Here is a 113,256-nt window from a genome sequence, read left to right as displayed (position 1 = left end):
CTAATAGGCAATAGCAGGGGTACTCAATTTGCAAAATCATAGGGAGCCAGGAGCCCATGCAGCAGCCCTGCACAAGTCAGGTGTAGGCAGGGGTGGTTTGTTTTTGTTTTTGTTTTTGTTTCATTTGAGGACATTCAGGGCTTCTCCTCAACCACTTTCAGGGGTCCAGGGGGATCTTCTCTTGGCTATTTAAAAAAAAAAAAAAAACACCAACTCTGTTGTGATGCTATTTATACACTTTGGCTCCATATGACAGTTAACATACAAAAATCCCAGAGTGAGCCAATTTATTTTCATTGTGAATTAGAAAATAGTAGGGGGGCTTCCTAGCACCCGACCACAGGCCAGGTTTGGCCCACAGGCCATAAGTTGAGTATCACTGGGCCACAGGAATGGCACTAGATCTAGTGTGTTGTATTTAGGGGCTTCAGTTGGCAGAAATGGAGTATAATATTCCTATCTATGTTTTAATCAGTGAAAAATAACTTGAAACTATGAGACTTCTTATGTTTTCATAACCTTGGAATGAGCCATTTATATCTACATAAGTAGTGGGAGCTCCCCCACTATGTTGTACAGTAGTCCAGAATAGACAAATATAACTCTAGCTCTATAGGATCATTTATGTTTTTGCGTTTTAGATGGAGATGTTGTGCTTTAGTGGTGCATATTCCTTGCCAGGGTCCAGACCTTTGAATCTGCACTCTACTGAGTTCAGGTAGACTATTTTTTTATTTCATATCTTTCTTTCTGAAGGTGGAAACTGATTGAAAAACCTAAACAATTCTATCTGAAATCAGGCAAGTTGTGCCCTTTATCTGTTTGATGATCCAGCTTCGCCTGGATGACTGCTCCAACACAATCCTGTCAATCAAAGCTGGTATGACTGATATATATCTCCCTGTATAAACTGTAATAATAATGGAACATTAATCTTTATAATCGCCACCAAGTGACACATTGAAAGGAGTTAAATTAGCTACTGTGACCATAATGTCTTGTGAAAAGACAAGGCTGTCTTGATATTTCTCGAGAGAAATGAACAGACCAGTCAAAGTTAAGACTCCAAGGAAGACAAAGGCTGTGTCAAAAATCACCCCCCATTTACTAGCCTACATAGTGCACTACATTTACCATCTGCCTTTCTTTTCTTTTTTTTGACAGAGAGAGTCTGAATTATGAGTGTGCAGATGTATCCACTATATAGTGACCTTTCCCATCTTTAAATGCACTACATTTTACAGATGGGAAATTACTGTTGTGCCACAGCTGATGACACAGTCTTCAGTCATGAGGCAAAATAAGTGTCAGAAATTTCAGAACTGAAGAGGCCTTTTATATGCGAGCTGAAACATCTTCAAGACACTCAAGTAAATCCAATCACTTATACTATAGCACTTTAAATTACCATGACTGGGATGACTGAGAATCTTCACCAACATGTCAGAAATCTCAATTTATTAGGGGACAACTGAGTAAACTATTGATGGTATTATATCGCAAGTATTGAACGAATGGAAAGTGGAATGATTTGAGTTTGGATAAGCATCTAGTGGCTTACGTCTGTCTGGAATATGAATGCACATTGCCAGGGCCGGCTCTACCCAATTTGGTGCTCTAGGTGCCCTAACCCTAACCCGCACCTCCGCACCCAATAACGACACATCATGTGCGCACACATAATTTAGGAACATGTCACTGTTTATTTATTTGTAATGTTAATATATTTATATATATATTTTCTAGACAGAAAACACTGTGTGAGGGCACCAGTGGGCATAGAAAATTATTACTTTATTATTATTTTCCCTCGAGGCCAAGGGGGACTGGCGGCGTGGCAGCGCCCCTTCAGCAGATGGCGCCCGCTGGCCCTGCACAATGTGGTAGAGTCAAATTCACTCTGTCAATGTTAGTCAAGTACAGTATTTGCTGATATCACTGTTTTAATCCTTTCACAATTTTAAGTGTCCCGTGTGGTCGTGGGTAGATACACTATTTGGCGGAACAGATTGAGTGCTGAGTAATGTATTATCTGTTATTGCAGCTATAGGTTGATGATAGGCGAAAATGTAGAGTATGAAATTCTCTGTCAAGCCAAAATTCCCCAAAATATGTGCTGATAACAGCTTTTGATTGATTGATTTGATTTGATTCTTTAAAACATTATTACAACTTCTAGGTAACATTAGCCAGTTTTGTGGAAACATCCTCTGCTAGCTGGGAAATGGATTTGGGGTCTGGGCCCGTGGAGTATTTGCGTCTGGTTTAAATTCAGTTTTTCTGAATGATGCACCCACATCTTCAATTCAATTTTCAAAGACTTTGAGATCAACATCTCATGTTTTGGGCTGTTTTAGATGGAAAGTGTGAACTTTATACATCTAACATTCATATTGGCTGAAATAACAGAGATACCACTGTAGGAGTTAGCAAGAGCCAAAGGGTGGCAGTATTGCAACACCAAGGATGCGAGCTGCCGTAACACAGTAGAAGAAGAGGAAGAAGCCACCGCAGCGGTTCCGTGTTCGAAACCTGCAGAAGACGAGAGTTAACTGTCTGTGTCTGACAGCATCAGGATAATAAAAGAAAGAAGAAAACTGCGTATCTCTGCAGAAAGCCAAAATGACAGATAGGAGACCGTGCAGAGTGTGCAACTTTACGCGACAGAAATCATACGGGCTGGTCGTTCCTTCTTTAGATGAGCTGAAGATAAAGGGTGAGTTGTCAAAAAACGGCTATAACTTTTAATTGTGTGGCTTACGTTAGACGAAAGGCTCTAAACTTAATAGAAATGTTTGATTCAAGTGTAAGAGAAATGTTGTATTGTATTTCCTGTCATCTTAGTTTGCATTAGTCTATGGCATGGATGCTGTACGTTTTGTCAAAGTGAAACACAATGTTCCAGTGATCTTCAGCACTAGTTTTTAAACCTCTCTCATCTCTGCCATTGGAATTTGATAAACATTTAAAACTTGCTCTTTACTTATAATCCATGTAGCCAGTAATGTCCTACAGAGATACAAAATCTCTTCTTCCAGAGAGTCTTATCCATCATGATCACGGACGAGCTTAGTGTAGCAATATTTTCATCGTGTTCAAACTCGCAGGGGCCCAAACATGAAAAGTCAGGCAAGACCTCCCTCCTGTCCTGCTCATTCCTCGCATGCTACTCAGCAGGCGTTGCCCAGATCAATGCACACCTCATGGTCTCTGGAAACATTTAAATTACGGCATCTAAAAAAGGAAAGTACCATGTTTGTGCCATCGTTTTGTTTTCTTTTTAAACCAAATTCATCTCTGATATTTAGATGTGATAAAGTCCTGTAACTGGAGACAAAATCAAGAATGATATTTGGAAAACTTTCACTTGCTAATTCACCATGTTAACCAAAGCTATCCATTGTAAACAAGTGTGTTATTAACATGTATTACACAGTACTGAATCAAACAGTCTCTGAGAGCTTATACAATACACACATGCATTGAAAAAAACAAACAATTGAACATTTTAAAAAAAAATTGCATCATGGTGCTGCTTTACATGTGAATTTAAAAAAAAGAAGAAGAAAAATACCAGTAAAGATTCATTGGGGTCTGCAACTAAAACCACCAGGGCCAAACCCACATATGGATTTATCATTACAATAGAATATGGATACTTTTAAAAGGCAGGCCTAGGGGATTAAGCAGCACAACTTCTCAACAGCAGTGACAAATAGGAGCAGTGGTGGTGACAGAGGACAGACGGATGTGTTTACTGAAGAACAGAAGACACTGGTATTTGCTTGAATTCTCAAATGATCAGTTAGTGTGCGAGTTGTTACTGGCTGAAATATTTAGCGGATATATAACTCAAGGACTGATTGTTACGATTGTTTTGTTATGAAGTATATGGCTAAAGAGTATCAAAGTTCTCTTCTCGGGATATTCACATACAGTCTGTAAAGTCTGCCATTTCTCTGTTCTTCCCACAGGATCTGAGTTTCTTGGATTCAGCTCTGATGAGGAGCTCACAGTGGTCCTAGAGGATGATGGGACGATAGTAGCGGATCAAGCCTACTTTTTATGTTTACCTTTAAACACAAAGTTCATGCTGTTGCATGAAAAAGAGACGTGGTCCCCAGCTCGCAGGAGTAAGCAAGTTTTTTTTCTATCTGGGATTTGTCTAAAGTCTGGACTGGGGCTGGGAAATATGGAAAATGTCAAATATCAGAACATTTTTGACCAAGTACCTCAATATTGATATTGAGACAATATTTAACGGTTGACTATTGGTGCTTTTACTAAATATTTACACCATGAGATTTATGAGCAATAATAGTGTAGATATAATGAGCTACAACAGTATGGTCAGAAAATTACATCACTTTACTGTAATGCAGTCTTTAAAACCAAGAAAAGACGAGACTTATGCTATTACGATATCCAAAATCTAAAACGATATCCAGTCTCATATCACAACATTTTTAATATCAAATATGTTGCGCAGCCCTAGTCTGGATGGATTATAATAATTTCAACATGAAATGCATATTGTTGTATTTTGGTACTATTTTATTATTCATTGTAGTGGATGGTGGTACAGCCTGGATGGCCAGGGACTCTATGGTGCTTGGGAACGATGTTTTGGACGCCTCCAGTGCTGCAGCACCCTGGTGGCATCTGTCTCAGCAGCTGAAGCAGGACCTTACCAGCATCATCCTCATGTCTGAGGAAGACTTACAGGTACAAGCATTATTCCCCTATTTCACCAACAGTGTTTGCTCTCATGCCTAAATATCCCAGCATGCACCAGGAAAAAATGATAAGGAAATAGTACTTTTCAAATCAGTCGTCACCATGAGCTTTTGTATTCGCAGTCACGTTAAAAGATAAGGTTTGGTGATATTTTGCATTGTTGTTATTGTCAGCAATTCCCATAGAAAAACACTAACAATAAACTGATCCTACTAAAAATGGTGAAAATGATTTAAATATAGCGCACACTTAAACTGATAATGATTTTCTTAGGTGGGACTTTTTCTAGGTGGCTAAAGTATGTTTTGCTGCTACCCCTGTCCACCACAGTAAATTGCTAATCCTCGGTGTTCAGGCTTGCTTCTCCAAACTCAGGGTGTGCTGACCTACATCTACTGTATTCAAAGCACTGACAATAGACAAGAACCACATACAGCGCCGCTTTAAGATCCAAACTATCACTTTAAATCGTAGATGGTTCTTGCAGCAACACAGGAAAGCGACAAATATAGAACAATGAGGAGTATGGTCAGCAGGAAATGAGGATCAACCTTTGACCCAAAGTAAACATCAACATGTTGATATCCAAATTGGCACTCAAGTTTATCACAACTGCCCGACAACACACGGCCTGCAGCAAGACAAACTTCCAAAGGCTCAGTTGGCAACCCAATCAACCCAAAACACATACACAAAGAGGAAACCTAACTACATTAATACAAACCAATCAAAGCATGAGCTGTAGCTGCTTGCTTACAACAGTCTCCAGAAACAAAATCCACAGAAATCCCTGCATGATACAATGCTAAAGACCAGAGCCACTTTCATCTACACTGATAACAAGCGCCTGAACTAATTTCAGCATTCTCAAACCTCAAGGGTCATAAATCAAACTGGTCACCAGTGTAGCAAGCAGCAGCTCCGCATGTGTCACTAGACTTAAAGTTACCAAACAGGTTTGCATCCAGGACGAGCGTCTGTCACAAAAGGGCTCAGGGAATGTGACAAAGCGGAAGTCCACGCAAGATATTTACATAGAGATGGGAGAGTGATACTGAAGCTCCGGTTTCAAAACTTCAAAACTGTCCAAAAGCTTTGGAAAGCACTTTACTCTGTTTGACAGTTTTGAAAGTCTTGCAGCTAAACTCTGTTACTATGCAAAGGAGAATAACAGAAATACAGTGATGTACTTTAGAAAAACATAATCATAAATATGAGAACATTTTTACCTGACATTAAGTGATAGATATACGATTGATAAGCTAATTTTAAGAATGCAATTTCCCAATCCTATCCCATTGCAATTCATATAAAACATAACATAAATATCTCACATTAAGTTTAAACATGTGAATCCACAATGACACTGAGTCCAAATTACACTAAGATGGCACATTAAGGTTTTATTTGTTGGCTTTTTGGAGAATGCATTAATGAATTATTGTACTGAAACATATTGCACAATGTCAACTATATTTATTGCAGCACTTGTGATAAAAAAATGTTACAGATTTAATAATAACATGCAGGCTCGTTGAACCTTAATAAATAAAACTATTAAAAACAGTGAGGCATTGTGGTGCTTCAGCCCATCTTGTAGGGCTGTTAGACATCTTGCAAACCACCAGATGTCACTATGTTTGCTGCGATTAAGGCTTTGAAACTTTGAACCTTTTTGCTTTGGCACAAGTAGAATGAAAGCCCCAAAGCTTCATTCACCCATCATGTCCATCTCCATACATTAATAGTGGAATATATATTTCATCCACTTTTAAAGTTACTTCCGCCTTTGCAAGTCACATCAGGCCAACTCTGAGCTGTTCATCTAAAGGCCAGCTTTTTGATACCTCCTCTCACTGCAATCGAGTACTCTTGTCTACATTCATGGCAAGCCACAGCTCATTTCAAACAAGCCCAATGATGCAGGGTGGATGCCAGCAGTAGGATGGGAGAGACAGTGAGCACAAAGGCCGGCATTTATAGCTCAAGGGCCCAGAGGAGCCCAATCAGCTGACGATTTCCCTTTTTCAGACAATATACTGCCGAGGTTGACCAGGGAAGCCTCCAAGACAGTGGGAGGGGTGTCCTGCATCAGACCGCGAATGTTTTCAAAAATCAATGAAAAAAAAACAATCAACACTTTAGTGAGCCACATTGTTGTGACATTTTACCTTAGTAATGCGGGGACTGTTGCATATTGTGTATTATTACTCAGTGTTGCATACACTGTGAATACTTACTAATGCGTGTTTATCTGCTGCTAAAAAGTCTCAAACAATTTAACTTTTTACTCTTGTTTCGAGTAATTTTTGCTAAAAACTACAGTGCCTAGCTGCTTTAGGAAATTAGATCAATTAATAATTAATAAAAAAATTAAACTATGAATTTGTTACCATTTGTAAGATTCATGTCATCAGTAGGAGCCTATGGGGTCACAGACAGGGTACAATATAATGTAAGTCAGACAGTCTTTTTTTTTTTAACAGAATTTGTTAACAACATGAAAAATATACGGTAACACTGTAAATGCCAGCAAAAGTTTAAGTAAAACCCACCCCTATCTTTGCCTGCTTTCTGTTTTCACCTTGCTATATTTCCATTTTTTTGGGTGCTGTGTCCACAGTAGCTTCCTCTTGGATGTGTGATGCATATGGTGTGGCAGTTTGTCACTCATCTTACTGCCTTGTGACTTTTTTGCTGTTCGTGTGGAGCACCACATTTGACATACTGCAGTGTTCTCAAAGTACATAGTTGCTCTGTGTCACCTGCTGTTCCAGACTTTAGTGGATGCCCCGTGCCCTGAGCTAGCGTCTGCTCTGGGCTTCCAAGAGAAGAAGGCCGAGGACCTGCAGGAAACAATGCAGAGAGTTTTGGACCGACGAGAGGAGGAGAGGCAGTCCAAGGAGTTGCTCCAGCTCTACCTGAAAGCTGCGGAGAAAGAGGACGGACAGCAGGAAGAGCCAGGTCAGCCCAGTCAGGAAGGTAAGGGTGTGTCACTGTGTGGTGGTTTTTAATTTGATGTATTGTATTTCAGTCTGGTTAAAGACAAACTTCACAATAAGAGCCAGCAGTGGCTTAAACAAAAAAAGTCTCAAGCAGCCATATCTACCTATTGATTGCTATAAAAAATCTCTGTAATACATAATTTATTGGTCCGTGACTCTAAATGTGGTTCTGTTTTTGTGATAATCATTTATCTTCCTCTTTCCTATAATAAAATATTTGAATGAACAGCTGTGATCAATAAACACGAGTAAAACATTCAGCAAACTAATCAATATTAACCTATGATTGTGTCGCCCTGCAGGAGGGTAATGACCCATGTCCTGCTTGGTCTTTTGATGACGGTCAGAGACATTGCTAACAAAATCTTGAACAACATGTAATAATAAATTCTGAGGAATCAAAATATCAAAAATAATTATTGTATAAACAATAAATATTAAAACAAATATTTAATGCATTCACATCTTTTAGTTTTTGTCAAGGAAATAATAAAAATCATGAATTGAAGTCTGGGCAGTGATAATAAGTGGGACCTGCCCCATTTGGTCATGAAATACGATGTCTTGGACTTGATGGGTTTGGGTGAGCTAACGTTACATGCAGTTGCTGGACAGAGCCATGATCTGATCACAGACCAACCACAAGGAACACTAATGTGCACATTTAGTTAAAAAACATCAGTCAACATCATGTAAATTGTGTTTTTTAATTTTGTGGAAGCGTTTTTCAGTCAAAGTCGAATAACAAAGATATGATGGATAACACTGGGACTTGCCATGCCTGTCCCATTGACTTTAATACAAGCAGCACCTAAGTCTGGTTCCAAATGCAGAATTTGAATGCTGTCACTGATGTAATGACTCGCCCCTCTTTTATAGTTTCCTTGGTTTTTCTATGTGCAAAATGGCAAAGCATGTTGTCACAACAACAAAATGAATCAAGCAGGATTTGTTCTACTTAAAACAACAGCATTTAAACTAAAATGTATAGTATTAAAACAACAGTAGCATTATTTCTTAGCCTGTTATTTTTCTTTGTGCCAACACTAATAAATAAGTATACAGTCTATTCCTCCAGTGCTTTTGTATTTCACCGGCTCAGGGAGGAATAGCCATACTTGTGCCTTTAGGCCACTAGATGGAACCATTGTTGCTACTGAATAATCTCACCTCTTGTAGTGATTTATTGTCACTGTACACTTATAAAACAAATAATCCTGAAAGAGAATCCATTTTAATGCGTCAGGGGCTGGAGACGTGGAGGTGGATGGGATGGAGGTGGACTCTGCGTGTGGATTCACGTCCAGGACACTGATGGTCCTGAAGGGCAAAACAAACCCAGAGACCAGACTCTCCACTGAGGATCTGCAGGTAATCACTCACACCACTAATCCAGTCTGATTCAAAACGTGTGCAGCTTATGCTGTAACTTACCCTGTCAAGTCTAGTAAGCAGCTGAAAAAATGACGAAGCAATTATGTGAAGCTGCAAGTCCTGACACAACACACCCATACTTTATCAGTGACTCTTTCACATTATCACAAAGGGAGTTTGCTTTAGACAAAATGCATGCGGGAGATTTTGTCCATCCTCACTAACATACACAAGGAGAGCAAAACATTAGGATCACCTTTCAATATAATTCAGTCCAATACTTCAACACCGCCAACGACAGCCACAACTGTGTCAACAAAACCTGAACATTATGAGCTTTCCAAAGAATCGGATGTATTCATAGAAATAGTATAACAACCATTCCCTTTCAAAGCAGCATAGCAGGGCAGTCAGACAGATGGCCATTTTGCCATTTTACCGTTGCCTTTGCAAATCATATGAACTTCCATATTAACAAACCAACTTGTATATAACTAAACCTCTATATAACTAAAAGACTAAAAAAGATGTTTGTTTTTTTTAAAAAATGGTTTCTCTCAAGTTTGAATAAGTGCATTTTATGATGAGTTAATAAGGCAGTTAAGCTAACAACAGACTTAGTTTGGTAAAGAGTGAAACTTGGATTGGTGCACAGTTGTATTTTTCTGTTTTACAAGGAAAATGGGTGAAAAAAGGCCAAATCAGAGTTCTTAAATTAGTAAGTGTGACACACTTTAACACCTAACTGACGTGTGTTTTCAGCTAAAAACAACTGACAGTTTCTTTTGCACTAGTCAAATGACCACAGCAGACGATTCAGTGTCCTTTCTATTCATTCTATGTTAACTGATTAGTGACAGGGCTGTGTGATTGGACTTAAGTTGGTGTTACCGTTGTTATACAGTGTTCAGGCATACACCAATTACAGATGCCTCCTTTATTTTTTAAATTGTAGTCAGACGACAGATGCTACAATAATAAACTGAAAGTGTCTGCTCTGTACAGCAGCAGAGTCGAAGCACAGAGCAGCAGCAATCAGATTTCACTCATTATTTGACAAATATAAGGAGAGCTGACCGACAAGACAATGTCGGAGGATTTTCTGTCAAAACAAAAAGCAGAGCCAATTTGCCACTATTTTAGAGTTGAACCTGATGCTAATAGAGAACCTAATAACATTTATGAGAGAATAGTAGTTGGTTACATCACCAAGATGGAGGTGTGCAGCCTGCCACCTGCAGCTCAAAATGCTAATCTCACTGTCATACACGTAACATTTTCTGTGACTACTCTATAATAAAGTCAACTTGTGGTTTTTCCAGTTAAATGCTTTTAATGTGAAGCCGCAGCTGTTTGCATCAGCAGTAACCTAATGTAGCACTCTACAGATATTGAGTGTTATAAACCAATATCTTTTCTTGTAAAATGTTTGCTGAAAATTTTTTTTTTTTTTTACAATTTTATCAGCTGGTGGGAAAAGTCCCTTACTATGGTTTCCTTAATTGGATTGCATTAGTTTGTACATGTGTATCTAAAAATGATAAGTATGAAGTTTCACATGTTCACCTCTTTGGTGTTTTTAATGAAGCCTCTTCCATGTGTCTTTAGATGGTAGTGAGCAAAGGGGTGGAAGCTATGGAGCAGGTGCTGGGCTGGGACAGAACAAGGATGTCCCAGCTGCTGCAGGCCTGCGAGGCTGAGCTCAACGGACGTCTCCAGCAGGTTCAGGCCGTGCAGTCCATCAGGAACACCACGCAGCTGGACAGCAGCCAGCAGTCCAGTGAGCAGAGTGCAGAGGAAGGTGTAGAAACACCAGCCCAAGGCAGTGACTAGGCTGTGGCTTCACCTGAGCAGAGACTGATAAGAATTCATACTACCTGCCTCAGGGTCAGAAGAATGGGATTTAACTTGTGTTACTGATATAATATCCAAAATGCTGGAATCCATGAATGTTAATGATGTTGACGTTTCATAAAACTGGCAAATCACTTGAATGCTTTTGCCTCAAGAGGAGGCAAAGTCATTTGCACAGGTCATGTTTATCAAAGACACGCGTGCGTCAACAACTGGAATCAACTCCCTATTTGCTCCTTATTTTGATGAGCGCCATGCTGTGAAAGTAATCACAGATAAACATATTCATGTGAAACTTAAAGCAAAACATTTTGGGAAATATGCTCATATGCTTACTTGTCGTGAGTTAGATCAAAAAAGGGATACCACTCATGTGTGTTAGCCAGCTTTGCTTAAATACTGGAAACAGGGACTCTGGCTCTGTCCAAAGATACAAAATCTGTCTTCCAGTAACTGTTATATTCCTGTAGTCTCTGCTGGTTGCCTGGAAATCTCACTGCAATAACGAGACTCCAGGAAGCAACTGCATGCAGCCAAGAAATAGTCCTGCGTATAACCCCCCGTAAACAACTTGTCGCTTTTGCACTTCAGTGGTACGAATAAACAAATTAGCTATAACATATTATGGGGGGACCTTTTATGCTTTTTCTTATTTTCTGTTGTATATATAATGTTACATTGTTGGATAATTATATCAAATATGGTTTAAAATAATGAGGTAAACGTATGTAAAAGTAATCCCTGTGAGCAAAAACCTCAGGCTTCAGACCATTCTGATTACTCTTTATTGTTTTTGTGTATGTATTTTGTTCGCATTTTCATTATGTAGCCCACATTGCTACATATAGCTACATGTTAGCTTCAGGGAAACAAGTGATCGTGGTTATCAATGCTGTTATTTTTTTTTTCTTCCAATTTTGCAGGAACATGTCCAGTTTAAGATTTAGGTTTAGACGCTTTATTTGTAATTGTTTCTCATAGCAGTAAGCACATTTTACTCTGCTTCAGGCAGCAGTGATGATGAAGAGACTCTGAGATACGGAGGACTTGTAAATGCTGACCAATCAGAGCAAGGCTTGATTAGCTGTTTCCCCTTATTCGTAGTCTCAGTGCTAAACTATGCTTATGCTAGCTTTGTATTTAGCTGTTAGGCACGTGAGTGGTGTCTTCTCATCTAACTCTTAGAAAGAAAGCAAATTAGCATGATTCTCAAATTGAGGAATTACTGTTTTAAGGTTTTATCTAAACTCACTATTGAATCAACTTTCCAGATTTATTGTTTACATTCTGCTGCCACTTAAACACTGCCAATTCAGACCGAAGATGTGCACTGCAATTTTTTTTTAGAACCTTTGACTAAAAGTAGTAATTTCACTACCTAAAGACACTTTGGATCTCCAGCATATGGCGAGTGACAAAATATATTATTTTGTGTCTGTTGGAACAAATTGTACATGTGCTATCGCTGAAATCATCTACACTTTGAGTATAGGGAATCTCTAGGGAAGTTTAGAGTAGCAATGTGATCGTATTTGAATCAGCTGGCAGCTAGCCCAACCCTGTGCCTCCCAACATCCTCCTGTCTTTCCTACTGACTCCTGCAAAAACGGACAATTGTTATGTTCTCACTAAAATTTAGAGCTGGGTATAGTCTAAAAAATACAATACCGGTACCCTTTAAATGATACTGATACTAGTAGAGTGCTTCATGTGATACATTATTTTTACTACTTAGTGCAATACCCATCGTGTGAAAGGAGGCATTCAGTTGCGTAAAATGCTGCCAGATATCATTGGCATGTAATACAGCAATACTGTCGAACATTTTGTGGCACCTAGGCACACTGAACTGCCAACTCTGTCAAATACACCTCACTCGACTTCACCACAACACAGACTGTATGGATTGGAGGTGCTGCAGTAGTGCGGCAGTCACACTAATCTTGAATAATACACAGTGATTGGCTGCGGGCAAAACTTTACCAATAGTTATTTTTTTCTACATCTGTATTCAGCGCAGGTATTGTTTGACTGGAGAGGTTACGATACTACTTGGTACTGGTTTATTTATACCTTAAAGGTATCTCGTACCAAAACTTAGCACTGCTAAACTTCCATTCCAACTTTTTGTCAGGTTTTAAGGGCACTAGTGGACTCCTAGAATCAAACACTGTCTAGCTTTTGTACATAAACACTTAACACCTAAATGTGGCATTTTCCTTTCCATGTTGTACAACAGTCTTTATGTATGTACATGTATGTTGTAAAATGTAATCATTAACTGATGTATGACATTTAAAGAATCTCTACATGCATAGAGCTGCAACTCATGATTATTCTAAGTGTCAATTAAATCTGTTTTTTCTGGATCACTTGATTGTTTGTTTGATCTATAAAACATAACAAAATGGTTAAATATGTCAACAAGTGTTTCCCAAAACTCAAGATAAAGTCCTCATATGTCCACAACCCAAACATATTCGGTTTACTGTCCTAGAGGAGTAAAGAGACCAGAAAATATTCACAATTATGAAGCTGGAATTGAAGAACTTTGCTGATTGCTCAAGCTGATTATCAAATTACTTGGCGACTAATTTAATAGTTTTCAGTTAATCAGTTAATCATTGCAGCTCTTTACATGGAACAATAAATGGTCGAAATACCATATGTGAGTATAGAAACTCTTCTCAAGTCACAAAGTAACTGTACAACACTACTTTTACAGGGACATTGAATGCAGACAGAAACTGCAGAATGATACTGAGAGTAACATTTTTCCTGGGAAATATGCAAATGCTGATATCAACCAAATAAATTTGTATAAAAGCTACATTTGAAAGGGGAACGCAGACTAATTCATACTTCTAACAAAGAGTATGACAAGATATATCACTTCATGCAGTGAAGCTTCACTGAACACATTATGTGAGTGAGAATGTCAAAGCTTCATCTTTGAGTTGCATAGAACCAATATTTATGGATGAGAGCTTGTCAAAGGCCAGCTTTTATATACTATTATGGAGGTTATGTATCAGTCTAGTGGCTGTGTGATGTAAGATAGTGTGTACAGTGTGTGCAGATCTGCGTGACTCAAAGGTCATGTATAAGATAGCATTTGTCATGCCTGTCATCTTTTCATCGGTCTCTTGAACAATGGGCACAAATGATGGCGGATGAATTTGCAGAGATCATCTTCTTGTGTTTGGTGAGATTGAGATGTCACCAGCGGCTTGTACTTTAGTATTAGATACAGGGAAAAGTACAGCATTCATCAAGATCTGCTATTTACTCAGTATTGTGTCTATGTCACCCAGTTTCACAGAGTAAGCTGTCCCTCTGCTGTCATGCATCAGTTCCCCAACACATACAAACTTTGTATTTAAATTAAATATGCAAAACGAATATCACTGAGTAAGTTGTATATGACTGTACCGTTTGTGACTTAAGGTGCCTTTTAAAAAATACGGTGAATGGTGGTTGGGGGGATTTTCTAAAATAAACCAGCCCTCAAACTTTTGATAGTGCTGTTGTCCCACTCGTTGTTTTTTTTTTTTATTAATAAGTAAAAATAGACTGACAAATCTCAGAAGAAGATTCTGTATTCTAGAGACACTACGTCTTCTGAAGATCTAATCAAAAGCACAATTTAAGATTTGGGTTATAACTGAGGAGCTTTTCTTTTTAAGAATTAAATGTACATACCCTTAAACAGTATTTCCCAAAGCTCTCCTCAAGTACCACTAGTCCTGCATGTTTTAGATCTCTCCCTGCTCCCACACAGCTTATTCAAATGATCAACACAGTATGAACACCTGAAGCTGCTTGATGAGATGATAATTTGAATCAGCTGTGTGGGAGCAGGGAGAGATCTAAAACATGCAGGACAAGTGGTACTCAAGGAGAGGTTTTAGAAACGCTGCCACCAAAACCCTGCTTCTCAAACTATGAAATGTGTGCCACTTCTGGTACGCAAGCTCCCTCCAGTGTTACGTAGAGGAATCCCCAAATTATTCTGAAAATATTAAATAAATATTTATAAATGCATAAATACATTGTCGTGGGAAACCATTAAGTCCATTTTATTATTCATCAAAATTATTTTCCACATAATATCTATAAAGCTATAATCTATGAAGAAAATCATGTCCCTCTTCTTCCTAAAAAAGTTTGTGTTACCGAAAACTTTTGCGGTGAGAAATAGGCAATGCAGTCACAGAGTCTTGATTCATGTTTGATCAACCCTTCCTTGTTGAACAGTTTGACTGCAGTTCCCGAGCAGTGATTTGCCTGGTTGATAGCTGCTTTAGAGACTCATTTGCTCTGATTGGTTGTTTTCGTTCACGTTTGAAAAAGCCATTAGAGGCACTACAAGGCAATAGAGAAAGCAGAGGAATAGGATTTTTATCTGTCTTCAGAAAAGCTACCAACTACAACTTCATGTGCTCCATCTGGTGGTACAGTCAATAAATAACATTCTGTTAGGAATAAACCTGCCTCCTGTGTAAACTGTTGATAGCCGAGAGAGATCATAGGTGGAGAGCCTAATATTTTCTGAGGTGGTATTTAGTGTAAAAGGTTTGTGAATTACTGCCCAAAAATACTGATTAATGAATGTTCTTTCATAGTCAGAAACATTAATAACAGAAACCGTGCAATTTATTTTTACATATTTTATACTAAGCTGATACATGAGATGCAGGGTTGTCAAATAAATAGGGATGGGTCTGTTAGCTCTAAGGCTACTGGCTGCATGCTGCTGCTATGTATTTTCCAACAGTTGGTTAATGGGTTTCATGGTGTGCGTAATTCCTGTGGAATTGGCTCCAACTAGGCGGAACAGTTGGAAGCGAGTGGGGTATGGGAGAAGTCGATAACACATGTGTCACACTGTCTTGGTGGACTGGATTATGAGTTAACAGAGCTCTGGTAACAAGTGCAGGTTTGCTCTGTAAGCACCCAGTTGCCCTGAGGACTGTCTGGGCATTTCATGCTAGAAACAAATCTCATCCCATGTGGTCAGATGATTTTTCAGAGAACACATGTCCACCTAAGGCCTTATGATTCTGTTGGGTTGCAAATGCCAAGGTGATGTATGGGTCAGTGCGTACCTTGCCTTGCTACAGGTAAGCTGTAGTGGTCTTCAAAGTGCAAACATGATGAAGTTTAAAAAAGATGCAAGTACACAGTGAAGTAGCGTTCCACAAAAACAAATATCAAACACATAAATCAACACAAGTGCATTTCATTCTCATATCCATGCATTTAAGGTGTGCTCTTCTGCCTCACATATAGAACACAGATGGGAGGAAATATTAGTGAGTGAATGCAGAAGTGTCAGATAAGAGGCAATTTCATGGGACTTAAGAACCCTATATAATGACTGTTTTCAGAAAAGCATATGGGATTGCTGAGAACAAGCTGCATAATGTATGAAGGTTAAATGACTAACATTCACCGCTTCTCTGCATGAAATTAATTTGTTATTTCTGCCAAAGCATTATTATATGTTGCTGTCTTTAGCTGAAAAAGAGCAGAACGGTTTGCATGCAGCTACAGTGCCTTGAGGAATGCTCTTTTCCTTTAATTAAAATGCTTATATGACTTCAGGTTGTATGTTATGGTTGTATGATAAGTTATTGAGTCAAAGTTTCTTTGGATTTTAGAGTTTTCTTTATTTACACAAGTAAGTATATGCTAGCACTCGGGGATGCAATGCAGCAATGAAATGCAATGTTAGAATCGGATTCTGACATTGATGAAAAGCATAGATACTGTATATATTTTGACCAACAAACAAACTTTAGATGACAATGAGTTCAAGTGCTTTGTTGCAAGCAGAAGATACACCCAGGACGATTCCATCAACGAGTGCTTGGACAACGCTTCAGAAACAACTCAAACAACGATGTATCCACGCTGCTGTGTCGCTCATTATGTCAATACAGTTTTAGGGTAAGTATATCAGGGTAACCAATCAGAGGCCAAGTAAGGGAGAGTATGACTGGTAATGCCTTTGCCCTCTCAGGGGAAAAAGTGCTTGTGGCCACGGCCCACTTGATGTTGGGACAGCCCATCTGATTAGGAGTTACACGGCCCCAAAATTGTCAATAGGCTATCTACAGTGTAAGGCTGGTGCAGTGGTGCCAACCATCATCACCTCCCCTTGACCCCTTCAAGTCGATCTGTTCATGCAATGTCAGAGGTCAGGCAGAAATACAGCTGTTAAATGAAATCAAGCAGAAAGAGCACAGTTCGAAATGGATAAAGGACCGAAAAAGTGTGCAGGTGGAGCAGAAAAACTTGTTCAGACAAAAACTTTTTCTCCAAATCCGACCCTGCATATAATGTTCATGTCAGGCGTGTGCATGCAAGCCATCAGGATTCAACCTTGGTACTGGTGTACTTGATCTTCCATCCCTTGTTCTTCCCACTAGTGTCGGATCTGAACACAACATGCACTTGATAACTTCCCGTGTCAATGCGACTGGGTGGCACTGATCCACAGAAAGGTCCATATTCTTGTCCAGCGGTTGAAATCTTGAAAATGGGAACATCAAACAAGAAGATTCATTAAATGCCTGACTGATTTATATCCAGCCACACTTAATTATGCAGGAAACAGCATGGCTGTATAGTATATCACCCAAGGAGGACAAGTCAGTAACAAACAGCCTCCACAGGCATGAGGAGGAATACATTGCTTATTCATTTTCCTGTGTGTGTCGTGTTCTGAAGTCACATGACTAACCTTCAACATATCATATGGACACGGGACATCTGAGTGTCCCTCTACATCAAAGGGTTCCAGGAAGTCCACGATTATTCTGTAGCCCTCCGGCAGACGGATGATGTGGTCACACTCGCTCATTGGGGGGTAAGGGCTCGGGTAGCCTTGACTGGTCAGAACCCCCGACAGTGAGGTCAACACCTGGCTTTGGCACGGCACTATAAGAAAGACTCATTTACATCCCCTCTACACATTTTGATGAACAAGTCTTATAATATACCTACAACAATAACGTAATGGGTATGAAAAAGTTTTTTGTTTGGAAGAGAATATTTCTTTCATGTCAATTGAGACATTTTCTTCGTTTAGGTTCGCACTGTTGCCCTGCGAAGTGTGCAGTTGTTGTTACAGACAAAAACAAATGAGTATCGCTAAGAGGCTGAGTTCCTGTAATTCATATAATTAGTAGAATCTGTAGGCAGATAATCATTCTTTGCCTATTCAATGGATGATTTGTTTTGTCACCCTTTTTCCTCTAGCGAAGAATAATAATTTAAGGCACATCAACTGGTAATTGTGATTAATTACTCAGTGTCGCTACACTATTTGTGTCGCACACAGGTATCAATTTTTAATGCCATTTTGAAGTTGCTTTTCCCTTGAGAATCGCAGTAATTAACCCTGCCTTACACCAGCTGGCAGAGATCAACTACTTTATGCATCAGTGTGCCTTTTGAGTCTGAAATGAGTTAGTACTGGCCAACTATGATAGAGTGAAATCCAATCTTGCTTGCTATCAACTGTGTGCCCCGTGTAAAATGTCAGAAAATTGTTTTTTGAAGATTTGTTCTGGAGTTCTTTCAATTATTGGGAACATTTTGAAAGACAGATGGCCTTTTCTTCTGAAAATTAGGTTTAATTACAACTGTACATGTTTACAGCACAGCAATTTGGTCTCATTTTCATCTTCTTTTTAAATTAGCAGCATTTTCTATCGAACACCTAAGTACTACACTGATAAATTGTGCCAAGTGAAAGACTTGGTCATTCTTTGGTTATATAATCAACAAATGCTGGTGAATTGAATATGTCGAAGCCAAATACATCACACAGATGTCAGTGTGCACTAATGGAAATCACTTTGCTTTATTACCATTTATATCTGCTGTTTCTGGTGGTGAAGAGCTGAGCAACAGTGTGTTTCGCTCAAGAAACACCATATGCCATATTTACAGAGATTTACAGAGATCACGTAAACATGAGTCTTGAGCGCCAGTCTGCATAGCGCTTACCTGTGCAGGATCTTTTGTTGTCATGGAGAAAAAATCCTTGTCTGCATGTGCAATAATATCCACCGATGTAATTGTGGCAAAGATGATCACACGCTCTCTCTCCATCTATCTTTGTCTGACACTCGTTGATGTCTGTAAGAGACAGAGTGAAACAGTATTATCCATCCATGAGAATACTTAAAGTTGGTAAAGTGAGAGTGTCTTGATATGAATGTAAATCCTAAATGTGCCTAAACTCAATTAGCAGATGTATGATTACTCTTTTAATTTGTATTTTTCCAGTGTGCGTGTGAGAGAGAGTCACCATGACTTTTTAAAGGTAAAGGAGCAGTGTATAGGATTTAGTGGCATCTAGCAGTGAAAACTCCCTCCCTCATTGTTCAGGAGTTTTGTACCAGGAGACAAATTTTCACAGGGGTCTCTTCTTCTCCAAAACAAATGGACCAGGTAATTAAAACTGATTTAAAAAATACTGAATACAGCAGTTTCACTTTAAAAATTTGATGTTTTTCTGCCTCTCTCATTGTAGTGGTCAACATGAAAACGTGAATGGTCCTATCCAAAGTCAATGTTTGGTTTGTCCGTTCTGTACTGTAATAGAAACATGCCAGTGCAACATGACTCACTTCATAGAAGTGAGTCATGTTGAATTTGGTGTGTCTTAACTCTTGCTCACATAAAACTGTTGACTACTGTATTTATGTTGTAGTCTTTCCTCTTTCCTTCTACATCTAAATTTAACATTCCCATGTATACCTGTTACCTGTTATCTGTATTAATTGCATGAAAGCAGAAATTGCTGATGGGCTACTTAAAAAAAAGGATGAATAAAATTTAAAGACATTAACACTTGAATCACAAAAGTAACTGAATGATTTTTTAAAAAAGAGGGTTTCTAATGAAAAAGATCTGGGAAACGACAAATGTAAGGATGCTTGGACAATGCAACTATTTAAACTATCCAATGGATAATGTTGGCATAGTAAGTTTCTGCAAACCCATATATTTGTACTTAATTATGTAATGGATATGTTTAAGCTTAACATGTGGTGTGGTTAAGAACACTTGGTTATAGTTAGGAAAAGATCATGTTTGAGCTTAAAAAATGACACAATCATGCTGGAGAACTGTCAATGTCCTGATAAAAATAAAACGCCTTTTGTGATACAATCCCAGCAGGAAATGCAAATCTGATGATTCTGTAAAAATAACAACATCTTATTGTGGCACTATCCCTGTGAAAACAATGATGGATGGCTAAAAACCGCTTGGAAACACAGCATTGCCTCGCTTTAAAACAAACAGGTCTTGATGTACGTTGGTCTAGAACAGTGGGCTGCAGTGATCTGAGGCTTCACAGTCATCTTGCCGAGGTGTCACATCATCCACTATCCCCCGTCTTCCTCCTGATTGCAAAGTCAGCTGGTCTACTACGTCACTTTAGAAATTATATGACAAGTATTAAACGTGCAATGTAACATATTAATGGCTTGCAGAAACATACAATGCCAATGTTTTCTTCTGGCGACTGGTCTGCTTCTGTAATACTTCATTAACACTGTGTGCCATTGTACTATTTTTTTCCTGTTTCTCTACAAATCTAAATGCAGCATTCCTGTGCATACCTGTGATGTATAATCCTGCTCTTAATTCTCTAAAAACTGTTGGTGCAATTATAGCCACAAAAAAGGTGCCTGCCTGCTGGCAACAAATGTCACTATTCTGCATCACCTTCTGAGGTGTAAAATGCTTGGAAGCCGGTGAATCGGCCCTCGTTAGAGTAGTCACTCCTAAAGACCACTGACATGAGGTTCCCAGCTGACAGTATGATGGTGTTCCTTGGGGTACATTCATGGTTCTTCTCTTCCTCACCGCAGAACCGTAAGGTTTCATTCCCCTCAGCCAAAACCTAGTTTGAAAAGGTCAGAGGCCTTTTAGTGAGCAAGCTACAGACTCCAGTGCAGATAATGGGAGTTGGAGTTTCTCCAGCATGTTACCTGGATGTAGTCATATTCACACTGGTTCGAGGGTTCCATGCTGAAGTGGCTGAAGTAGAGTTTGACCCTGTGGCCATGTGGGACAGTGATGTTCCACACTATGAGCTGGTTGTCAGGGTATGGCTGGGGGAAGTTGGGGGAGGTGAAGCTGCCATATAACCCTGTCATTTCCACACTCAGCGAGACATGGAGGAGGGAAAATAGGACAAATACACAACGCCCACTGGGCAAAATTAGGTGTGACAGCAGCAGTTTCAAGGATTATTTTTGCACAAATAAATGCTAACTGACACTCACCTGCCCATGTTGGCTTCACAGTCCACAGATAGTTTGCGTGTTTTGGAGCAGTTCACCCTCAGTGATCTCAGGGTAAATGAACCCAGCTGTCGAGGCCGGCCGACATTTAGGTAAACAAAGCGAGGCAGGCGCATGATCAGTTTGTCATCATCCCCCACCTCTCTCAGTCACAGAAATCTGTCAAACTGATGAATGCCAGGATAATTTATATTCATTCAATCTGTTAAAAAGTTTTTTCTTATTGTTCTATTACTACATATATGTAGGAAATGTAGTTTAGATGGATATAACAAAAACAACTATTTGCTTAGAATTCATTGCTTTTAGGAAGGAAGAATGACAACACTGACTTGGTTTACCAAATCATAAAACTAAACCTAAAATAACATAAAAATTTAATACCATCTCTGTAGTTTTTGTCACCTATGATTGATAAAATGTATTGTTTTTGTTTTAAATTTAAAGTCATGGAAAACCTGATAAAATCATGGAATCTCATGACTCATCGCATCTTCCATTGAAATTTTTTGTAAAAGTCATGGAGTTTTGTTGTGTGCAATGAAATTGTTACAGTAATATTTAGTAAAAAGATCTTCCATGTCATGCAACATCACAGCGAATTTATTGTCTGAAGCTGTCCATGTAATGTAGCTTTAACATGTGTTGAAACATTTTGCTACCATCACGCAAAATCCTTCATCTTCTCCCCCCAATTCATCTCTCTCCATGCATGCAAACTGAAATTATGTCTGAATATAGTTTAAATCTGAGTATGTTTGGGAAATGCCCAGCAAGGAAAAATATGTATTATAGTTCCTTGAAAAGTCATGAAAAAGTTTTGAAATTTCGTCCATGAAAATGTGTGGGAGCCCTGGGCCTGTGAAACATCAGAGCAGTGGCAGCCCCAGATATTTTTCATATGGGTGGCCAGATGGGGCCGCTGAAAATCTTGGGGTGGCACACCAAAACCAAAAGCCATAACTGAATTTCAGGAATTTTATTATAGGCTAGTTCAAAACTATCAATGTCAAGAGAAGTAGGGAACCATGTTGCTGTAATTTAGACTGATTAGAGTTAAGAAAACACTCAGAATGTTTACATGATGTTAGAGAAAGTCGAATTATTGTGTTAGTCTAACTAAAACTGGACTTTGAAAATACATGTAAACATGTCAGTCTGACTGTAATAGTACTAAAGCGAATCTCTCAAAATCAGATTAACACAGCCAGATAATGCAAGTCAAGCTATGCAGTCATGTAAACACCTTAGTCAGATTTAAACTGTCCGAGGCACTCTGCGTGTGCTCCTAGTCGCTGCACTGGCCTCCCTTGGTGGTTAGGGATGGGGACTGTTCATTACTTATGAGGGGTGAAGGGGTGCTGCATAATGGGTAAAGCATTCAAACAAATGTAAGTACTAAGGAGGGACTTATGTTTTTAATTTTGGCTTTGGCAAGGGACATACAACTTGAAAAGGTATTATTTTATATTTATTTTAAATTTAAAATTCACAACATTGACCCCAAGTTGCTCCCTAGCAGTTGCCATCAGTGTGTGTGTGAATGGGTGAATGAGAGGCAAATTGTAAAGCGCTTTGTCTGTTAAGGTAGAAAAGTGCCATGTGAGTGCAGTCAATTTACCATAATTACTGCAACAGGGCCAGAAACAGTTGTTGGTACATCAAAAACAGTTTCCCAGTGAATGAAACCTGATTGCATAGGATTTTTTTTATGTCTGCTAAATGCTGAATGTGAGGTCAGACTTCATTGTAAAGGCTTTTATAATGAGGGAGTATTCATGCTGTCTGTTTTGATGAAATATGGATATTGAGGTTATTCAGAAGAGATGGCACATTTTAACCAGCAACATGATAAGTAAGCCTGTGATGACCAGCACCACTTTTCACAATGCTAAAGCACTAATGGCTAGTATTTAAAGTGAATTATAATAATTATCCATGTAAACATCAATATTAATTTCCCTTTGCAAATGACCTCTCTGATGGGGCTCTTTTTAAATGGTGCCATAACCTTTTCCTTTTCGCCCAATTGTGAGCTAGTGAGATGCTGAGCCACTGTGGAGGCTGATGGCAGATGTTTTCCTCTTGGATGTCACCCAGGTGCCACTCAAGCTTTGTTTCCCCAGCAGAAATGACACCCTCTGGTGCTAAACAAAGCATTCCTGGAAAAATCCAACGTCATCATGAAATAAACAGCTGTTAAAATTGATTGTAGCATAACGCTCTATGTGTCATGCAGACCCAGGGTTTCATTGCTGATGTCTCTTGGAGTGAAAATTAACATGAATCTTCTAGGCTTATTTTCAGAGAGCTCAGTGGGATCTTAAAGATGAACATAGAGAAAGATCCTGGAGAAAGTGCTTTGAGAAGTGATTGACCAACACCTCTGGATGTCATCTCAATCCTCCAATCTGCCCACACTTAATAATAATAATAAATAATTAACTTGTCCTTTTTTTCACTGCCTTTGTATTTTTACACATAACCAATCAATGGCGTCATCATGCCGTTCCGGTGTGTGATTTTAGACAGCATGCCAGCATCACAGAAACAAAAGAGGCACAATCAGCATGATGTTTAACACAACAGCTGCTGCCTCTAGTGTAACATATAACATACATGTCAACAACACCTTCTTAAAAATAATGATGGCATAACATGGCAATAACAGTCATTAACCATCTCTGTTACATACCTTCGCTGCCGGCTTAAAGGCAAGACAGGCAGTGTAACAGAGGCTACAGAGGAAGCATAACTTCATTCCCAGCTTATGACGCTCGCTATGCACACTAAACTCTGGCTTCTGGGGGAGTTGACTTTTTGAACAGGGGGTGGGGCACTTGCCTCAGAGAGAAGACTGATTTCAAAGCTTGCTGCAAAAAAACATTCAAAGCTGTAAGCATGTAAGCCTGCTTCTTATATATCAGCATATCTCATGATAATCAATTAATGAAAGCATCACAGCTCCACACGGGTGTCAAAAACAAACACCACAGTATGATACAATATAGCCTATTAAGGCAGGGCACCATAGGCTACTCTGCAGATTGATGTGCATGTTCTTTTGCTAATCTTCCCAATTAATACACAGACAGGTCAAATAGGAAAACAGCATATATTAACAAACAATTGTATGAGCATTAAATCTTTAAGCGCCCTTGTTTTCTTTCTGACATAACCTGTCTAAAAAAACAAAGAAGTGAATAATGGCGTTTCAGGATTCAGACTTAGTGGGAATAGGAATTGTATTTTTGCGCTGCCATGTGGCAAGAAAATCATGCATGTTGGTACCTTTATTAAAGTAAATTAGTGATGAGTCACCCTCATGCATGAATCATACATCAATAATTGCTTTGAAATGCATGGCAAAAATAGCATACTGTCAATATTTTAGAGACTCCCCCTCCTCTGAATGTCATACACAGCTCCTTCAAAGACAAGTTGGTGACAGTTTTCTGATTAACCAACATAAGGTTTGTTACAAAAACACTGAAAGGTTCTTTAATAGCACACATTACATGGACTTTCACTCCCTGAAGCAGTTTTTTAAGAATCCCCTTTGCTGAGGCAACTCTTTCTAAATGTCATAGCAGTGATTGTCACTGAAATGCCATATTTTTAGTAATGAGCAGTTCCAAGGCAGCTGATCCTTCATAATGTACTGCTTGTTTGCTTTATTGATTGGACATAAAATATATTTTTTGTGAGTCCAGGACTGCCCTGTAGCCTGTTCTAAAATAGGAAAAGTAACCTATTTCTGCAAAATGCCCTTGGCTAGCTCAGCTTCATAGCTCCTTCACACCTTAAGGTCATACTTTCACACCCTTAGGTCATACATTAAGGTGTGAAAAACCTTTCCTTTTATTGATGCAAACTGTGGACAGGAGGCAGTATTCAATGATGAAGGACTCAAAAAGCATCAACATATTGAAACTTTAATCTGAATTCTAGGCAGTAGTGAAAAAATTTGAGATGCTTGAAGCATTATTATAATTTAAACTCAAGTAAAAAAAGACAATTAATTAAAGACGCACTAATCTGAAAATGAAATACAAGGAATCAAACACAAGAATACAAAAATAATAATTCTGATTTTACCTCTCAGTTTGATCAAGTCTCTCTTTAGACAGTGAAAGATTAACTGAAGGGATGATGTCATCAGAAGACAAAACCCGACCCTGCTCTACAGATGGTGAATTATGGACACTGGTGACACCATAACAGCAGCTGTGGAGCCGTGTTTATGCAAATAAAAGTCAATGGGGTCAATGTGATGCCCCAAACTAAATGTCTATGAGTCCACAGAACTGTTCACTAATGAACGTAAAAAGAACTGACTCCATCACCTGATGGCATCATCAAGTTCTCTGATTTTTGCTGCAGAGGAAAGTTCTCTATTGGTAGATATCTGCTATTATGTGGCAGTTTTACTTGTTACCCTAAAGATATTTTAATATTTTTTATTAAATGTAGTTTTGCAGATCAGATAGGGTTTAAGGGATAGAGCAGAACATTGATGAGTTTGCATTTATACTGCCAGTAGCCAGAATCTGCATGTGAAAAGCTTCATGTAAATGCATCCTGTGGTACCTAAAGAGCTTGTATGTAAATTAAACCATGCAACTCCAAATTCTGACCTCAAAGAACGAAGATCAATTTTAAAAGCTTTGGGATACATATGGGGCAAGTATGTACATGTGCGTCATGAACAAAGCACATTTGCCAGACTAACCTCAGTGGTGTTTTTGTGCATGTACCATGGATAATTTGCTCACACATATGGAGCTGAGCATGCACTCAAAACGTGCAGAGACACAAGGCACAGGCCAGTTTGATTTCAGCATGATCAAATCTTGAATGTCCATGTGCGCAATACAGACGCTGTCCTCACAGTGCTGTTTCACCTGCTTGTTGTACTATGCCTTAATGAAGTGCTTCCTCATAGGAAGTCAGTCAGTCATTAAATGAAGAATAGGCTGCCTGAGATCTATTGAAAGGACGAAGGGATAGTGGCTGTTTGTATCTGGAGAATCAACAAAAGGCAGGATATGCAGGACGAGAGAGAGCTTCAAATTAATGTTGAATCAGATGTCTGAAGAAGGCAAAGAGTGGAAAGTTTCTTTCATTTTTTTCTCAATTTGTACAATTTACATGTCTCTGAGCATCCTGTGCAAGAAAAAAAAACTACACCCAGACATGCTAGCACGATTAGTGAGTGTATTTGCCCTCACCACGACGACATCCTTCTGCCATCCTCATTTTCATTCTTTTCTTCTTTTCCACTGCAATCACAGTAGTCTCAACCACCCACATGCTGTAAACTGTAATTAAGGACTTGAATAAGTGGGGATGTGTCATTTTAGCTGAACACCGTGGAGCAATGTAGAGTTAATCCACTGTAATTTGCTCGTCCGCTGTAGTTATGCAGACATGACTGTGTTTAGGCTTCCACACCACACTACCTGCTGCAAACAAGAGACGGCTGAAAAGCAGCACGCCAAGATGTCTCAGTGTCAGATACCCATTCACTCATTTGTCAGTGTCTGAACTTTAAATGCAGAAATGTAAAATGTTGCTTGCAGGAACGTCCACATTTAGTTCACAGAACAAGAGAAAATAGGTTTCATATATTGTTGCTTCTGGCCATTTCGGGGAGTCACTGCATTGCTGCCTTGAGGCCAGATGTTCACAAGCCAAAGAAACAGAATTGACTGAATGCTGTCGGAAAGATATTAACATTTTTCTTTGTTCTGTGGGGAGCAGCAAGTTTCATTTAATGTTTCCATTAACATTGCTATTGTTTTTGCTTAATGTGCGTGGGCACAGAGAGTACATTAAACAGGTGTATTTTGTTGGAATAAAACAAATATACACAGTGAAATGTCTCCCAGCAATTTCTTGCTAAAGACTCACTCTAATTTGTTGCATGTTTTTGAGTCAAAATAGGACTGCAAAGAATAAAGGCTACTGGGGCTGTTCTGTCATTTTAGGCATAATCAGAGTTCAAGGAAATGAGCTCAAGTCCAATAAAACGATAATCAGTTTGACAAACATGAGGATTTTACATAATTAAAAAATGACAGCCCTCACTAAGAATTAAATATTTATCCAGTGTGAGGTTGTTCGGCCCATAAAATTTTATGTATAAGTTCACTCAGACTTTCCTGGTACATTTGTTGTGCTAGGAACAAAAGACAAAATTAATTGTTTTGTTTACTGATGGTGGTGCATGCCATTTAAATGCTGCTGCACATCGCTAGAGGTGTAACGTAACTAAGTACATTTACTCAAGTACTTCGCTTATTTGACAGCTTTAGTTACTTATTAGATTGCAGAATAAGAATATTGACACAAATTATAAACCAACAGATAAATTATAATGTATCATCGATTAAACTTCCCAGTAGTAGTCCAAAATAAGATTGCTGAAATCTAGTAATGTGATACATATCACTCTGAAATAGACCACTGCATAAGGAGCACTTTTGCTTTTGATATTTTAAGTATATTTTGATGCCAATTCCTATGTACTTATATTATTTATATTATTGTACTTGTACCCTTATTTAAGTAAGATTTTAAATGCAGGACCTTTACTTGCATTGTACTCTGTGGTATTGCTACTGTTTACTTGAAGAAACTTGTGCAAAGGAGTTGGAGAACTGTGGTAGCCGATGTGAAAATGCAGATGGCCCTTTCTAGGACCAGTGTGGTTTGTATGTTCTGCGCTACCTCAGAAACAAGATGGCAGACTCACTCCTTATAGATATATAAACGGCCCCGTTTAAGATGACAAAAACACAACAATTCACAGTTAAGAGTTAATAAGTTGTTCCAAATAATTATACAGCAATGAAAAAAATGTAATGAATATTATATACCATTTCTAGATGGCCCTAAATTCTACGCACTAGACCTTTAAGTACAATTTCCAATGCAGGACTTTTCACTTGCATTTTATTCTTTGGTATTAATATTTCAGTAAAAGATCTGAATACTCTCCACAGAACAATGTGATACAAGTTTAAAGGAAAAACCACAATTGTACTTTTTGGTAACCATGATTTATTTTGTGTTATTGTATAGAACATAAGCCTCTGTTTCAGACATAAGCTACCACTTGAATTCATAAATAAATGTTGTGTGTGACAATACTGTATTGTTTCACTGAAGGAGGATTTCAGTGACAGCATATTGTTGTGACAGAGCCTTGCTGCACTTACTACAAAGTGTCCCAAACACTAGACCCACATGTTCAGTGTATAATTTATTGCTCCTCCTGAATCCCTGCATCCCCAGATGCTAATGACTGCTGATGAATTGATGTTGAGCCTTTTTGTGCTGGATTTCATTCCTGACGTCAGGCCCATTACTCTTTCGATTTGGCCCGGCTTGGCTCTTTTTCACAGATAACAAATGCGATCATTTCCTTGCTAATTCAAACAGGCCCCAGCTTTAGCAATTCAGTGGACCGCCATAAGGCAGTAAAGCATTCAGTGACGTTGGTGCGAACAGGCAATGATGAGAAATGGCACACAGGTGCTGCTCTCGCTCCTGAATCCTTTCCTTCATTAGTGTAGCTCAACGCCACCGTGCTTTTTTTCTTCATTATGGTTCAAACAGCTGCCTTTTACAAAACTACTGAATTACAATTTAAGCCTGGTAGAGAATGCATAACTTGCTCACCCAACATGACTCACGATTCACAAAATGCCTAAAAGGAAACATGACTCATCTACGTTAAGTTCTTGGTAACCCTGAAAGTGAATATTTCTTTTAATAATGTAATACATTGTCTCATGTCACTGATATGAAACTATATAATAGTGCTGACAGACCATGACTCAATAACTCCAGTAAGGATATTAATGGTGGGTTATTTCTTGTATAATTGATTAAACATTTTCGGGTCTGTTAGGCTTGAGAAAAATGATGGTTGGCCTGAACATTAAACATGGATTTCCGATATGAGTAATGGCACGACTCTCTTGTTGGCAGCAGCAAGAACTTCACATGCCATTAATGAATGGAAACCATCACTGTCACCAATAATGCTGTGGTAACATTTAGAATTTTTTTTGTCTTTGTGCGTGTGTGTGTGTGTGTGTGTGTGTGTGTGTGTGTTTCTGCATTGAGATCAGATTGTTTCACATAGGTTGGGGGTGTCCATGTTGTTAGAGCAACCGCAATCAGGTGTATTGCTATCCCACAAGGGCCCAATTGTCCTTAAAATAGTCTTAAGCAGCACTACATACTGGGGAAAATAACATTACTTGAGACCCTCATCTGCTGCTGTGGCAACAAATCTATTACAGGTGCAAAGGCTGAGCCAAACAAGGACAGTTCATGAAGCTAATCACAGGAGTGTCATCCTTGTGATTAGACACCTTTATTGTACACATCATAAAGGACACTGGAGTGCTTATAGAAGAAAGTCAGTATCATTTGTGGCGCTCTCCTCCCTCCCTGCAGTCCTATTCTTTTAATGACACTATCAATATAAGTGGATTCTGGTCATGAGTCTGACACTTAGTTTAAAAGCCGAACTGCGACGGTAACTCCCATCGCCTTATCACAACGGATGCTCTGACAGAAGTTTAGTGACAATATTAAAGCTGCTTTCAGCAATAGAAAGTTATAAATACAGGCTAAATGGTAGTGTGTTTGAGTTTCTATCTTTAAGTGATTTAATTAGCTCAGCTCATCATAAGACCAATACTGTACTAGTGCTGGGTATAACTACTATATATATTTTTTTTAAGTTATAATAAATTGGCAATTGTCCTTGAGGCTTACACCCTGCTGAAGGATTTCAGATTTGGTTATCACAACCTTGAGAATGAAGACACCAGTAATTTGCTTGGACAACACATTCTCACAATGTTAAAACAAATAAAGTGATGGGATGAGTCGCCATTGTAGCAGGTGATTCATTAGGTCAACAAAGTACAAAACAATTATCTTTACATTTTTTGCATTGCCATCAAAGCCTCTGCTACACTGTTTATTCAATACTGTCATGGTATCACCACACAGAAGGAAATGTGCATCCATTCTATTGTGGGTTGGAATTAATTTTGTATAAACATAAAGTCATGGCCAGAGGATAAATCCTACAGACTTTGGTGGTGCCCAGACTTTTCCTCCAATGCAACCATTAAGTTGGCATTTTTGGTTTTTAGTGGAATGTCTCAACAACTATCAGATGAATTGCCATGAATTTCGGTACACACATTTTATGTCCCTCTCAGGATACATAGCATGATCCCTTGCTTTTGCATCTAGGCCTAATATCATCAGGTCAAATACTGAATTCGTACAGGTCTTTGGTTTATGACCACATACTTGCAAAACAAACGACATTCCAATCAATTCCAATCCAATCTTATGGTTGTGGCTAGACAGTAATCCTAGATCTGCAAACTTTCACAAGCCATTTAAACTATTGCCTCACTTTTTCTTTTTCAATACTGTGATTAAGGTCTGGTTCGATTTAGGGACAAAAAGCACTTGGTTTTGGTAAGGGAAAGATAATTGTTTTGGGATAAAATGAACATGTCATGAGGTGTGGAGCGGGTGGGCCCAGATGCAGGAGAACGCAGGCAACACCAACCAGCTAAATCACTCTTTGTTCCATGTCGGAGCAAGGAAACCGCAAACTGAAGATAACAAACAAATCAAGGATCAAACAAAGACTGAACTGAAAACCAGGACTTAAATAGAAACTAGTCTGACGAGGGGATGAAGTTCAGGTGCAGAAAAATGGCGGAGAAGTTCAGGCTAGGGGAATGAGGTGATGAGGCAGATGAACAAGCAGGGAGCTGATTGGCAGGAAAAAAAACTCAAGCACAGGGAAGGACTAACGAGGCTAATGCAGGGCATGTGTGCAGATGGGAAATTGAGGGAAATGCACCACAGGAATAGAGGAGGGGGGAAACTCAGCAAACTGAAACCCAAAAACCAAGACAACATAATCTTCCCAATAACAAACTGACCGAGTAAAAACAAAGTGAGACTAACTCATCTAGGCAACTTAAATAAATTGTCTACAAATACTCAGTTCAGTCTTCCTAAAATGTCATCACTTGAACCATGGAACATGCAATTTTGCATTAGTTTTCACAAATGTGTGTGTATCATCTTAACATGACCGTATCTTGTGTTTAGTGCTAATATTCTTTTCTCACAGAAGACATTTTGACTCATCATGATAGGAAAAGCATAAGTGTTACTGAGGTATTATTCACACATGTGCTTTTCCCACTGTGACAAGTCAAATTGTCTGCTGTGAAAAAGGCCAATTAGCAAATGCTAGCTCGCTGGCATGCCAAACTAAGATGGTGAACATTGAAAACATTATCCCTGGTAAACATCGGCATGTTAGCCTTGTTAATAAGCATACTGATGTTAGAATTCAGCTCAAAGCACCACTTGCTGTGTCTAAATACAGCCTAAGAGAGCCACAGCAATGTACTGCTAGTCTCGTTCCAATGCAACTTTTTTATTTTTATTTTTATTTATTCTTTCAAGGGGTAGTCCTAATTACACTGTAAAGGCACCAAAAATCTCAGGAGGTAGGCTAGTTGTCATCATCAGGACACTAATGAGCCCGAGTTTAAGACATCTCCTATTAAACTGATAAAATTGCTGCTTTTTGCAACAATAAACATAACCTGCGGTTTGCATCCTACAGCACTTTAAATTCATCCTTAACTAAATCTTTGAAAACCTGTGTTTTGCTTTTTCACCACAGACCTGCCCAGCTTCCAAAAGTAGCGGCATCCAAAATGAACAAGGTCACTATAGTGACCAGCATGCTGCATCTTTTCCTCATGCTGGCGACAGCTCATTTTCTGAGCCACGGCTTTAGCACTGAAAGAGCAGAGGGCCCTATAATGATCAGCTTTTAGCGCTGGCACTAGGCGGCTGAATAAGCCATCAGGCATCATTAGACCCTGCTGGGGAAAACAATCTCTCCATTCCCATCGGTGCTCCCAAACAGGAGAACTCTCTGAGAGGAACACATCAGAGGACACTTCAGCTTGTGTGTTGTGTGTGCGAGAACACTTTGCTCGGGCGCAGTGGGGCATCATTCAGCGGTCAAAGACTCCCAATTCCTCATGTAGTAGCTCTTTGAAAACTCTAAAAAGCAGAATTCATTGAATCTGAAACATCTGCTTGTAAATTGATCTGTTAACACCTACAAATTTTGACTTATCGATTCACAAAACCCGATCAGCAGCAGGAAGACATGGAATCATAATCCTTCCAATGATGGTGATGCAAACCTGCTGCATACACAGAGAGACACATCCTTTATTTCTACTGGGGCATGTCCTTTTCGCTAGAACATTTTGAATGTGAAAAAAATGATGATTTATATATTTATTTTACTTCAAAATGTCTCAGCTAGTCAACCACACTGTGCTGTGGATACAACCTATCTAAAATGTCAGAACTAAACAAATTGAGCCCAGCTGACAAAGATGAATAACGCTGCTGCGGGCACTGTGTCCAGAGTCACTGGGTTAATAAAGTACAAGTACATGTCTACAGACTGCCCCAAACTTCCATCTCCCATTTTTAAACAAAACATTTACACTCACTGTAAACTGCATAAAAAATTCAGGAAGGGTATAGTTAGTGGTTTTCTTTTCTTTTTTCTTGGCTAAGATGTAAAATTAATGCTATGTTGTTTTATATTTCTAATTTACTTTACGCACTGATTCAGTAAACTTTGTATATTGAACATATTCTAGGCAAGTCAAGTTTATTTATATAGCACATTTCAGCAACAAGGGAATTCATGGCAATTCAAGGCAGTTTACATAAATCATTAAACGAGACCAAGTGCTAAAGAAATACATCACAAAAGGACATTTAAATGTAATTAAAAGCAGGCATTGAAGCAAACAGAAAATGAAAACAAAATAAAATGCAAAAAAAAATGCAAGATTAAATGTTACAGTGAATTAATTTATTATTTGAATTAATAAAAGGCAGGGACAAACAGAAAAGTCTTCAGCCTTAATTGTATAACAACTAAGAGTTACAGCAGCAATTTTCTGGGAGTTTGTCCCAGATTTCTGGTGCATAAAAATTAGGAGGAAGGGGGGCACATATCTGTGGTAACTGCTGTATGAGCACACTGTGCAGAGTGGTGGCACTTAGCTAGTCAATGGGTACACATATTGGCTCACATGCACTAATATGCACGTATGGCCAGGCCATCTACCAAAACAAAGAACAGAGAAGCTCGGATTACCTCACAAGCAAAGAGGTACCGTCATCTCATTCTTTGGTCAGAGTGCCATTAATCCACTATATCTTAACATAGTAAATAGTCTTCCTAGGACTTCCCTGAATTTGTAATAGCTTAATGTGGCTGCTGAAATTCAGGTCTGAGTGCATGACTTAACCAAGATAGTGTCTGGCTTGGTGCATGGTTTTTAACATTGCTGATTAAATCTGATGTTGACTTTTATTCATTCTTATGTGGTTCCAAAAAAAAAACTACCATAGATTTTCTCTTGTTTAATTGGACAAATTTCTGGCATATAATAACATTGATTTGTTAAATGGACTTACTAATGGACACCAAACCGAGGCAGGAACTCACAGGTTTCAGGACGGGGAGTGGGTTCACTGACCAGATCTTTAAACTGAGGAACGATATCTAGCAGTTTCTTGAATGGAACAATCAATTATTCATCAATTTTATTGACTTTCAGAAAGCTTTTGACAGCTTAAACTGTAACACCCTACAGAAGATTGAGCAATCCTATGGAGTTCCTCCAAAGGGACTGCACTGATAAAGATGTTTTGCCACCAATATGAGCGTAGTGTCATCGTAAACCTCAGTAAATGGCTCCCGGTGGAATTTGGTGTATGTCAGGGATGTGACATCTGCATTCTCTTCCTGATTGCCACTGACAGGACAATGTATAAAACCAACAGAGACAAGCCCAGAAGCATCCAATGGACTTTATTCACCCAGGTAGAAGATCTTGATTACACTGATTACCTGGCTATTCTCCTCACAAATCATACTCACCTGCAAGAGAAGACAGAAATGACAAACAGATTTGCCAAACAGATGTCTTTGAACAATAGTATCTCCATAACCCAAGTGATGTGCATAAACTCAACATCACGTGCACCAGTCACGATGGATGGTAACTCTCTTGCTTATGTAGAGTTTTATTGTTTGAGAAGTCTCTTCAGTAAGGACAATGCATGCAGCAAAGACATCAGCACAAGGCCTGGGTTGCTTGTAGTGCATTTGCAAGCCATCAACCTTTCTGGAAGTCAAAGCAGTACAGTTAAAAAATGAAGATCTGACCATATAACATATAATAACATATAATCGATCTGAACATCTAATGGTATTATTAAATCAGTTCTGCTGTACAGCTCAGAATACTGGTGAGTAGTTGACAGTGGCATGATAAAGATAAATGCTTTTCACAATGGATGTCCCTACTTTTGGCCAGATAAGATTGCTAATGAGGACCTGTAGTACAAACACAAATTGTTGATATGTGGTGCTAAAAATTAAACATCGTGGCTTCAGCGTGTTTGACATTTACTCAGATCGGACCATGGGCTTTATTGCAAAACAGTTATCCTAACTGCTTGTTCTATCATAAGTTTCAAAGATAGGAAAACAAGAGGCAATTCCTAAAAGTCATGGCTGTGCTCTACCCTATCTCAGACCGCCTGTCTTAACTTAAGAAATTCTAGCTGTAACTGCAAATTTGATTCTTTCATCAGCACTCATCTTGTCATGCCTGTATCTTTATTAGAATACTGATAGGCTTCTTGAGATGGACAAGCCATAATATCAGCAGCTCTCACTTGCTACTCGCTATCATGAACAAAAAGAAGACCAGCGCCTAACTTCAGCACTTCAGAGTCCCCCCTTTAAAGGAAGTTTTCTTTTCAATTATTTATTTATTAATTAAAATGTATTCATTTATTCTGTATCATATTTTGGTGTTTACCGCCATTGCCATACTGATTTGACAACAGTGCTGCTAGCACTTTTGGCAGTTATCTTGAGTTTAGGACAGAGTCTGTGCCACCAAACTTGGGAATCCTTAGCTTTGTATGGTTCTGTAAAACCTAAATTCCTATCCTAAAATAAGGGATTGTTTCTTGCACTTAGGCAACATGTTTCTGTAGAACCAAAAATCCCAAACTGAGATAAGACAGGATTTGAGACACAGGAAGTTTCTGTAATGAGGTCCCAAGACAGCATTCTTAAAGCACCCCTAAGATGGACTCCCCCTGGAAAGAGGAAACAAGGAAAGCCAAAAACAACCTGAAGGAGAACTGTGACCTCAGATCTCAATATGGTCAATCTAACTTAGAGCGAGGCACAACATACTGCACACAATAGGACCAGATGGAAGCACATAGTCACAGCGTTATGTTGTCCACAGAATGAAGAGGATTACATAAGAAAGTACTCACTTGTATCGGACCATAGTCCCCTGGAGATATGGTTATGTAAATTTGTGTGTCGTCTGCATAATTATGGTACCATATTTGATTGTTTTCCACAAACATCAATATACATCAACTGCAGTGACCTGAGAGTGTGAACTATTTTCACTTCAAAAGATCAGTCCAGTCCCTTTTATGTAAACGTTGGTTTTAGCATAATGTAACTCTTTGTTGACAGTTGTTGTATAGGACACAACCCTTTCTTTCAGTAAGCGGTTGTCACACAACCTGCCTGTTCACACCTTTCCTCAGAAGCATTAGCCAAGCACCAGGTGTTAATTTGGCTTGTCTTGACCGAATGAGGGCAGTTTTAGGGAACCGTTTGATGCTAACCGTTTCTAAATCCTCACAAGGGGGGATGAAAATGAGTTGTGACACATGTGTGAAACACTGAGAGAAACATAGTGGCCATGAAGCATTCATTGAGGCTGACATAGCTCACAAAGCTGATGATCAAGTGTAGCATTTGTGTAGGTAGCATTCTTGTAAAAAAATAAATAGGTGATAATTCTGCGGGGGTTAATCTCTACAACTGACCCCTTTCATAATACACAGGAATTTGACGACATGTTAATATGAAAAAAATAAATTATTGGAATATTTTCCAATATCTTTACTAGGTGCTCACCATTGCTTTTGAAATACTTTGATAATTGTGTATATTTACATTTATGTCGTTCATCATGAATTAGGCTTATTATTTTTACACTGAGGGAGATAATAATCATGAGCAACACTTTATGATGTACCATCACCCAAACGGTACACCACGTATAGTCACATCCTATAGAGTTTAAAACTATTCTCTGCATTTATGTACCCACGGTGGGTTTACTTTGAAATAGTTTTTTTTCTGCTATGAGGGCACCAACAAAACCATAGTCTTTGTTATTTTTAAACACCGGCACATATGAAGTCACATTTAAATTTGAATTACACAGTTAGGCCTGAGCACTCCTTTCCCTCCTCCTTCAGATCAAAAGGAAAGCCAATAAAATGCTCTGCTTGCAGGCATCGGCTTTGATGTTGTTCCTCTGCGTGCTCATTTGAGCCCAAGGGCATAAAGTCAGAAGTGGACAGCACCTCTTCTGACATCAAATTGTTCTGTGTTTAGAATCTGAACTCCAGACATACCGATTGGTATCAGATGCTGCTTTCTCAGGAGTAGTCATCTTTTTGTGCTTGACATTGCTCTCCATTTTCTAAAATGATTGATTCTTTTGTTCTTACACAGTCTAGTTATTCTCCCACAAGCTGCAAACCTGAATATGTGTCATTTTGATTTGCTGCTTTTTACTGCGCATAAGAATGAAAGATGCAGCGTGATGAACTGTAATCAGTAAGCCCACAGTCTTTGTCTATTCATCGTCAAAGGGAGCGATGGAGCAGAGTTCCCTGCTGTTGCGAGGAACCATGTAATTACATTGCTTTGAAATTTGCGAAACTGTAACTCACCATCAAGAGGTGTTTTCAGGAGATGATGCAGCCTTGTTCAATAAAGAAAGGGGATGGATTGTTCAGGGGCTTTTTTTCTCTAAATGTCTCAAACACGCACACAACGTCAATAAAATGTCATCACCATGGCCTTTAGTGTTCCACCTGTAGTTGAGTCAGTACTGTGATCTTATATTAGCTTGTGTCTTGTGAAACAAGCACATTTATTAGCCATTATCCTCTATTCATCCAGTTCAGGAAGATGATGAGACAGAAGAGAAAAGTGTACAGGGCAAAAGTGTCAGGAACCTACCCTGAGCTTTGCCCGTCCTCTTTCTATGGATTCTGGTACATCATTGAAGGTTAATTAAAAATCCACACACTGCACTTTAGTATTCCATTTGCTGGTACACATCCGCTTAGCAAAGGGGATAAATTATTGCTCAGAGGAAACCTCAAACAGTACATTCACCAGGGAAACAATTTTAAAAATGTTGTTTTTGTAGAATGCAGAGGTGTGCAATCAAGTCCAAAATTTGATGATTTTAGTGTCGATTTGACAAAATCAAAAAAGATTAGCAATTTAAAAAGGAAATTATACCAATTACTGCTGACTTCAGCTTGGTTTGAGCCTTTTTACTAAAAACATTCCCCCAAGCACAAAGATGAAAAAGTAAGTTCCTTTCCCTTACTTTGCTGAGTCAACTAATATACTACCAATTATCAGCAGGTCAACACTTCATTCCCCAGATTATCCACTCCATTTGAAATAATTTGACAGCATCCAATAACATTGCAGGAGAACTATAAAAAACTGACATTATGTTACTGAGAACCAGTAGGAAAAAATGATAGCAATGATAATTTCATTAACATACAAAAAATGCAAAGGCTTTTTGCTCTGAGATCCCATCTTGATTTAAATCTGCATTGCCAGTTTTCCCCAATAATTCCACACACAGTTTAAACTGATCAACACTACAGGGCTATTTTACTGAAACCTACAACAACTGAGGCAAAAGAAATTTTACTTTTAATTTAAATTCTAAGAGCTGGTAAATGAGTTAGTGCACAAGAAAAAAGTGCCAGAGATTATGTGTGTGTGTAAATCACCTATATTATTTTAATTACGAATATATATTATTCAATACTGTACTGAAAGTGCTCTTATAATTGTTAGCCAATGCTGTTTTGTTTGTTTATTTTTGCTCGCTAATCAGCCATTTATTCACTACTCTAAAAAAATATATACTCATTTGAACTGGCTAAAACAGCAAGATGTTTGCATCTAATTTACCGCATGAAATCCATCAGTTCACTAATAGGGACTGTGGGCCCAGCTTGAAAGTCAATATTTGATTGTGGCCAGCACCCACTCCACTCCCTACCTCAGTAAGTGGTTAAAAGAGACACATATCACAATGGCCGTACATGCCAGAAGGGCTATGAGAGCGTGTGGTAATTGCAGTGTGACTGATTGAGGGCCGAGCCGCCAGTTGCCAGTGCGGGGTCTTGGTTGCAGCAAGAATCGAAAGCTGGGTTGTTAGGGTCACACGGGTAACACTTCGTTATCTCAGCATGCAACTACAGCCTTGTCTGCGCTTTCATTGAAGTCAGATTCATATCAACACCACGTAGCTTTTTTCATGCTCATTTTTTCCACTGTTTTATTGTACAACAGGTTTCTACCTTTCAGTGCACTTTAACTGCTGCTGCTACTGAAAACACTGAGTGAATACGGGGGAAGCTTCCGATTTATTCACTGACGTAATTAACAACCTGTGATAAGTCACTGAAGCCTTTTGCTAGACTTGTGACTAGGAATTTATAAGGACCAAAGTCTGGCTAAGAATTAAACATGTGCAAACACATGTACATTACACCTTCACAATGCAGACTCTCACCACCAAGCATGTAGCCTTTATCTATAAAGCATTAAGGCAAAACGTAATTATTATGGTTTAATTTTGTAATTGTACACTTTAATTTAGAAATCAGTAATGGGCTTTTTATTTAAGGATCTAATTGTGGCACTTTTGTTCTAAATTTTGATTCTAAATTGAAATATTAAATGTTTTCTTGTGCAGTATGTCTTTCCCTGGAAGATTTTCTTTGCCTATAAACTAGAGATAGTTGTAAAGCAAAAAGTACAAAGCATAATGAGTAAGATACCCACATTATGAACTGCGCTCTGTTGCCTCTGAAGAGCAGCGCTGAGAAAAGAGAGAACTCTGATTGAAGAAGGTGAAAATTGTCTTGTCAGTGTGCCATTTACAACTGCAACTTATTTTTTTGTGGATAGAAAAAAAGCATACCCTTTCCACAATTTTTGTGAAGTAAATAATTTCTCCATCAATAAAAATACAGCCATCATTTTTGCATGAAAACCTACTTTGCATTTATATTGTTGAAGCAGTCAGAAAATGTGACAGTTTCTTTGTTTCCTCTTTTTTTGGACCAATTTACAAAAGCAATTAATTCCCTTCTCAAATGTTATATCCATGCTTTATTGTTGACCCTGAAAGAAACGGCTACATACATAAATACATACATTGTATACATAAATAGATACATAAATAATTAATATTCAAACAGACACACTGTGTCAGTGAAGTCCATAGATGCTGCATGTCTGACAGGTGTAGATGATTTTATGTACAGCTCAGATCTACTACAGTTCATGTGGAGCTGGCAGGGAAGGAGTATAGTAGGCAGGCAGAGCCGGGCTTTTTTTTTTTGGGGCACTGTTAGCACGAGGTGAAAGTTTTCCAGAAGAAGTTTTTACAGGGGGCTTTACGATCACGCTGAGGCAGTGATAGCCTGTTGTAGACAGCCCTCTCCTCCAGACGAGACTCAAGCGGCTCCTCGAGGTCCACAGGTGCCGCTTCTCCCGGCAGCATGTTGGTGTCCAGAGCTCCATCCAACAAGCCAGACACCAGCTTCAGGATCAGCTCCTTGCGCTCTTTACTCAGCTCCTGAAAAAAAAAAATCAGATGCATTTGTTATTATAAAACATATATTATAAAACTAGATAAAGGAAAGTGTGAAAATTCAACATCTTACATCTATATTACAGCTATTTTACTAGGAAGCTATTACTTATTTTTTTTACTTTTCACATTTAACCAAGTATAAATTAACAGGATGAATTAAAGACTGTGCTATCTTTACATTGAAAATGATCTAAAAATGCAAATTAGAAATACCACAACCTTTTAGTTTTTGTTTATTTCACAATCAACACTGATTTTAAAGTAATTCTTTAAAAAGCAAAAGCAAATTATTTAAACATGTTTCCTACAAGCAATGGGCATATCTATTGATTGTGAAATTAAAAAATAAAATAAAATTTCACATGAAACACACATGAGAAATAAAAATCTCCTCACCCTGTTCACATGGATGGAGCTCCTATCCTCCACAGGAAGCACGGCGGCTGCTCTAACGCTGAACAGGACCCCCATGAGAGCTGCTAACACCACCAAGAGCTGCATGCTGTGACAGAAGTGCAGGTGACGGACCAGAGCGACAGTCACAGGAGCAGGAGGCTCACAGAGATAGTGTGTGAGTGTTTGAGAGAGAAAGGGAGTCTGAGCGGCTCCGAGATCCAGAGGACAGTGGTGCAGAAAGTGCAGTGCAGTTGGTGGCAGCTGGTCACAAGATCTGGAAACCACTGATGTTTCTTCTGCTCTACCTCCAAAGTCCCTCACTCTTTTATACGCCTCTACCCCTGTCTGCCACTGACGTACAGGGTGGTGGGTGTATGACGGAGGGTGTGTGTGTGAGTGTGTTTCGGGGGGGGGGTGTGTGTGTGTGTATGTGAGCGTGGAAGAGGAGGGCAGATGAAGGGTTCAGGACAGAACAAATGGAACCGCTGAACACTTAACCTTTTTGACAAATTGGGAACATCTGCAGAGGGCGATGACGTCACTGCGCTGAAACTGGGTTTTGACATCAACATGTGATTAATGTATTGGCAGTTATGAGAGACAATCTCAAACAAGACCTCTTTACGCAGGTGCATGAACATTTCCACAACTCATCAACTGTGTGATGTACTCTGACTGTCCTTAACACTCAAAGATGAAATGGTCACATCTCCCTGCAGCAGTGATCAAAATAAGCTTAAGAAATCCAAACTGACCATAAGATGACTTATTATCTACACATCCTGGTGTTTGATGCTGTATTTCTGTCAACATCTGATTGCTGTCACAGTGCTTCTCATGTGCCTCTCTGACACCTGCAGATTGCAATTGAGCGGTCTGACACTCTCCATGACTCGAGGAAGTGCCTTTGAGAAATGCACATCACCAATCCAGTGGAGTAAACAGTTGTAACAAGAAAAGAAAGCAATTATTCTTCAGCAATTCAGTGCTAGATGTACAGTGGATTTGTTGACTTTGGTCTATATTACTTTGGACAGTTTTGGGGATTCAATTTTATTGAATTTAATTTAAATTAAATACAAAATAACAGCCTTTTGTTCAACTAATATGCTTTTTGCAAGTCTGGGAGAAAAAAAAAATCAAATTAAAAACCATCAAATAAAAACTGTAGCCTACCTGAACTACAAGAAGGTCATCTTAAAGAGGCAGTTCACCTTAAAAGCAAGACTACATGTTCCCTCTTACTGGTATTGTTATTTCTCAATCTAGATTGTTTTGTTGTGAGTTGCAGAGTGTTCGAGATATTGACCTTAGTGATGTCTGCATTCTCTCCAATATGGAGGTAGATGGCACTCAGCTTGTGGTGCTTAAAGTGGCAATATTTTTTTTTTTTTTTAAAGCAGTTTCATTTATGAGCTATTTTCTTTTTACTGAATTACACCCGCCAACAGGTTCACTGCACAGAAAGAAGTGTGCACATACTCATGGATGAGAAGCTCATTCCTGAGACAAAAATGGCTCAACTGACAATTATGACACCACCCAGATGATCAGCACTGATTCCACACTGTGCGGCCCATAGAGCAGGCACACTAGAGACTTCCAGGGGGTAACATGATTCAATCGTGCAGCTCCTCTAGATTTTCCAAATGTTATTGGATTAGATGGATTAAATCCTGACAGGGAAACCAGTTATATCAGAGGGGTTGGGGGGAAGTCTTCATGGGTTGCAGGTCATCATGTGATAGTGTAATTACACTGTTTGGCCTCTTCGAAAATTGGCTGCAAAACCCGGCACACTTCCTGGGGCCCTGTGTGATATGGCTGGTGGGTGTAACTTGGTAAAGAGAAAAAAGTTCCTTCATGAAACTTCTCACAAGGTCTGTGGATTATTATATATAATATTAAGTTTTTCAAGTATATTTTTTGGTGCTTTGAGTCCCACAAGCTGAGTGCTGTCTAGTTCCATCATATTCAAAAGTAGTCAGCCGATAACTCTGACACGCAGCAACACGCACCAAAATAATCTAGGCTGATAAATAGCACTACAGGCAAGAGGGAAAATATCTATTTTTGTGTTTGGGGTGAACTGTCGCTTTAATGTCTGAACTTGCATTCTGTTGGTGGCAACAATGACTGTGCGAGTACAATATAATGTTTTATAGGCTGTAGCTGCAGCTCAATTAAATTCACTCTATAGACTAAGCTGTTTGGATTAAATTTGTGGAAAATGGTTTCCGGCTTCCAATGCACATTTAAAATTAGTAAATTAACTTTTTTCTCAGCCAAGTCTTTCCAGCACAATATTCTTTGGAGGTTTGCCCTAGGAAGTATACAATATATGTATAGTGTTTGCTTGTCTTTATGTAGCAACTAATTATTGGGATGCATTGTCTGATATGGAGGTTATACAAAAACACAGTATGTCTCAGCTAATAAAAAACACTCATTTATTTCTTATCTATAAAATCTCGGTCAGTGTGTGCAGTTCAAAAAAGTCCTTAAATGTAGTTCACACTTTAGGAAAAAAAAGATTAGTGTGAAGGACTCCTATGTTACTGCAAAATCAAATAACACTGCTGCATGAGGTAAACTTTTCAACAAAACTGATTATGGAGAGTTGATTACAGTATAAAACATATTTACTTGTGTGTAAGGAATCGTTTAGAGTGTTTGAGTTGCTGTTTACTGTTTACTGTTGTGACCTGTATGGATGGTGCTACCGGCAGGGAACATACAGTACTTATATTCCAGCTTGCCTTATTTGATATGTTTAAATGGATTTGTCGTGCTTTCAAAACAGTGTTTGAGGTATTTTCTTCATACACTGCTGATCTTAAGAAGGCCCGGAGCCAATCCAAAGATTAGCTGACTGTTGAAACGGATATTGGTGATTCAGTGTGTTTGAAGAATCTACAACAACTGGGTTCCCTATAAGTATCTGCAGTCCAGCCTGAAGCTTGAAGACTTCAAACAGTGGAAAAACGTCAGCATGACGACAGGTCTGGGTGCTCCCAGATCTTATTAATGTTCATGGAAGTTTCCATTTTCACTACATCTGCTTCAAGTATGACTTCCAGCAACACCTCAACAGCTCTCTGAAAGGGATCACAAAGGAACAATGACTCAAAGATCATCTGAGGATTATGTGTTGAGAGTTATCTGTTGCACAGGTAAATCTGGATGTGTCTGGCACTGGAAACTCCTAAATTTGACTTACATAAGGATTTAATAGAAAAGTGATACATTGTCTTCAAAGCTCTTACTGCAGTACAGATATTATCATTAAAACACAGAAACACCTCTTTAAATATTTATGGGAATTCCTTCAATGGCACAATGGATATATGTTTCATTTGCTATTTTACAGTATATAAACACTCATGAGCAAAAACAATCTGGCATACAGCCACGGCAGTATGGTAATAAAGTACTGCACTGTCGCAGGCTGGTCACATTTTAACAGAAAACCAGTGAAGGCTGAGGTCTTACACAACAGTCACTAGTGGTGATGCAACTGAGGGCAACAGTGTCACTTCATATTGCAAAACACTGACCGATCTGCACAATTTAATGAAAACAAGGGGCTTTTCATTCAAATTCAAGGAAAACCTAGAATACAAAGTTACATTTTCAAAATATGCACTGGGTGAAATTGAACATTGTCACTTATATGCATACCTTCATACATCTACAATGTGAGACGACAGCAGCCTACACATAACAAATTAAATGATGCCATCTTGTGCCACACTGCTGAAACTGCATCTGGACCTCACTGCAGCTCTGTTCATACCAGCACCTGCAACATGTTTAGGGTCAAATAGTTTGCACTGAAGAGCAGCTTAAACACATCACTCATTAACCTGCATGTGCTGGGAAAGAGATGCTGCAATTGGTAAAGATTAGCTAAAAAATAGTCTTAGTAGATAGAGACCTTGAACAGATTATGAATTCCTAACTTTTTCCACTGTATTTAGGAGGTGGTGGTGCACTCACTATGTAAGGAATGACGCTCCAAAGTTAGGTTAAATTGTGGCAAGGGCACTACAGTTTTCAAAGGGGTCCTTTGAACTCTCACCTTAAGATATCTGGATGAAAATAAGTTTTCTGTACCACAACTCTCCCATAAACTTCAGAAGCCTTGTTCCCAGTAAATGTTTTGTTCCATAAAATTAATGTATTCCCTCAAATTAAAGCTTTATATTTGTGGTGTTTTGGTCTTTTAAGGAAAAGGACAACCAGTCTATGTGAAGAACAATGAATTGCCTAACACATGTATATACTACAGCTGAGTCGAACACTTGAAAGAAACAAGCACAGTAGAGCATATTAAAGATAATGGGACTCATGCAGCAACATTCTCTTAAATTTCTCTTATATTTTCTCTTCCCAGAATATTAAGAGAAAACATAAGAGCAGTTGCCACCAGATGCACCAAATGCTCTTTAACTCCCAAATGTGCTCTCACCCAGGTGTGCGCAATGATGAATCCCGCTTGATCGTAAGTCACCTATTTGCATAGGTAACACCCCCTTAACACTATATGAAGGCAGGTTTTGTGCTGTGTGCAACGACTCTGGCCATGGCCAAGACTGGAGACATGATGCCAGAAAATGTTGCAAGAAGAACTTCTGCTGAGTGAAATTGATGTAGGCCTACTGTTTAATACACTTAAACAAATTAAATGTGATTTCAAGAAAATACAGGGAAGTGTTAAAAGAAAAAGTACACATGCAAATTTAATAAATTAAAATAGTTAAAATGATTTTTTAAAAAGGCAGCACGTCCTCATACATAGGGTACATATGACAAGCTGGAACCATGAAATGTTTTTTGCATGAAAAATGACTTACATGATGAAAGAAATAGTTGCAAATTAATTTTCTAATTAATTGGTTAATTGTTTCAGCTGCACTTGCATATTTTCATATTGGTTTGTGCGTAAAAATCTTAATTTGTAAAGTAGTTATCAAATAATAGTAGTGTGGTTAAAATTACAGTATTTCCCTCTAATGTGTAGTGGAGGAGAAGAAAGTGGCATGAGGTTAAAATACTCAAGTGACGTAAAAGTAACCTCAGATTTGTAGCAAAGTACAGTACTTGAGTAAATAAACTTAATCAAATACTATCACCGCTCAGCAGAGGGACGCACAGTAGCTGAAATTATAGTAACTGGGATCAATGCACCAAATGTAGTATCACCTTACCACTGAAATGTAATAATCCAGTCATTATAAATCCTCTAAAATGTCAACTGAACTTTTTCCTAATGTTGGACAACAATCTGTGGACTGTGAGGGCAAGTTTTTCTCTTATCTTGGCAAGAGTGTTCTCAACCACTAGTAAAATTTTCTTTTGTCTAAGATAAAAGCAAGACTAAGAAAACATTGGCAAATCCCAAAAATCAATGGATGCTAACAAAATTAAAAAAAAAAAAAATCCTGGATACGACCAAAATTAAGAGAACATTTGTTCGTATATTGTTTCTTGCATGCGGCCCATTATATCAGTGGCTAAAAGGCACTGTGCATGAACTGTTTTATGTTACCAATTTATTACAGGTTTTATAAAAATCACAAATTCATTGCTCAGATATGATGTATTTCTCAACAGATTCATTGAGGATTTACAACTAACAGTTAGTAAATAGTGTTTGATCATGTAACGACTCAGCATACAGGCCTACTACAGCACTATCCTAAATACCCAACACTGCAAGTTAGAATGAACACATCCTGACGCATTCTGGTTCAGTGGCATATTGTATTTAATTTTTGCTTAATTTGCATTTCAACACCGTAATATTAAAGATTTCTTCACAAATTGATGATCAAAGCTGAGCAAATTTAATTCATCTGAAGTTGGTGATATTTTAAAGGGACAATTTTCGGAACTATTAACACTTGAGTATTTTTCTAGGCCACTATGTGCCTGGTACACTTCGATAGATACAGAACAAGTCTTCTTTTTTTAAACAACAAACAAATGATTTCAGGCACTATAGGGTTCATGTGTAGAGGACACATTAATATTCTGAATTTACAGTCATGATACATGGCGTTTGTTTTTCCTATGAGTACAAACTGATATTAAACATTACAAATAAAAGTACAGCAATACATTACACGTACATACTCTATGCGGTATGCAATGTATTACATGACATGTAGATGCAGTGAATCCGATAGACAGTACACAGTATCAGAGTGAGGTCCGATTTGACGACAGTGTCCTCCCCACTCAGCCCAGACCACTAAGTTCCTGCACAAAATTCTGATAAGACGATTACAGTAAAAATGAAAAATCAAATACATCAGTAAAATAAATAAACACCAAGAGTGTGTAAGACTGGAAGGAACTTGGAACAAACTAACACTTTTACTGTAAAACTCAGCAAGTTCCCACCCACTGATCATTAGGTACCCCCACCCATAAAATCTTTAGGAGGCTCCTCTCTTCAGTGGTGCTAAACTGTGTTGAGGAGGTGAAGAAACTGTAGAACAAGGTTTTTTATCTGCGATCTGAGGGCCAGGCAGAGGATGAACATGCTGGTCTGTTGTTGCTGGTCATGCTTCGCTGAGTACCTGTCAATGGTCGAGAATACAATGAGTGAAACGTAGCAAAAACACGGGAACCGTTTTGAATTGTGATCAAACTAAATATGAAAAAGGATTTTATCAACATTTACCTTTTTTGCAAACTCAGGCAGGACGAATGATGCTCTGTGAATTTCAGGGTTGTAATATTTAAGGTTCATACTTTCCATGTCTTCCTTTGACAGTGTTCTCATTGGCTCCATGAAATTTGTTTCCTAAAGAAAAAGTGAAAAGGCACTTTAGTCATTTGAGGGACATTTTTAATCACTGAGAAAAAGCACAGAAGTTTCTGCGCTACAACAATAAGCCAGTGGCATTTATAGGCGATACTGACAACAATCAGGTGTGCGGTGGATGGCAAATTGAGAATGACAAGCACACTTACAGGGTTTTTACTGCAGAGCATGAATCCAATTTGGCCACTGGGATAAGTTGGGATGGTGCTGTAGGCATAGTCCACCACAGGGAATAGGGTCTTGCAGAAGGTTCGCATCTCCTTTATCAGCTCCAAATGGAGCCACTGACACTCGCCTGTGAAAGTGAGACAAGCGCAGAAGGAAGGGCATGTTAATCTCTTGTCTGCTCTTTTTTTTTGGTCACTGTTCCATCTTGAAGTTGGGGGGAGATAAGACTGTGTCAATGGGAAAATAACAGCTTCAGGGGAGTTATAATAACCAGTCTTTCTGGTAAGCTTGAAAAGGGGATGCAAACTGTAACTCAGTTACACAGTTACTTCTAATCAAGTGACATCCTTACTCCAGCCTTTCTCCAGCTTTAACACAAAACTGTAGTGCAATATAAAGTTACCCTGGGAACAAAGAATTCCACCGTTCCTCAATGCTGCCTTCATCAGCTGATAGTAAGACTCCTTGAACAAACTCTCGGCAGGTCCTAAAACAAAAAGCAGACGTCAGAATTGCGTTCTATAGCAGTTGGCGAAGAAGGATGTTACAACATTTGAAAAGTGGCAATTACCAACGGGGTCTGAGGAATCGGTTATAATGATGTCAAAGGCATCCTGGTTTTTCTTCATGAATTCAAAACCATCTCCGATATGGAGGATGAGTTTAGGACTGTAAAACCCTTTGGCCATCCCTGGGAGGTACTTCTTTGATGCATTAATGACATCCTACAGAGCAGACATCACACACGGATATGAGCAGGGATCACTCACGTAATGGAATAAGCAGTAATCAGCACAGCTCTGTAGAGATGAGCAGGTATTCTTGTCAGTGTTGTTGCTCTCACCTCATCTATCTCACACAGGACCACCGACTCCACCAGGGGATTCTTCACCACTTCCCTCAGCACACCGCCATCTCCGCCGCCAATAATCAGCACCTTTAAAACAAAAAAAAGGAAACAGGCCATTCAATATGACAGGAAACATGAATCATCCTGAGTGAAGCTAGTTACACAGCAGATTCATTCATTTCCCAATAATAAGTGTGAGCAATACCTTTTTGGGGTTGGGGTGGCTGAGCAGTGGGAGGTTGGCGATCATCTCTTGATAGGCAAACTCATCTCTCTCTGTGCACTGGATCACTCCATCCAGCACCAGCACATTCCCATAGGTCTTACTGAAAAGTGACAATACAGCATGAGGCACATTTGAAACCTGAAGCTACACAAACAGAATAAATGCATAATTTGAGCAGGCTAAAACAGATGTTTGACGTTAACACACGACCCCTGACACTGCCAAAAACACAAATAATTGACGGTTATTACTGCGACCGTCGTTAAATTGTCGTTTCTCTCCTCAGTTATCCTTACCAACGTTAACACATTTGTTAACTAACAGTTAACTCGCTACCCTAGCCTAGCTTGTTCGTTTGAGAGCTAAAATGTATTTCGGGACAAAAGTAGCAAATCACAGGTAAGCTAGTGTTAACGTGACCAGCTGGAAAAACTTCTCAAAACCCCACGAGCTTCAGGTTGCTCATTCATTGCTAGTAAGTTACACGCTAACAGCTAGCATCGTTAGCCAAGTTTTGCAGCTAAGAGAACTCACCTCTTGAAAACCATAACATCTTGAAATTTGGATTTCTTGTTGTAGAGGACCTCTTCCACCTGGAGGCTCATCGCTTGCCCCGGCCATAGTGTGCATGATTCCGTAAACCATCCATCCTTGATGAGCTCCATGACAGCTTCCCACCGCTACAAATAACACTAACGTGTTTGCAAGTGTGGCAATGTGAGTGAGTGGCACTTAGCCGATGTCTGACAGCTAAACTTGATGCCTCATAATATAGCGAATGGGATGCTGCTGACGTCAATGACTTGCTGCGATGCGAGCCAATGGAGTGGCAGGGTAAACCGGTTCGTGTATAGTTTGTTTGACTTTACACCGTTAGCACCGCCCATGGCACCGCCCTGTAGCAGCAGCCGAGCACACGTGAAGCTACACCAACGTAGCGTTCTACTGCGCGTGCCACGGATCAGGGAGGGGGGAGTCATATGTTTATTTTATTTAATTTTAAAGTAAGTCACCATACACCGTACAATTATCAACATGACCTTATTTCATACACTCTACGACAGGTTACATAATCAAGGTTCCCACATGTTTTCATAGACAATATTACAAAACTTTTCCATGACTTTTCAAGGAATCTAAATGTCTTTTTTTCTTTTTCCTTTCCCCACTTGCCTGATATAAACTCTTCCCAACTAGCAATTTTTGGTTCTTAAAATGTTCTGAGAATGGTACAGTGCAACCAAAGCAATGTTTGAGTAACACTTTCAGTGGAAGGTTTTCTTTTAGTTTCCAAAACGTTTTTAAAAGTTAGGGTAATGTTCTCCATAAACATTAAAAAAAAATGTTTTATTGTTAACACATCACATTATGTTACATTTTTATTAAAATAAAAAAAGGTCTGTAATCTCAATCCTCAATAACATGTTCTGACTGTTGCTTTTAAAATGTTTTTCCTTTGTTCTCATGTAACATTGTGGGAATGTTTTATAAAAGGACATTCTGTGATCTGGTACCTCTCAACATCACAAACATCCAGCAGGTAAAATTTGACATCTTAGTCAGCATTTAACCATATAGAAACATTATTTGAAATAATAAACCTTTAAAATGTTCATTAACCATTTGTTCAAAATGTTTTTGTTTTTTTTTAAATATTATTACAACTTGAAGGTAAGGTTAGCCAGTGTTATGGAAACGTTCCCTGCTAGCTGGGTTTTCAAACATATTTTCAGCTGGCTGCCATACATGAAGCATGAGTCATAATGCTGATGGTGCTGTAATGGTCAACAAAATGTAACACAGCAACTTTACATCAAACAGAAAATAAGTTTGTGTATATATGAATAGAATAGTTAATAAAAAAAATACCCACTACACTGAAACATATTTAAGTCCCTTTCTCCTTTCTCTCTCTTTTTGAATATATATATATTCTTTTTTTCTGCATTGGGTACTTCTACCTTCACATTTTCCTTGTTGTATTTACTTTTACTTAAGTAACATCTTTAATGCAGTATTTCTACTCATAACAGGGTATTTTTACAATGTGGTATTAGCACAAGGTTTTAGCACCTTAATTTACAGTTTTGTTCTAAAATAAAAGTTAAAAGTTTGTTTAAGTATGTCTGTGTGTAAAGGGCTGGCCTGTGTGTAGACTTACTTTGAATAACAGAGAGCGTATATTCCATACCCTGAGGCCTCTGTCCTGAGGGTAAGGTAAACCAACTTGTGTTTTACTGAAGATAACATCTCAGTTGCGGTTGACTGTAACAGCAAAGACTATTCCCTCTTCATATAGTCACCGGTGTAAAATAAAGTGTTTCAAATCTCGTGCAAATCATGATCATTATTGGTGCAGGAGCCTTAGAAGCACTGTCAGCGTGCACATGACCTTGCGCTAGTTGTTGCTATTGCCGGGTTAAAATAGAGTCCCCACAGTTACCAGAGCAAGCCAACAACCAGAATGCCAGAGTCAAACTGACACAGTCAGATTGGTTTACTCAACAGCTGGTAATTCACTTGGATTATTTCCATTAAGGCTCAGGAAAAAAACAGAATATTTGCAACTCAATGACCACTTTGAAAACTCCAGTTGCTGATGAAAATCACATGAAACCAAAGGCTCAAGAAAACTAAACATGAGCTTTGTTGTGAGTCGTCTTTGTTTGTTTGTTTTGGGCAACTGTCAAGTCACTATTTTAATGATGGCGGTTATATCCAGAGGATAAAGTTAACTAAAAGGTTGTCAGTTTGGTGTTTGATTAAGAGCTTAACTGACCTGAAAAAGTATAATCAGCAAGTACAAGTAAAATAAATTATTGGGCAGAGTGGGCCCTTTCAGACAGATATATTATTATATCCATTATAATACCGGAATATTATTACTGATGCTTTAACACTTAAGCATTTCAGTGTTATAGCTGGTGGATGTGTAATTGTGTTCAACTTCTTTATGCTGAGGAATAGTTGAATATGGAAAAGTTTTACATTTTATGAATCGATCGTGTTTTTTTTGTAAAACCTTAATCTGCAAAGTCAATAAAACCTGCTGTTAGATGAATTAAGAGGTGTAAACAGTGTAATATATCCCCCTGAAAAGTAGTGAAGTGCAAGTATTTAGCTGCATTACATTTACATACTCAACTAAAAAAAGGAACCTAGTACTTGATAGTACTTGACTTAATGTGTTCAATAACTTAGTACATGTCCATGGTTTTGGTATATGATATTTGGCAGTCACATATGGCTAATACTTTACTTGTCCACATACTTTTGGCACTATGATGAAAGTTCTGGTAATGGGGTCACCCTCCCAATTACATTTGCATTAAAGACCGGATCACGCTGTCATGGTTTTCATATGTTAATACTTCCCTTTGGAGGAACATTTTCACTTTACAGCAAATATCCACCAGAGTTTACACGTCTGCGAGAGTCACCACCAATTACATGTTTTTTAAAAGACAAGATAAATATGTATTCTTTTGAAACAGTCAGACACTTTTTTGTTGACATTGAGAGTTTGGATATGCTAAGTTTGAGTTTCCCTGCTGACAATCCACTTGCACTACTTTAAAATAGGGCTGTCCCTATTAACATTTAAGGGGCTTCAAAGCTTCAGGAGTGATTACTCAAGGATATTTGAAGAATCGGCAGGATGCAACATTGCATTATATACATGTGAGAGGTTAATAGAGAGGGAGTAGAGAAAGGGAAAGATGGACTATTGCGAGCACTGTTTCTGTTTCATCACTAGATAGACAGCGAGTGCTTCACTACAGTTGCAAGCTGCTAAAAACCGCCTGCCACTCGTGTAACCTGTTCCATTTCCTCATCAATCTGCCAATTTTTTTCTGACACCACTGCCAGCTTCTTTGAGTTTCCCCCATTTTAGTGGTGAAAAAACACAACTGATTCAGATGTTGATTACCACGGCAATGATCGAAGCTTCAAAGCATTCGAGTCAGCCCTATTTTATAGTTAACATCAGTGGTGATATTGGTGAAGAATGGTCTGATTATGATACTGCTTGATCAAAATTAAAGTTTTTTTTTTATTTTAAATAAAGGCAAAAACTTTTTTCCTCTAAAATCATCTTTAATAAAGAGGACTTGGTTCCACATATTTACAAGGTGAACTGTTACACAGATGGAAGAAAATGCACTTTGACATTCATTAAATATTGAAATACTGAATTTCTCTTTCAAGACAGAAAAAAACGGGAACATTGTTTCTGCATGATGAAAAGCAAAGTTTTAAAGTAAGACAGAAAATAGCATCAAAGAGAGTTTTATCTTTTTGGCCAGTTATGCCGGAATCCTCTGCAGAGAAGAAAAAGACAGAATGGTTAATGTATTGGGATTTTTGAATTTGCACATGCAAAGAAATTACTGTTTATTGTACAAGTTTACCTATCGGATTTTCCAGCCAGGTACGACATACTTCGGTTTCCATCCCCAAAATTGGATTTTTGTCCCTTGGGAGTTTTCTGTCAGATAAAAGATTTAAATTTGTCGAGTACTCGTAAAATACATATGGTTGAATAAACAAGTTAATTATCAAACAAATACCTTCTTCTTAAAATCATGGGCTTGCCGGTTTGGATCAAACTGTGTGTTGTCTTTTGTTTTGGTACCTGAAAAATGAACACAGGTGTGATGAATTTTTATTTTCTTTCATATATAAGAAAGTGTAACTTAGTTTAAGTAAGTATTGGGGTGTCCGATGCGATGGAATAAAACCACAGATGCATACCGGCAAAGACTTTGAGATCTGACTGACTGTAGTCGAAGGGCTTGAAGCTGTCTTGGGGAGGCATTTCTGTCTTCTCCGGTTTCTCTGCAGATTTCATTAGTTTCTTACTCGGTTTTGGAGTTGACTCTCCGGGTTCACTGGCGACCCGCTCTCGTTTCTGTCCTCCGCCGCCTTTTGCAGATTCCTAATGAAATTGGTCAGTCAAGTCAAACTTTAATATCCCACCAGGGGAAATCTGGTTGCAGCCAGGTGTTTAAACACATTTGTCATTAAAAAAATAAATCACATGATGCAACAATCTAGACAAATAACAAGTACGATCAGTACAAATTCAAGATCACTTTAAGTGACGACAGAGCAAGAAACAGCTAAATGCTGAATATGTGAAGTGCTTAGGTGCTGAGATCACAAGCAAATTCAGGCTACTAACTGCTGTGCAAGCAAAAGAGACTACAATACATGAACATTTAATAAATGTATTCTTAAAAGTGTAAATATGTAACTTGTTAAACTATTGAGATAATGAACAACGTTGTTTGACTGTTCTAGTTCTGTTTTTGTTACAAGTAATCAAACAGCACTCTATTATTATTTGTAATATTTTGATATTCTGAGACTTATTTATTTATGGTGCACCATAGCACTGGGTAAGAGAAAATACATCAAGGAAATCTTTAAGAGTTTAAATGGGATTATAAAGAGACTGAAAATAACAGAGAGAATTTGCCAAACACATTATGTTTTCCTCTGCTGCATACTTGGCAGAAATATTTCTTTGCAACTCACACAACAGTCTTATACCGTAAAGGCCTCTGATTGAAGTTATTATATTGCATTGACCTACTCATGTCAACATTATACTGACTCATTATTAGAGACCAAACAGCCTGAAGTTGAAAAACAAGCTTTTGCCTCCATCTAAAGGTTGAAATTTTCACCTTGCTTCACGCTCTGCAGCATTTAGTTGTTAAATCGGAATCCATCAGAGATCACTGTGTGGTGTCACCAGACAAACACAGACACCATTCAGTTTTTTAACCTGCAGAAATCAGTGAAACACTCTTTTGCCACTGACGGTGTGCAGTCGGTCTCCAAGATGACACCGACGTTCAATCTCTGCAATATCTTAGTTAGTTAAAACAAGGTGGCTGCTTGGGGTAAAAAAGAACACTGCAACATCATTACATTATTGCAATGGACAATAATGTAGCTTTAAGAAATTTAAATTAAAATGTTGACTTCTACAGTTGTAGTTATGTGGCCAAGGTGTAGCTTCATGTCAATATCCCAAAATCTACAGTTAATTTTTGAGTGTTTAAACAAGGAACCCGCTTCCCTTGGTTTGCACAAACTAGCATAGTTTTCCTGAGGGCAGGGTAATTCAAAACTGCTTCACATTACAACACTACAAACTGGTGTTGTCAAAACTATCAATTTACTGATACTAATCAGCTCTGAATATTTGAAACAGTTTCAGTGCTTATTTTCTGCAGTATTGATACACTGGTATTAGCTCCGCTTTCTGGCTTTCTCTTATTATTAAAGTTTACTACAGTTATTCTGCTGTTATCTGCTACTTACCAAGAAAAAAGTCATCATCGTGTTATAGCCTTGTTACATTTGTCTTTCAATAGAAATCTTAGACTGTGCGCTCTCTATGTCAATAAATCCAAGTGGTATTGAAAATGGTATTGAATATCATCATTTTTCAAGATATTATATCATAAATAGAATGGAATCGAACTCAATGAACACAATGAACAGTTAAGTTTCACTTTCACTGCGCCTGGTCTTCTGCTGCTCTGTCTGTGACAACAGTACGCTCCATACGAGAGGTGCGATGCGTACCCCAATATATATATATATATATATATATACACATACAGTATAGTGTGTGTGTGTATATATATATATATATATATATATATATATATATATATATATACACATACAGTATATGTGTGTGTGTATATATATATATATATATATATATATATATACACATACAGTATATGTGTGTGTGTATATATATATATATATATATATATATATATATATATATATATACACATACAGTATATGTGTGTGTGTATATATATATATATATATATATATATATATATATATACACATACAGTATATGTGTGTGTGTGTGTGTGTATATATATTAGTGCTGGGCCGTTAACGGCGTTAACGTGCTGCGTTAACGCGGGATTCTTATCGCGCGATAAGGAAATTATCGCGCGATAAACTATTCACTAAGTTGGGTCTATACAGTGAGCAAGGCACCAATTTCACTTTGTTGTTTAAGCGCGGATGTACACCTGGTTGAATTACGCGGAGGGGACGTGAACAAGGCGGAAGCTGGTCTGCCTGAGTGACTGGAGTGATTGGCTCAAGCCGTGTCACAAAGCTGCTGACTGTTAATGGTCTTCTTCATGACCTCTAATGTAGGCCCACAGTTCAGTTAGGGTCATGTTATCAGAGGCTGCGCCCTCTGCTGTTCATTCCAGTTAGCAGGAAAAAGCTTTTTCCACATGGAGACAGAACCTGTGTTCCTAAATGTCTGTGTTTGACAAAATAAAAAAAAGTTAAACACCAAAGTAAATCTTATGGGACATTATTTTTCTTTACCAAATATTTATAGTAGAACAGCTTTCTCAAGCAGTTTGTGATGCATTTTCATCATTTAGATAGATAGATATTATTTTGAATGTCTTTGGCAAAATTCAAATCTATAATTTTAATCTAGATTAATCTAGATTAACTACAGGATTGCAGTGAGATTAATCTAGATTAAAAAAATTAATCTATGCCCAGCACTAATATATATATATATATATATATATATATATATATATATATATGCAATTTGCTAAAAAATCTACTTGTGGCAGCAGATGATTTAAGGAAGGTATGGGAAACACTGATCGAGGCTGTAAACTGCGATTCAGTGCTCAAAACATCCCTGTTTGTCATTCTTATTGATACATTTGATTAGGGAATGTCAATGATTTATATTGACATCAGTTGTTTCTACCAACATGTTTAATTTGACCAGTGGAGTCATGTAAATTATAGCGAAAAATCACAACAAGTATTCTCAAGACACTTCATACATGGCAGGTCTAGCTCATATTCTTTAATTTACAGAGAGCCAACAAATCCCCCACGAGAAAGCACTTGGCGACAACAGCGAGAAAAAAAACTTCCTTTAAACAGGCAGAAACCTCGAACAGAAACAGGCTCTATGTGGGCGGCCATCTGCCTTGACCGGTTAGGTTGACAGTTAATTAGTTTTTGATGCAACTGTTGGTGAACAGGGTGCAGGCAAAAGAGCAAACCAGCGACGTTGGCGTCCGATCAGAGCACACGCCCTTCATAATATCAATCATAGTATCAGTGCAGGCGAAGCTTTGGAAAGCTGGAAAGATTTCTTTCAAACTGAAATTAGACGAGAAAACTTCACTGCCAAAGTGGCAGCTGAAACTGACAGTTATCCAGCAGAGCCAATATTTGCCTGCAGTTGGCAGGTTGACGAGTGTTACTTTCAAGTGCCGCTGCCAACACTTCTGACTATAACGCATGCCATCAGACGGTGCCAGCGCGCTTATCTGAAGCTGCTGTTTCAGCTTAAAACGAACTTTTCACTTAAGCCATCATCACACAATGGACTGCTGTGGTGTTCACCATTACTGTGTGCACTGGCAACTGGTCGCTCGAAGATCACACAGTGACAGGCAGAGGAGTGGTGGTGCCACCAGCAGGGTCAGAGGCGAGAGTCAAACGGTGGTGACAGTTCGATCTGTTCTCCAGCACCGTGGACAGAAGACAAAGTACAGAGACTCTGGTTTAACTGAGCATTTAAGACAGAGCGGAAACACCATATGGTGGCAAGAGCGTGCGGAAGGAACAAAACGGGTGGGTGCCAAGCAATACCCCAGACAGACGGAGCTAACAGAAAGCGGGCTCTCGGGCAGAAAGTAGCTATTGTTTTTCCCCAGGAGGCAAGAAAAGCATTTGACGAGCGGAGGACGCATCTCTAATGCTGCAATCCCACGCTGTGTGTTCTTCTTCCCCAGGCACATCATGTGACAGATATAAATATTAAAAGGCCACTGACATTCCGGTGCTGCAGACTGGCAGCAGTGGTTCACTCGCTTGTGAGTCACCATATTTATGCGCAGAAATAACAGCCATGTCTTCAGAAAATGGAGGGCATTGCAGAGGGTTAAACTGCCTATTACAGCGATATCTTTAATAAGCTGTGCCAGGCTGGGTGAATATAACACTCGTGTTTTTTTAGGATGTGTACCTTCCCAACAGGGACAAATTGACAGAGTGCAAAGCCTATGTGAAGTAGCTTAGAGGAAATGGAGAGAGTGAATGACTCACCGCCGCTTGCTGGCGAACAGTGGCAACATTCTGGAGAGACTCCTGGTAGCTCTGCTTGGCCTTGTTTCTTTCCTCTGTGGAAATCAACATTAAAATACAATGTGAAATGTTGTTTCAAAGCAGTGAAAATTAAGAGAAAGTTTGAGCCCATTACCTGCCACTTTCTTCATGTGTTCCTTTGCTTCTTCCTTGGCTTTCCTCTTGGCCTCCAACTCCTTCTGTTGCTGTTCCATACTCTGCAGTTTCCATCTTTTACTAATCTGTAGACGTGAAATAAAACGGTGATAAACATTTAAAAATTCGGTTGAAGATGAATAAGGCTGGATGTGGAGGAAATTCTTGAGCTAGTTTTCACCTCAAATATTTTTGAAGATGGGTCAAACTTGGCATTCTTGCTGATGTGCACATCACTGGATGGCAAGTACTGAAATTATAAAAAAGACAATTTAACAGTGTTTGTCTGGTTAATTAAAATAAAAAAATACTGAGGGTTGATCACCGGTCATCGCTTACCATTCTGAAAGGGTTTTCAAAAGACTCGATGATGCGTCTGGCTTTATTTTGAGCCACAGAGAGAGACTCCTGGTCAATCTGTGTTTCCAGCTCCTTCAAAAAGGACACCGTTCTCACATTAGGTATCACAGCTGCATAGAAATTAAAAGCTGAATATAGTAAACTTAAAGTTGATATCTACCTCAAACTGAGTGATTTTGGCTGGGGCCCAAAGGCCACTTATTTTCTGTGCATCAGCATCCGTTTTGCACTCATCCTCCGAAAAGAGAATCCCCTGTTTGACTGGCAGTTCTGAAAATAAATATAATAGAGGTTGAATGAGTTAAATGTTAAAGTGATAGTTTGGGTTTTTTGACGTGGGGTTATATGGGGTACTTATCTATAGTCAGTGTGTAACATACAGTAAATGACGGTCTGCACACTCCCCGTTCTGAGAAGCAGGCTGGAGTCAAACACGGAAGTTAAGCAATGTACTGCTGTGGATGGAGTCAGCAACAAAACGTAGTTTGGCCACCTAAAAATAGTCCTGAGTCTGGCTTTAAAGACAGAGATATAACGGCTCCATTTTTCCATCAGAAATCAGTGTCTGACATTAAGGTTAAGCTGTGAAAATACTCTCAGTATAGTCTACATTTAAACTGATAGGGTTAGGGGTTGGGGTTAGGGTTAGCACTGTGTTTTTGGGTTTTTTTTTGGTGGGACCTTTTATAAGTGGCTGTAATATATTTTGTTGCTGACCCCATCCACAGCAGTACATTGCTGAGCTTCCATGTCAGACCCCAGTTTGCTTCTCCAGAGTTGGGGCGTGCCTATCCCTTTAAAGTAAAACTTTACTCCCAAAATGATCATTGTTATGTCAGTCACACAACCTGTGCTAGGTTGAATTCAGGAGGAAGTGTTTTTCAGGCGTGCCTCAATGGAAGCGAAGAATCCAAAAAGGCGTTAATTCTTAGTGAACTGAAGTCATAGTGGTCTACATTTCACAACAGCAAATTTTCTTACTGTCCTCCTAACTGTTCAGAAACCCTCACAATATGTGTGCAGTATCATCCAAGTCTAAAGTGCAAGGTAAAAGTTGCAGGCACAAAACAAAGCCAGCAACTGACCATAAAAGTGAATCAGCTCCATTAAAACTCACAATAAAACCTCCTAAAATAATTACGATAAAGAATAAACCTGCAAAAGACACAAAGACATGTGACCCAGACAATAAAACACATATAAAACAAACAACAATAGATAAACCAATGAACCAGTAAAAGTAAGAACCCACCAGAGTTAAAACCAATAAAAGAAATAAATTCAAATAAATAAATAACATAATATTTATCATGTAGTAGACTGTAACTTCCAAACATATGCATCCACTTAAACAGTGCAGGTGCAGTACTCTTTCATGCATGAGGCGATTTATGCTGAAGTGTTTTAAATATTACAGTTTTAGTAAATATGCATGTGTTTGGGAAGTACTGAGCATTCAACCGAGTAAAAAACACTTAGGTTATATTGCACAAATTGTTTGCATATATGTGAACAGATGCTTTGATATAGTTTTGCTGTTGTTGAACCCATACCTTTATGACTTCGATTCATCAAGAATGCTCACCTTTTTTTGTAGATTTAATTCATCAAGTAGGCATGCAAAAAAAGCAAAGCTTTCTTCACAGATTTAACATACCACAGGGGGAGTTACTGACATACAATGATCCAATGGGAGTTGAAATATTCCTCTAAATGCCACAGCATGTACAAGTATCCAGCTTACCATTAGGAGAATAGTGGTGGAGATCACTCTCAGAGACCCTGGATGTATCATGCGGGCCAAACAATGTGACCTCTGGCTGAAAAATAACACAAGATGACACGTATTTCATCTCAGTCGCGGTTTCTTTGACAAACACTAATAGCAAAATAAAAAATTCCATCTGGTTTAATTCATTTTTAACCAACCTTTCTTATGGGTGTGAGTCCTTTCGTCTTTTGAGCTGCTACCTCAGCCTGTGTAAAGTGTAGAAAACCACCGTGTTTGATTTATTCATTGACCTTTTTTGACAAATGACTCAACAACACAAACACTGACACTACACCAGCAAAAAAAAAAAATCCCACTGCCGCCACTCATCGTTTCTCACCTTAAGGAGAGGCATTTCTCTGGCTTGCTGCACTAACAAATGCAGCTCATTGACCTGCTGCCTCACCAGCGGGGGTACAGGGTTACAGCACGCAATGATGCCCTGAGGCTCTCTGAGGAGATACAGACAAAATACTGTGCTGGGGGTTATGAATAAAAACACTAAACTCTCCTGCACTAAAGGGAGAAAACAACAAACACTGAGAATGAATCAGTTTTGAAGGGACACTACACCCCAAAATAAATACACAGTTTTCCTCTTGCCTGTGGTGCTATTTATCAGTCGACTGCTTTGGTGAGAGTTGACGAGTGTTGGAGATATTGGCCATAGAGATGTCTGCCTTCTCTCCAATATAATGGAACTAAATGGCACTCTCCTTGTAGTAATCAAAGCCCCCCCAAAAAAATACATCTGAAAAACTTAACAGCCTGTCTCTTCCAAGAAGTAATGAGTTGGTTATTCAACATAATAACAGCACTCTGCGTTGTGGGCAGGTAGATGTCGGAACTATTTTCTTTCTACTGAGCTACATCAGACAACCGAATCAGTGCGGAGGGAAGCATGCATCTACACATGGACTCGAGGCTCCTGCTCGTGACAGCGTAAGATATAAACATCAATGGCGTCCTCCTTGGCTGAGCTGTAACGTTAGCCAGCTCAGTGGTGCTATGTGAGTTAGTAGTCAGTAGATGCACGCTTCCTTCTGCGCAGTGATACTGTTGGTGGGTGTAATTTTAAAACAGCCACCAATGATGAGTTCAGGGCAGCGGTGGCTCAGGAGGTATAGCAGGTCATCCAGGTCGACGGTCGATCCTCTGCTCGTCCAGTCCGCGTGTCTAAGTATCCTTGGGCAAGACACTGAATCCCAAATTATTCACGATGGCTGTGAATGTGTATGTATGTTTAGAAAGCAGCAGGTGGCATCTTGTACGGTAACATCAGCCACCAGTGTGTGTGAATGGGTGATTTTAAAAAAAAAAAAGTGTTTTATGTGGTTAAAAGCACTAAACTAGTGCAAGTCCATTTACCATTTTTCAAACTTTAAGCACTTCGACCACAGGACAGAGTGCCATCTAGAGACATTATGTTGGAGATAAGGCAGACATCTCTACAGTCAATATCTCTAATACTCGGCAACTAACACCAATGCAATCTAGATTGATAAATAGCACTACAGGTAAGAGGAAAAATATGTGTTTTTGATTTTAGGGTGCTTTAAATGGGAAATGTTATTAACTCACTTTGGCAGCTCCTCAGATATCTTGATCATCATGTGAGGGGGCAGGACGTATCTATACATACAAACAACAACACGTTGAGACAGATGTCAAAAGATCATGAATGATTCTAAATGTGGGCTGCAGAATCTGGCCGGGCACAAACTATAAATAGGAAAACAGCTCTAGCAGATTTCCAGAACAGCGAGTCCATCCATTTCCAAACAGCCTACCCGGCGCTTTCATCTTCCTGCCTGGCCAGCTTGTCCCTCCAGGCAAACAGCAGTCTGAAGGCAGTGAGCTGCTGGGTGTTCAAAGACCTTTTCTGCTTCCTCAGCTGCTCCAAATATGACTCCTCTGTGAATATAGGCTTCACATATTTCTGTACGGAAGGAATTTGTGACAAATGTCAGAAAATGCAGATAATTACGGTGTGGAAATTTTTAAAATATGACGGCAATAAAAGTGCTAAACTACTGGATACAGAATAGGGGAACAGGAGTACAGGAGCTGATTTTTGAGTGTTAATTTCACTCTAATGGTGTATGAAGTGAGGAGCTCACCTTCAGAGAAATGTCTTTGCTCTTGTTCCACACACTCTGCAGCAGGCCAGGCTGCCCGTGGTTGGAGTCCAACAGCTTCGCCCTCACACAGTCGTAGATGTAAAGGAGGTAGTGGGTGTCTGCCTGCGCGTACTGGACCATCTCATCTGGCAAAGGGCTGCAGGGCAAAGATATGAGACATGGTTTGTCTCAAGTCAAAAATAATCAGTGTTCCTACAGCTAAAGGCAAGCAAGAGTTAAGACTTTTAAAGTTGTTTTAATGGCAAACATAATTGCATTTAAGACCAGTTTTAAAATATACAAAACTGGAAAAAGACAACATGAACCACCATCAGTTGCTTGGGTTTAGGCAGAACTTTGCCCAGTTATTTATTCTAACATAGAACTTTTTGGTGACATCAATGCAAGACGCATTTGGCTTTTTTGATAAAGTTACCAGTTATTTTAACATTTTACAGTGCAACATCAGAAAAATAAGATTTAAATCATCCTATTTCCCATATCTTAGCATTTTTAAGATTTTTGTGAGGTTGACTTAAGACATTGTAATACCAATTAAGGTGTTATTTCTATATTATATAATTCAATGTGACTTTTACGGATGTACGGGAGCCCTGATAATCTTGTTGTACGAATAATATTCTAAACTATATGACATACATGATGGATTTTTTTTCTGTTAAGAGATTGATAGGAAATAAACAATAATTATTAAAGGAAGAAGTATCAACTAGTCCTGTCATCTGCATACCGAATTCTCCAGTCAGCCAGCTGATAGCGTTTGTCTGAGTCCACACTGCAGAAATGTTTGAGTAGGTGATCTAGAGAATGTCTGGCCAGGTTCAGAGCCCGGCTGGCCTGGTGCGTGTCAAAAAGATTGACGACATACAAGCCGAAGTCCCTCTGGAGCCAATCCATGTCAGAGTCAGCACCGTGAAATACCTGAGAACAGCAGAGAAAGGACCTTCAGCTGAAACCTGTCTGGAGAGGTACCAACTTATTTTGAGAAAAAAAATTGAACCAAAAGTATCAGGGACACACCATGCAACATTTCTTCGTTTGGATTCTTTTCACAGATCTCTCAGCGGTTCAAGCCCACACAACACACGTTTTCACAGGTATCCTATGGTGCGTGAGTCACAGCGGCTCCCACACACCGCAGGACATCTGCCAACTTTATCAAACATGTTTGAAAACTTTGTGGCTCTGAGACACCTCAAAGGAATTCAGGCTCCGACACTTTCAAGATTGAATCTTTATAAACTTTACACTACCACGCTGGTGGAGAGTCTCCTATCCAAGCTGCTATCTCATTTAAATATGAGATGACGAGACAGTTCAGATGCAGCCAGTTCATAAGGTACGCTGAGCCGTCTTCAATTTCATCTGCTTAAAAAAATATTCCCTTGAGACTAGTGTAAGGCCATTTTAATTACTGAGATTTGGGAATGTGATGACAAATTAGACAGAGCTTTATGATGCAGACAAATATGACAAGCAGAACAAGTGATCAGACCACCAGGCAGGTTCTCTTTAAATATCCTCACTTTAATTATCTAAAACACTTATTTGAAAGCAAAACTCAACGGGGAATTCACCAAAAATATCCGTCATAACTGTCCACAGCAACAAACTTTAATGATAAAGTTGCTGAATAAACTGTTAAAACAGACTTAAAACAAAGAGCACATGGGAACGTCAGCAAAAACTATGAGATAAAACTGAGGTTAAAAACAACGTTAAAAAATAATAAAATTTACTTTTAAAAAAGCCACACAGAGCTTGCTGTTGCCCATTTTGAGGACAATTCTAATCAAACATGTCATTTCATCTTCCTTTTAGACAGTTAAAGTCAAAGAAAAGGATGCAGAAGCAAATAAGTTGTGGAGCGGTTCCATTACCTTGACAATAGCCGGGTCAGTGAATGCCTCGTTGAGGATGTACAACTCGCTGCGGAGCTCTATGGTGTCGATGATGAAGTCCTCCTCTCTGGTGGAAATCTGCATCAGACAAGTGATGCCAAGGAAACTCCTGTAGGAGTGGTGCTGCAACGGAGAATAGAGTCTCAATAAAAACACTACCTGTATGTTGCTCGGTTGTTTAATAGGATCACATTGTATTGAAGGTATTGTACTGGTAACTGTGCCCAACCCCTGTACATCCAAGGGTGTCTACAGGTATCAGACACTTAAACTTCATGCTTTTTAAGACCTTTACAAGACACTTTCTGACCAAATTTAGGACAAATTTGTTGACAAATCATTTTTTTCTCATCCAAACAATTCAAATAGGAATTAAAGTTAGTAAACACGTGGCCCCGTGCAGAGACAAGTGAGTTAGGTTAATCTACAATTTGTAAGGAGCCTATAAAATAAAAAGACAGTATTCAGTTCAGTGGTGGGTTTTAAGATTTGCAACAGCAGAAATATTCACATAGAAGAGCTTGACTTAATTTTGACAAAACGAAATAAAATAAATGAAACTAGATAAATTATTCGTGGCACAGCATCTTCAGTTGTTCCCAATGAGGAGAGAGCATATGCAGCCTCGTGCAGCTGCCTAGAAGAGATGCTGTGCCTAGTGTCTTTTTCAGAGCACTCAGGCTTTTTTGTGTGCCCGCTCCGAGTGCTTGTAGTTTAAAATCTCTGGACTTTTCAGAAAAATGATGGTGTTGTTGCTGCCTCTGGTTAAGCTACTGTCTAACCCCAGCTGTATATGTCAGAGAGCAACTATCACAACAAATGACAGAAAAGCAGATGTGGGAGCAGATGAGCCAGACACTGAATGCTGCAGGATGTTATTGCGCCTCACTGTGTGTACTGTAAGCTTGTTTGATGTGTAGGTTGTGCAGGTTCCCACAGATGGAGACTGTGCCTGGATCGTGGGTCGTGGTTGCACTGCTGCTGTGGTCCTGCCTGATGCCTGCCACTACTGCTATTAATATTAGTCACAATTCTACTATTGCTATACACATGTGATTATTATCACGACATACTGTGTATTATAATATATACATATAACATATATACAATCACAGAATACCATTATTATTGATACTAATATTATTGTTTTAGTTGGTGTTGTTATTGGTGTTGCTACTGCTGTGCATTTCTTTTTCTATCTCTGTATCATTTTGTCATATGGATAACTGTAATATTATTATGTTGATCTGTTCTGTACACACGACATCTACTGCACGTCTGTCCGTCCTGGGACCCCCCCTTTTTAAAGGACAGACACACTGCAAGAACTTTTTCTGATCCCGTACCTCAAGGTCCACTGCAAATTCAGACAACTTGCACAGCTTCTCATTCAGAGCCACCAGATCATCCAGGGCATCAATGAAGGAGCACTTGGTCTCTGCGACTGGTTTGTACATCTAAAAATAATCCACATACGGCAGATTTAGTAGAGGCCTAATCAACAATGAGAGGATCATATTATGGGATCACTTGAACTTACCTGCGGTTCTGGCTTGGAAAGAAGGCTTTCTGGTATTGTCAGATGATCTAGCTCATATTGGTATGGATGTGCAAACCTACATGGATCAGAATCACAAGATAAGATGGAGAAAGAGAAGCAGGAAAAAACAAACAAACGTGCTAATATGAGAGATAACTCTTACATGTCTTCAACGAGTTCCTGAGTTCTCTGCTGGTGAATGAAGTCAGCCAGAGCAGCTGGCACATCCAGGTCCTCAGGTCTCTGTTTACGGATTTGTTTGTTTGTGAAATCTACGATTGGAGAGAAAGCAGGTTACAAATGTTTGTGTGTCCGAACAGATGGGAAGAACAGGAGAGGGAAAAAGTGTCTTACACGAAGGAAGAGGCTTTTTTGCATTGGGCTTGATGAAGATCTTTGGAATGAATGGTGTGTTGCTGTTGTCAACTTTCTCCTTGAATTTCAGCTGAGGCCTCGCGACATTTTTGGCGTGGAGCAGTCGGAACTTCTCAGCGCGACTGCCAGAGCCTGAACCCTGATCAATAAACGCATTGTTTATTAGAAGGTTTGAAGTACCGGTGTGAATATTCATCAAGTGTTAAAAAACCCCCCAAAAAACGCTCTTGTGCTTTAAGTGCTTAAATGCCATGACTGGCACATAATGTCTAAGCTTGAACACAGCCCAAAAAACTGGCATCTGCAGTATAAGAGCTGAGAGGTTAATTAGCCAACCGTGCGATTCCAGCTGGAAACTACAATCTTGGGAGGCTGAAACCCTGCAGGCATGACAGGCTGCTGGCTCCTGTTCACCCCGTCAGCTTCATCAAGAAGAATCCCCTGGAAATCAGATGCATGAGTTTGGTTAGTTTGCAAAAACTTATTCATGAAAAGAAATGTATACAACACCAAAGCTGGAGGTCATACCACTCTTTCGAGGATGACGTCATTTGAGTCCACAACCAAGTCAAACCTCTCCTCCAGCTCGGTGATCTTGTTCCGGTCTCTTGTGTGGGATCTGCAGCCGTGGTGATGCATTATCTGACTCATGCTGCCACAGGGAGACAGTGAAAAGAATTTATTTTACCTTTTGAGAAACTGCAAGTGGCAGGTTATGCAGCACAACCAACTCTTCTGTTTGCATGTCTGAGGCTCAGTCAGACGTGCTTTCAGCGTAGCAAACTTGCATTGATTCAGGATGTGATGTCAGTGGTCTGACAAAGGTAATCAGGAAATATTAAGTGGTGCATTCACTGGCTGTAAATGGGCTAGAAGAGTGATGCTGCAGTGTGTAGACTATTGCACAGACTAGGGTGAAAAGCCACAACTAGCTTAAATTTTCACAAACATGTTCAAAGGCAAGACACATTAAAACCATCTGTGTAAATTCAAATGCCTAAGTTCAACAAAGGTGAACTTTGACCTGCCAATATGCTGGAGGTCAACTGTCTCTGATCAAAGCGTGTCTGTATAATGGAGTTTGTGAGTTGCATGACAGGCTTTAGAGGTCCAGTAAGTAGGATTTAGGGGCACCTATTGGCAGAAATTGTATATAATATTCATAACTTCGTTTTCACTAGTTTACAATCACCTGAAAATAAGAATCAGGTTCAATCATTCATTTCTTTAGAGTGAGCCGTTTATACCTATGCATGGAGCAGGTCCTCTGCCACGGTGTCCACCATGTTGTTCTACAGTAGTCCACTATAGTTCTCCTACACGCTTGGCACACAGAACAAGTTTCAGTTCTGCAAACCTTAGCGCTAGATGCCACTAAATCCTACAAACTAAACCTTTGAGGAGGAGCTGATATTTGTAGAAATCGGAGCACATGTGCGACTAAGCCGAACATAAAAAAGAAGCAGCAACAAGGCATAAACTTACCAGTGCAAAAGCTTATCACCTTGACTTTCACAGAACTCCTGGAAGCCGGGGAAGCTCCTATAGAAATCATATTCATCTCCACTTTGAGGCAAGCCGGCGGATGCTTTGGTGGCAGATAACACGGCGCCCAAACCATACTGCAGAGGAGAGACAGTCTGAATGGTTAGTCAAAACTAATATAATGTGATATAGTGAAATAAAAAATTTGGTACAGGGAAATATGTAATGTTAATATTGTTTTTTAGTTTAATGTCTAATATCAGGGTTTACACCACAAGGTCATCCCTTTACAGTGAAACAGGACAGTTACATATTGTAACTTACATGAATGCAGTGTGTGTTTACCTTGTGTATTGACAGAAAATGTGTCCATTATAATTAAAAACAATTATTTTGCTATGTTATTTTCTAGTGACAGCTTCTCAACTTTTAGTTTTTGCTTGCTTTTCTCCATTTTGATCACTCTAAGTTAAAACGCTTCAATGTTTGGGACTGTTCATGATTTATGAGAGGGTAGCTCATGTTGCAAAATGAGAAAAGCACTTTAAATAATTTTGTGAGAACTGGATAAGGACTTTTGGCGTGGGGAAGGAACATTTTACTTGTGGCCACATTTTGATTTACTTTTAATACCATCTGAACCTTAAAACACATAACTGGGTTTTAAAGACATGTTCTTTTAAAAGTTTCAAAAACCACACCATTCATCACAGCCAGAAACTGTGAAATATCGTTATGTGTGGTGAGAGGAGGGTTATGAATCCCCCCCTTATATATCTTGCTTTTCTCATTTTGCAACATGAGCTACCCTCATGACTATAATCTAAGTCACACCCCAGCTAACCCCCAACTGTGATACCTAAAGTAGTCCCTTAGCTCAGTTAAACAGCTTTTACATTAAAGCCATGTACTCAAGTGTGCGATTTTACACCATCACTTTGAAACGTGTCAATATTTTTTTTTTAACAAAACCATTAATCGATAGTTAAGTTGAATATACAGATTTATTTACAGTTATGCATGAAAAGCTACCTGAAAACATACTCCTCGAGAGACATATTTCTCAGCTCCAAAAAGGCTCGACTCTCGTAATATCGACCATTACTTTGACAACGACTTATAATACAAAGAAAAATATGTCACCAGATAGCTGTTCATGACTTCTACCTGTACCTAACTTATAATGTGACACAGCCTGTAGCCAACAAGCACATCCACGTTGCTTCACTGCCTGTTAGCCTGAACTCATAAACTCTGCGTTCAGCCGGGTTTGCTCGCTTACTTTCACAAAAGCATCCGCGTCCTTAAAACCGGGACACAGGTCGCTTTTTTCCTCGTCGTTGGCGTCTGAACTGGTGTCTTGTGGGCCAATATTTGTAGAAACATTGCTCTTCGAAGAATCCATCATTTAGCTTGGTGCTGTGTACATGTGAGCCGCAGGAAGCAGCTCCCTTTCCTCAATGTTTTCTTCTGAGCTGCTCGAAAGGAGGCGGAGGGATACAAAGCGCCACCTAACGGCGCGGAGTGGACGGACTTTTTTTAAAATTTTTATTTATTTATTTATTTTTTACAATGTATTGAGATTGATACATGAACACAAGAAAAATGTTTGTATTTATGGCCGATTTTATTCCTGATTTTTTTTTTTCAGTTTTTATTTCAATTATCAAAGCTTCTTTTTACAACAGCATTATTATTCACATGACATAATCACAAGGGATCGTTCTTTATTTATTTTATATTTATCCATAGTGAGAATAAAATAAAATAAAATGATGAAATGTCTTTATTTTAAGCTCTTATTCGTTTTGGGGGTTTTTTTTCTGATGAAAGCATTTGCTGCACATGATGTCCAAGAACCAAGTCCAAGGACTTTCTGATATATGAAAATCCAACTATAATTTCTATTTTTTACGGTCTCTGGCTACAAGAAATGGTGTAATTTTGACTCTCAAAAAAAACAAGCCTTTTAGCATGTTTTCCTAAAGAATTTGAAGTAAAATAAAGACAAAATACCAGCCATTTAAATTTGTATGCCCCTACCCTAAGCCAAAAAAAGGCGCTTAAAAATAATTTGTCATGCCTCCCCCTTTTTTGCACCAGCCCCTCCCCCGTCCACCCTCATAAAAAAATGAACAAAATGTACAGGTTATCCTTGAAATTGATGATGTTTCCCTCCAGATTATATTATGTACTACTCAACATGACCCTGCGAATTGCCCTCTCGGGAACAAAAAAATGTTTTGATTTGAATGTCTTTGTTTCCATGCAGATTGAGATCCAACTCGAGACTGGTCACGAATCTTGCCTTTTTTTCCCCACTGCACAGCCAGGATTTGGTCCTCAATGTTTAATGCAGTGACACTGCAGACACTTCCACTGTACTGGCTCACCCATCCAACATGACTGTGGCACTGCACCAGGATGCTGGCACCATAAGGGGGCAGTATTGACATTTGCAATCTGCAGCAACTAATCTACAGCATCTGCACTGTGTTGGTGGGCTTTAGGGAGATGTCATAAAAACCAATCATGTCTTTGCCAATATCTCTGTTGAGGGCTATGTAAACCATATCTGAATGTCTGCATTTCGCAGTTTCCCGCAAAGGCCTGGCAGTAATGCTGTGGGTGCACTAATCATACGTGAATACCCTTCCATCAGTGTCTGGTGTGAAAAGAAGTAAGAGCAGCCTCATGTTGTGATTCAGCGGTCAATAGCATGTGAAGAGCCATTGCCAAAGTATTGACACAACAGCTCATTATGGATGATCTGTGGTGTGTGGGGAGAAACCTCTCTTTTTTTCACTTCCCCTTCCTATTGATCTCTTCACAGGGTCCTCTCCCTCCTATTATCTTAAAAGCATCTCTGCAACACTGGCTCAATCAATATTTCACAGTACCTTTCCATGTCATTCCCCTTGTTTCAGTGGAAAGCATCTGAACTTCTGCAGATATATGCTCAAATAATCCAAAGAAATTAATCAGTATTCTTTGCAAAAGCTGCTGCACAAAGCCAACTTTTTCATACATTAGTTTTAGATTGTGTTTTCGTCTAGCTGTTGCGTGTGATGTTCATATTCAAAACCTTAGATTCTTTGTGATGATAGTCCTTATTATGTCATAAAACAATTAGTATATGCAGCAAAAACCTTTATGAATGCGTTCTTTATCCACTGAATAGGGCATTACTGCTGCCATTTACTCTCATTTAACTGCTTTTTCATAATATTACACATTTTATAGCTTTGATGGTGCCCCAAGGCACCACTCAAATTCTTCCTGCAGTAAAAGACACTAAAACTGCTGATGCCGAAAATGACACCGTGCCACACATAACTCAAAGAAATCCGAGAGAAAAATCCTCAGTGAATTATTTTTATTAACTCCCTCATTTAGAAAACACAAATGCACCAAACGATATCGTACATGCACAGCTTCAGCATATCAAGATCAGCTGATGACTTTTCAATGTGAAAACGTTTCTGCCACGATCTCACAGAGATCACCGGAGACATCAAAATACTGAGGAGTCACAACAGAAAGGCCAAGCGTTGTCACCCAGAGCTTCAAATGTATTTCTTTATCAAACTTTGTGGAATTACAAATTGTTTGGGTAACTTGTTTATTACTAATCAATTCTGCCTTTTCTAATCTTGAAAGTAGCAAGAAAATTGCAAAGTTGTATTGGTATAAAAAGACAAAAAGTACTAGCAGATAATACTTGTATTATCTACTGTGCACCGGCTAACTACCTTGTAACAGGTAGTGTTTGTGTCACTGCACCAAAAGGCTGTGTGTGATAGCAGCTGCTAAGAAATATTTCCCTCTGCTCATGTATTTTTCAGATTCTGGGTTTGACAGAGAATTACAATTGAAAGTGGGACACCACAGGTTGGTCTCCCAGTTGGGGGCGTTGCTTCAAATCACAACAAAATACATACAGTATATTCAGTTTACTGTATGAAGGCAAGAGAAATCTCATTACACTGGCTCTTCAATGTTATTTTAAAGCAACACTTGACCTTTGTGCAGAATGTCTGGAAGAAAAATAAAACAATCAATATCAAACATTTAAAAAAATTAAAAAAAAAAAAAAAAATCAGAACATCTCCACAGTACTGATACGTTACAAAAACAAAGAGGTTGGCAATGCTTCTATGTATCCAAGACACAAGTTTATAAACTGCGTAATGTTTTTTTCAGTTCATGTAATTATTAATTCAGCCAGAAGGATGCATTTCCTGTGTAAACATTTTGTTAGCTCAACAATGACATTCTGTGATGGAAGGATGTATACAGATTAACCACACTTAAAGCCACAGAAACAACAAAACAGGATTCAGAGACCGCTTTCAGAAAGTCAGAAAGTTATTAGCACTCATCGTGGGAGGAAAGCCTTTTGTCTAAACATTTAATACAGATTTGAACCTGACCTGGCCTTGGATTGTGGAGCTGTTTTCCACTTGTTCCTCTGCACTGGCAGTCCATGGTAATTTGATAGAAAAGCAGACATTTCAACTCCACCCTGGGTTAAACTTGTTTTTTTTCTACCTCCCATATTGACCTTGCATTAATCTATTTGAATGTCAGCAATGCTTCAGTTGCCCAAAGCCCTGAACCACAGTTAAGTACAAGGAAAGAGTTTAAACATTTTTTTTATCCAAACAGCAGAATGGTCTTCTTGAAAACAGTTATCCATGACACCACAGGGTAAGGTAATAACCACACACACACACACACACCCTTGAATCTTCCTAGTGTCATCTTGATGGGATTTTCCTGATTTAGTCCTCCCTAAATCCTGATACATTAGTCTTGTGTGGGTGTCGTTAGTACCATTACTCTCATGCCCTTTCCCACAGAAGCCCCTCAGGCCTGCTCTAATTCATTAAGATGTTTTAATGTCTGCTAAATCATGGCGCACATCAGGCTTTACATTCGTCAAGTCAGACTGCTAAATAGACCCTTGTGATGTGCGCAGATCTATCTGCTCCTGCCACTTTAGGGCTATTGAAAGGTACGTCAAAGCTGGTCTGAATACCTGAGCAGTGGGGTTTCACTAAAATACAGAAATAAACAATGACAACACATACCACGTAAAACTTAAAAAAAAAAAAGGAAAAAAAAAAAAAAAAGAACCAAGCCAATACAACCGACAAGAAAGGACAGATTCACAAAGTATTAAAACGCAGCTGACCATACATTTTGCCAAATAATGTCTAAGCTGGTGGCTAGATTTCAATTATCAGACTGGCACAATTGGCAGCACTTTAAACCCTTCGTCTCGACTGCGATGGCTGATGATGCATGTTGACTGGCACGACTACTGCGTGTTGCCCAGATGGATGTGGACTAGTAGGGTTCCAACTAATGATTGATTCTTATTAGTCTACAAAATGTCAGAATATTAAGAAAAATGCAGTTTTCTAGAGCCCAAGGTAATGCTGAACAGCTGATCAACCGTCCAAAAGACACCATACAATGGTCACTGAGAATTTTGGATCCTGATTGGCTGGAAAACATCTCTTTATGTCTGGTAACTGTCTGTTAAAAGTAGTCAATGCTGAGTTATCTTAACGTACGTAAGTATGTAACGTGCTGACATACTGTCAAATTAAGTGGATTCTGTCGCATTACGTGCTGTTGTTATGTACCCAATGTCCCGTCATCACATGACGCCACATAACGCCACATAATGCAATGCCAAGATACACTAAGTTACATACAAAGTAAATTTAGTTACACATCAAATGTACATATTTTAACCCAAAGCATGATTCTTTTCCAGATCCTAACCTCAACGGAAGGGGCGCTAATTTAGGAAACGCTTCCATTGGCTGTATTAGAGGGAGGAAGTAATGTCCTATGCAGTTGCATAGGTTGGAGGACTACTTTGGTGTTTTCCTTTGTAAATGAAAGCACCATTATTCAGTTGATTTGACTGAATAATGCTAACGCAAGTTGATTTTAACATTTTCAGATCATCTTTCAACCACATCTCAGTTTTCATCTACCAGTGGAGTTCACTCAGTTGTGTTGGAGTTTGTTTAGTTGACATAATAACCAAAGTCAGCTAACTGAAGCAAACAACTGGTGAAAGTGTTTATAGCTCTTTTACAGAGGGTAAAAGAGAAGAGCCAGACGTTTCAGCAAGGGGTGATATTTGACAGTTGTTTGGTGATATTAATTGTTATCACAGTAGAGTGATTTAAAATGACTAATTAATTAACAGAATGACTGGATGATATTTCTATTCTGTTGACATATAGCAGTTTGTTGGCATGTGGCCATGGTATAAAGCTGGATGACACACTCTGAGTTGGATTCTCTGGATGCAAATGGATTGCGATCGAACGTACACCTTGTTGGGTGTGTTTGGCATTTTTCCTTGATAAATGACTGAAATGACTTGTTGTTGATTATTCTCTGTCAATTGACGAATTGTTTCAGCATAAGCACTGAAGGAAATACAATAGGAAATACACCTCTTACACCACTGCTGTCCACAGGCAGATGCAATCCTTGTGAATGCAGAGTAAAGACCAATCCATCAATCAGCGGGCCATCACAATAACCGATCTGAGGCTTTAAAACCTGTAGGAGCTGTCATGGTAGACATTCAGCTCTCCACATTCAAATGATAGAAGTTAACGGCTAACTCTGCCAACGTGAGCTGTTTTATGAGTTTCATCAGGGATGACTTTTAATGGAGCACGTGAAGATGAAGGCGGCTGCAGTGTGTTCGGAAACACTGACTAGTGTCTATAAGAGACGGCAAAGGCACGGGCACGGGTGAATGAACATGGTCCTACTCGCCAATTCAAATATGGAAAGGAAAACTGAAAACATTCAAAAATACAAAATACAACTTCTCATCACGGCCCTCAGCAAGGTACACAGAGACCTCCAATAATAAGAAACTGTGAGGACTAAAAATGTTGAGGAAAGCATGTAGCTATCTTAGCAATAACAAGAAGAAGAAGGCGGAAACTACTTTGGCACATGGATGGAAGTAAGGCATCTGTATCAATCTAGAGTCGAAGAAAAAAAAAAGTTGAAATGGAGCATTGTTCCCAACCGGCAAAAATGTCAGACCCACATTTAAGAAAAAAACAAAAAACAAAACAAAAAAAAACCTCAAGCATTAACTGTTAATTAAGTGCCTGACAGCACGCTCCACTCTTGTGCTGCCTCATACCCGCAATCTAACACTGCAAAATAGTATGTAATAGTATGTGGTCACCTCCAAAAATGAGATACTCAAGAGCAACTTTCACGAATTAAAGTAAAATAAAAAAAAAAATACCATAAAGAAGGTTGAAAAAACAGAGCAGAGTTTGTCATTGTGTCACGACGTTGACCTGAATGTTGATATTGCGATGGCGAGGAGCAGGGAGAGGGGGGAAATGTCCGCACTCCAGGCTCTCGAGCCGCGGGCACTCATACCTGGAATACACAAAAAACATGATATAGTGATGTGAAATCTGCTGGAGGAAGCGATTCGTAGCAGTACCAATACTTCAGGACATACATTTCATTTCTTATCTCAAGGTCCTTTACACCTGGTTAGGGTGGGAATTTCATGCCGTTATACTGCCCCATTGTTCTGTATTATAGAAGGTACGATCGCAGAATGGGGGCATACAGTTGTCTTGCCATTTATCCAGTAACAAAGGCAGTTACAGTGCCAAATAAATGTCTATGTAAAAAGGGACCAGCCAGAAGGACGGGACTGTGTGGGACGGGTGTGACGTTTAGATGGCATGTTATGCATATGACCCAAAGCTGAAGATATGAAAAACAGCAAGCAGCCATTAGAAGTTGACTCAAAAAAGAGGAAAAGCAGCCAGAAATGTGCCCAAAGTGGGAAAACAATGAGATTCAGGAGCTCCTTAGCCTCTGAACAGAGGACGAGATCAGACGCCATATAACGGGCAGTAAATGATTGTTATTGCCATGTGATTCCACGGCTTTTGTTTAGAAAGTGCTACTGACACGTACATTACATGCCACACTAGAGGCAGACGCTGCTGTGTTAAAGAAAAACTAAATCCCTACTTTTGGCTTGAGTGCCTCCTCCCTTGAATGTGAAAAAAGTATCAAAAATGGGCAGGGCTGGGAGGGGGGCTAAGACACGCACAGTCACCCAATTATGCAGTCTCTCGATCCACAGCACCTCCCTGCCCCCTGCATGCACACAAAGTAGTCGGTTGGTGAGATGGTGGCGACAGGCAGTGACAGGGGGTTTGGGTGGTGATGAAAGCAGGCTCCTGCTACCAGGATCAGCCAATAGCAAAATTTAATTGCAATAGCCAGATTTCTATCTTTAGAGGGCAGTAACTACATAACTATTCACAATAAGTAAATAATGTCAAGAGTTGAATCTGAACCATTCAACAAAATCTACTAAATACACATATATATATATATTGCTTTTCAACTGAAAAAAGTACTTTGGGGGATTAGTTACTCTTAAAACATCACAACTGTCACATCTCTTTTGCTTCTGTGACACTGGCATGCTAATTAAAATCACACACTGGAGCAGCATGATGTTGTGTTGTTTGGTTCTGTGTAAGAATGCAAAGGCAGCGCAAAAAGCGTAAAAAGGGCTTGAAGTTTGAGATCCCTGCTGTGTTATCTGTGGATACAGCTAAAAAAAACAGATTTGCAAAAAAAAATCTAACTGAAAATTAAAAGCTTAAATTTCCAAATGATAAAACATGCATATTGATGTTTCACAGGGGTACTTATAATGTGGTAAAAAACATATTTATGTCCTGGCTTATTACTGCGATTGTAAGTAACAAATGTATTAAGGGATTTGGGTATAAAGGGGCCGGGAGCCTGATGCAGTTTTCTCTCATCACTACTTTCTCATGTATGATTTAAGTAAGTCATTTAACTCTTATGGATCACTGACTATTTTCCTGAAATGACATCTATATAAAAGCCTTTCCTGGAAAAAAAACATTATTTATGCAAAAGAAACCTCCTGAACCACCTCTGATGTTTCAGAGCTATGAGTTTCTATAAACACACAGCACTTTGTTTTGCCTGCTAATGTGTTTTGCCCACATTTCTTTCTTTGCAGTATCCAAAGAATCTCTGGGAAAAAAAGCAGCCTATTTTTCAAATGAAATTTAAAAGAAAAGCTAGTGTGGAATTCTATCTCTCTCAACTGCTGTTTTCAGGGATTCAACAGCAGTTATCAACAATTTAAATTAGCATTTAGAGCAGGGGAAGAGCCCCCCCTGGAGTCCCACAGGACAGTAATAGCATCTAGTAAAAGAGGAAGTCAACCTCTGCGACAGAGATGGATTGCGCTGCATATTTCAGCAAAATATAATCGGGGAAGAGCCCGATGAGGGTGGCTAGGGACACGAGTAATGGTGAGTCAACACAGGACAAAATGTCGCTGTCAGGCTTAAAAAGTGCTAAGTGAATTCATTTATAGGGGTGGGTAAATAATAAAAAATACAAGTTCTGAGAGATTGAGGTCCTGGTAAATCTATATGTCAAATGTTGCCATTCTGTTGTGTTTCTCTTGAACATGGTGGCATCAGCATATTTCAGTGCTCTGGCTGAATACTGAAAATATACATTTTTTTCTTGCATTTGAGAGGAAATCCAAACATGCAGTCAGTGTGGCAAGCCAAACTCAAACTATTAGGGGTTTAAGAATCCAGTGATTCAAATCAATGTATTGATTCAATTATTAACAATCCAATATCATCAATGCAAAGTGGAAACATAGATCCATATCATCATTAAGATACACCTTTATTTCAAAATTCCCATGGCCCATCTGTGTCACCATCAAACAGCACCAGGCAGATGATGGCAAGCAGCCAAGAAAAAGACTATGAGGATATTTCTTCCCTCTCAGGAATAAATCAGCAGTGTGGAAATATTTTGAGGATTCAACAGACACATGCCATGTTCAAACAATGCCTTAACGAAATAATATATTCAGGAAACACGGCGAACCTGGCATCTCACTACACTGACTTGTTGCTTTTGCTGCGGCAATATTAGCTGCTCTGTTTCAACAATGTTAGGCTAAAAAGTGTGCATGCTAGGTAATTAAAAGTGCTGTTCTGTCGGGAGATGCAGTGACTTAAACGTCCAGTGTGTAAGATTTAGTGGCGTCTAGTGGTGAGGAGGTTTTTATTGGGAGCCAAATAGAGAACCCCAGGAAAGAGCCCTAAAACCTGGAAATCTGTTTTGGGGGTTTTGAATGAGTTTTTGTTAGAAGCCTGAAATAAGATCTGTGGTGAACAAAAGCTGAGGAGGCTTTCCCGTTTTGTTCTACAACATAAAATGCTACAGTAAATACCCGACTGCTAACTTTAAAGCTTTTGTGTGTCTTAGAAAAGATGGCTGCAAAAAAGCTTAATTAGACTAAATAATGCCCATCGAACTAAACTGCGCCAAACACAGCTTTAAAGGCTCGTAGTGATGGCGACACGATCATAGTGTAGTTTGAGTTAGCCTAGCTATGACTTTTTACTTTGGGGAATTACATTTAGGCTTCAAAATTTCTAAAAGTGGTTTTCATTTGTGAGGATTATCTTGCTGACCAAAATGTGTAAGTATCATAAACATTTGTTTACCACAGAGCTTATTTTCTGCAATGACCCAATCCAATGAAAAAATCCCACAGGCTTTTGACAAGAGAACCAGGGCGATGTTAGCCTCTGGTTTGGCCTACAGGAAAAACATAATCCCTGGGGTACTCTATTATCCACAAACCAGTAAAAACACTGAATGAAATAGGGCCACAACAAAAATATTGGTGTTTTTCAGATGATCTTGTCACAGAGGGAACTATGGTAGCTGATGGAAAATCATGAATGGCCAGAGAGAGCCAGTGCTTGGTTTGTCCATTCTGGGCTACTGTAGTAACACAGTGATGCAACATGGCAGACTCCATCGACAAGAACCAGTTCCCACAAATTCTCATTCTTTTAAAATGATAAGGTTGTATTCCAATTCTACCAATATATACCCCTAAATCCTACACACTGGACCTTTTAACCAATGATGAGTAATTTATTGAGCTATGAGTAAAGAAAAATTGTGCTAGGCATTAAGATAACTTTAATTAAATGTAATTGTGCTTAAGCTAATACAACTATTTTCTCTATGAACCTTGACTGTTATTATTTGACACTTTTGTTGGATGTTTTTGTATTTACGTCGTATTTTATGTGTTTCTATAGAGTCTATTTAAAGGAAACTTTACTGTACTTAAATGGTCACAATTATTTACAATTAAGGGTGGTGGCTTCTTCTGTAATCAATTATGTTAAATCGGGATATCGTATCGTCTCATATCGATCGTGGGCCTTTAAACTGAATCATGTCTAAATTGTTTCATGGCAACTTGGTGATACTTGCTAATTTCTTATCATTGTCCAACAATCTATATATAATACTGTACCATAATAAAACTACTTATTTAAACTCATACAAACTATTTCATGAACTACCCGATAAACCATGAACAAAGAGCTTACTTAGTTGGTGGATTCGTATGGGATCTGAGGCTGGGCCCAGCCCTCCTTCACTCAGCGTCTGAATGTGGATGATGTAGTCGTCATCTTCCTCGGGGAGGGTCAGCTCCGCTGTTGAGTTGGTTGTTGTGAGTGTGTTTACCTCTTTGTGTCTCTGTCTCCTGTATGACAGCTGAAAGGGGGAAGAGGGGGGGGAAACAAGGTGGGTGACTCATTGTAAACATGTACTTTTACAGTCTGACAGCTTGGAGTGAGCCACCACACAGGTTAACGTCTGAGCTTTCACTCAGTCTGATGCATAATAGGAATAAACACATTACTGTGGAGCACGCTGAGAAAGTAAAACTCACTTGGTAGCCTGTAACTTCTGACTCCGATTCCATCGCCACCACGGGTTCCCAGTAAAGAGACAGTTGAGAGCCAATTAGGGTCCATTCGACATTCAGCGGTGGTTGAGCTGGTGCTGCATATAAAAATAATTCATTTCTATATGTCAGCACAGAGACATATTACTGTCACATCATTCTACAGGAATTATAATATTTCTCTTTTGGGATAAAACTATTTTTAAAAATGACATTAGCAGTAGATATTGTTTCCACCACCTGACTTGAATTATAATCAGTATGGTTGCAAACACCTGAGCAGCGGGGCGTCATGAGTGCTGCACTTACGTGGCTTTTTTGTGGTGACATTAATTGCAGGGAGGAAGGGGCCAGTGCCCGCTGTGTTGAAGGCGCTGACTGTTAGGAAATATTGTGTGTTTCCTGCCAAGCCGCTCACTGTTACAGAGGTTTGGTTCCAGGGCACCCTAACCTTCCCCATGGTCTCCGGTTTAGTGTCATCCTCCCAGTATACCACCTGTTTGAGACAGAGAGTGTGTCATCTGGGATTTAACTTTGTTATGTTGCTTTGGATTGGAGCAAAAAAGTTTACATCGGTAGCATGCATTTTTAATCACATACAGCACAACAAAGGATTTGTAGTTGTTTTTGATGGCTTGAGAGAAATGTGGTGTTGTTAAATGATCGCCCCAGGGTGTTTCCTTTAAAGAGAGATCACAATTTTCTTTTACCTCTTCAGTGGGATATTTGATCTGATCTGACATTACAAAGCCTTTGTTTATATACTTTTACAACTCTTTGTTGATGTTATTTTGTTCAGAGTCTACCAAGAGAATGACAATGGGTAAGAAATTAACTATCCTTTTACGTATTGATTAATCTACTGAAATTTCTGAGTAATTAATACATAATAATCATTAAAACTGTAGCCGATAACTTTTATTAGAATAATTCTTTGTCATATTTGCTGAAACTGTCACTACATTCACATAGAAGTGCATGACACAGATGTGAAAGACTCCTCTGCCCTCTTGAATAGCCTTGCCGCACATAAACAAAAACAACTAATCAGAGCTAAGGAGTCTCTAGCGCAGCTGTCAATCATTTCGATCACTGCCAGCAGTCAAACTAGGCAGTTCTGATCAAATATGAATCAAGGTTCTGTTGCTGCATTTCAACTGAACTGTTTTCAGAAACTTTTTTTAGTGTACTGTTTAGCTGTAAAATGATAACTGTTGGTCTGGACGGTGGGCGGTGCTTGATACATGGCGGCCAGGCGGGTCAAAAACGTTCATATTTTTTAGCTAAACAGCTTACTATAATATGTTTCTGATTACATTTGAGGAGAGAAATAGACAATCCAGTAACAGAATCTTGATTTATATTTGATCAAAGCTGCCTAGTTTGACAGGTTGACCGCGATTCACAAGCATTTACTGACATGATTGACATCTGCATTAAGGCTCGGATATACTTTCCACATTGAACGTCCCCTGACAGCTGTGACCACGCGAATGCACGTGTGGTTCTTCTATTCATCGTACAATGGACAGTCTGTGTCAGCCCCCGGCAGTAAACACGACGGCTGGGAAGTCCTTCTACTGCTGACATCGGGTGAAAATGAAACTCAACGATGCTGCTGGGTCTAGAGCGAATGTCTGTCAAATATCCAACTTCACCATGGTGAGACGGACACAGCTTACTTGCCAGCAGTGTTTTGGACTGCAATGGGGTTTGGAACAAGAGATTGGAGCTCACAAGTCAGCACCCTTGCTATACCTATAGTCTGCTATAGTCTACAAAAAATGGACTGAACACATGGACATAGGTGGATGATGATATTTACGTCACATGGACCAAAGCGGGCCCTCGCAGACATGCGGACACCAATACTATGAACTGGTATTTAGACTCCTCTGCTCTGATTGGTTGGTCTTGGTGCACTGCAGTGGATTCTAGCAAATACCATTAGAGGCAGTACTTGAGTAGGACGTACACAGTTTTTTTCACAGACTATCTGTTTCATATAATATTGTGTGTTTGGAGTGACAGTTTCAGCAAATATGATCACAAGTTATTTTCATAAAAGTTACCAAATGTAGCTTTAGAATGCCAGAAATACAAATAGAATCAAATAGAATGGCATAGGATAGAAATACTTCATTAATCCTGTGAGGGATATGGCCATTATAATTTCCCAAAGCCCAATGTGGCACCCTCAACATTCTTATTTTGTCCAGCCAGCACTTGAAAATACAGAGAAATTAATTTACAGTCACATAAAACAGAGTATTATATCACCATCAGTATGATATGCACGCATGTGAGAAGCAGGACCACTTCTGCATTTTTGCTTGATGACTGAAGCGATTCATTAATTATCAAAATTAACAATCAAGAGTTCTTTGTCGCTCAACTAATGGATTTATTGTGTAATCGTTTCAGTGCTACAATACATCAACCCCTGTTGCGTAATATGGCATGTAATATTTATTTTTCCACTAATAAGAAAACCAGGCTAATTATGATATGCATTTAAATGAAAATATTACAGAAAAAACACCAACTAAAGTTCCCATTTATGAAAGAAGAGACTATTTTAACTATTATACTGAAGATGTATTATCCTAAAAACATCAATCTCCCCAGACATCTACCTCTCTGTCATTATTATTCAATGTTAGCTGATGTTGAGCTCAGATATGAAAAGGCACAAAAGCTCCCTTTCCCTGATGGAAATATTGAAACAACTTTGATTTTTCTGAACAAATGAATAACAACAACATCTTATACTAAGACCCTTTGATCACCCTGATGATTCAGTCAGAAGTACGCAGGCGAGGCAATCAGATGTCCCAGATTTGTGAAGTTAAAATGCAACTGTTATGGATTTAAAATGTAATTGCTAAATATTCCTGTTGAACAATGAGATCGATCCTAAAGGTGTTAGAAGTAAAAACACACATAAAAAATACAGTTTTCGGTATCACCACACAGTTTTTAGTGTGGCATGAAGGCATTTCTTGGTATTCTGGCACAAGGTCTATTACAGCACACACTATCATGAGTTCTGTATCATGATACCCAATAACTGACAGCAGCTTGAAAAGGCATGTGGACAAGCAATTTTCTTTTGTTCTCTTGAAAGAGCTCTGACATATTTTCCTGTCGCGCTGGTACATAGAACTGTATAATTTTGCCTATAACAGTCGCCCAACTGAAACTGCCATTTCCATGGCAACCGACGCGGAGTTTGGAAGTGATGGCTTTGAGGTACAACAGGGGTGATGACAAGCATTTGAATTGTGTTGTGTGTGTGATTTCTATTTCCATTTAAAAGGGTAAAATGTACCTCATAGCCCAGAACCCTTTCAGGGGTGAAGGAGAGAGCCTGCCAATTCACCTCAATCTCAGAGGCTGAGACACTTCTGGCCCAAACTCCCGCTGGCATCCCGCTTGGCTCTGAAAACAGACGACAGGAGACTGAGCATCGCTGCCGTCTTCCAAAAGCACAGAGACAGGCAGAACAAATCTCTTCAATTTTTACATTTATGACTGTGCGGCGTTCTTGTTGATCTCTACTTGGATGAATCATCACACGCAGGTGCTGCTGGTAAATAGACCAACACTACACTACAGACTGACCCCCTCTCAGCATGCTGAGAGGTAGCATAGATCTAAATGCCAACCGGTTTTCACTTCAGAATAGCCATTCAAAAGAGTGGTGATATTTGGAGGCAATCTGCCTGTCCTTACATAAACGTGTTGCAAATTTTTTTCCAATTTTCCTACCCTTTTATTTCATGTAAAAAGACTTCTACAAATTCATTTTTCCTGCATGTCTCTTTATCCATCAAGCACTTTCAGCCCAGTGGATGCGATAAAACCAGTTTCATGATCTTTGTCCTTTTCAAAAACACAGAAAGCTTTGTAGCTTCTCAAAAAAAACCAAAAAAAAACCACTCACATCCATTCCCTTACCTATCTCTGCAGAGTAGATGGTGACCACGGGGCTGAAGGGACCCTGTCCTTTGCTGTTGTAAGTGCCAACCTTGACATGAAATGGAGAAAAGGGCGCAATGCTGTCGTTGCGGTACACGTAGCGTGCCGCGCCGGGGGCAGAGGTGGCCACGTGAGTCCAGCTAACTTCTCCAAAGGCGCGGAAAGCAATGATGTAACCAAAGCTTTCACCATTCTGCAGTTCTTCGGGGACAGGCTGAGAGTGAAACACAAAACTATAGTGATATTAAAACATATACAAACCACTCACGTTCATCCCGCTGCTGGGTTGACACAATCACCACCCACTCACGTTGCGCCGAAAGAAGTGCATGACCCACAAATTGCTTTTGTGACCCACCTGACGAAATGAAATGAGCACTAAAATGCCATTTAAAAAAAAAAAATCCAAGCTCATTACAAAATGTCCGTGCAGCTTTTATAATGAAAAGTTATTTCTGCATTTAATGAAATGAGAAAACTCAAATAATGAGATAGCTTTAGCGGACTAATGACTTCTTCAATATCCACATTATTTCTATTATTTTTCAACTATCCGACTGGTTTACTTCATTGCTAGATTTGAGCACTGCAGATCTGGCTTAACAACAGTAATTCTCCACAGATCCAAGCCTCATAAATGACAATAACTGTCAGGTTAAGTGTTCTGCTTGTGTATACATCGTTGCTGCCTTACATGCATACTCTTTAACTAAGAAATTACAACGACTGCAGCGCCAGACTTCAATTGACCCAAAATTTATGACACCCACAAGCCAAATAGAGCAGGGGGTTTGATTTAGCGAGAAATATTATGCACCTCACTCAAGGATAAAAAAGATTGACTGCGGCACTTTGAATAACAGACTAGAACATAAGACTGATGACTTACCTCCCATGTGATGACCAGTTCCGATCGGCTTCCGCCTCCTCCACCCACGTCACCTGGCGCTGCATCAGGAACTACACAACACAGACCTTGTTCACACCTCCATATGAAAAACACTTTCAGAATGTTGTATAAAAGAGACGATATTGGATTCCCAAAACGTTTGTCTATTTGCAGATCGCAGGTGGAGGTTTTTATATTTTTTCTTTCTGATCCAGATGAATGATTTAAGAGGGGAAAAAACTGAATCAGATTTACTGTACCTGCGTCCTCTGTCCTGGTCTTGACTGACACGGGACTGGGTTCTCCAACCCCAACACTGTTTTTGGCCAAAACCCGAAACTCATACTCCACCCAGGCATTGAGGTCAACTACTGTGGCCGTCAGTGTGTTCCCATCGATTATCTCAGGGACTGGAATGAAAGAGAAAACATACAGTATATAAACATAAGCAGAAAAACAGCTGAACATGAGGAACAGAACTTAAATAACAGAACATAATCTATACACAACACGAGATAATTAACCGAACAAGACAAATTATTCAACAAGTGTGTCTTTGTGATGAAACTTTTGGTTTTAAGTCTTGTCTGTCAGAGGTCTGCAACACCATAGAAAACTGATCTTGCTTTTCTTTGTGTTGTACAGAAATAACAGGGGTGGGGGGGGGGAATCGATACAGCACAGTATTTTGATATTTTGTGTAACAATATTGTATCAATACACAGATGCCAAGTATCACAATTTAAGCTTATTTTTGTGGTGTGTTTGCCTTTTTTTCTTGACACGACAGCTGAAGAGACATACAGGACGTGGGAGAGGGAGACAGGTGTTCACATCCAACAAAGAAACTGATCTGGGGCTGACACTACCAGGTCACCCCAGCTATCTTTTTTTTTTTTAATAATAATAATAATAATGCAAATACAAGTGAGATGAATAGTCTGAAAACTTATTAGATAAAGCAGTTGTTGACAAAGTTTTCCTCTAGAGACATAATTTGCAGGTGAAATATCAGATAGGGTCCTACGTGGACCCTAGGCTCTGAGATCTGATCATGGACCCATATGGGTTTTGGTTCACATTTTATAATCGTCAATCAAGTCCGAGTCAGGTCTTGTTTTATCATGGCTGGTCCGGGGTCTGTTTATCATGATGTGTATACCCGAGTGACCTACGATCAGCGCATGTCAACTGCGCTGCGTGTGTAACTTGTTTGACGATTAAGCTGACTTGGGATCAAATTACTTAGCGAAAGTAAGGTGAAAAAAACGTTCATCTGCAGCGCTAGCAAATTAGAGGCAGAGCAAGGCTTGACAATATTCAAAACTTGGATTTACTTTATGAGATACCTTTTTTATTATTTTGATTGGTGGACCCTTAAAGAATGAAGGAATATAAATAACTGAGGAATGGACAAAATTTGGACTCTATGACCATTGAAAGGTGGGAAAATAAACTGAACTGTGGAGAATCTAACCAAGCTAACAATGTGTAGCATGTTCATGTTGACATAATCATTCATATTTCAATCATGGACGTACAGTGTCTCTGTAAGTGAAAGGAAAATAGATTGTATATAGAATTTATATTATTGAATTTTTTATTTTATCTTAGTTGTATTTTTGTTATATTTTATCAAATTTTTAGCAAAAGCACTTTTTTTTTTCTTTCACTTCATACTTGAGCTGCTGTAACGAGTGCATTTCCCCAGGGTTGAATCTTGTCTTGTCTTGTCTCGACTTAACTCTTAAAACTAAATGAAAACCGGTTCACCGGCAAGTGTAAAAGCAGGTCACATCACAACAATAAAAAAAAATTAGTGTGAGTAGAACAAAAGCAACATAAAAATACACATCACAAACACAATTTAATACTATAAACAGTAAGATGGGTAAGAACAGTATGTTTAATCTGACATGACAAAATGTTTTTTAGCAGTAGAATGGTATTTTTAGTTGCATTGGTTCAATAATTAGACCGGGGTCTCTCTCCTCTTGGACATGCACCAGGTCGGGTCTTTAAATACAATTTCAATTCTTCAGTAAAGAGTCAGGTAAATTTATAAGTAAAAGCTATTGTGTTCAAATGGATCTCAGAATAAATCCCCCAAGTCCATTATAGTTTAGGTCCATCATTTTGGACCCATGAAGACCTCTGGTGTGAAGATGCCTCAAGAGACTGTATGACCACAGAGGAGGACATTGCCATGTGGCTACACACTGCTCCTTAATATTTAAGATGGGTGAAATTTTTTCTTCTCTCTTTGTCTAGTTTAGTAGGAATTGTAGCTAACTACTGTGTAATAACGTGTCATTACTTACTATTGAACGTGTACTGTAATTGTTTTTGCAATATCTTATCATATATTGATTTTATATATAAAAGAAGCAATTTATGATATTATTGGGTGCATTTCTAATGTATAGCAAAAGAAAACAGATGAAATACTTGAGGCATAACTGGCTCATTTACAGTTTAAGGTGTCAAATGAACTAATAAAAACACATAAATCTCACATCAATCGCAATCACATTTCATTCATTTGGCAGATGCTTTTGTCCACTGCAATTTCCACATTCAACCTCCACAGGATCAAGAGCTAGATGTCATCCAGCCAGACTTAACTTTACTTAAGAAGATGAAAAGGATTTTGGTTTTGACTGAGGCAGGTGTAAAGGTCATTAAAGTGGTTTAAACGAGATCATGTAAAAGCAGCCACAATGACCTCTAGTTCTCATGAGTAAGACCCTGAATCCCTGCCATCTCCAGAGCCTTCGCTCTGCAGCTGACCTCACACTCTGACCTCCCAGCTGAAGCGAGGACAGAAGTAAGAGAATTTCCCTGTGGGGATCCGTGAATTATCTGAATAACATCACATGTGGTATAAGATGAAAATTCATATTTTAGTGCTGCCTACCTGTGTTAACCCTCTGCCAGCCAACAGTGAAGGGAGTCCTGGTCTGGATGAGGTAATAGGTAATGGGGCTGCCGTTGTCTCTGCCGGGACTCCAGGCCAGCTGGGCGGTACTGTCTGTCACCTCCTCCACTGTCACAGAGTCTGGAGGGCTGGGGGGGCCTGGCTCAATCACAGGAACAGACACTGTGAGGTACTATCACATGCAGAGGCACAGACGAGACTGCAGACTGTATGGATGTAAATGTGTGCACTCACACGTACAGCAAAAACATGAACGGCAAACACATTTGCATAAAAAAACACCTCATCCTTAACTAGCAGATTACTCTGCTTTCATATCTTGAACTCAGCGTTAGCAAGAGAAAAACATTTTCTAAAAAGCTTTGAGTTTGAGGAGAAGTTATGCCCTTCACAAGGAATTAAAAGTTAATTCAAGATTTATCCTCCAATATTCAACCAACTTGTAATCCTTCCCTTTCATGGTCCTCCCGGTAATTGATCGATGAAACAGCAGACGTAAGTAGATGCAGGGAGTCAAATTAAAAGGTAAAAGATGAAAAAGGGCCTCATAGCCCTGAAGAACCAGAGTTTTATCATTTATTTTCATTATCCCACCAATTAAGCGGTGTGATGTTTTACTTTAGCCTCATCTACTGTTTCCTGTTCTAATGAACGTGTCGGCTCATCAGAAATAATAGACCACTAGAGAGCTGTGAGACAGACCGCAGAATAATAACGCCCCTAGCTCTGCTCACACTCCTCACCGCCTCTGAAGTAGTTTCTAATCTTGAGCCAAATATTCTAATTATTAAAGCGTTAAATTATTATTTTAATACACAATCAATGCTTCATGCAGCATGTGCGTGCTATATGTTCAAATGCTAAACAAGTAACTGCTGAAGTGCATGTTTTTTGTTTGTTTGTTTATAGAAGCCTTGAACGTGCTGCCCACATACATTTGGCCTTAAAGCCTTGGCTTTAGAGATATTGATCTCTGTAAAACTCATTAGCAGCTCCTGATTAAAAAAAAAACCTTTAATACACTGCCCTCAGTAATACATATTAATGGAGCACACAATCAAGGATCAATTCCTTATCCTCTTAATTATATTTCATTGGCTGAGGCAAGAGGGTGCTGTCAGTGTCTTGAGGGTGTAATCTGTTATTAATATGGACAGACTGTCTGGGCTTTTATTGTGAACTTGGCATTGGGCAAATTAATATCTGGCTGTATTATGAAAACTTACAGACAGCGATATTTTTTTATTTGAACTGAATATTACCATAATTTGTAATACATGCCGTCACGTAAGTCAGAAGAGGATATAAATGGTAGTAAAAAATAACTATCAAAGTGACGAAATAATGATGATAAAACACAGTGTTGCACTGACTGTCGTATAGTTGGTGTCTTCCAGGCTGATGATGATGAGCCAACTGTCAAACAAGCACGAGTGCTCGCCAAGTGGTTTGAATGCTAATGACCATGATGTTATCCGTATAACATGACCTTCTCCATATCCACCACCACCTGGTGGAGTGTTTGTGACACAACGTGGAGTGGCATGTAAAACATTTTCCATCGCCATCGTGGCAAACAAGAACCCAGATGATCACGATGATCAAGAGTCTTTGTGTAAGGAGCGATTATCATTGACCTTCAGTGCCGCAAGACGAGTGGAGCGAGACAGTATCGGAAATAGCACACTGCGAAATTACTGAGTAACTATCACTGGATAATATCAGACGATTGCCAATAGCAACAATAATCAGCGTTACTGTGAGTATGATCATAAAAAGCCAGTATATGTTGCTGCAGTCATGCTCGCTTCAACTTAAGGCGCAATCACAAGAACACAATCATTATTACAGTTAAATGAGTCCTGCATTATTCACATTGTTGTCTTAACATTAAAATTGCATTTTTTGAGCGCATGTAAACGCAGCCACAGAGGGAAGCCTGTCTGACTGTTTACTCACATACGTCTTCACAGTATTTATAGCCATGTGGATAGTTTTATTTGTCAAGGTTTTGAGCTATCCATCTCTGAGCCTCCACCCCAAAATAAATAAGAGTAAATTGATTTTTTTTTGTGGTGCTCCAAGCTTTGAAAAAAAAAAATGACATTTAAAAAAAAAAATCAACAGCAACATCTCTTTCCAGATTTAGTGCCCCCATTGCTTTGGATAATACACACAACACAGGACAATTTTTTTCTGGTAGAAAGTATTTCCAATGAAAACAGCATGTTCTGTTCGATTATCCAGGAGGCACTTTTTTCTGAAGAAATGTGTTACTGCCAGTAGTGGAACTGTTTTCAAGCACAGTTTTTGAGATACTTCTTCTTTACTTATATATTAATATTTTATCCCACTTTGTTCTTCTATTCAACTAAATTTAAGAGAGAAATAGTGGACTCCACTACATTTTTAAAATGTATTTATTGTTTTTCATTTAAAGTTACTTCACAGACTAATACTTAAAGGAGCACTAGACAATATCCACAGCATTAATAAAACATTAAACCCCTATTTGCTATGTGAAGATATTGTGGAGAAATGGTTTCCTGAGCAAATGATAATCATTCATGTAACTATTCAGCATCATATTACAAAAAAAAACTTCACCTTAAATGTAAGTTACGTAAATGTAAGTACATTGTGTTGGTATGGATGGATTTATTTCCAGATAGGCATATTAGTCGCTTGTGTTGCTGGCAGTAATTTCATTTGTGTTATAAGGCAATGTTGCACAATGGAAGTAAGAGGAGACATGATTATCTCTGTCCACACCACCAGTAGTAGTAGTAGTAGTAAAGTAGAGCATGGATTAAAATAGCGAGTATTTTGCACACAGACACACCACACACTTGGCGACTTTTTCGCTAGTCTTGGTGATTTTTTTTTTTTTTTTTTTTTTTTGCGACTGTGGCTCCAGCAGCAGTACAACATCTCCCCAGCCTCTCTCTCGTCTCTCACCATGTGCCCAGAAGCAGGAGAAAATGGCTATTAAAGGTGTTATTTGTCCAGCAAGGAGGACAGCTCACTTTGATGAAATAGAGCTTGTTGTCTCCATTTGAAAGACGTATAATTTGTGTATTGTCAACATTTCAATTATGAGTTATTGATCTGGGGAGTTCAAATCTGTGTTTATCTTTCCAACTTTACCAAAATGCTTTAGGTAGCCAGCTGCTGTTCTCTCCTCCCTGCACTGCACACCGGCACTGAGTCTGTCAGTGGCACAGAGTACCAGACCTGACCAGCCTCCTTTCACCCCTGGTTATAAGTTAATAAGGCAGAGAAGTACACCAAAGATCGCCGCCTAGAAGAGCAAGGAAATTCACCCAGTGAGACATGCTTTCCTTACAACCTGCCAGCCTGCTCTCTATGGAGCACTGAGGCCCCACCCTCCCGCTGCATAGAGCCACAGAGGCTGTTCACTTAGCACCCTTCTCAGTTTATTCCAAGTTTATTAATCACACGATTTGAACATGTCGCACGTCCAAATCACACTAAATGTGGCACTGCATATCCTTGGGTTCCTAGTAATACACTTGCCATGTGTGAAAAAAATTCGTATTAACAGACATGTGGAGGACTAACACACATACGAATATTTCTTGCTTTTATAGATAGACGTCACCTGACTTCCTCCTGTGCTCCTGTCAGAGTTACCACAGCCACTAGAGGCTGCCGTCTAACAATAAACATAAATATCTCTATTGAGATGCAGACGGTGAAACCAGGAAAAGACAACACTTTGGTTATTACAATATCCAAAATCTGAGACAATACCTTGTCTGATCACATTATATGATATATTGCCCAGCACTGCCCAAGTCTAAAGATCAGGTGGTTTTTCAAACAGGATAATGATTAGCGATTGGACATGTGACCACGGTCAGTTTGTTGTAGGCCGGCAGTTGTGATCAATCAAAGCAATTCTTTGCCCTCCATGACTGGTCTTCTTTCTAGCCTCATGCTTTGTCGCCCAACATTTGGAACCGTTCGATCCAAGCAATGAGACATCCATGACAGCTGCCGTGAGCAGGAAGTGTAAATAATGCAAAAGCTGAATCACAGACAAGTTTTTCTCCAGTCAATACGAGGCCAATCCATTTCCATGGCCTTGATATTGCTTCTGCTTGAGAAACAGCCTCATTTCCACTTAGTCCTCAGCCAATTAGAAAGGAGTGCTTATAAATGCCATTTGCCTAGAAGATCTTTAACATGCCAAGCTAAATCAGTGGTGGGTATCCTAACAAGATAAAGATGTGGATCCAACCATTTCAAAACTTGATACCATTATCTTCCCCAACCTCATCTGACATTTAACATATTTGCGTAGAGTGAATGCACCGGGCTATTTGACGAATCGATCAAAGCCAGAATCATCTCTCCGCTCACTCGTCTGCACAAATCAGCCTTTCTGCGAAACACATAACAAAAGTTGTTCTATTTTGTTCTGCCCGATGTAGCTCTTGACAATCATGTCTCTCCGGGGCTATACATCCTGCATGAGTGAGCACAGACAGGCATCTAAACATTCCACTGTCAAGTACACTGCAACAATATTGAAAATTGGTCATTAAAAAGAAAGAGAGGGGGGAACATTTTCACACAGTTCTGTCAAGTTCTCTACTTCCAAAAGTGCAATCTAAAAGAAGAGCAAAGCCTCGTCTATTTGATGTAATCAAGTAGAAATAAGCAGGACATAAAAACTGCGGACTCTCTGATGACATCCAGAGTCATTTTCATGAGGATATGGGTGTTTTGGTCGCACTGCAATCACCAGCTGAGACAAAACCCATTTGAGCTTAAAAGCCTATGTGAGCATTATACGCCTTGACAGTGGAGCATTCTTTATATTCTTGGTAAAGAATATTCATATAATCTCTCCCAAAAAACACATTCCCTTTATTTTTTCGACACAGCTTTGATAACCCTTACAGGGTTCAGACATCTGTTTATTGTGGCTATATCTGTCAGCCACTTTAAAGCTATTACATGTCCAAGTGTCCTTGAGCGAGACACTGAACTCCAAGTTGCTCCCGAAGGACAGGCAAGCGACTTGCATGGCAGCCCCGCCGCCATCAGTGTGAGTGTGTGAATGGAGGCAAATTGTAAAGCCTTTTGTCCATTAAGGTAGAAAAGCGCTATATAAGTGCAGTCCATTTACCATTTTCTATTTACAGCTAAGGCTAGATTTTTAATTTCCCCTTTTTAAAAAAGAGGAACCCAAAAACAATCCTGGCTGTGAGCCCTGTTTTAATTAGTGACTGCAGAGCAGAGAGGAGGTTTTCTTACCTTTGACGATCAATACAGCCACGGCTGACAGGCTCTCCACGTCCGTGTCCACCACACAGATATATTTGCCGGCGTGGTAAAGCTGAATGTTCCTGATCATCAGATCTCCTGCTGTTCTCTACCAAGGAGGAAAGAAAGCTTTATGTAGCATGAAAGATAACAGACCCTGTGACAGCTTATTAAAGAATGTAGTGAAGCATATATAAGGTGCAGTAAATAGCTGTGCCAGAAAACGTTTGCAGATCCTGCAGTTATCCAGCTTGGACTTTACAGAGGCCTGTTTTCTAAGAAAGATTACTTTACACCAAAGATATTTTACACATACATCTTGACAGTTCTTTGAAGTCAAAGCCAAACATAATGAAACATTTCTGAATATGACAGAAGCTTTTAGTCGCATACTTCTGTCCGAGATGAGCCCAGATGAAAAGGATCAAGGCCAAAATTCAAGCAAATTGTATGCAGCAAATGGAATTTTTGTGTCTGACAAGGCCTTAGCTATTTCCCTTGCTTTTTCACAGAGGTCACAGCCGCGACCTTCAAGACCTGTTGCGAGAAACTACACAAATAAGCTATTACTATTGAGTTCAGCGAGTTTTTTGCTCAATTGGAGAAGGGAAAAAAAGGCAATCTAGATTCTCATCTGAGAGGACACCCGTAAGCAGCAAATGGTAAATTAGTGGTGAAATCGTTCTCTTGGTGTTGGCAGGGAAATGTGGCAGTAGAGCCAACGTGGTTTAATTATGGAAATGAAATTCCTTGAAGCAGCAAAGTTAAGTTGATAATCTCTTTGGACTGGGGACATTCTAGCATTTCTGGGGAAGTCTCTTTTCAGATAAGAACATTGTCAGTCAAACACACACAGGAAGAATGGTTAATCTCGGAGGGAGTGAGGGCGTTGTGAAAGTGTTTTGTCATTTGGGGCTCTGCCAAGACACCTCTAATGATGTGTATCCCCTTTCTGTTATGAGGAGCTGTGCAGCAGTCTATGTCAAAGTAGGATTTGAAAAGGAATTCAAGACCAGCCAAAGTCTTAAAAAATAGATTACTTCAGAGGGCTGAGCTCGAGTAGGAGAAGTGTACTCAAAAAGATGACAACCTGTCACAGTGGCTGAGCAACTAACGCATTACCTACACGATGGGTTTTTATGTAGGAAGTGTATTTTGACATAGCATGGCCATGTTTCCATTCACAAAAGCACAATTGGAAGCTTTTTAGGGGCTGAATGATCTAATAGCGCCTCCTTCCAGAGATTTTCACATTCCCGCAGCTCATTGTGCCTCTGAGGAAACTTACAGAATTGCAAAACGGATGCTATCACGCCCATTGCAGCGAACACTCGCCACAGTAAATCTCTCCAAGAAATACCATGATGTCAAACCACAAGCTGTCTCTTTTAACTAATGCCAGCTATGAAGTGAAGCAAGATGGAAAGAGGTGCCAACTGCCCATTCGCACATTCTGAAGAAGTATGACTGCAGGTCACTCACCCCGCCCACTAGCTCAAAGTGACCGTCTCCCTTGGCGATGAGCTGTCCGTTAAAGGCCCAGGAGAAAGAAACGTCAAGGACGGGGTCACTGGCGACCTGACAGGGTAACACGATGCTCTCGCCCACAATGATCTCCATGTCCACTGGCCCCTGGGTAATTCTGGTTGGATCTGCACCAGAAAAAAAAAATGTGAGAGGGAGTCATTTCAGACGGAGCGGCTGCCAATCTCACACAGAACATGAGACATTTCACTGAGAGATGAAACGAGATGAGCAGCGTATTGTTGGTTTTCTGAAATAGAGGAGACAACACTTACGCGAACACGCTCTATAATGTCACAGGCAGAGTATTATCTATATAAAGGAAGGTCTCATGAAAGTCTTAGTCGAATAATGTGATAACACGCAGCCTGCCACGACTAAAAAGGCCTAATACACTAGGCTGACACAGCTAGAATTATCTTCTGAAATCCTGATAGCAATTACAATACACTGTGGATCAGATAAAACTTCATGTAATGGGCTGCTTCTGTGCATCCAGAACAAAAATGAAGGGCACTGCTTCAAAGTCTACAATAGCAATCATTTGGCTAAGTCTGCTGTGCTTCAAAAGTCAAGATAATGAATCTGCTGGAATCAAATAAAGAAGGTGCAGCAAAATGGAAGAGGATTTGTACTCTTACCTTATAGAGACTGTCGAGGGAAAAGAAAATCACATGTAAAAAGTGTCCCCTTAGTTCTTAAGCTAGTAATAATCAATGTCTGGGTCGTGCCTCTGTGTCGCTGACTGCATTACGGCCTCGAAAAAAATACCCCAGCCGTTAAAAAAAAAAAAAAAAAAGCAGCCTTGGCAGTTACAGCGGCGGACAATGGCATTCAGCACATTAATAAAACCAATAAGAGAACACTCAACTATCACTCCGCTGGAAACACACGCTCGACAATAACAGCATCTGTAACACCTCCTCACTAACGCTTTCATTGCCTCCACTCAGGGCACTTTCATTTGTTGCAGTAAATTGGTTGTTTCAACTGCTTTGAGGACAACAATGATCAAGTATTTTCTCAAACACCTTCCAAGTGCATTATTGCAGCCGCTGCAGAACACAGCCGCACAAAACAACTCAACAGAATTAAACTGAAAGACAAGAACAGTTTTTTCAAGTAACCATGACACCACCTAAAATATTTTTATATTTTAAAAAAAATTGACCTTTTAAAAAATGTATCTTAAAACATCTATTTAATTATGCAAAGTCCATCAGGGATAAAAACTTCCCAAAGTTTTGACAAGCTCCTCGGACTGAAACCTAAACTTTGTTTATGTATTCTACCCACCAGTTATTGACTCAAGTCCTCGTGGTACAGTAACTGTGTTAATCCATACTGAGCAATAAATTCTGCTTACTAAGTGGGATGCACAAACATTATGCTATTTCACAGCTGAGCTTACCCGTAACAAGGAGCCTTCCAGTTGTACTCGACATGCCAAATCTATTCCTAGCGAAGCATGTATAGCTGCCTGCATCAGACTTGCTCACATTGGCAAGCCTTAATGTTCCATCTGGGGAAAGTGTGATCCTTTAGGAGTGAACAAAAAGAAAAAGCAGTCTGAAATCCAACTTCCAAGAACAAGAAAAAATTCATAGTTAGAAACTCTTGATTCTGGATATGTCTACATGTCAGTGTATTATATCATCATAGGCATCGAGCAGTTTGTGTGTGTGCGGTGAATACTGATCAATTAGACCAAAAAAGGCTCAAAAAGATTGCAGGTGGGATGAATAATACATCCGCTTTGATATCAAAAACAGCAAAATTACTGAATTGTTTATGTTTGTATATAAAAGCCGTTTGCTGTACCATGATAAAAGTGGTTTCAGAACACAAACAGCAACTTTCAGTTCAGTCATTACCTGTCATTGGTGTGGATAGGCAGGTTTCCTTTCTTCCATAAAATGCTGGCGATTGGATAGGCCTGGGGTTTACACTCTAAAGTCACTGTAGTTCCTGCCTTGGCTTTGAGCAAAGCTCTGAGGACGTTCCCTGTGAAGTCTGGAGGAGAGGCTGATGGGAAACAGTAAACTGACTTTAGTACAAGGCTGCGGCAAATCTCACAGGGCACTTGAAGCATGCTACAGTTTGATCTGTGGAAATCATCGAGTAACTGAGACAGACATTTGAAACATTTTTGATGGGAATAAAAATAAATATAAAATTTTATTCCATTTCCTACGCTGAAATTAGATTTAAGAGGAAAGCCTATCTTTCCAAAAAATATTTAACTTTGAATTGGTTTTACTGTGAAAAATCATGTTCAACTGGGAATTCTGTATCTCTCACCCCATCCTCACCTTTACTTCAAAGTAAATCAGGATATCATGAAGGGGAAAATATTTTTTAAATGTGTTTGGCCCCACAAAACCCTTCTCGCTGACCCCATTATCCGGTAATCCAGACAACCTTTAAGAATGACAGTAAGATGACCTTTAAGATTCTTTTGCCAAAAATGATTGGAGGACATAAATGCCATCCTACCTAAAACCATTAGTTCAGCAGCAAAGTATATGACGCCGTGTTTATTCTCGGCCACACACTGGTACATGCCAGCATCAGATAGTGTCAGCACTGACACTGACAGGACTCCGTCCTCCACATGGATTCTGTCCTGTGAAGAAAAGGATGAAAGAAAGCAATTATTGCTTAAGACTTAAAGGTGGCTTTTGCTTTGCTCAGCGCGCTCTAGCAAAGCTCAATAAGCATTGGAGTGGGTTAGAGGCATTGTCAATGGGCGTAGATCAAATCAGGATTATGTTGGAGAGAATGAATCAGTCAGAGCACAAACCACAGTTTTCAAAATATGCTTGTGCTCGCCATCATATAAACCAGTCTTTAAAGCTTGTGATGATATCCTGTGGTGAAAGCCGTGTGTGGAATGTTTTTTGTATGTGTGGCAAAATTAAGGGCCTGCTACAAAAGTAATTTCTTTTTCCATATGCATGCATCATCAGACATATTTAAATAATGATTTATGCAGAATAGATTTTATTTGAGGTGCTACATTCAAGTTGTTTTTTTTTTGCTTTTTTGCATTAAAAAAAACTTACACAGCACAGTCTAATATTGTGTTATTTTTGTTTTGCCTATGACTATTAAACACACAATATTAATTAAAACAATATCAAATGGCACACTTCGCTGACGTTGTTCAGTAGCATGGGGTAATGGGAGTTATGGGAGTCTAATGCAGATGAAAATATATGTGATCTGACTCATGTTCACGGATGGAAATGGAAAGTTTTATTCACATTACATTTATTCAAATTTATTAATTTTAAGACACTGATGATCAGTTAGCATCCGTAGGAACTGGCATTCAGCCGGCCAGTGCCAGTGAAGGTCTGATTTCGGACTGCTTGACTCCCGGCTGAATCAGCAAACTTTGGTTGCTGCCGTTACACTGTGCTACACAGGTTAGACCAGCACCACTGCTGGCCACCAGCCCTGTATCACCCTCTGTGCTGGGGTTTGTGATTGCTGAATTCGAGTTGCTACAGCCGGGCTGAAGGTCCGTCTCAGGCAGAGGGACCACAGGGTGCACTAGCTAGCTCGCTAGCTTACCTCATTTAATGATAGCGTGTCAATACTGATATTGTAGTGGACCATCTCTGGTAAAGCATAGATGCTCTATAAACTTCATTTGATGCCATTAATTGGGTCTTCATCCAAATGCAGTGGAAATGGTAACAAAATTTTCAAAAAAAATGCAAAAGAAAATGCAAGTTTATGTGCTTTTCTATCCAATATTGTTAGTCGAATAGTGGTTAGTTTATTGGGGTAAGCAGTAGAGGACATTTTCTCCAGTACGATGCCCATATACCACTGCAGGGGAAGTCAAATCTCAAACAAAGGAAACAACTGACGTATAATGACAGAGAGCACACTGTACAATGGATATAGAGAGTTTTGAACAAATATTATTACAGCTATGTGCTCTCGGAAGAGTTCTGGTAACAGCCCTGTGTGCATAAGCTTGTTAAAAGCCATCCAGTGCACAAAGGAGGCTTGCACTGGCCTATGTAATGATAATGTTGTGACTGTATGTCATCATTATTTTGCTGAATTTGCATATAAGTTTTAACGATACATCAGCTTTTCCACTTCCACAATACATCAAAAATGTATTGCAAGATTTCTTTTTTTTTTTCAAATTTTAGCCTTTTCACCAAGGTGTTTTTTAAGCACAAATTGAGAATGGACAGAAATGAGATGAACGGAAACACACCCATTGACAGGTGACCAAATGAAACACCATTACCTTGAAAAAAATGACAGATTTCTCTGGGTCTGAACATTGATGGAACCATTAGGAAAAAATGTAAGTAGGCTACACAACTCAACAAAATATAGGCTACAACATTTCTGACATTCTGACATGCAGAAATGTTACATATTTACCTTTACCTCTGTCTTTGAATTAAAGAATATACATTTACACTAGGGATGTCCCTATCAAATTTTTTTGTCCCCAGTCCGAGTCATTTAATATTGAGCATCTGATGACATAGAGTTCCGAACTGATACTTGTATTTACCTGGATAATACAGCTGCACAATGCACACTTCAAGTACTTTGAAGTTATTAAAATCAATCCAGTGTATATTCTGGACAGTTTAATAGCTCTGCAATACAATACAAGAAAAAAAATCTGAATCCAAATAGTTCATAAGGGTTTTTAATTTTGTTTTTACAAAATAAAAAAGTAAACGAACTAAAAATATTTTTCTATGGCTGCTGTCACAAATCCACTTGGTGCAGCATTTGTTTTATTCAACAAAATAACAAAATGAGTAAATAAACTAAAATGAGTCTTTAGAAATAGCTCACAAATCCACTTAGCGTAGCATTGTAATAAAAGTGCAGAACACTATAAATTAGGAATATTCATTACAATTCCACGTAGGGTTGTGTTATAGCCTAACTTAAACACTCCGGTCACAACAAATAAAAATCGGTCATAATTCCCGTTACTATAATAAAACTAGTTCACTGAAAATGAACAATGGCATCTACTTATTGGAAAGAAGCATTACAATAAAACCTAAATATCTGCCACAAATAGTGCTCTCCGATTACCACTCCTGTGTGACGTTGGTTGTAAACAAAGGATTGGGTCGGGCGGTTGCTCATAGTAACCACTCCCGATCAATTAAAATGCATTGATCAGGTCTGATACTTATCTTTCCAAATCCAATCGGGACATCTCTAATTTACATATCAATATGCTTATCATAAACTTTCATATCTGGAAGAGAAATCCTGAAAACTAGAATATATCACCCTTTTAATGGTAAAAATGCTCATCATATTTTACATCTTGCAACAGTGAATATATTTATAAAATCAAAATAAAGAATGATATTTTTTTTTTTAAAAAAAAGGTCATTTTAATAATAAAATCAGATGTCTCGCACTGAGCGTTATCAAACTCTACTAAGAAGATAAAGCACCATGTTAAACTCAAGTCAAGTTTGAAACTGTGGATCTGTATGCATTTCCCTGGTGGTCTGGGGCAAGGTGCGCTGCTATATACAGTATATTTCACAGCAGATTACACCCATTGTCCCTAAATGTGGAGGAGCTTAAACATGCACCATGAATAATGAAAAACAACCACTGACTCCATTCAGATGAAATGGAGCAATCTCCCAGGGACTACACTGATCCACTCTCTAAGACTGTGTAATCTGCCAAGGTAGAGCAGAATAAGAGACAGTTACATCCATGTCTCATCACTGGCACACCTCGGCAAGATGTTTACACTCTCCTCTCATCTCGCTCTGAATTGCACTTGGAAAAACAGCCGCGTGTTTGACGCCAGGCTCTCTAAAATGAAAGCATGAGCTGGAGACGAGGATTAAGTCTTTAAAATGAAACATTGGTAGGTGGCAGAAGACAGGCAGTAATTTACCTCTGAGAGTAGCTGCTGGCCGTTCTTCAGCCACGTGTAGGAGGGTTTGGGCTTGCCATTGGCTCGGCACTCCCAGTATAGTCTCTCTTCTATGGCCAGGGCCGTGTCCTTCATGGCCTGAATCCACTGAGGCTTGGCTGAGGAAAAGAGAAACACACTCCAGTGAAATATCTGACGAGAACCAGGGGGACAGATTTTGAAGGAGCAGAATTATCTTGCTAAAATATGCCGCATCCAAAATAGTTCAAAGGAATGCGTGTGTAGATTGACAGCTCAAATAAGTGGAAATCACAAAGTGTTGGGAGAATTGGTTTGTCTTTAAGAGAGGAGAGAGGAGTGAATGTAGGATATCACTCAGTTTCATCACTTAAATGTGTCAGCAGCCTGTGGCAACTCAGGATTAGCACTAAAAACACTGCGCCACAAAGCAGGAAGCTCTCATGACGGCTGAAGTGCACCCGACATCTCCGCTCGAGCCGGCCTGTCACCTCGATTCTGCTTATAATAAACATCACCCCTGTGTGTTTCCCACCCAGCACATAACTCCCTTGCCTTCTCACCTCTTACATATTTACAGCTTTTCAGGAATTTTCATGGGTAGAGTGTTGTGCTCATAATAAGCACAGTTCACTTCGCAGGCACTTTGCATACCGTCAATTCCAATTTCACAGGTGTCATTTTTCCTCTCTCACAAATTCACAGCGGCTAAAGTAAGCCAAGAACCCCAAAATTGTAAAATTAAAACCAACAGTGCTTATTACCTGGGTAGAAGGTAATGACTTTTTCCGGCTGTTTATTTAACAATGAGCTGTTAAAATTATAACAATTATCATATTACCAAATAAAAACTCTTAACCTGAACCACTCCAATTCTTGATGTCAAATATTAACAGCAACAGCTTTAAAGAGACAGATCACCCCAAAATCAAAAATTCGTATTTTTCCTCTTACCTGTAGTGCTTTTACCAATCTAGATTGTTTCAGTTTGAGTTAATGAGTGTTATCACAAAACTAGATGGCTGTCAGCTTGTGGTGTTCAAATTGCCCAAAAATACATGTAGGAACTATTTTCTCTTTAACAATCCACACCTGCCAATTAGTATCACCTCCCAGAAGGAAGTGTGCATCTACTCATGGACAAGAGGCTCGTGCTCATGACAGCATGAGATGTAAACATTAATGGCGTCCTCTTTGACTGAGCCTTAACCTTAGCTACGAGACTGGTGCTACGAGAGGTAACAGGAGATGCATGCTTCCTTCTGCACCTTGATGCAGAGAATATTCATCAAAAAGAGGACTGAAAAGACAACAGAAAAATTATATGCTCATGTGCAAGATTAAAAATTATTACAATAATAGTTCGTCAATAACTCAAATGTCTTTTGAAAAAAAAATAATCAGAAATCTGTGAGTCCAACAAATGTCAACTTCTTTGTAACCAAGTCCAAACTGACCCTAACAGGGCCAAAGCAGTCCCTCAGAAAACCAGTAGCCCTTCTACTGGGGTTAATAATTTCATAAGAAAATACAATTAACACTTTTTTAGGAGATAAAGAATCAACAGCATCTCACACTGAACAAAGATCACCTATATTTTCATTAATACTTTACTCCAACCAAACAAGTTTATTGCAGATAAAACTGCTGCTGAGTTTTTCAAATGCAATTTTTGGCACTTTGAGCACCACAAGCCGAGTGTCTATCTAGTTTCATTATATTCAAGAGAGGGCTGACATCTCTTCAACCGGTATCTCCAACACTTGGCAGCTCACGCCAAAACAATCTAGATTTATAAACAACAATACAGGCAGGAGGAAAAATATATATTTTTGATTTTAGAGGTGAATTGTTCCTTTAAAATGAGAACAGGATGGATGGGACAGCAAAGATCTTACACAATTCTAACATGTTTCCTGTTGTCGCAGCAAGCCAAACAAAAGTCTTATTACCATAGAAGGCCAGACGACCAGTGGCTGTGTTCTTGCCCATCTTGTTCTCAGCCACACACTCGTATCCTCCCGTATCATCCTGCTGGAAGCTGGGGATCTCCAGCACGGCATTGGAATACTTCATTTTGACTTTGCTGGGGAAGGGAACGCCGTTAGCTCTCTTCCAGGTGATTTCAGGGACAGGGCTGGAGGAGACAGAGGCAGTAAACTTCAGCAAAGAATCCGAATCAACCTCTTTTGAACTAAAGATTGTCGCTCAGGTTGCAAGTGTCTAATAATCCTGCAATAAAGTGTTTGATGGAGCTTAAAAGCCTATTCACTGTATTCCTTTTGCGGATGAATGGTTTAGAGGTAACTCGATCAAACAACAAAAAAAGCCATCTCACATGGTTTTCAGACCAATCATGGCTTGATGCCACACTCTTAGAAATATAATTGCCACAGTAACTTTACTATATAGAAATCCAGAGGTCTGAAATGAAAGACAGCAGAAGATTGAAAACATGCTTCAAGGAATCCAGCTTACTTCCCAAGGGCGAAACACTCCAGCGTAACTGTTGATCCTTTTGCGGCGGGTACATTGTCTGGGAAATTAACTTCTATTTTCGGCTCATATTCGCCCATCACTCCTATGAAGAGGAAGCACAAGAACTTGCTCAGTCTTCCATTATTCATGACTTACAAGCAATACGGCTTGCATTACGGACCAAACAATGGCACTGTAAAACTAACAGAGGAGAAATAAAAGACACATGAGCAAACATTCTCTCATGGGTAAACTCAAAGTAGTACATCACTTAAATGTGCAGCCGCCAGAGTGCAGTGAAATACCAGCGAGGAATAATTTAAATCTCGTCTTGGTGGAACAGACAGAGCAGAATTTGAAATCTTGTTTTTTCAGCTACTCTGGCTGTTTATCTATTATTTCAAAGCTTGAGTGGGCAGTTCCCAACCACCGGTGTTTTATTGTTTCTATCAGTATTTAAGACATTCAAGGCTGGGATCGTAAAGCGATGCGATGAGATTTAAATTTATGCAGCTACATGTACAGTACACTGAGTGGAAACTAACTGGTTGAGCCACCAGAACACTCAATGTAATGGTCCAGTGACGTATGGCTTATGTTTAATTCATTCGAAGGCAATCTTTATTCACTCTTTCTATGAAGGCATAACAGAGAATAGAACAACGGACCAAAGAGAACCGGCTTGAGAATTCATGTGAAAGCGCAGGGAAAGCTTTTAAAGGGAATGCGAATTATAAGAAAGCAAAGTCAGCAAAGAGGAGATTTGGGTGCTTTGTTTGCTGGCCTACATTGAGGAGCAACTATTTACTTGCAAGCATTAGCGCTTGGTGACTCAACTACAGCGAGGCACGACAGGACAAAAAGCACTCATGCAAGTACGATGATTAAAGCCACCTTGAAAGGAGAGGTCCTTAATACAGGGCTAAAAGGCAAACTTGTCACATCATGGCCACAAGCTATGTCTTACCATCTGTCCTGAGGATCAGAGACGTCGGTGAGCTCTGAACTTTGCCCTTTGTGATGCTGTTCATCACCACACAAGTGTAATTGCCAACATCTGAGGGCTCCACCTTGGCAATGTAAAGGTTTCCTGTCTGCTGGGAAACGAAGCGTCGATTGTCTTGTTGAACAAAATATGGGTACTCATTGAAGACCCATGCATACGTGAGGTCTGGAAGACAAACAGGGTCACATATCAATAAAATAAAAATGCTAATCAGTTGGGACTGACTCACCTCTTTTATTCTTTAAAAGGGATCTTTTATAATTATTTTCAGGTTCATAATTGTATCTTTGGTTTCTGCTAAAGCACGTTTACCTGCCATAATGTTCAAAAACACTTTCTTCCTCATACTGTCTGTGCTGGAACACCTGTTTTCACCCTCTGTTTGAGACACTCCATTTGGCCTGAAAAAGCCTATTCTGCTCTGATTGGACACCATCTTTCATGACTGTAACGTAGCATAGCGGCATTTTCTACCATAAAGAATCAACGACAAACGCTTACAAACCCAAACCTTTATAATAAGTTCCAGCAGAAGACTGATCTGAAATCGGAGAGAAATCAATAACATTGGTGACCAAGATTTCATGCTTTCCTAATTAGCATGTAGCTACATGTAGCAGTGTACTTGCAGCTGGAAAATTAATCTTACAGTACAGCAGCAATTTTGTACAGTGAAAAATAAAACTACCAATACTCAAAAGTATTTTATAACCTTAAAACTGTTTCAAGATCACATGTTAGTATGTTGTTACATGCAGCAGTGTACTTGCAGCTGGGGAATGACTGTTACGGACTTTCCGTCATGAAAAATCAACATTAAAAATGTCTAAACCAAAATCTTTACAACCAGACATGTTCAGGCAGGAATCTGATCTGACATAAAGGAAAAATTAACAACAGTTGCAACCAGATTAAATCATTTTCTATTGATGTTAGCAAGTAGCCACATGTAGCAGTGTGAGCTACATAATGTGAACACTTAGCCTAGTGTGTCTGGAGCAGATGACCATATAAAGAAATCTATCTTGAGGTGAAGTCAGTTTGTCACTGAAGTATTCAGAAAATGTTAAAAACAAAGGATTCATAACAGTCTGAAGCCTGAGGGTTTTTGCTCACAGGGATTACTTTGATATACATGTATCTCATTATTTAAAACTTTGTCCATATTTAATACAGATATTTGACATTTTAACATTATATACACATGACCTAAAATAAGAAAAGGCATAACAGGTCTACTTTAATCATGTCAAAACACTAGAACTTTGACCAACTGTACTCTTGGCGGTTCAGATGAAGGTTTACCTCCTGAGGAAGTGGGCGTTCCACAAAGTAACACCACTCCTTGTCCCTCACGGACTGACACCGCGCTTCTAGTGTGGACTTTGAAATGATCTAAGTCTGAGGGAAACAGAAATGAAAAGTAAGATCACCGCAGGATCTAACATATCAGAGATGAGCAAAAAGCTTTCAGACAGACACTGACACAAGCCCATAAGGAAATTGCCATGAGAATTGCACTTCAGAGATGCCTGAGAGAGACAGAGAGAGAGTAAGGAGCTTGAACATATGATGGGTTTTGTAAAGCGCAAAAAAGACATTTTAGCTCACAATGTACATGAGATATTACATTTTACAGCACTGTAACTACGCCAGTAAGAATATGTTATAATTCCAGTTGTGTACAAATCTGTAATCAACCACATGAACCTGGCATAATGGGATAAACTGCAACCCAAGCCAGTGCCATAACAATACAAGAAAAAGCTGAAAACTTTGGAAAGTACTGAAAATGAATACTTCACCCATTGTTGATGACCATGACATGTGGTTGGTTACTTGGTCTTTAAAGTGCATGTTAATAATAAAAGGATGCTGATCACAAAAAAATGTACAAATATTTTTTTCTAATTACCTCTGCTGGTATCTAACCATGCAGGCATCTACCAGTTAGTCTGTATAATCCACTGACTTTGTTCTAATCGGTTTCAAAGATTTATTTTCATTTTATGGTGAAAATTTAGTTTTATACTGTCATTGAGTCTCAGCCGTGCATATCTTAAAAGCTTGTCAAATACAACCAAAAATATCTGCATGGCCAGGCTGTGAGAGATAAGAGAAGGTGTGAAAAGATGTTTTGTTGTGATCTGCATGAATAGACGCCTTAATGAATAGTACATAAATAGAATGTATTCATTTCTTTATTCATTTGAGACCTCCACTGGTTTTACCACTAAAGACATGTTATGTGAGAGAAATCGCAGTTTATATACAATTTTTTGTGGTAATGCAGTCATAATATTATGCAATGTTTTCACTGTTTCTTTTATTCATTTACTCATTACTCATTTCTTTTTATAACAGCAGCGGCATATTATGTTCCAGTCAGAGAACAGGTTTGTTTCAGTCCTTACTGAAGTATGCCTCATACACTACTTCAGCATTTTGGCTGACTACTTTACCCCAGGGTACATCCAATAAAACACTGACTTTTGATCGAGCTAAGCAAGGAAAAGTGAAGCAGTCATTCTTAGTCCGCACATACGAGCATAAGTAAAGTCGTCACACTCAAACTGCTCCCATGGTACTTCAGCATTTAATGTTTCCTCAAAGTTGAAGCACTCATAAATATTGCACATATCGCCCACCTAGTTCGGTGTGCGTCTGCATTATTTTTTAAGTGCAGTTTCACTTCCATACCATTTCTTAATAAAAAGTGGCAAACACAAAGACAGACAATATGAGCACAAATAATGTCAGTGAGGTGTGAGGTTGTGGGAAAAGGGAATTCTCTGACAAAGGGGAGAATGTTGTGAAATATTAGAACATGCTCTATAAATATTAGACATATATTAATCCAGTTCAAGATCATTCATAAACTTAATTATTCAAAATCAAGAAATTCCCTTTAGGATAGCTGCAACCAGTGATATGTCCGACACATATGGGGGGGGGGGCGCAATACCTATCAGCAGCAAGGCTAGATATCTGAGCAGCTGCTTGGAAGTAAATCCAGATCTTTTATATACCCTTTATATATGTGCAATTTAATGCTACTAGAAGTTGGTTTTTATAGCCTATTAAAATAGACCAAGTCAATAAAAACAATGAAAACCAAAACTGTTGTATGTGTTGTGTCCATACTGTGTTTCAATATGGACATTCTCATTGACTCCATTGTAAGCTAGCAGTGAAAAACTCAGTTCTTAGTACTGAATACTTAAATTATGATAGTTGTTGAGGATGAAAGGGTTTCAATTTCATAGTTTATCATTTGTGTGTTCTGAGGCAGTTCTATATTTGTTTGCAGAGTGTAAACATTTTCAGGTAAGAAAATATTGATGAATCTTGGATTTGTGCGTAAAATGCTAGCACACACAGTTTAAGCAGAGATTTGTGTGTACACACAGTCGTAAATAAGGCCCACTGAAGCACTGTCATTATTTGTCAAATCAATGAATAATTTTTCATTACAATATAATGAAAGCCATGTTTGCTGAGAGTTTATTTGAACAACAAACTGTTGAGGCTATTGAACGCATGACCCTGTTATGAAAAACAAAATAAACATTTTTAAAAAGTGACACACAACTTGACTTGACTTCAACTTACAGGCAAACTGCAAACTTGCTCTCCTGCTGAGGATAGCTCCTACAGTGTTGAACGCCATACACTGGTACATTCCTACATCCTGGTAACGGTCCAGACTGCTTATAATGAGGTTGCCCCCAGACAGACGCCGCCGGCGATCCAGGCCCAGATTTATGAGAGTCCCATTCAATGACCATCTGTGAGGGCAAAGACACCATCAGTCCCTGGCAAAACGCACTGTCCATTTCTTTCTACCGACCAAGGTGGTCTGACAGGAGGTGAGTGGAGACCACAATTCACTGAAGTAACTCACTCGAGGCAAGAATAATATACTGTACATTTGTGCTGGTGTCGAGGAACTCACAGGCTTGCAGGTTGAAGCAGGAACAGCAAGAAGTTAAGTGTTGTGATTATTGACATTTATTCTTTTCCTGCAGTGCTTCAACTTCCTGACAAAGTTTCTTACAAAAGTACTTTCTAAAGTCAAAAAAGTAACTTGGAAAAAGCTGGCAAATGTTTTATAACTGTTATATGTAAATATACAGATATTCTTCAACTCACATTTTTACTAACGGAAAGTCATTAATGATTTAATGTAGGGCTGAGCAATATATCAATATTATATCAAGATCAAGATCTGAGACCAGATATTGTCTTAGATTAAGTGTTGCCTTTTCCTTATTTTATAGGCTGTATTACAGCGAAGGGATGTTATTTTCTGAACCTACAAGATTGTACTCGCTCTTTGAATATTTGTCATTACCCATTTAGTAATTATATCCACACTACTGATTATTTATGAAAACTCTCAAATATTTATTTTTGTGCAAAGTACTAATAGTCAGCCTACAATACTGTTGTAATATTGATATCAAGACATTTGGTCAAAAATACTGTGATATTTGATTTTCTCCTTATCACCAAGCAGGCTGTTGTCATGCACTGCACATTTACATACCTACAAAAAGTATTGCACCACATAATTGGGAAGGCTGGAATCATGTAACCAATATACCAGTGGGAGAAGGAATATTAAGACCAAAACTGTGTATGGAGGTAGGTTGGGGTGCTGGATTGGTCAAATAACACAGGACTTTCCCCTAGGAGACTGATGTTCATAACCATGTGAATCAAGTGAACTTACGGAGTGAGTTATTACAAGCAATCCCTCCAGGGTTTCATGAGCTACTTTTGGGATTGTTGAAGTCTGAAATTTCACTGCTGCTTTTCTAAAAATTGTGATGCATGCTGCAATGTTTACATGCTTTTTTTTTTTTGCAATTAAACTATGTCATAAAGAACGGTCTCTGTGAGATGCTCTCCTCCTGCTCTTTGCCTGACTAGCATGAACTAACACAGCATAGCATGATCTCATCCATACTCATGTTTTACCACTTGGGCATGAAGTTTTGCTTGCTTTAAATAGTCAAATTTCTGATATAGTTGTGGTGACTAAAGAATATTGCAAGGTCACTCAGAATTTCCAGAGATTGAATTTTGATTGAAAACTGAATTTCTGTTAATTGCTGCCATCGCAACAAACTGGAGGGACTGGTAAAAGGTACCGTCGTCACCATTTTTCTTGTCCTAAACCTTCCAAAAACAACTTTACTTGAATAAACCTAACCAACCAACCAACGTCACTTTACGTGAAGTACATAGCGTTATTTGTGGAGCACTAATTTGTTAGATATCATACAAACGTTGTATGAGAGTAGCTCTAATTTCATGCTACTACTCATATTCTGCACGTTCTATTATTGGAGCATATTGTTTTGTTCCTGTAATGCAGTAATTCTGTAATCCATAATGGTATAACATGCTCTTTTGTTATTGGTTACCTGATTTTATAACCCTTAAATTCACATTTCTTATTTATATTATATTTTTCTATTCTATTTGTCTTTATTTTCCTCTACCACTATTTGCTGTCGCAGCTATCCCATTTTCCCCCACAGGGATCATTAAAGTTTAATCTTAGAGTATCATACACAAAGCTGTCTTCTGCTATTTAAAAGAAACAGAAGATAAAGGTTTTAGAAGCCATCCCAGATATTATCATTGGTCTTAGCCATAATCACCTCTTCTCCGTCACATTATATTTACATAATGTGACATTATTCCACCTTTGACTTCCCATTAGGACAAAACATTAGCACTTGGCAAGAGGCAACAGTGGGCTGATGTAACAAAGGATGGCTTTTACACTCCTTTTCACCTTCCATTACATCCTTCCCACACTTAGCAGGTGTGGGAACTTAAAACAATAATACTTTGCCCATCCAGTTCGGATTGCACTATCAAATAAATGAAGCACCTGAAAGAACTCTTAAAAACACGAGGTTAATTCATTGATTTAAATAAGACCCACTATTCAGCACTTTCTTTCCCTGCCACCACAACGCTCTTCTATCTCTTTTTAAATGCTATTCAAAAATGGAGCATTGATGGGTTCAAGGACAGAGCACTTTTCAAGAATGTTCCATCATTTTTCTCAAAGCATAGCAAATAACAACTTCTTTCCTTCAGCCACATTCTGCTATTCTACTTCCCTTAAGTGGAAATGAAAGACGTGAAGGCCATAATGGCCAACTTTCCAAAAGCTTTCAAGTCTAACCTCCGAAATAATTTCCAAAAAAATATCGAAAACTATTGAATGTCGATGAGTGCTCGCTGCCATACTCTAGACACTTATACTTGATAGCCATGTTTCTGGATGTATTGATGTTGACCCTAAGGTTATACAGTTTAAGAGAGTGTCTGTATGATGAATGCCTAAATGATTGCATCAGCTAGTGATACATGCATGTTTGTTTCCTCTCCAGCACATTCAGCTGACCGTTTTCACCTCTTTTTGACCCCTTCTGAAGTGCCTCTGCTTTTCAGTGATGGCCTGACCACTAGGCAGGTGATTGAATAGCAACTCCAAAACCGAATTACTCCGCTTGAGACGCATTTTATGAGCACATGTTGTCTGACCATCTGACCATGGAGAGACTCTTATATTCTGGATCATCCTGCAGTCCAGAGCCACAGGTTTCAAACCTCAGGTCAAGTAAAGGTTAAGCAAGTCACACTCTTTTTAGATTTTTTCAAAAAACTGCATCACTTTTATGACCTGCTGTGGATATTATGCTTTTCCATACAAGATGTGGCTTTCTCCCATGAGTTATTATGCTGCTACAGTGTGCATACTATGGAAGTCTCGTCTCTTTGTGAGTGACAGGACTGGCAGAGGAAAGGAGAAAAGAGAGGAGGGGGGAGGGAGCAGTGTGAGCCTATTTACACTTCAAGAGAGGATCCAGAGAGGTGCTGAGGGCTTGCAGAGCCCTGCACAGCCAGCTTGACAAGACACCACGTTAAACATGCTCATCTCACCTTTAATCAGTACATGGAAATACCTGGTCTTAGGCGGGGAATGTGAAAAGCCTGAAATAATGAGCGCACGTACTCCACACCGCTATCATTCAGCTCGTCTGTGCTGGCTGTGCCGCAGTAATTCCACTGTCGAACGCCAAAGACACTCGTAATCAATGCCTGTTGGTGCCAACTGGAGTCTAGCAACCTGCATTGGTCTTACAGCATTTTATAAAAAGAGATTTAAAGATGCATTAAGATGCTATACGTGTATTGCTAAGATAATATCTGGCGAGACAAGAGGCAGATTGGCATTGTGTTAGTCAATATGAATTAGTAAAGCCATAATAACGCCACTGCTTCAAACGTCATTTCAGTCTAATGTGGAGAAAATGGAAAGGGGAGCAAGCATAAACCTACTGAAAAATCTTTATATATCCTTATTTAAAGCACTATGAATGACTGCGATGGGCTTTACATATATATCGCACAGAAGAAAGATTTTTCATTTTTAACTCGTTTTCACGCTTTTTAAGTACTCACACACCCAAAAGTAATGTTTCCCACATTGATCACAGTACTTTACATTAAAGAAGGTTTTCTCATGACACTGACAGCTCAGAAAATGCTTTCAGTGATGACAGTGAAGAGAAGAAAAAGGAGAAAGAGCATGTGTTGCAGATTCTATGCTTGAGTACTGCTAAGTTTGTACAAAAAAAGGCAATACAAGGTTACTTTTTACTAAATGACTGCGTTTTTGTGCTTCAAATTGGATATTTTTTAAATCCAATTTTTCAGACAGATTTTGAAATGATTGATTTTCACTTATTTTAATAGTTAAAACAAACTGAATATCTCAAAAATTGATCTTTATCTTAATGCTTACACAGGCCTAAATTTGAATGTGCTCTTACCTGTACTGGGGAGGTGGCGTTCCTTTTGCATCACAGGTCAGAGTGGCTTCTTCTTCTATGGAGTCGACAGGAATAAACAAGTCACCCGGTTCCATCCTCCATCTTGGACCATGGTATGATCCACTGTCCAGACAATCTGTCACAAAAACAGTAACAGCCTGAGCTTAACGAGAGAGAAAAAGGCCATTCTGACAGAGTTCAGAAGCCATAACTCCCTTTTTTGTCTGGAAGAAATTGGATTTTGGTCTACCTGTGAGGCTCTTTCAAAATAGGAGGTTGGACATTACCAAACATAAGAAGTGGTTTAATGTGTTTTCAATTATTTTGAGTCACAAACTGCAGATTCTTCTAAAAGAATAACCTGAATAATATCAACAGCTCTTGGTAGCTATTGAAACCAATTCCGTTTGATGAAATATAATTATTCATTGGGAAATTGTTGCACATTATATGTAAGAAAAATAATCTTTTTTAAATTTTTTTAAATTTTAATTTTAAAGAAGCCACTGAGGTATCATATTTGCTGTATTTCTTTGTTAATCAAGTGAAGAAAAGTGTTATAAAGACAAGGAAATCAATGCCTCTTTATCAGGCTTCAATCACAGAGGAGTTAGGAGAAAGATTGAGAGCACTGTCCCTGTGTTGTGAATGCAAGTCAATACAGAGGAGTGTCCCTTTAAACCTGGCCCATCCTATCATCTCTGACACTGACATGATTTTCGACTCTTAAGCTATCATCCCTGCAACTGTAAATGCCCAAATGTGAAAGAATCATTACTCATATATAAAAGGTGGTTTACCTGCCAGACAGTCGATGATTGATAACAGTAGAAGCTGTTTCCATGGCAACGTCATCTTTGGCAGCCAAGGGCAAATGAGACTTTCATCCAATAAGCTTTGAAATGGCACTCGTGTTCTCCGAGAGAGGGGAGCTTGACCTGTTGGAACAAGAATTTTGTTGTAAAACATCAAAACAACTCAGCAAAACCCGGATATTTTTTTATATTGATTTCAACATTATGTCATTTCAACACCCATGAGGAGAAGACAAGGGATAAAATTGGATGATTTTGGTGCAAGATGTGTCTCATTAGCCTACTTCTGTCTATTCTCACATTTCTGATCAATGAAGATCCAAGCAGTGTCACTCTGTGCCCTGTGCTTTGGCCAACTTGTACCCGAAGATGTCTGAGGGTGATACCAGAGGCATATGGGAAGAAGCCCATGCCAATCTATTAGGGGGGCGACCAACGCCTAAGCTCATCCTTCACTTGGACGGATTCACTCTGGCTGCCTGAGGAGACTTGGACCTGGGAATTGGGTGCCATCCAATCAATTAGATTCACCCACAGCAGCATGTGTCTCCCCACATGCTGGGGTGAATCAAGACAGCCTGATGAGGAAGCCATTCCACCCAGGTCCATAATCAAGGGCAAGTGTGTCTGTCTGCTCGTAGCATGTGCTGCAAATTGCGATGCACCCACTTCTTGCAGGAGGAGACTGAGCGAGTAATGATGCAATTATGAAATGTCAAACATACACACAACGGAGAAGCGGCAATAACACAGCAGTGAAGTCGGCAGTTACACACAGAGTGTATGCAGATCGGTGTACAATATTGTGTACCTGCATAAAAGCATGCACATGAATAAAGCAGCCCCGGCACACATACAGAATCACAAATTTCTTCAAGAGGTGTTCAAGATATATTAAGGGCAGGGACAGATAATAACACCAATCTGCTAAATGTCACACAACCCACACACACCTACATAATCAAACTCACTTTCTCGCCTTGTGGAACACATATAACACCCTGCCTCCACACACACACACACGCACATGCATACGCACACACACGTACA

The 113,256-nt window shown here is 39.1% G+C and overlaps 6 protein-coding genes across 6 annotated transcripts; 1 reads left to right on the top strand and 5 right to left on the bottom strand.

Annotated features, from left to right (window-relative positions):
- Positions 1 to 2,504: 2,504 nt before the first annotated feature.
- Positions 2,505 to 13,342, top strand: dffa (DNA fragmentation factor, alpha polypeptide). Its single transcript, XM_042491818.1, has 6 exons — positions 2,505 to 2,716; positions 3,975 to 4,133; positions 4,571 to 4,725; positions 7,515 to 7,719; positions 8,989 to 9,113; positions 10,725 to 13,342. The coding sequence occupies exons 1-6, from the start codon at positions 2,623 to 2,625 to the stop codon at positions 10,947 to 10,949; spliced, it is 963 nt and encodes a 320-aa protein (XP_042347752.1). The 5' UTR covers positions 2,505 to 2,622; the 3' UTR covers positions 10,950 to 13,342.
- Positions 13,343 to 16,676: 3,334 nt separating this feature from the next.
- masp2 (MBL associated serine protease 2) lies at positions 16,677 to 21,364 on the bottom strand. Its single transcript, XM_042492481.1, has 6 exons — positions 21,284 to 21,364; positions 20,987 to 21,209; positions 20,721 to 20,898; positions 18,990 to 19,121; positions 17,719 to 17,915; positions 16,677 to 17,507 (listed from the first exon to the last, which is right to left on the bottom strand). Exons 1-6 carry the CDS (start codon positions 21,289 to 21,291, stop codon positions 17,346 to 17,348), a joined length of 900 nt encoding a protein of 299 aa, XP_042348415.1. The 5' UTR covers positions 21,292 to 21,364; the 3' UTR covers positions 16,677 to 17,345.
- Positions 21,365 to 39,854: 18,490 nt separating this feature from the next.
- LOC121947537 (somatostatin-1B-like) lies at positions 39,855 to 40,899 on the bottom strand. Its single transcript, XM_042492619.1, has 2 exons — positions 40,633 to 40,899; positions 39,855 to 40,218 (listed from the first exon to the last, which is right to left on the bottom strand). Exons 1-2 carry the CDS (start codon positions 40,735 to 40,737, stop codon positions 39,991 to 39,993), a joined length of 333 nt encoding a protein of 110 aa, XP_042348553.1. The 5' UTR covers positions 40,738 to 40,899; the 3' UTR covers positions 39,855 to 39,990.
- A 5,485-nt stretch (positions 40,900 to 46,384) lies between these two features.
- On the bottom strand, positions 46,385 to 49,457 carry srm (spermidine synthase). The gene is made up of 8 exons (XM_042491847.1): positions 49,246 to 49,457; positions 48,691 to 48,811; positions 48,480 to 48,572; positions 48,207 to 48,360; positions 48,039 to 48,122; positions 47,617 to 47,762; positions 47,324 to 47,446; positions 46,385 to 47,219 (listed from the first exon to the last, which is right to left on the bottom strand). Exons 1-8 carry the CDS (start codon positions 49,374 to 49,376, stop codon positions 47,202 to 47,204), a joined length of 870 nt encoding a protein of 289 aa, XP_042347781.1. The 5' UTR covers positions 49,377 to 49,457; the 3' UTR covers positions 46,385 to 47,201.
- A 3,331-nt stretch (positions 49,458 to 52,788) lies between these two features.
- exosc10 (exosome component 10) lies at positions 52,789 to 69,051 on the bottom strand. Its single transcript, XM_042492591.1, has 25 exons — positions 68,891 to 69,051; positions 67,609 to 67,745; positions 66,652 to 66,775; positions 66,460 to 66,564; positions 66,103 to 66,262; positions 65,912 to 66,020; positions 65,749 to 65,824; positions 65,555 to 65,665; positions 64,188 to 64,331; positions 63,038 to 63,228; positions 62,287 to 62,443; positions 61,957 to 62,105; positions 61,748 to 61,798; positions 60,507 to 60,618; positions 60,325 to 60,372; positions 60,140 to 60,215; positions 58,556 to 58,665; positions 58,375 to 58,467; positions 58,217 to 58,285; positions 58,016 to 58,121; positions 57,862 to 57,935; positions 53,467 to 53,650; positions 53,283 to 53,347; positions 53,124 to 53,200; positions 52,789 to 53,033 (listed from the first exon to the last, which is right to left on the bottom strand). The coding sequence occupies exons 1-25, from the start codon at positions 69,014 to 69,016 to the stop codon at positions 53,003 to 53,005; spliced, it is 2,685 nt and encodes an 894-aa protein (XP_042348525.1). The 5' UTR covers positions 69,017 to 69,051; the 3' UTR covers positions 52,789 to 53,002.
- Positions 69,052 to 74,956: 5,905 nt separating this feature from the next.
- Positions 74,957 to 112,251, bottom strand: cntn3a.2 (contactin 3a, tandem duplicate 2). Its single transcript, XM_042491759.1, has 22 exons — positions 112,192 to 112,251; positions 111,392 to 111,527; positions 107,142 to 107,317; positions 104,835 to 104,930; positions 103,491 to 103,694; positions 102,524 to 102,626; positions 101,998 to 102,182; positions 100,049 to 100,185; positions 96,616 to 96,745; positions 95,994 to 96,144; positions 95,531 to 95,658; positions 94,078 to 94,247; positions 92,587 to 92,704; positions 87,280 to 87,438; positions 84,623 to 84,772; positions 84,363 to 84,433; positions 83,453 to 83,687; positions 82,824 to 82,933; positions 79,802 to 79,988; positions 79,478 to 79,590; positions 79,131 to 79,299; positions 74,957 to 75,054 (listed from the first exon to the last, which is right to left on the bottom strand). Exons 1-22 carry the CDS (start codon positions 112,244 to 112,246, stop codon positions 74,957 to 74,959), a joined length of 3,081 nt encoding a protein of 1,026 aa, XP_042347693.1. The 5' UTR covers positions 112,247 to 112,251.
- Between the last annotated feature and the right edge of the window lie 1,005 nt (positions 112,252 to 113,256).

This window comes from Plectropomus leopardus, chromosome 8 (assembly GCF_008729295.1).
Source record: "Plectropomus leopardus isolate mb chromosome 8, YSFRI_Pleo_2.0, whole genome shotgun sequence".
Taxonomy (NCBI): Eukaryota; Metazoa; Chordata; class Actinopteri; order Perciformes; family Serranidae; genus Plectropomus; species Plectropomus leopardus.
This window is presented reverse-complemented; position numbering and strand designations above follow the sequence as displayed.

Excerpts from the sequence above, each read along its gene's own strand:
- dffa (XM_042491818.1), top strand. The coding sequence starts at position 2,623 with ATGACAGATAGGAGACCGTGCAGAGTGTGCAACTTTACGCGACAGAAA. Across the intron at positions 7,720-8,988 it reads AGGTCAGCCCAGTCAGGAAG|GGGCTGGAGACGTGGAGGTG; the intron begins GTAAGGGTGTGT and ends TTAATGCGTCAG. Across the intron at positions 9,114-10,724 it reads TCTCCACTGAGGATCTGCAG|ATGGTAGTGAGCAAAGGGGT; the intron begins GTAATCACTCAC and ends ATGTGTCTTTAG.
- masp2 (XM_042492481.1), bottom strand. Across the intron at positions 20,899-20,986 it reads GTGAATATGACTACATCCAG|GTTTTGGCTGAGGGGAATGA; the intron begins GTAACATGCTGG and ends TTTTCAAACTAG. Across the intron at positions 17,508-17,718 it reads GTCCATATGATATGTTGAAG|ATTTCAACCGCTGGACAAGA; the intron begins GTTAGTCATGTG and ends CCCATTTTCAAG.
- LOC121947537 (XM_042492619.1), bottom strand. The coding sequence starts at position 40,737 with ATGCAGCTCTTGGTGGTGTTAGCAGCTCTCATGGGGGTCCTGTTCAGC. Across the intron at positions 40,219-40,632 it reads GCTCCATCCATGTGAACAGG|GAGCTGAGTAAAGAGCGCAA; the intron begins GTGAGGAGATTT and ends TTTTTTTTTCAG.
- srm (XM_042491847.1), bottom strand. The coding sequence starts at position 49,376 with ATGGAGCTCATCAAGGATGGATGGTTTACGGAATCATGCACACTATGG. Across the intron at positions 48,812-49,245 it reads GATGTTATGGTTTTCAAGAG|TAAGACCTATGGGAATGTGC; the intron begins GTGAGTTCTCTT and ends GTCACTTTTCAG. Across the intron at positions 47,763-48,038 it reads TGGAATTCTTTGTTCCCAGG|GCGAGTGTCAGTGGCTCCAT; the intron begins GTAACTTTATAT and ends TCACTTTCACAG.
- exosc10 (XM_042492591.1), bottom strand. The coding sequence starts at position 69,016 with ATGATGGATTCTTCGAAGAGCAATGTTTCTACAAATATTGGCCCACAA. Across the intron at positions 61,799-61,956 it reads CAGGAAGATGAAAGCGCCGG|ATACGTCCTGCCCCCTCACA; the intron begins GTAGGCTGTTTG and ends TTGTATGTATAG. Across the intron at positions 57,936-58,015 it reads ACACATGAAGAAAGTGGCAG|AGGAAAGAAACAAGGCCAAG; the intron begins GTAATGGGCTCA and ends TGATTTCCACAG.
- cntn3a.2 (XM_042491759.1), bottom strand. The coding sequence starts at position 112,246 with ATGACGTTGCCATGGAAACAGCTTCTACTGTTATCAATCATCGACTGT. Across the intron at positions 103,695-104,834 it reads AACGCCCACTTCCTCAGGAG|ACCTCACGTATGCATGGGTC; the intron begins GTAAACCTTCAT and ends TTTGTCTTCCAG. Across the intron at positions 96,145-96,615 it reads TGCTGAACTAATGGTTTTAG|CCTCTCCTCCAGACTTCACA; the intron begins GTAGGATGGCAT and ends GTTTCCCATCAG.